A 144,179-nucleotide genomic window follows, 5' to 3' on the forward strand; every position below is an offset into this window, starting at 1 on the left:
TTGTAAGTTTCGAGTAATGTAATTTTGATTACTGGAATTTGACATTTTTTAGAAATTAGCTTTACGATAATTTTTTGTCGCAAACACCAAAATCTGACCTAGTTCCCGACCTTGATTCAGAAACCAGGGAGTCAAGTAAACAACTTTCTTTCTTATTTTAGTCTTAAGTAAACTGATTGGTTTTTGTCAAGGTCATACTGGGAATACGTGACTTTAGATGTAAACAGCCTCTATTTCGAAATTCTGGATTTACCATAATTGCGCAGTGTTAATGTTTAATACCGATGTGTATAGAGAATTGAGTCAATTTGGGCTTAAACAATACTTGATATAAGATATTCGTTTTGTTGTGACTAGTTTGGAGTTAGATTTTAATTTTTCTTCAAATTATTGGATTCTACAAGATTGTTCTTTTTCCTGGAAATATTTTAGTGCTCATAAAGAATTCTTGGGCAAAGACATTTCTTTAAATTTTATTCGGAATTCAAGCACCGGAATAATTTTTCTGTGGAACAATAAAGAACTCCAGATACAACAGTACTATACTAGCCATTTTGGAATTTTCGTCGGGAACTTGAATTCGTTAGAACAGTTCATTACTATGACTTCTAAAATTTAATTTGGATTATTCTGGGATTATGTTTTTGGACTTGATTCTTAAGACCGTAAGTTCTTTTTTTCCATTTTAACATTGTTTTTTTGAGAAAACAAAATAATTTGATAAATTTTTCAAAGCTTGTTGTTTTCACTCTTTCTTTCTTGCTGTTTATTTGAGCTTAAACACGTTAACATAAGACAGTGGGAACTCGTCTTTGAATATTTGAATTTAGGCTAAATATTTCAGAAAACTTTGTTTTTGAAAATTTGTATTACCCTAGTTTTTGAAATCTTTTAAAAATCCCAAGTATTCTTTTACGAATTTAAAACCTTTAGTGAAATCGTCAGGTTTTTTCTATAATGTCATAAAAAGGGGAAATCTGTTTTTCAAATCCTACCTAGGAACGGTTCGATCTTTGCAAAGAAAACGAATTAATTCAACTTGCCAGAAAATATGATCTTTCTGAGACAAAGGCTTCCTTAACGAAGCAAGAGATAAACAACATTTGGTCCAGTATTTGGCAGAATAAGAGTCCTTTGGTTTCGATCAGTTAGCATGTATCAGACTCTGACATAAAAATAAAGGCATTATAATCAAAATGCAAGATGGAATTGGGGTTGAGGAAGCTGGAACTTCAGAAAAATGAAGCAGAAGAACAAATGCATTGCAGGTACAATTGGAGAAAGAGAAAGAACAAATTAAATTGGAGACATAAAAATAATAAATACGTTTATATTCGGAAGAAAGAGAGAAAGAAAGACAAATGCAGTTACAAAAAGAAAACAAAATACAATTACAGAGAGAGCAAATGCATTTATAATCGGAGGAGAAAGAGAAAATATATTTACAATTGGAGAAAGTTAATTAAGAAAGGGAATGTCAATGTAGAATAAAAGATATGGAACTGGCAAGTAAAAAGCAAATTTCCACTTCAAAATTTTTTAAAACTTTTTATGTGTTGCAAAGGATATAGGTTAGTGAAAGAAAAGTAGACAAATATTTTACTCGTTTTGAGAAAAAAAATTGAAAATTTGAATGTGGCTGAGCATTGAACTCAATTATTACAATGTGTACTCTATGGTAAGGCTAGTGATATTTACTGTTCTTTGTTAGTTCAACAAAGTGGTGACTATGTTACGGTCAAAGAATGCATCTTAAGTTCGCAAAGATAAAAAGACCAGTTATTTGATAGATGGTGCTTAGCCAAGAAAGTTGAACAAGATTATGAAAGTCTCAAGCAACTTGTATTAGTTGGAGAGTTCGAGAACTCTGTCCATAGTGACAATAAGTCTTATCTTGATCGAAACCTTGGAAAATGCTGCTCTTGCAACTGATGAAAATTCTATAACTTATAAAGTTCCTTTTGTAAATAAGACTTCTACTCAACAGTCTTCTGACAGAAAAGTATTTCAGCTCTGATGATACGTGTTAAGGCTCGAATAAACACTAATACAAGAAAAAGTGAAAACAACAAGCTTTTAAAAATATAATAATTTATTTCCCTGGAAAATTACCGTAAAAATTAAAATGATTAACATACGATTTTAAGATTCAGATCCGAAAGTAATCCAAGAATAATGCACTAATATAATTTTGAAGTCATTATAATAAAATGTCCTAACGAATTCAAGTTCGAGTCCCGACGAAGAATCCAAGATGGAAGGCGATCACGAATGCTGTAACGTGTACTGTGTTGTTGTCGAAACAAGAAATTTCTATCCGGTTTTGGCAATCCGAATACATTTTTATTAAAGATATCTTTGTTAAAAATGTCTCGTATGAGCACACGTATATTTGTAAGAAAAAAGAATTATTCCTTTTGAATCCACATAATTTGAAATAACTCCAAACGACACAACACACTTTCCAGTGTAAAAGCCCAGCTGTGATTGTTTCTCTAAAACGATAGTTTAAAACTTGACTTTTACGACCCTGATAAGGGCCACGTAGTCCCTGTATGTCCTTGATAAGAACTAATCATTTTACTCCGAGAATAAATGTTGTTTACTTCACTAAAAACTATTTCAAGTCAAGGGTCACATATTCAATACAGCCTCGCTCTCAGTCTTATAAGTCCTACAATAAAAATTAACTCAAGAAAGAACTTGTTGATGTGACTGTTGCTAAATTTGAATTAAGGTCAGAAACCAGGTCCGCCTTATGTTTACATAAATGAAAGGTCAAGGTCAAACTATTGTTTGGAAAAAGTACGAGTTCCTAGTAAACATAGTTACAATATTTTGACATATAATAAAATTACAAAATAGAAAGATTTTACAATTTACAAACAATTAAATCAGATATAAATTAAATAAAATATGCCAAACACAGCCTAATACAAGACGTTCTAAATCTCAAACTGGCACAACTGCTAAAATCAAGCTTCTGATAAGCTTGATCAAAAATACTCGTCTCTTCCTATCTGTACCTATTGCATGAAGAAAAGACAGGTTATTTCCGATTGCAAAAAAATGAAAAATAGGCATCCGAATCAAAACAGACCTATTCCAAATAATCTTAGTTTTAAGAGGCGAAGGTGACGGTATTGTACGAAAAGCAATACGTTTGTTCGGTCTAATAAACCCCGGTATGAGTTTATTATAGAGGACTTTGAACCATTCATAACGAAGGGTTCTTTATCACTCTTGGGGATTAGGCCAATCGTATCCCTAAAATTAAAATGTAGCTTCTCAGAGTCTTTTATTGTCAGGTAATTTGCCTTTTTCTGAGAAGTCTTCTTCTAATGAGAGTGTTATTATTCAGGTAGTAGAGTGCGACTTTGTTAATGTTCCTCTCCATTGTGTACATTTGTCAGCAGATGTAGTGTCAGGACCAGTGACTGTCGGAACAGTCTCTGTTTAACCCGATGAGGCAATTCATTTAGCTGGAGAGAAGGTTGTGGGTGATCCACTTGTAAATGGCACGCCTTGTGTGATCAGAAAGTCGATCCAATTGTAAAAGAATTCCCAGCTTGTGCAGTTACCAGAGCAATGGCAACGAAAGTTCTTGAGAATGATGTTGTTAAGGGCATTATTCCTTTAGATGACACATCTATTGGTCAGGCTTTTGATGAGGTCACTATTTACTCCTTGTTCGGATCATCTCGCTGCGGATACGGGGTTGTAGAATTGGCCCGACGTGCCTCACTACGTGTCGTAAGAGGCGAATAAGTAGAGACAACCTGTGTTCCGTGGGTTGCATCCCGTGCCCGGGGGAGGAAAGGGTCCTGGTAGTTGGGCAGAGGCTTTCCAATGTAACACACTAGTTTGACCTCTACGTCTCTTAGACGGGTGGTCGGGATGGGCCCGGGAAGTCTTTAATCTACTCGCTCACCTTCTTTATCTTTCTTCTTGTATCTCTCTTGATACCATTGTTGCCATTACATTTGATTCCTGTATATTTCCCTTTCCCCAGTCTTATACGACTCCCTAGAAGGCGGTGGATTAACGGGTCAATCAAGAGGTAATTTTACCTACCCTAGAAGGTGGTGACTTCACGGGTCAATCATATGTAATTTTATCAACTGAGTATGGCATCTGTGTATCCCTGGCACTTGAAAAGTGTCCCCTTGTTGGGCTCCATGGTGGGCGGGGAGCATGGGTGCTGAATTTTTAATTAACCAACATGGAAATTCAACAAACAAAAAAAAATGGATCTGTATCAGATGACGAACCATGTAGTGTGGAGTCATTTCCACGCTTCATGGTCATAGAGTCTAAAGATGCCACAAAACCACATGCCTCACTATCTCCGTTTGTGATCGAGAAAACTATCACAGGATCGATTGGCACACCAAAAAGTGTCAAAAAGTTGAAATCGGGTTGCCTTCTTGTTGAGTGTGTGCGACGAGGTCAGACAGAAAATATCAGGAAAATGAAAACTTTCTTCGTTATCCCAGTGACCTCGTTCGCTCACACCACTGTAAATACGTCCAAAGGCGTGATTCGCTGTCGTGAGTTGGCTGGAGTCAGTGAAACATATATCGCTGAAGTAATGAAAAATGAAGGTGTTACTACAGTCCGTAGAATACATATTAAACGTAATAAAAATCTGCAGGACACCAACACCATTGTACTCAGCTTCAACAAACCAACTGTACCCAAAGTGGTAAAAGTTGGCTTTTTGCAAGTGAAGGTCGAGATCTACACGAAGACCATTGCTCAAAAAGCCAAATATATGGCCGATGCGGAGACAATTATCATCAGGAATCTGATTGTAGAGGAACTCCGCATTATGTCAGCTGTGGAAAGGAGCACCACGCCAGTTCCAAGGATTGTGATACATGGAAACAGGAGAAGGAAACAGAGAGGGTAAAATATACATCTAACATACCATATCCAGAAGCCAGAAAACTAGTTCAGGCCAAAACAGCCCATCCTTCTCCACTGTAGTGAAGACCAATCTGAAAGCAACAAAGGGCTCTCAAACACAAACAGAAACACTCGATTCAACACCAAGCTCTAACACCCCCAATTACCAAGCACAGAAAAACACGGCATGTACTCAAACTACTTTCAATAATACCCAACCACCGAAATCGCCAAAGAATAAAACCAAATCTCATAGAAACAGGCAACAAAAGGGGTCAGATGACCCCATCAAACTCTATAACAGGTTTGGAGACAATGAGAACATGGATACAGAAGACACTGCTTCATGCGCTCAAGGTAGTTCCAGACCTACAAACAATCAATTCACCCCTGTACCTCCTCCAGAGAAATAACCACACAAATTGCCTCCGCGAAAGGTCTAACCTGGCTCCACAATCTTCAAATTAAACATATAATGAAGAACACCATCATACAATGGAACAGTCGAAGAATTAAAGCAAACTACCATGATATTCTTGTGCTTTTAAACGAACATAGTCCTGCAGTACAATGTCTTCAGGAAACTTTCTTGAAAGATACAGATCACTTCACACTTAAAAACTACTCCCTGTTTAATACCTACTCCCAAAATGTTGACAGGACCTCAGGAGGAGTTCCTGTTATTGTAAACAACGGAGCCTCTCATAGCGTCATCCCTTTAACCACAAATTTGCAAGCCATTGCTGTAAGAGTCACTCTACATCGAGTACTACATTTTGCTCTATTTACTTACCACCAAAAATTACCCTAGAACCAAACGAATTAGGGAAACTTGTTCAACAACTTCCCACACCATGTGTTTTACTCGGGGATTTTAATGCCCATAACATGTTTTGGGGATCAGATCATATATGTGACAGAGATCACAAAGGTGAGGACTTTATTTCAAGACACGATATGTGTCTATATAACACCAAAACACCGACATATTTACACCCAGGAACGGGTACATACAAGTGCATCGATTTGACACTTTATTCTCCTTCGCTGCTTTTTGACTATGAATGGACGGTCGCTGATGCACTTCACAGCAGTGATCGTTATCCAATCTCCCTTGTAAATATTAACTCTACAACTGATGACGCAATTCCACAATGGAATTTAAAGAAGGCCTACTGGGCTAAGTTTGAAACACTCTGTAAAACTAGGTTGAATGAGGATACAGTTTTCGATGCTAATGACTCTAATGAGCATTTTATTTCTATTTTAACCGAGATTGCAGAGGAATCCATTCCTAAGTTAAAGAACCCTAAAACCTTGGGTCACTAAGGAATGTAAGTAAGCCATTAGACAACGCCGAGAAGCTTTTCAAAAAAATTAACAATCGTCCGACGCCCGAAAACGTAAGTTCATATCGTATTCTCCGGGCCAAAGCTCGCCCCACAATAAAAGAAAGTAAATCAGCATATTAGAAGAAATATACTTCCATTTTAAACTCTCGTTCCTCTATTAAGAGAACTTGGGACACTATTTGTAAAATAAACGAAAAGAAAAAAACCCAGTTCTCTCCGACATCTGCAACTTAACATTAACACGCTTAGTTCAAAAGGAGACAGAACAAATTTTCTTGCTGACAGTTTCGCTAAAAATTCCTCATCATCTGATTATCCAGAAGCCTTCCGAAGATTAAAAACTCACAAAGAAAAGTCACGTTTAAAATTCACATCCAACAACTCAGAAAGTTATAACCAACTGTTCTCATTATTGGAGCTTATGAAGGCTTTAGACAAGGCCCATGATACATCCGCTGGACCTCACGAAATACATTACCAGTTTTTAAAACACCTTCCAGAATCATCATTAACATCTCGTTTGAAAATCTTCAATGATTTATGGATTACAGATAATGTATCTAAGATTTGTAAAGAAGCAACAGTTATACCCGCTCCCAAACCAAGTAAAGATAGCTCAGATCATACTATCGACCTATTGCACTTACAAGTTGTGTGTGCAAAACAATGGAACGAATGATCAATTTTCGGCTTTTATGGTACCTGGAAGCTAACAAGTTAATATCTCCTTTCCAAAGTTTCTTCCAGTTTGGCCGGAGTACCAATGACCATCTGATTAGACTGGAAACATTTATTCGCGATGCATTTATCACGAAGGAACATTTAGTAGCGGTTTTCTTTGATTGAGAAAAGGCCTATGCCATGGCATGGAAGTACGGGATACTAAATGACCTGCACGATCTGGGTATTAAAGGCCGGCTGCCCTTCTTCATATCAAACTTTCTCTCAGACAGAGAATTCAAAGTACGAGTGGGTCTATCCTCTCAGATCTACACAAGCAGGAGATTTTTGAGCCCCAGGGCAGTATTTTATCTGTGACGCTTTTCAACATCAAAATCAATAGCATCACCAAGTGTTTGGCTCCTGGTGTGGATTGTTCGTTATACGTTGATGATTTTCTAATATGTTATCGATCAAAGCACATGCATACAATTGAAAGACAACTACAGCAAAATATAAACAAAATTCAAAATTGGGCCAGTACTAACGGTTTCAGATTCTCGAAATAAAACGGTATGTATACATTTCTGTCAGTTACGAATACATCACGATGAACCTAAACTCGAGCTGGACGGAACACCATTTCCAGTTGTTGAGAAAACAAGGTTTTTAGGTATTATCTTTGACAGAAAGCTGACTTTTATTCCACACCTAAAGAACTTGAAAGCTAAATGCTTAAAATTTCTAGATCTACTTTAAGTAGTAGCGTACACTGACTGGGGTGCTGATAGAAAATTCATCCTCAATTTTTATATAGAACGTTTATTCGCTCCAAACTAGACTATGGTTGCGTTTTTTATGGTTCAGCCAGAAATTCATATTTGAAAATGCTTGATCCAATTCATCATCAAGGAATAAGACTCGCTCTGGGAGCATTTAAGACATCCCCGTGTGAAAGCCTTCTAGCTGAAACGAACGAAACACCGTTATCACATCGTAGAGAAATGCTTTCCGCACAGTATGCTTTCAAATCAAAATCAAACCCTCTGAACCCTGCTTTTTTGGCTGTTTTTCAACCCAAATACAAAACCTTATACGAAAATAAACCAAACGCCATACCTTCCATTGGCATTAGACTATCATCCAGCATTAATAGTACAAAAATTGATCTTTCTAAAATTCAGAAAACGTCCATCTCCGAAACAACACCCTGTCTACTTAAACAGCCAAGAGTACTTTTTATGCTACACGATGGAAAAAAAAAATCGAAACAAACCCTTCCATCTTCTACAACTATTATCATGAACTCCTCATCGAATTTAAAAACTACACAAGAATTTATACCGACGGATCAAAGGATGAGAAAAAGGCTGCTGCACCCTTCGTGTGTGAAAATCAAACAACGCAAGGTCGCTTACCAAATGGCACATAAATTTTTTCAGCCGAAATCAGAGCAATAGACCTTGCACTAGAATATATCGAAAACAAACGTATTTTAAACATTATCATCTTCTCCGACTCTCTTTCAGTACTTCAGTCACTACACAATAGAAAATTGGAGAACCCATTGTTGACCAATGTTCTCGTCAAAAATGCTAAGCTGAGTACCTCCCACAATATCGTATACTGCTGGTTACCTAGACATGTTGGTATTATAGGTAATGAAAAAGCAGACCGCACTGCTATACTGGCCCTATCGCATGAACCATCTGATTTTAAAATACCGTATACTGATTTTAAATCTAGTATCAAAGAGACTTTACGCCAGAAGTGGCAGGCATCATGAAATGATGCAGTGGATAAAAAAAAACTTCAAGTCAACCAAAGGAGAATGGACTCCTTCCTACAGAATCATGCGTAGGGAGGAGGTAGTCATTGCAAGAATTTGAATTGGTCATACTTATATAACCCACTCCCACATCCTGAAAGGTGAAGACCCACCAGAGTGCGTTTCTTGCAATGAACCATTCACTGTTAAGCACCTTATGATAGAGTATTTTGCCCTGCAACCTACGCGCGAGCAGTATTACAATGTGCATAACATGAAGGAACCGTTTGATACAATGAACATCACTTGTGTTATAGAGTTCCTGAAAGCAGTGAACATTTACTCTAAACTCGAACTTTTATGCTATCACCTATATCAGTTTTATACAAAATATATACTCTACCTTTTTTCAATACCTTTTCATCACTCTTCATTAACATAAACCATTTACATCCCCCGTTGATCGGGAAACTTTATTTTTCAGTTATCATCTTATCGTTTTAATTTCAAGTATTTGGTTTTTATATCGCTGGTCGATATGAGACATTTTATAATTTTTAAAAGATACTACATATAACACTTCGTATAACGCTAAATAACCAAACAGTGCCGATGCGCCGTTAAAATACAATCAATCAATCAATCAATCAATAAATCAATCAACTTTTTGGACGAAGCAAAAGGTACTGATCACAGTGCTCCTCTTTTGATGGCTCAATCTCTTTATCCTAATCAGGATGACAAACAACAAATCACTTGTCGTCAAACAGGAATAAGATCTTTAGATCTCATGTTTGTTTCAATCGGCCATTAGTGAAACTGAAGCCGCTGAAGTACATGTCTGTTATTTCATCAAAAATCGAATTCTTATGACAAAATGGAGAGACATCCCGAGGTGCCTGCTGATGACGAATGGACAGTGAACTATCAAATTGTAGTTTGAAAACCTTACAGACAAGAAATACTTAGTCTGGCCCAGGAAACACCTTTGGCTGGTCATGTAGGGATTAATACAACTTATAACACGATCTTGGCTCACTTTTAATGCCGAGAATTCACAAGTGAAGTTTTAAGTACTGTAGATATTGGCATACTTGGCAACTGGTAGGAAAGCCCAACCAGAAGATACATTGACGATCCATTTAGTAGAATTATGGTAGATTGTTTTGGTCCCTCACCTAACACCAAGTCAGGTAACCAATACTTGTTGACCATTATGTGTGCGTCATCAAGGTTTCCAGAGGCAAGTCCTTTGAGGAATATTAAATCTGAAACAATAGTAAATGCTTTGATAATGTCTTTTGCTCAATTTGGCCTTCCCGAATCTGTCTAATCGGATCAAGGGTATAATTTTATGTCTGGAACTTTCCATCTAATAATGCTTGAATTTCATCCAGCAATTCAAGTCAAAAGTGAAAATATGGCTTGACAGAACCACAATGGTGTGAACTTTTCAGTCTGGTGATAGAGTCATGGCTCTCTTGCCCATACCACAAAATCCTCTTCAGGCCAAGTATTATGATCCATACACAGTTGACAGGAAAGTAAATGATTTAAATTACATCATAAATACTCCTGGGAATGGGAAAACAAAAACATATTTGCCACATAAACGTGCTAAAGGAGTATTTGGAAAAATATACCTGGTTAAACATGCAATAAATATAGTTGTACTGTCCCACTCAGTAAAGATTTAAGTGAAGAAATACCATGGATTATATTGACATTGGAGTGACAAATCTTTGGAATTCAGAAAGGATGAATGATCTGGAACAGAAACTTTCTCATGAGCAAGAGCAAGAAAGAAATGAACTTAAACAGTTATTATTTGAATATGAGCACTTATTTCCAGAACGAGAACTAACTACATTTTCCATGACGTTGAAATTGTGAGTTCCAAACCTGTAAAACAACACCCGTACAACATGATCCCTCTCATACAGGAATACTTGAAAAAAGAAATGCACTATTTGCTGGAAAATGATTTCATGGAGCCCAGAAAAGGAGACTGTAGATCACCATGCATACTTTTTCCAAACCAGACACAACTTTTCTTATGTGTACTGATTATAGGAAGGTGAATAGTATGACAAAAACATAGTCATTTCCATCACTAAGAATCGATGACTGCATTGATAAAATCGGAAATGCCAAGAATGTCACCAAATGTGACCTTCTGAAAGGATTTTGGCAGATTCTACTAACGGAAAGAACAAAGGAAATTTCGGTATTCGTGACTCCGATCTCAGCAATATAAAGTAATGCCGTTTGGGACGAAAGGGTCACCAAGTACTTTTCAGCGTCTCATGAATACGATTACATCTGGTCTAGATAATTGTGATGCTTACATCGATGATGTCATCATCAACGACGACACCTGGAAATAACATTTCCCAACAACTCGAATATTCTTTGACAGACTTACAGACGCAAGTTTGACAATTAATTTATCCAAAAGCTTGTTTTTTCCCCGTCCTAGTTTAACTGTTTTAGGACATATCGTGGGACATGGACATGTTAAACCAATAGATGCTAAAGTCAAGGCTATCTCTGAATTCCCTGCACCTGTTAGCAAAAAAAAAAAAAAAAAACCTGTTACGATTCTTAAGTATTGCTGGATACTATCGGAAATTTTGTTCCAAATTTTCCATATTTGCTGAACCCATGACACATTTTTTAATAAGAACAATAAGTCCCCTTGGACTGAAAAATGTCAGAAGGCTTTATATAAGTTAAAAGCCATATTTAAAAGCGCGCCAGTTCTAACAGCTCCAAATTTCATCCAACCATTTAAACTGTCTGATGATGCAAGTGATGTTGGGGTTGGCGCAGTATTGATTCAGGAAGACAAAAATGATGTTGATCATCCAATGTGTTATTTTTCTAAGAAATTAAACAAGTAACAAAGAAATTATTCAACAATCGAGAAGGAATGTTTGGCTTTGATAATGGCATTACAACATTTTGAAATTTACCTTAGTTCAGCTCCTTCTTTGATTAATATGTTTAGTGACCACAATCTCCTTACTTTCATCGGCATGATGAAAAATAAAAATCAGTGATTACTATGGTAGAGTTTGTTGTTACAGGACTATAATATCAACATCAGGCACATCAAGGGAAAATATAATTTAATAGCAGTTGCACTTTCCCGTGTATTGAAATATATTATTTCATAAACACGTTGTATAATTTGTACCAGTTTTTTTAACATCATGTGAAATTAATCCATGGTAAAAAGAAATCTTTATCATATATATATATATCTTCTTCTTTATGAGGAAGTGATATGTATATTTGATTTAATTTTTATTTGAGTCAATTTAGTTGTCTGCTTGTAAGATTTTGTTTCACTGCATGTTAGATTAATGCAATTGTGTTTACTGGAATTTGACATTTTCTCAAATATTTGTTTGACCTGAATGTTTTGTCGAAAACACCTTAAGCTGGCCTTTGTTCCCGACCTTAATTCAGAAACCAGTGAGTCACGTATCTTATTCTAAAAGAAAAATGATTGGTTTTTGTCAAGATTATACTTGGAATACGTGACTTTAGATGTTAACATCCACTATTTAAAAATTCTGGTTTTACCGGAACTACGCCGTATTCATGTTTAATACCGTTGTTTATAGAGAATTGAGCCAGTTTTGGCTTAAAAAACACTTAATCTAAAGGTGTTAATTTTGATGTGACCAGTGTAGGATTATATTTTAATTTTGCTTCAAATTATTTGTATTCTAAAAGATCAATTACTTTTCCTGAACATATTTGAGCGCTCATACAGAATTCTTGGACAAAGACATTCCTTTAAATTTTTTCGGAATTCAAACACAATAGCATTATGCTATATATTGCATACGTCATCACCTTTCATTTTGGAATTTTCTTCGGGACTCAAACTTGAATTCATTAGACCCGTTCGTTACTATGACTTATATTATTTAATTCGTAGATTTGTTTGGCATTGATTCCTAAAACAGCAAGTTCTTTTCTTTCCCGTTTTTGTTTTTCGAGGGAAATGAATTATTTGTTAAATTTTAGTAAGCTCCTTGTTTCACTTATTCTTTGTTACTGCTTATTATAGCCTAAACTCGTAACAAAATAAGTATAGCAAATATATTTACTTATATTATAGAATTGATTTATGCTTCATAAATTGAAGCAATGTGCAGTTTTCAATATGGATAACAAATATCTCAGCATTTTAAACAATATATGTTCCCTAATTGCAGTATAATTCCCTAGATTGCAGCTAGTAATTATAACAGTAATGGAATATTGTATGTTCCGGAAATATTTTTTATCCCAGCCCCCCCCCCCCGTAATATAATATGTGTTTGTTATATGCTTAGTGTACAACAGTATTTGATGCTGACCACGCTGAATGACTCAAAAGATTAGTAAAAGCATTTACTGCTCATTTTACAGGACGACCCACTTGTATTGAACAGAGAATTCATACGTAATTTGCTAACAAAAATATGTTATTCATTAAATTCTTACGGCATATAAAGCCAAGTTATATTGCACTTGAATGGTTTTCTTTCCACAAGATCAATGGCTGGCGAAAAGCACTTATAGTGTTGCAATTTACAATTAAAACCTTGCATCTAATTTTGGTACATCCGTATGTTTAAAAAAAAATGTCTAAAGATTAAGTTAGTTAAGTTCTAGATTCTCCTAGTAATATTGAATAATAAATGAAAACAAATGTTTGTTCAATTATTGCAGACTTGTGAATATAGCTATATCACGTGCTTTGGAGTAGGCACTAGAGATGAATCAACACATTTCTAATATAGTACTCAATTAGACTAAGTCAGGATTTGAGAAATGATCGTAACATTTCCTAATCTGTGAATATGCATGATCATCAAGCTTACTGTGATGTTGAGAAGATTACTATTGATACTTGTATCCGTACTGTGATGTTGAGAAGATTACTATTGATACTTGTACCCTTACTGTGATGTTGAGAAGATTAATATTGATACTTGTACCCTTACTGTGATGTTGAGAGGATGACTATTGATACTTGTACCCTTACTGTGATGTTGAGAGGATGACTATTGATACTTGTACCCTTACTGTGATGTTGAGAGGATGACTATTGATACTTGTACCGTAACTGTGATGTTGAGAGGATGACTATTGATACTTGTACCCTTACTGTGATGTTGAGAGGATGACTATTGATACTTGTACCCTTACTGTGATGTTGAGAGGATGACTATTGATACTTGTACCCTTACTGTGATGTTGAGAAGATTAATATTGATACTTGTACCCTTACTGTGATGTTGAGAGGATGACTATTGATACTTGTACCCTTACTGTGATGTTGAGAGGATGACTATTGATACTTGTACCCTTACTGTGATGTTGAGAGGATGACTATTGATACTTGTACCCTTACTGTGATGTTGAGAGGATGACTATTGATACTTGTACCCTTACTGTGATGTTGAGAGGATGACTATTGACACTTGTACCCTTACTGTGATGTTGAGAGGATGACTATTGATACTTGTACCCTTACTGTGATGTTGAGAGGATGACTATTGATACTTGTACCCTTACTGTGATGTTGAGAAGATTAATATTGACACTTGTACCCTTACTGTGATGTTGAGAGGATGACTATTGATACTTGTACCCTTACTGTGATGTTGAGAGGATGACTATTGATACTTGTACCCTTACTGTGATGTTGAGAAGATTAATATTGACACTTGTACCCTTACTGTGATGTTGAGAGGATGACTATTGATACTTGTACCCTTACTGTGATGTTGAGAGGATGACTATTGACACTTGTACCCTTACTGTGATGTTGAGAGGATGACTATTGACACTTGTACCCTTACTGTGATGTTGAGAGGATGACTATTGATACTTGTACCCTTACTGTGATGTTGAGAGGATGACTATTGATACTTGTACCGTTACTGTGATGTTGAGAGGATGACTATTGATACTTGTACCCTTACTGTGATGTTGAGAGGATGACTATTGATACTTGTACCCTTACTGTGATGTTGAAAGGATGACTATTGATACTTGTACCCTTACTGTGATGTTGAGAAGATTAATATTGACACTTGTACCCTTACTGTGATGTTGAGAGGATGACTATTGATACTTGTACCCTTACTGTGATGTTGAGAGGATGACTATTGATACTTGTACCCTTACTGTGATGTTGAGAGGATGACTATTGATACTTGTACCCTTACTGTGATGTTGAGAAGATTAATATTGATACTTGTGCCCTTACTGTGATGTTGAGAGGATGACTATTGATACTTGTGCCCTTACTGTGATGTTGAGAGGATGACTATTGATACTTGCACCCTTACTGTGATGTTGAGAGGATGACTATTGATACTTGTACCGTTACTGTGATGTTGAGAGGATGACTATTGATACTTGTACCCTTACTGTGATGTTGAGAGGATGACTATTGATACTTGTACCCTTACTGTGATGTTGAGAGGATGACTATTGATACTTGTACCCTTACTGTGATGTTGAGAAGATTAATATTGACACTTGTACCCTTACTGTGATGTTGAGAGGATGACTATTGATACTTGTACCCTTACTGTGATGTTGAGAGGATGACTATTGATACTTGTACCCTTACTGTGATGTTGAGAGGATGACTATTGATACTTGTACCCTTACTGTGATGTTGAGAAGATTAATATTGATACTTGTGCCCTTACTGTGATGTTGAGAGGATGACTATTGATACTTGTACCCTTACTGTGATGTTGAGAGGATGACTATTGATACTTGTACCCTTACTGTGATGTTGAGAGGATGACTATTAATACTTGTACCCTTACTGTGATGTTGAGAGGATGACTATTGACACTTGTACCCTTACTGTGATGTTGAGAGGATGACTATTGATACTTGTACCCTTACTGTGATGTTGAGAGGATGACTATTGATACTTGTACCCTTACTGTGATGTTGAGAGGATGACTATTGATACTTGTACCCTTACTGTGATGTTGAGAGGATGACTATTGATACTTGTACCCTTACTGTGATGTTGAGAAGATTAATATTGACACTTGTACCCTTACTGTGATGTTGAGAGGATGACTATTGACACTTGTACACTTACTGTGATGTTGAGAGGATGACTATTGATACTTGTACCCTTACTGTGATGTTGAGAGGATGACTATTGATACTTGTACCCTTACTGTGATGTTGAGAAGATTAATATTGATACTTGTACCCTTACTGTGATGTTGAGATGATTAATATTGACACTTGTACCCTTACTGTGATGTTGAGAGGATGACTATTGATACTTGTACCCTTACTGTGATGTTGAGAGGATGACTATTAATACTTGTACCCTTACTGTGATGTTGAGAGGATGACTATTGACACTTGTACCCTTACTGTGATGTTGAGAGGATGACTATTGACACTTGTACCCTTACTGTGATGTTGAGAGGATGACTATTGACACTTGTACCCTTACTGTGATGTTGAGAGGATGACTATTGATACTTGTACCCTTACTGTGATGTTGAGAGGATGACTATTGATACTTGTACCCTTACTGTGATGTTGAGAGGATGACTATTGACACTTGCACCTTTACTGTGATGTTGAGAGGATGACTATTGACACTTGTACCCTTACTGTGATGTTGAGAGGATGACTATTGACACTTGTACCCTTACTGTGATGTTGAGATGATTAATATTGACACTTGCACCCTTACTGTGATATTGAGATGATTAATTTTGACACTTGTATCTTTACTGTGATGTTGAGAAGATTAATATTGACACTTGTACCCTTACTGTGATGTTGAGATGATTAATATTGACACTTGTACCCTTACTGTGATGTTGAGAAGATTTATATTGACACTTGTACCCTTACTGTGATGTTGAGAAGATTTATATTGACACTTGTACCCTTATTGTGATGTTGAGAAGATTAATATTGACATTTGTACCCTTACTGTAATGTTGAGAAAATTAATATTGACACTTGTACCTTTACTGTGACTTTTTTAGAAGATTAATATTGACACTTGTACCCTTACTGTGATGTTGAGAGTATGACTATTAATACTTGTACCCTTACTGTGATGTTGAGAGGATGACTATTGACACTTGTACCTTTACTGTGATGTTGAGAGGATGACTATTGATACTTGTACCCTTACTGTGATGTTGAGAGGATGACTATTGACACTTGTACCCTTACTGTGATGTTGAGAGGATGACTATTGACACTTGTACCCATACTGTGATGTTGAGATGATTAATATTGACACTTGCACCCTTACTGTTATGTTGAGATGATTAATTTTGACACTTGTATCTTTACTGTGATGTTGAGAAGATTAATATTGACACTTGTACCCTTACGGTGATGTTGAGATGATTAATATTGACACTTGTACCCTTACTGTGATGTTGAGAAGATTTATATTGACACTTGTACCCTTACTGTGATGTTGAGAAGATTTATATTGACACTTGTACCCTTACTGTTATGTTGAGAAGATTAATATTGATACTTGTACCTTACTGTTATGTTGAGAAGATTAATATTGACATTTGTACCCTTACTGTAATGTTGAGAAAATTAATATTGACACTTGTACCTTTACTGTTATGTTGAGATGATTAATTTTGACACTTGTACCTTACTGTAATGTTGAGAAAATTAATATTGACACTTGTACCTTTACTGTGACTTTTTTAGAAGATTAATATTGACACTTGTACCCTTACTGTAATGTTGAGAAGATTAATATTGACACTTGTACCCTTCATGTGATGTTGAGAAGATTAATATTGACACTTGTACCTTACTGTGATGTTGAGAAGATTAATATTGATACGCGTATCCTTACTAAATCGGAATATTTTCGCCTGACTGAAGACAAGATACTTTCATTTGTAAGAATGTTGAGCACACCATATGAAGGCAAAAAAGAGCTATTTAGATATCTTGAAATTAATGTTGACTTCTCTCTCAGAATATTAGCTTAGTTATATCAGAATATAGGTTGACTTTTCCAGACTAGTGGTACGGCGCCTAATATGATAAGAAAAAACAACCACCTTGGTGAGATAAAGAATGTAATAATGCCAAATATAATACAAACCACTGGTTACAACGCTTTAGATTCTCAAAAAGTGTTGCTGACCTTAATATATAGAGAACATAAATCAGCTTTTAAATCAATACTCTCACTCAAGAATGATACATTAGAGAATCCAAGATGAATGAATTGCCTCACGTGAGGAGTAACCTCGAAAATTGTTGCGTATTTTGAAAGGGAAACACATTATTCTCAACATGAAGAGGAGTGGATATCCCCCAAAACTGGTATGAATACTTTAAATCATTATTAAAGAAGGCTGTGTCCAAGTTAGATTAATCTGATCATACCTTTAGTGAGGAACCACCCCACTTTAACGTTGATGACTTAAATACCCCTGATACAAAAGATAAAATGATTATCTTAAAATAGTATAAGATTACTTAAAATCAGAAACAAAACTCCCAAAACTGATATGATACCTACTCGTTTTTATCAGTGTAGGAATGAAAAGATCTTACCATTTCTTAATGCTCTATTCAACAACATCTTTGGATCTGTCCTAAATATAAGTGCCGTGACAAGAGCGAGCCAAACAAATTACAGAGGTATCTGTCTTATTGATACTCTATACAAAGTCTTTAGTGATACATTGCAAAGCCGTAAATACGCGTAGGCGGAAGACAATTGTCTGATAGACGAGGCACAAGCAGGGTTTAGGAAAAATACTCCGCATGCAACATTATCTTTATTATTTAGGCTTTAGCTCAAAATATATATATATATATATATATATATATATATATATATATATATATATATATATATATATATATATATATATATATATATATATATATATATATATATATATATATTATTTCCTGTTATGTTGAGTTTAGAGAAACGATTTAGATAAACTACAGTATAAACAATTATGATGTTCAATAATCATAAAACAGTAAACATTTTAATATATATATATATATATATATATATATATATATATATATATATATATATATATATATATATATATATATATATCAAGAGCTGTGTCCGAACATCTAAAGGATGAACTACTTATTTCGAATGTATATAAGATGCAAGACATTATTGTATTTTAAGCCCTATCATGTTTTCACTTCTTATTGATGATTTGATTACACAGTTGAAGCTCGAATGCAACAGATGTGTAATTAACTCAGAAGATATTGATGATATATTTGCAATACTTTACGCTGATGATGTTGCTAATTGCGTCAGTACAGTAAAGCTACTTCAAAACCAAATAAAAGTTGTCAAACCTTTCTGTGATAAAACTGGTATTATTCGGTAATAAAACCAATTGGTTGCTATGTGTCACAAATTTGGGGAAATGAATTTAGTAATGATATTGATGCTTTTGCAAACAGTATATAGGTGTTCCTAAAACTATCAATAATGCGATTGCATTAGGGAGTGAGATCTATTAAATACTAGTTGAAAGTTGTAAGAATGCCTTCAACTCGCTACCCACACAAAGGTACTTAAAATTGAAAAGATTAGCTTAAACTATCCTTCTCAAATGGGCTACCAAAGTTAAAGACATTTTATTTTGCTCCGGTTTTGGTATGTTTGATTAAATCAAGATGTTGGAGACGAAACACATTTTTCTCATAATTTTGTTAAACTAATTAAGGATTTGAAATTCCAAAACTTGCCAATGTTTGTATTATAACATCTATGAAACGGAATTAGAACAGGAAAAAAATACCTCACATGTGGATTATCATATTTTCTTAGGAAGTTACTTGCTAAGTTTAGTTACTCAGCGCATTCGCTGAAAACAGTGACAGGTAAACCAATTATGATTGATCGAAATAATAGGTAATGTGAATTATACCGGAATAATAATGTTTATTTGATAGTAGATGCATTCCTAGTTTCTGACCATTTAAGAAAGAAATACCTTTATGAAGTATATTTTCTCTATATTTCGGTGAAACAGCAGTTCAGTTCTTAATCTTAGACAATTTTTGATAACTCAAACGAATTGTAAATAATGTACATGGCGGTAGTAATATCTTTATAAAATAACTCGCCAAATTCTTGGAAATTGTGGTTTTATGCTTAGAATAAATTTAGTGGTAGTAACATCTTTATAAAATAATGCACTGATCATTAGAATATATATATGCATACTCATGACAAACATCATAATTAACTTCTTTATTGCACTGTAATGGTCTTTTCTTCTTCTAAAATATCAAATGGCTGGTTAAAAGCACTTATTATCTTGCTATTTACAATTAAAACCCAGCATATAATTTTGGTACATCCCCATTTTACACAAAAATGTTCAAAGAATAAGTTGGTTTAGTTCTTAGAATAATAAAAGAAAGCAAATGTTTGTGCAACTATTGCTAACAAATTTATGACACAAAGCTACGCTCTTCAAACCATTATATTTTTCATCTGGAATCTACTTTGTCAGAATGGCATCCATTAAAAAAGTAAATCTATTTCCACCATGACTTCTATCAGTAATCTACCTTTCGCGGGAAATGATAACATCAACTGACGCTTGCATCCTTATCGTTTTCACCGGTACAAATAAAATAGTGCACAGTTGTATTGCCATTCAATGCCGAAGCTACATGCACATTGTACAAAAGATAATGAATATTGCTTCGAAGATTGTACAGCTCAAGTATGTGTACACTGAGACTTTCATAGTTACACTCTAATGAACCTACTTGAAATTTCAGCAAGTGTTGTTTTCGCCTAATAAAGAGAATGTTGTTTTAAATCCCATTGTCGCAGGCTACATTTAGGGAGGGCAAATGGTGTGTACTAAGGATATTAGAAATATAACAAAAGCTTCCGATAACGCTAAGAGTGTTAAAACTGGCATTGTATTGCGACAATCCATGATGTAAAATATCAAGTAGCCAATCGAGAAAGGAAGCGAGTTAATCTTAATCGGAAATGTAGCACCATTTCGAGACGTTAATATCGATATAAAAAACATTGTGCTGGAAGTTATTGGGACCTGATATGTCGGGCACTTAAAGAAAAATTGTACTTTGCATTATGTAACCGCAGAAACTGAAACCTACTGTTGGACGGAGCTGTAGTTGAGAAAAGGGATGAAAAAAGTTGCATTGATAATGCTCTCTAATTTATGTGCAGTGTGAACAATTTGTTCAACCTTAACACTGTATTCAACGCTGGTAAACGAACCATGTAAACTTTCATGAAATCAATGAAGTACGTCTGACTAACAGACATTCAGGAACTTCTTTTCAGATAGATTAAATTACGTGTATAAGGAACCTACAACTTCTTTTTGCATTAGTGATTAAGAACCCTTCTAGCCGATCATATTCCAACTTGAAAGAACACTCAATGTTTCATATGAAATCCTAGCTCTTTGGAATACAATGCTTAAACTGTCTGTTTCAGGCATGTAATTAACATAATTTATATTTTTAACAATTTATAATCATCAATACCGAATATCAACAGTATTATATTTTTAATTTATACGACCTAAGACATGTAAATTGAACTATAAAGGCTCTCAAATTATACCAATGAATTTTTTTACCACGGAAAGAGAATATAAAAAGCAACTATCCTCAAAATGTCTTATGCATAAGCTAGATGTTGCTGCTGCCACAAACGGGACAACTTTTCCATCCCTCACCATATCCTTTCCAACAGCTTCAATCCACTTTTTAAGTAAAAGAAAAAACCTTTGTCCCATCATCTTTTTTTTCATCCATATGCAACACACTGTACCATGACAGCGGTATTTACGCAAGGTTGAACTGAATTGCTAAATGTACGTTATACTCATTTCTGGCACGCGAAAAAGTGCGGTTTTTCATGAAAATGTCTGAATTATATTTTCGTACAAGCAGCGGATTTGTAAAAATAATTAGACGTGTTTATGGTGTACATGCATAACAAACGTGTTTTCTTCATGATTGAAAATTATATTACACATATATACAATATGTGTGGCAAGACACTTAATCTGGAAAGTTGTTGTTGTTGTAGGGTTTAACGCCATTTTTCAGCACACGATAGGCTATACATGGCTGCCAATATTAATGGTGGAGGAAGAACACGAGAAAAGAACCACCGACCCACGAGATGCTGCTGGCAAGCTTTCTCACATACCCACATTAGCCGAATCCGATACAGAGGTGATATGGCAGTGATCCGTAACGGAGACCGCTTTAGACCACTTGGGTTGAGTTGAAGCACAGCACGAATACGTCTAGTCAAACGAATGTTGTTAAAGTAAAAACTATTATTTGAGTAATCTGATTTTTCTTATAAATTATACAATTCGCATAATATCCGGTGTTAAGAACACTTAATTATATAATCCGTGTAAAATCGGGTGGTAAAGGATACTTAATAATATAAGCCGTGTAACAACAGGTGTTAAATGATTCTTAATTATATACTTATTTATATAATCCGTATATTAATAGGTGTTAATGGATACGTAAATATTGAATCAGTATAATAACATGAATTTGTGGATATTTATATATGCTCTAAACTCTGTTTAGGAAATGTTCAGTATGTCTTGGTTAATAAAAAATTGCACATACCCTATAATAGAAACAATTCACGTTAACGTAAAGAAACAGCGTAAACCAATATGTATTGACAGAAAGGTACCAAATCATAAAACAAAATCCTGATTCAATTTAATTGTTCTTGTGAGCGTAGCATATATAAAAGATATGAAATTGTTGATTTGCATTGTTGATTTTAATAAGCTATAGCAAAGCTGCTTAGTACATAACGTATGCATATTAGATTAAAGTCCGTCAATACAGTTGAACTATTTTTTATTAATATTGCTAGCGTTTTCAACATTTTGATTACGATATTTAACCATGCAATGCAATTCATTTTCCAATTTTATTATCGAATTATTATATCTGGATTGTAATTCAGATCGTTCGCCGAAACAATAATTTTGGTGGATCCTCGTAAAGCTGGGAATAGGTATTTCCTGGTGTTTTAAGTAGTTCTTTGCTATGCGATTAAAAGGTAAATGCGAGTATATTTTGTATTGCCTTTATTAAGGCAAAATGAATTTGTAACACACCAGTACTTATCTTGTAAAACATTATATTTTACACTATAATTTCAATGTTGCCCTGAAATGAAACTAATCATTCTTATGACATTTGCAATTTCGTTTTGAGGAAAATCTATCCAATGGATGCTAGATATAAAAACTGTGTTCATGCAAAACATTCTTAAGCTATATCTGGTACGTCATATCCAAGCTTCTAATTGATTATTTACTGTTCTCTTATACATTATATCATAGCTAGTGTATTGATTTTTATATTATCAGTCAAATGAATCGCAATTTGCAAATCAACAGGATCAGATGCTGGTAAACATAATATAAGACGAAAAAAAGTAAATTTGCAGACGTCTCTGCAGACAAAATATTGATTACACATATATTATATGCTCACGCGTTATACTTAAGGTAGAGATGGTTTGTGTATTGAACTGGCATTGAGATATATAACAGAGGGGAGAAAAGAGTGCTGAGATTTTAGAGAGATCAGTTGCCAGAACACGGTATTTTGGTTCAAGCTATTCTCATGTTAGCGCTATGACTTACTACTTACTCGTCTTGGCATTTTTTAAGTTGTTCTGTACTGATAAACACAACGTGAACAACATTTGCAAGTAATAGACTTAGATTTCAAGTTCATGAAATTCATTCGGCTAATGATAGCTCGACGGATTTTTCAAGTCCAGGTAAATACAGTGTATTGGCAGTGCAAACGCTCGTAAGCATGTGAATAACTTCTACCATATGGCCTCTATTGTAAATCGGCAGGAAATGTTATTTGTATTAACCTTTACTTTTGCATTATCAAATTCGCACAAGTTGAATAAGACAAATTAAATCATATTGTACAGACTTCGATTCATCAAAACATCTTAGACAGGGTTTGTTCATTTGCTTCATTTTGCACATAAATGTGAATTATTACAGTCCAGTCAAACGCTCTAAAGAGCTAATCAAAGTGAGAAAAAAATTCACAAATGTAAATCAGTTAAGAAAGGTTGAATTTTTCTATCGATTTCACGTCTGTTGTTTAATTGTTGAAAAACTCGCTTAGCCTATCGTGTTATAATTGACTCCTATTGGACATGAACTGATGTGTTTGAATATCTAAGTGGCACATGGCGTTTGTTATTATTGTGATAAGATTAGCGATTTTAGCTCTTCTTTCAACTAGTACTCACGTGTTCTCAATACGCTTCGCGGAGTGAGGGGATACCGCTAGATCTTCAGCTTTAATACGGAGCTGTTTTGAGACTTGACAGTTAACACAGGCAGAGGCTGTCGTGAAAATTACTTTCACTGTTCAATGTGATTTGGGATAAAGTCAAAGAAACACAGAGTGAGCTATTTCTATTTTTCTGCCAAATGAGTCTTGAAAGTTTGAGATATTTGACATGTTCATGCTAATTTAGCTTTAAGTTAAGGAGGATACTGAAAGTGGCATGCGTTCAGTTCATAAAATTCTTAACGTTTTTGTTGATAATTAGTACTGCGTCGCGCTTTGCATTACTTTGCATTATTCAAATTAGCCCGGGACATCCTGTGTATTTTATTTGCTGTTCGAATTGGGAGATAAATGAAAACAAACCAGAGAGCAAACAGTTTATATCATGATATTGTTTATCAACGAAAGGTGTCTCATATCTGATCAATAAGGCAGCAAACGTGTCTACTGTTTAAATGTAATATTCATGATATAGGAGCAGATGACACAGACCAAGATGTCCTCAGTTTTAACGTTATCTCTCAATGTTGTCATTTAATAATCAACGACACTATAGCGTCAAGAAAGAAACATGAATTTAACTGACAAGCAAACGTTTGAGAATTCTACCAGCAATTATACAGTACATTATCCATCGAGTACGACATGCTTGTACGACGGTTGTGTGTCACAAGATGAATACATCGATCAAATTCGCGATTACATATTTCCAAGGCCCGAGGAATGGGTCATTGTCGCCTTATATGCCTTGACCTTCCTGGCTGGAATATTTGGCAATGCACTTGTATGTTTTGTTGTTTGGAGAAACAAGAATATGAGGACGGTGACTAATATTTTCCTTCTTAATTTATCCATTGGAGATCTAGCAGTGATTGTGATATGCCTTCCTTCCACGTTAACGGTAGATGTGACAGAAACGTGGTTCTTTGGACTTGCTTTTTGCAAGACTAACCTATTCCTTCAGGTAAGCTTATCCATTGTTTGCTTCTACATATTCTCTGCTGACGTTCCTAAATTACCTCTTGATTTTACAATTCATGCATATTGTCTGGATCAATCTATTCGCAAACAAGATAGCACCTCTCCTCTGCATTCCACATGTTTACTAAACAAATAAATCTAATGATACTTTGTGAATGGCAAATGCATTTTCATTGCGAACTATGACAGTCCGCTTGCTTATCTGAAGAGCTTCGTCCATCGTATTGTATTTATAACTTATTATGAGTAAACGTTTGACAACATTCCCGGTTTAACACAATATATCTTTTAAATGGTAGATCAGGATTACCAGTATATCCTTTATCTAATTCCATAAATTAGTTTATATGCGTGACTCGTTTCTGGAAAAATTACGAGGTTCATTTTGTATTTGTCATTGTTCGTTTGATAGCCGTAGTTTTGGAATCCTGTCTTTTAGAGACATAAAATAGTTTTTTAATATGCACGAGATGCTATGTCCATCTTTTTCAACGGCATTTGCAAACTAAATCGACAAATCATTTTGACGTTTGTACTTTGGGGGATGTCGTGGCAGATTAAAAATATTTACCGGTAAACTTTTATTCTTAAGATATTAAAAATGCCATTGTACAATATGCTACCATACCGCAAGATCTTATTAATTGTAGTTACATATTTATAATGTTAAGATATTTATTTTCATAGTGTCGAATAGGAACACTATCAAACTACGAACGCGTATTTGCTAATATGGCTTTCTTACATCTTCACAACTACATTACCAATGGCTACGAACTTCAAGGCATTTATCTGAATATTTCTCCTTGTTGAACAATGGAAGTAAGAGAGTGATCGTTTAATTGTCGGGGCTGATGACTAGGAATGTTATAGCCAGAATACGTCTTGTCCTTGACGACACGATGATGTTTTTAATTTAGCTAATACAATAGAGATACTAAGTTATTTTCTCTACAAATCAGAACAAGACTATTTTTACAGCTGTTTGGGGCCGGTAATTTTCTTGAAATAATTTCAGTCTTCCACCCCTGAAAATTAAGTGATCGGTCACTAATGAATGTAAGACTGTAATAATCTTAAATTCGTTATTTTATTTTGTGTGACTAAAATGAATTTGCATAAATGCGGGCTCTACTTTTAGTTCTTGAAATATGAAATAAACATCAACAATTTAAAAATATTCTTTTGAGTACAAGGGTATGGATGTCTTAAATTCAACTTTCCAAAATATTTGTCATTGAATAATGAAACCTGAAGTGACTGCTTTTAATTGTTAGTGTTTACAGCATATCAGACAGAAATATAAACCATGCGTTCACATGCTTTTTGTGTATACTATTAAAGATATTATATCAGTAAATCTTGCAATCATGTGTGAAAATACATTAAATCTTAAACAATACGTGGCAGACGTTATGTAAGTATCAACACACTAACTAGACCAATTATCATTTGTTGATTTCTGCCATAATCCCTAAAATAATCATTAATATATATCTGTGACTTTGCCAAAAGGTTTACCGACAAGTCAATAATGTTACTTTGCTTCAATACAAGGCAACATTAAGGTTTAAACAGAAAATAAGATATTTACTGAGTTCAGACTGATGGTTTTGCGTTAGATGGCAAACCGAACAGATATGCTTCGACCGATTCCTGAGATGTTACCTGCTTTAGAAAAAGTTTTTTTCCGTTTAGGAAGACAGTTCTTGCACATAGTATTATAGACTTCGAGCATAGTTAGATGGTCTTTGTGTATGTGGACTTATACAAAAAGCTATGGATTTCATCATAAATGTAGAGTATCGAAGCAAATATACGACAGTCTTAATTGGTATACAAACTCCGCCAAACTTGTCTAATAGAAGTAGAACTTTTCAATTTATATCTTCATGAGAACTCCAGAAACGGTCTTTTTTAAAACAAGGAAATTACTGAGTTTGGCGATTTAATTTCTCTTTTAGACCATAACCCCTCTTGGAACTTTCATTACGATAACAAAATCAATTTTGATATAGGAATGGTTATTATTAAAGTTGTAGATTACTTCAGATTCATTTCACTGCTTAGATGGTTATTACGAGACAGACATCGATTTTGTTCCATACGATGCTCAGCAAATACGTCCATATCGTCTACCCCATCCCCGTATGATGTACTGTAAATACCTCCTATTTGTGTACCCTTTCCTTCGTAATGGCTGACATTTTTTCTTCAGAAGTAAAATGCAATCTTAAGAGTGGGTAGTTAATTGGTTAAAAGTAAATATTACAAAAGACAAATAAATTAAACCAAAAAAAAATCAGAATAAAAATTAAACAACACATATTTTGTATTTCTATTTCTCTATATTTGTGTGTACTCGAATTGCACGTTTGTCGTAAACATAGCACAGCAAACAATATAGTACCTGTACCAGTCTATTGATTCCCTCTTTTATCGAACATCCTTTCCAGTGCATTTTCAAAGTTGCCATTCCTTTCGTTATAGCTTTTGAAACTGTATAAATCAACACATATTGGTTTTGTTTATAATCACACTTCCTGTTGAGTGCTGACATTTCATCATATACCGGAATTTAAACATTTCAGCATTGTAACTGCGCTACTGAAGCATAATAAATAAATGTCTTGCAAAGGAAGCCAAGAGGTTCTTTCCTGGTATAATGTACGAGCTTGGAAAATAAGCCTTGACTGGTTACGGGCTATCCCGGGATTTCAGTAATTGAACCGTACATTAAATATACCTTGTAGTAATGTTCATGTCCTCAGTCATCACAAGCTTGTATAGTGAATTACGTCTCCATTTGAAACAAATCTTGTATTAGTGTACTACAACTGTTTTATCCTACCTCAGCATATTGAAGTTTTCTAGTTTTTACCAGTTTAAATTCCACCAATTAGCTCATTTTCATACCAGATGGGAAATATAGATAAAAGCCTGCTGTCTTTTTTTTAAAAGAAAAACTGAAATCGTGCTGCTTTCGATTAATGCATAATAAATTGTTTTATGTTCTACGTTGCTTCAAGTAGCATTTCATCGCCATAATTTGTTTCTCTAACCCTCTCAGATAGCTCTAATATTATGGTAACAGATGTTTTCTAACACTCATACTTACTGCGCTTTGGATAGTTGTATACTTACTGTTCAACTTTCAGATCGGTGCAAGCTGTTGAGTATTTTCTTGCAACTTGAGACTGCATAGTATAAGTTCACAATCATGCAATAATATGAATCTAAATGTTTTAATATTGATAGCTGGAATATTCCCATCATAAGAAATGAAATAAAAATATTATGAAGGTATCACTAGAAGCTATTCTAAAAGGTATTTGCTGTATTAGTCTGAAATGTAGATAACAACAGAGGTTATGATTTCAATCAATATTACAACATCGATGACATTTATTTCACATATTACATATGATTATATCCTTACTAAAATAGCATACAAAAATGTACATTACATATATACGACAAAATGAACAATACACCTGCAACACAACCATCGCTGCCATAAGTACAACTAATACCAAAACTATCATTGTCAATAACAACAACAACAACAACAACAGTAATAATAATAATAATAATAATAATAATAATAATAATAATAATAGTAATAAAAATAAAGAATTAATAATAATAATAAAGAATTAATAATAATAATAATAATAATAATAATAATAATAATAATAATAATAATAATATAATAATGATAGGCTCCCTCTGCTACTACTCAGCAGGCCATGGAGTAATGGCATTTTGTTATTGGACTATGTCAGTGACACCTATGAACATATTGTTTCCCCTGCTTGTGATGACAACGTTGGCATTGACAATCAGTATGATGACATCATTTGAATTCCTGTATAGGAACATACTGTGTCCCCTGCTTGTGATGACAACGTTGGCATTGACAATCGGTACGATGACATCATTTGAATTCCTACATACTGTGTCCCCTGCTTGTGATGACAACGTTGGCACTGACAATCGGTATGATGACATCATTTGAATTCCTGTCTAGGAACATATGTCTGGCATTCAGTTTGTAGAAAGCAAAGGTGAGAATGGTTTTAAAGGTATATGAAAATAATAATAACAAAATTGAGTCTTTAACGGAGTGATTGCTTGTCTTGCTACACGTATTTCATTTAGTAATCCACAACTGTAAAAAAAATCCCTCAAATTACCAACACAATAAAGCATATTTCAATATGTCCCACAGGCAACATATTGGAATAGCAATTTTCAAAAGAAGATAACATTGACTGTTAATGTTGTCTTAGCAGAGGTAGTATGCCCTTTAACTCATCCTTCTCCTGGGTTTTATTAAATTGACTAGAATACAGTGTTCCTAATGGAAAAAGTGTACTAGCAAAACTTCAAAAAATCTTTGAACAAATATATTCAGAACAGCAAGAGAACCATGTGACGAAATAAATATTCCACTACATTTCCGGATGCAACTGTAGTATAACCAATGACTGACAGTGCAGTGAACAAAAAAATATTAAAAACATACCATATTTACTAGCTTATAAAAAGAGTAAAACTGACAAAACAAAAACATTGCTCTGCCTCAGCATACTGCGCCTACAGATCAGGGTCTATGCTGTTTGTTCTACTGATTACTCCTTACAAACTGCACATACCCAGATCTGCTGTTGCTGTTGCGCTGACAGATCTGGCTCTGTCGAGTTTGCTTTTGGGAAAGCCTTATAAGCGATTATATATGGTATAGTTCACATTTCGTACATATCTTGCCACGGTCCGGTATTATTTTTCTCGTAATTCTTTTGTATTCCACCAACGAAGGAAGGATAATTCAGACAGCACACGTTCCTTACAATAAGCATAAATAAAGGCAGTATCACGTTTAAGGACATTGTACAATGTCTTTGGATTGCTTGATTAACCTCTTGATTTTATTGGCTGATTCGTTACTTGATATCTCCACCTAATACATGTAGTTCTTTGAAGACAAAAATTTATAGAAATAAACAAAAAATAAGGCAAAATAAAATCAAATGATGCAAATATTATTCATTTGGATACAGAGCGGATATATTATATTGTGGCTTAGTTGCGAGCATACTGCTATTTATAAACCATGCAAAACGCTGGTAAAGAAATGTTTTCCCACTCTATTGGATTAATTGTTTTGACAAACTTATGTTACATATGTAATGATTTATTTCCCTCTCTTGCATTCATGTCATTCCAGATCATGTTTACTATTGAGTGATTATATATATATATATATATATATATATATATATATATATATATATATATATATATATATATATATATATATATATATATATATATATGGGAAAGAATTCCCCGACAAAGCGTGCATACTTGGCTGACTAAAACCCATACCCATGTGAAAATTATACTGATAAAATCGATATAAACTATAGAGAACAATATTCAAGAGGTATAAAAGAGGCAGACTAGGAATAGTTCTAAGGATTCTCCATTAACGCTAATAACTAAATCACTACTTGAATATTGCAATCTTCTATGAAGATAAATGTTGGGGAAAAAATTCAAAGATCACACGCACTGTTCCAGGTCAGTGAGTTTGTGTTTAATCCCTTCCTATGATCGACTCGGTGTACGCAGTCATTTACCTCGTTGACTGTGTCTATGAAAGCTAAGGCAACATATATATGGAAACGAGTAAGAATGTTTGCATATATGTGATTTTACTGCACGTCAGCACAATCATGGCTATATGGGGCCAAATAAAGTAAATTGTCAAAATGTGAGGGTAAACATTGCAACAACAACAAAAAACCCGTCGAAGATATGCAATTCCAAATAACAGCAGAAATGTAGTTCTGCAAGACAAAATATGAACGGTAAATGTGTTTCAGTTCTTTTAAATGTGCATAAACTATACGATAATGGTTAAACAACCTTGAAATAAAAGTCAAAGTTTGTTTGATAAGCGTCATACTTTTAAAATGCCCAAGATTTCTTTAGTGGTGCATCATACAGAATGACTGAACACTCATAACAAAATACACTCTCGCAGAATGGAAGTCGGAACAGTAGGCAGACTTTATTATAGTTATTAGTAAGTAACGCCTTAAGGAAGCAACGGTACTGGTGCAGTGCATAAGGCAATATAAGGGATTTAACAAACAATGTATTGACGAAGCAACATTTGCACACTGAGCACCGATGCCGACTGCACCATTTTGCATTGCGGACTATATATATATATATATATATATATATATATATATATATATATATATATATATATATATATATATGGTACGTTGCTAATGTCCAGATAAGAAAATCTATCCATTAGATTCATATCCTGTTACACGCATGGACAGCTGTCTCTTTTGATCTGCACGCCAGATGGCGCTTACAGTAGGACAGACGGATATCATTAAAATCAACAACGGTATACTGTTTCGTGTACCAGTCTATATTACAATTATAAAAAAGGTGTGTGTGACTCTAAACCGATATCCACATTAAAAGCCGTACCAAAAAGGTATACATGGCTCTAAACCATTATCCAAATTAAAAACCGTACCAAAAAGGTATATATGACTCTAAACTAATATCCACTTTAAAAGCCTTACCAAAAAGGTATGTATGGCTCTAAGCCAATATCCACATTAAAAGCCGTACCAGAAAGGTAGATATGACTCTAAACAAATATCCACATTAAAAACCGTACCAAAAAGTATATATGGCTGTAAGCCAATATCCACATTAAAAACCGTACCAAAAAGTATATATAGCTCTAAGCCAATATCCGCATTAAAAGCCGTACCAAAAAGCATATATGGCTCTAAGCCAATATCCGCATTAAAAGCCGTTCCAGAAACGTATGCATGACTTTAAACCCATATCCACATTAAATTAGAAACAAGCAAATACACATGTACGAAGAATATTGGGTTCTGAGTAGGATAATGTGCTCGTAGATAATCAGTTCGAAATGTTGTCCTTCTTTAACATTATTGTACTTTTATGTCAGTATATATGGTACATATCAATTACGATCGCTAAAAGAATATCGAAAATTGTTAGATGAGCAAGTTTGGCATTTTAATTCTTCAAGAAAGGAAGGAAACATGTGATTTGTACGTTAAAGGTTGCCCCATTCTTGTCCTGTCCGACAGTGCAATGCTGACGAAGGGATTCGAGTGGGAAACCTTGTAAGTAGCTTCCCAATGGGTTAAGTGGTTATTCTCTGGGTTTACCTGGGTTCTCCTCCACCAATTATACTTGTCACCAAGTGTAACCTACAAAGTGTGAAAAATGGCATTAAACCCACAAAACTACAAAACCGCAAGACATACAAATATGCTAATTCAATTTAAAAATAACCATCTGCAAAGTAGGCAGTTATCGTCTCATGAATGTAGTCCAAAATAATTATATGATCGTCCAACTATATTACGTAAGACGCTCGCATCACTGTCAAACCACTAATTATTCAGCTAGCGCTTTGTTTTTTATTGTGTGTGTAAGATCTTATGACATTCAACACGATTCACTGCTGTTTTGGATTGATTTTAGAATCTTATGATGTGCTGTTTTGGATTGATTTTAGAATCTTATGGTATGCTGTTTTGGATTGATTTTAGAATCGTATGATTTACTGTTTTGGATTCAGCTTAGAATCTTATGACTAGTTGTTGTGTATTGATTTTTGAATCTTATGCTGTACTGATTTGGATTGATATTATAACCTTATGATTTGCTGTTTTGGTTTGATTTTAGAATCATATATATGCGGTTTGGAATGATTGTTAGAATAATATTATTAGGTGGTTTGGATTGATTTTTAAATCTTGTGATGTGCTGTTTTAGATTAATTTTAGAATCTTATTATATGATGTTTTGGATTGATTTTAGAATCGTATGATATGCTGTTTTGGATTGATTTTATAATCTTATAGTATGCTGATTTGTTTGATTTTAGAAGCTTATGATTTGCTGTTTTGAATGATTGTATAATCTTACGATTTTGCTGTTTCGGATTGATTTTAGAATCTTATGATATGCTGTTTTTGATTGAATGTAGATTCGTATAATATGCTGTTTTTAGAATGAGGTTAGAATATTATGACTTGCTATTCTGGATTGATTTTAAAATCTTATGATATACCGTTTTTGATTGATTTTAGAATCTTATGATATGCTGTTTTTGGTTCATTTTAGAATCATCAATCTGCGGTTTTGAAATGATTTTAGAATCTTATGATTTGTTGGCTTGGATTGATTTTAGAATCTTATGATTTGCTCTTTTGGATTGATTTTTAAATCTTGTGACCCGCTGTTTTGAATTAATGTTAGAATCTTATGGCATGCTGTTTTGAATTGATTTTAGAAACTTATGACATGCTGTTTTGGATTGAGTTTAGAATATTATACAATGCTGTTTTAGATTGATTCAAGAATATCATGAAATGCTGATTTTGGATTGATTTTAGAATCTTATGATATACTAATTTGGATTGAGTTTAGAATTTTATGATTTGCTCTTTTGTATTGATTTTAGGATCTTATGATATGATGTTTTAGATTAGTTTTTGAATCTTATAAAATTCTGTTTTTGATTGAGTTTAGAATATTATGATAGCTGTTTTGGAATGATTTTATGATCGTATGTTATGCTGTTTTGGATTGATCTTAGACTCTTTTGACTTGCTTTTTTGGATTGATTTTAGAATCTTATTATTAGCTGTTTTGGATTGATTTTTAAATCTTGTGACCCGTTGTTCTGAAATAATATTAGAATCTTATGGTATGCTGTTTTTGATTGATTTTATAATCTTATGGTATGCTGTTTTTGATTGATTTTAGAATCTTATGTTATGCTGTTTTGGATTGATTTTATAATCTTATGGTATGCTATTTTGGATTAATTTTAGAATCTTACGGTATGCTGTTTTTGATTGATTGCATAATCTTATGGTATGCTATTTTCGATTGATTTTAGAATCTTATGGTATGCTGTTTTGGTTTAATTTTAGAATCTTATGGTATGCTGTTTTGGATTGATTTTAGAATCTTATGAAATGCTGTTTTAGATTATTTTTTGAATCTTATAAAATTCTGTTTTCGATTGATTTTAGAATCTAATGACATTCTGTTTTGGATTGATTTTAGAATCTTATGAAGTGCTGTTTTGGATTCATTTTAGAATCTTATGAAGTGCTGTTTTGGATTCATTTTAGAATCTTATGATATACTGTTTTGGATTGATTTTAAAATATTATTATATGCTTTTTTGGATTGATTCTAAAATCTTATGATATGCTGTTTTGTATTCATTTTAGAATCTTATGATTTGCTGTTTTGGATTCATTTTAGAATCTTATGATATGCTGTCTTGTATTAATTTAGAATCTTATGATATGCTGTTTTGGATTGATTTTAAAACCTTATGATTTGCTGTTTTGGATTCATTTTAGAATCTTATGATATGCTGTTTTGGATTCATTTTAGAATCTTAGGATATGCTGTTTTGTATTCATTTTAGAATCTTATGATATGCTGTTTTGGATTGATTTTAAAATCTTATGATTTGCTGTTTTGGATTCATTTTAGAATCTTATGATATGCTGTTTTGGATTCATTTTAGAATCTTATGATTTGCTGTTTTGGATTGATTTTAAAATCTTATGATTTGCTGTTTTGGATTCATTTTAGAATCTTATGATTTGCTGTTTTGGATTCATTTAGAATCTTAGGATATGCTGTTTTGTATTCATTTTAGAATCTTATGATATGCTGTTTTGGATTCATTTTAGAATCTTATGATTTGCTGTTTTGGATTGATTTTAAAATCTTATGATTTGCTGTTTTGGATTCATTTTAGAATCTTATGATATGCTGTTTTGGATTCATTTTAGAATCTTATGATTTGCTGTTTTGGATTGATTTTAAAATCTTATGATTTGCTGTTTTGGATTCATTTTATAATCTTATGATTTGCTGTTTTGGATTCATTTAGAATCTTAGGATATGCTGTTTTGTATTCATTTTAGAATCTTATGATATGCTGTTTTGGATTCATTTTAGAATCTTATGATTTGCTGTTTTGGATTGATTTTAAAATCTTATGATTTGCTGTTTTGGATTCATTTTAGAATCTTATGATATGCTGTTTTGGATTCATTTTAGAATCTTATGATTTGCTGTTTTGGATTCATTTTAAAATCTTATGATTTGCTGTTTTGGATTCATTTTAGAATCTTATGATATGCTGTTTTGGATTCACTTTAGAATCTTATGATATGCTATTTTGGATTCACTTTAGGATTGATTTAAGAATTATATGCTATGATGCTTTGTGTTGATTTTAGAATTTTATGATATGACGTTTTAGATCGATTTTAGAATCTTATTAAAGTTTGTGTTTGATTGATTTTAGAATCTTATGATGCTTTGATATGGATTGATTTTAGAATCTTATGATTTGCTGTTTTGGGGTGATGTTAGAATCTTTTGACTTGCTGTTTTTGATTGATTTTAAAGTCTTACAAACGCATTTTATGTCTTAGATAATGAATAATTTGCATACGCTAAGTATCGTACTAATTTTGCCAATAATATAGTATCCACTGTATCTTTGCTTTGATAATTCGTGGGTAAGTATGATAACTGTCATTCATTTATCTTAACATAGTGTTTATTTCATTGGTTTTCGTCTTTGTATGTCTCATTTACAATATCGCTATTCACAGCTTCGTAATTTGAACTTGATTGATTTAGTAATATCTCCAAGAGCATAGTTAATGATGATAACTGATGTACGTTTATAAGCTGACAAACTCTTATCTGTATTATCAACACAAGTTCCTACTGTGCATTCTAGATCAATGGTTCTCTTCATACAGTAAACTGTGTCAATTTAGACCCCTCAAAGGCAACAATTATTCTTTATCAAGATGTATAAAATATGAAAACGTCTGTTCTTGCTAATGAAATAACACTATATAAAAAGACCCCCAAAAATGACTTGGTATACGATGATAAAAAGCTGTACAGTAATATTTGTTTCAATCCTTGAACTTCATACAAAGACATGTGTACTATTCTGACACATAAACATTCTTGTAAGAGTATACAGCGAGTTTATTATGTGTGCATTCTTTTATATGTGCGGTGTGTATGTGTAGATTCCTTTATATGTGTGGTGTTTATGTGTACATTCCTTTATATGTGCGGTGTGTATGTGTACATTCCTTTAAATGTGCGGTGTATACGTGTACATTCCTTTATATGTGCGATGTGTATGTGTACATTCCTTTATATGTGCGGTGTGTATGTGTACATGCCTTTATATGTACGGTGTGCATGTGTAAATTTCCTTTATATAGTGCGGCGTTAAAAGTAATATGAAAGTGATTTTCAATGCTTAAAGAATAAAATGATTACACATTTCGAAATCATATATTTTCATTGTCCACGAAACAAATATGGCAAATCATTCATTTAAGTAAAGTTAAATTTGTCAGAGACACAATATTCGAAGTTCAATTCTAAGATTTCATTTTTCTTTATTCGTAGTCCTTTAATGCGACGTCAGCTCTTGTTAAATTTTTAAGTTACCATTTCTTCAGCATTATTGTCACTACGTTGTTCTCGTTCTTAAAATTAGCCAAAAAAAATTAAATAACGTTAGGCACATGCACAGACCATCAAGGGGAAACTAACTATATTATATCAAATAACGTAAACCACACGTGCAGACCATCAATTTAAAACTAGTTATATTATATCAAATAAAGTGACGCGCATTTACAGACCATCAGCTATCGGTGGACAAAGTAAATTGGTCAACAGTTTCCATACACTTAAATATCTAAATCAATCATTGAAGCAGCGTAGGTAAAAGGCGATACGAAAATGTTGCATAATAAATTACTTATTACAATATTCATTCTAAGAAAGATATTTGATTTTGTATGATTTATGTAGTAATGACTCTTTAAACATTATGCCGACTCAAATAAACTCATGTTGTTTTTGTTGGTATTTTGGTGTGGGAGTAGGCGGGGGTCTTGGTTTCAATACATAGTTTAAGACAGTCTTATATTTGACTGAGTGCAACGAACAATTGTCCTCTAGCAGATAATACTTTGTATGATTATTTTAATGCTGTTTTTGTTGTGATCAATGGGTCTTAATCACTATTTTTACGCTGCACTATTAAATGGTTCTCTCATCGCCCTAGTCCAAGATTAATTAATACAAATATATGCGCAATTGTAACGAAGGGGGCTTATTAATCGTTGAAATAAAATATAATCTTGAAATGCTGAAATCAGTGTTTAAATACGAAGTAACAGTAAATTTGTAAAGGCTTAACAATTTGAATTAAAAACAATTTGAATTAAAAACATTGGCATTGATTTAGAAAGCATTAATCAATTCCTTGGTATTCATTGCAAGCATTCTTTTAATTTCATGATGTGATTAAAACTTACCATTACATTTTACATTATGCAATGAAAAATAATTTATTTTAATTATCTCCTGCTAATTACATGAAATATAATTAAATGCAATAATGTACTAGTATTTTTACCAATAATAATTTATTGTAATCATCTCCTGGTAACTCTATTATTAGTAATTTTATGAACCATTTCATTGCTACACATTTTCTAATGGCACTGCGCAAATCGCTAACGCGACGTTTCATTTGAGATTTAACCCTTTGAGATACATGGAAAGATTATTTACAAAAGCCTTGAAAATTTGCACAAATTTGCTGGTTTGCGACATTATTGAAGAATATTTTCTGTCTGTATAGGTTTTATTTGGGTGTTGTTTCTTAAACAGTATGAACTGTTATCAACAAGTTTAACTGAAACAATATAAAAGTAAGGGAAGATATGCAAAATTGTCTTATTGCAAAATAAAACAAAAATGTTTTTCTCGCTAAGAGCAATTATGGTCCTTGTTAATAATATATATCTTCCTTCTTGACGTTTGTCCTGTATGTTACCACTCAATTCCCTGTATTACTATAGTTTTTACAACAATAAACAGAAACATCACAATCTGTCGAGCACAAACCCACGGGTGATTAAAATAAATTCTTGATCTTGTCCTTTCTGTATCAGCGCACTTCCCATCTTCCTTATATAACTACAACCTCGAACATTACTAATTATACCACTATCTTCGAAAAATTATTATGTCAATTATTAGTTTATTATATGAGTTATGCAGATTCGAATAATATGTGCTTTTGTGTGAAATACTACCATATGGAAATTTATTTTTGTCTTTCTCGCCCGTACTCTTAAAGGTATGGCGAAGGACAAAGAATGGATGTTATATGACGATGAATGGATAATTGGTGACAATGAATGGCTATTTGATGACAAAGAATGGATATTTGATGACAAAGAAGGGATATTTGATGACTAGAAATGGATATTTTTTGAAACAAAAATGGATATTTTATTTCATCTGTAGGTCTATAATTGAGTTTGAATATTCCAGATACCTGTCGCATAAGGCAATAATGGATTTCGTCAATGACTTTCACGAGGAAAATATGTTTTTACTCCGTATTAATTATACATATTTTGTACGTATGAGCTATAATTATTTGTTGACATAACATATTTATTACAAATATCTATAAGAAAATTAAATACTATTTTGTAAACGTAAAATATATTCACTGCTTTTATCAAATACCAAATATTTTTAGTTGCTTCTTGAGAAAGGTGCTATATTTTTAGCTGCACGGAAAATAAATATCACAAATAATAAAATACTACTGCATTAATCCATAGCAACTAATCTGGACTCTTGCCAGGTCTACAGACATTAATATGAAGACTGTATTCAGTAGAGTAAGCCTGAAAGAAATACCATTTGGTTTTGGTTCATAATGGATCAATACAATAGTTTTTGTGTCAAGGTGTTTCTAATATTTATCCTTAACAACTCATGCCGTCATTGTTAGAAGAAAAGGTGTATTATGACGGATTCTTCTATTTCCATTTTTCCACCATTAATACTAGCCGCCATGCATAACCTATCGTGTGCTGAAAAATGGCGTTAAACCCCACAACAACAAAAATCTATTTCTATTTTATATTTCATTTGAAGATTTAGAATACATGAAATTCTGCTTGGTGATGTAATACGTAACATAGTTTAGTTACTTGTAACAATATTTTAAAACGTTTATTGTAAATTATATATTGTTGAATTTTGTGATGGCGTTTCATTATTTCCCAATGTCTTTTAAGATTTTGGTAAAGAAATACAAATACATTATAAGACAAAATGCCTGCGTAGTCGCTGTCTCATATATAATTAAACAAAATGATCAGGAAATGATTGTATTGTACAAATCTTCGTCGCCTGAACTGTTATTTACAATTTAATATCCGAATTTGATGAACGATAAAGGCATTGCGTTCCTTTTTGAACAATCGTACGTTAAAGACACCATGTAAAATGAAAATGACCTTATTTGCTCTTCATTGAATTTCACTAGACTGGTTCATTTTGGTCTGTTTCTTTTCATTTTACAAAACATTTCTATCCGACAGCTGATAATTTAAGAAATCAAAAGAATAGGAAACTAAATGACTGTTTAAAACGAATCACTAATTAAGAAAGTTGACCTTGGAGTATTTATGCATTTACTGTGTTTAGTGATGAATGCTGGCACCGATGTCTTGGTCGTAAAGCACAATTTATTCATTAAGGTATATGCAGTATCAGTTTATAGTGGTCATCAACGGGCAGCCAGTTAGTGCTGAATATGTCTTTTTATATCCAACATTTCAATGTATATGTAATCTTTTATCTTTTGAGAAAAGAGAGTGTTTTGCTTTATTCCCTGCATGACACATTTTTAATCTGCGTCTATCGACTAGGAATTTTCAATCCTTGTTTTATATCCTGGGTTAAGGCATCTACATTTATTATAAATCGGTAGGCTTCAACTTCTGGCATGCAGTCTTTATTACAACAGGTTTCCATTTTAGCACCATGAAAGGAACTAATGAACAATCTGATTTATTATTAGAAGCATAAAACAGCAACATCCTCTCGGTCTCTGTGATCTGAAAATACGTACGGGTTATAATCACATTACAGACACATTATGATAAAGCAAGAGAATCCATCGCTTCTCCGGTAGCCTATAACATTTCTTATTGCCTGAAGCATAGATCGGCGTCTCTCACATTTAGACTGAAAACCTTATTCGATTAGGAAGGATCTCCATGAGAACCATAGCTGCCACAAATAAAACAGAAATCCGAACCGAGTACTACAAAATTTCGTAAATGGGTGTAACACGATTTATTGATTGTACCTGAGAGTGGCTTGTAATTATGTCATAACAAGATAATACTGTCAGTAATCATACACTTGAGACATCATATCTACAAACTAATTATCTCGACAATGAATAGACAGTACTGTCAAGTGTATAGTTTTCTTACAAAGAGTAATCAAGACACCTCACCAACTGTTCCAAATTCATTGAGTAAAAATACAGTAAATTACTAAATCCTTAGCGCCAGCAACGACGCATGTTAACTGATACATACGAAAATTTAAGATGTAATCGTAGCAGATTTTATCTTCTTTGAACACTAGTGCCGATAATGTCTTTCCAAGTAAATGGAGAGACTTTGTTCCAAAAGCGATGGCAATAATACAATAATAACAACAGTTGCAAACGTGATCTCTCTTGCAGCTGGCATGTATAAGAAACTTCGAGCAAAAAAAAAAAAAACAGTATGAAAGACATAAAAGTTAGCCGATGTAATTCCTACGGAAGAATTAGAATAGAAATGATAAAGTCAGTAAAAGAAATCTCACACAAACCTTTGTCTTCCCAGTAATGGCTGTCGTAGACAGATCTCGTTGTATCAAAAGCAAATAAAGTACGCGCTTATTTATCCCCGTCGACAATTTATAATGAGCGAGCGATTGTAAGAGGAAAAGTGGGAAAGTATACAAGACACTAGTAACGTGTCTTCTCATTGCATTGTTTCCTTTATTGGTTTTCTTTTGTAGGGTTTAACGCCATTTTTCAGCACACGATATTATTTACATGGTGGCCGTTATATGTGGCTGAAGAAGAACTAGTGTTGACCCAGAAAAAATCAACTGACCCACTCGAACCTACCAACACGCATTCTCATATACCACGTTGTTCTAGCCGATCCTCGAACTTAGGCAACGGAGTTGAGATGCGTGAGTGATCTGTAAAGTTTATCACCTTTGTTCACTAGTACACTAAGGGGTCCTCATATTGTTTGCAAATTTCTAATCATGTACATAATTACTATCACGAAATAATATCCAGTCGTGTGTCACAGAAGTAAATGAGAAACATACATATAAATCAATTCAAAGATAGCCCAAGTGGGCGACCATATATTATAGCCATGTAGGCATCGTAGGGAAATCAAGGGTATTTCGCATTAATGTATTCAAATATATGTCGTTATTAGGCGTAGTTATGGACATAGGTTCCTTACTAAAATATCAAAATGTGCATAATTATTATCTCATCGCCGACGTACATTATAAGTGAAGAGTGGGCGTTTTAGATAAATTCATTGTGTAGCCAATAAACAGCTTTCTCACTGTGCTTTCTCACTGTGCTTTGTTCTAGCAGAATACAGATAGAAACATTATCCGAAAAAACCGTGTAGAACTGAAGTTGGGCATATTTTGCAATATTTTACCAATATGTTTAGCTTGCAATCGAAATTGAACAATGCGGGGTTGGGTATGACAGTTGTCGCAAAGAATGACGTAATCTATATTTTGAGCGTGATATGTAATGGCATAACCATGCCCAAATCAGGTTCATTGGGTACAAGATAGAGCACACAATTTTATTTTTTGGCGTTTATTTTAATTCTGTGTTTTTTTTAAAAAATGGAATAGAAAAGTGTGCCAACACTCTTTTGTTGGATCACAATCATATAATCAAGACTCTGTTTCCAGGGATGTTATTTTTGAAAACCACTTTGTATTGTCAGTAAATAAATAATTTGAATAAATATAATTCCAGCCCAAATCAACTACTGGACAGAACAATAATACAATTGATTATTGTACGATAATAGTGAAGGGGGACGATATAGCATTAATGGAAAAATACATTACAGCCCCAATCCCCCTGGACTATAAAGCCTCAGCCTTTTTAGTCCACCCTCGGACGATATAGCCTCAATGGGAAAAGGTTGGGTTTTGTATAGGAATAATAGGAATGGAACAGGTGGGAGAAATCACGGCACTGGACATTGGCAGCAATGTTGCAAGGGTCTAACCTGAATATACGCTTCTCTAGGTAGAGACAAATACAGTAGAGATATATACATATATAACACATAGACATAGATCGATGTTCATCACACCTAAAATATAAAATCGACTACAGTTTTTTAGTCAAGATAGTAAATGCTTTTGGAGGCAAAGATAAATTATAATCTATAAAATCGACTGCAGAATTGTTTTAGGCAAGAAAGCAAATTTTTTCGAGTCTTTGGAGTGGGCCTGAGAAGGGCCTTTGGTATTTTTGTTAATATCACTCCATTAACACAGGGGGCATCGCATATGTCTTCTTCTCTTCCTCAAACTTCTTAAAACTTCTGGACTCTCTTCCGACAGCCTCGTCTCTCCACATATATCCTTGTTTTCCAAACGCTCGTATCGATGATCTTGATGACTGACCATGATGATTTGACATACATGGGTATGTCCGTGCCGAACAGCATCGACGATATGAGGTTAGATGATTCAATGTTAGTCCACATCTTGTGACCAGAACAGATGAAGGGAATGAAGTGAAACGGGTTATTTATAATGGAAGTGTGGATCGAAACGAATTGAGTTTTTTGTACCATTCCTAGCACGCGTTACTAAATTCAGTCGCAGTATAGAGTCTTTCTTCTAATATGAAGAGAGCTACCTGTTACGTTATATTCACTATATAGGGGCGTTAGCGTCTGTGCGCAGTGAATCAATGCGACAGAGTTTAAATCATTGCGGAAACTAAGAAGATGATGAATTGGGGTGCACCAGCGGTGGAGATTAGAAGCGATGGCATAGCAGCGGGTACCAAATTCAACAGAGTCCTACTTCCAAAAGAGACCAGTTTTAATTGGGAATTAGTGGATTTTCTCTCTTTGCAAGATCTTGTTCCAGTATCAGCAGCTTCGTCACCTTCTCGTTCCTTACCATACGACGAGGATTTTAAACAGAGGCAGAAAGAAGATATTTGTACAACAGCGGAAAGACGCAGACCTAATTTTTCTCCTTTAAAGCAGCAGCGAGAAGAATAGGAGGCAAGCGGAAGGAAACGACAGAACGAAGAAGCACTAGATAAGAAGCAAGGTCTAGGAGAGAAGGAGGACAGTGAAAGTCAAACGATGATGCTACTATTCGATATTTTGGCAGAGTTAAGGGGTCTGTAACAAATGTATCAGACTGCCATAATACGACCCAAGAGAAAAAGACCTTCCCGAGCCAAACAGCCCATCCCTGCACCAATGCCAAAGCTTGTTCCTAAGCGTACTGCCAACGATTCATGCCCAAAAATACATTGGCTGCCATAAGCACTCAAACGACCAATTTTGTCAAACGTCAATACTCGGTCAAAGCCCTACGGTGGCTACATTACTTGTGTGACAAGGAAGACTAATGGATTTAACACGGCCGCAACCGAGGAGACAAAAAGACCAACCAAACGTATTCGTGTTTGAATTTAACGGTTGCTTATTTCACGGATGTCACATCTGCTAGCATCAACGCGACACCAAAAATCAATTTTTACAGCGGACCATGGAAGATTTGTACCAGGCCACATATCAGCGGCACTTGAAGTTAGAACAGCAATGATATCATGTGGTGGAAATGTGGGAACACGAGTATAATCAACGCTTGAAAACTGACCCCGAGCTTAAACGCATAGTGGAAAGCTATAAGTTGGTGGACCCACTGAACCTGTGGGACAGTTTGTAGGGGTGAGGACGAATGCCACATGTTTGCTGTACCACGCCGACGACGAGAAAGGAGAAGAAATCTAATACTTGGACGTATGTTCGCTGTATCCTTACGTGTGCAGATATTGTCACTTTGACGCATTGCACAATACGAAGGATTGACTAAATGTAAATTCTTGCCTCCCACTGACTTGTATCATCCCGTTTTATCCCACCATAGCCAGGGAAAACTGGTGTTTCTCTTGTGACGTACTTGTGCCAAAACGTGTAACCTAGACCGACCTTGTCAGCACGTCAAGGAAGAACGCCCCTTGACAGGAACGTGGTTTAGGGTACAATTGTTTAAATATTTGGACATGGGATAGCAGCTGTTAGAAGTGTACAAAGTTTATCACTTTCGCAAGACAGAACCAAATCTCAAGGGTGAACAAACTTAGAAAGGCATTTTCGCAGACTGCATGGATGCCTTTTATAAACTAAACTAAGAAGCCAGTGGCTATCCTGCCTAGTGCCACACTCCCGACGAACCAAAATAAATTGAAAGAGAAATACTTTGAGCAGGAGGGCACTACTTTAGACCGCGTGGAGAAAAACGAAGGAAGGCGATCGTTTGCCAAAGTGATGATAAATTGCTTGTGGGGCAAAATGTCACAAGGACCGTGTTTACAGAAGACGGAGCATTTGAGAGAACCTTCCCGCTACTTCTAGATGATTCAAGGTAAAACCAAATACATAAAATACGCGGACGTCAATTGTGAGGATTTGTTCTTTGTCAATTACGAAGAAGAACTGGACGTTGTAGAAGCCGACGAATTTGGAAATGTCATCATTGCGGCTTACGTGACAGCCAATGCTCGCTTAAAAATGTACGAAGTTTTAGAACTGTTAGGAAATCGCGTGCTGTATTTTGACACGGATAGTTGCATCTATATCGATCCCCTGGGGCACCTTTACCATAAAATCGAAGGAGACCGTTTAGGAAAGTGGATGGACGAGCACCCCGACGACAAGAATCTAAGTTTTGCCAGTGGCGGCCCTAACAATACGGCTACGAATAAGGAGACAAGCAAGGAGAAATGAACGCTGAGCGTAAAGTGAAAGGATTGACTCTCAATTATCGCACCAGCCGAGTGGTGAACTTTGGTGTGCTGAAAGAAGCTCTGTAGTCTGGACAGGATGGAAACTTTAAAGTGTCCTACGAACCGCACAAGATTGTACGTTTAACCACACTCCAAATTGTCAGTCGGCCTTTGGAAACTGTCTTTCACATCGTGTACCAGAAGCGAGTGTGGCTTCTCAATCACTTCACTTTACCGTACGGTCACCTCGATATTGGTCAGCATACAAAAAGGGACAACGTCCGAGACCAATAGTTCATTGTAACTACAAAGACCAAGCGAGAAAGATTAATACGTTTAAACAGATATCGCTGAAGTTCGGGGATTCTCAAGTGGAGTTCGATGCTGTACCTTGCGACTGCAGGGATGCCGTACGCTGTGTCCTCAGCGATTCAGTATCACATCATGGGGACTTTGCTATGACTACTACTACCACTTCTACCATAGTGGAAAGTGATGACGGATGCAAAAGCGATGCCACTTGTTATCGTGGACCCTTTACTGGTTTTCATGGTGGATGTCAATCTCATCGTGAGACCATGCCAAAACTGAGCAGACTCTCTCGGATTTCACCGGACCCTCATCGAAGAAATGAACCTGGGAAAGACGAATATTCGTTCTTCGTGCTTTTGCATGAATACTGTGACTTTGAAAGTTGTTTTCAAATGTTCCAAGGAAAGTGGCCTAAATATCTGGCAGGACTTACCCTCGAAGAATTAACCAGAGCCAGATTTTTCTACTTGGACGAATGGGATAAAGTCAAGTGTTTCAGTTGAAGTGTGTCAAATCACGAGTGGTATCAAAAAGATTCGGCTTACCTGGAACATGCTCGATGGTGTCCGCATTGTCACTACCTACCTTTAGTGGGACCCTAAAAAATCTCAATTGATGACTGAGAAACATTTGTGTCGAGAAATTCACAAGAGGAAACTGACAAAAGTCAAGGAACTCGTCAGATTTTTTCGGATCAAGTCTGCGTTTATCCGATTATTCTGCTTTAGACCGTTTATACCAGAAGATTGTATTACCATTCTTGACCGTTACCCAGAATGGCAGTGGTCAGAAATTACTCACTAGTTCCATTACTTTCGCTATATGAGATTTTAAATAAAATAAGGACAATTAGAAGTGATCCCAACATGAGTATAAATACTGACTGACATGATCATGGATACTTTACAAGAGAAAATTCGTGGTTTCCCTGTGGAGTTAATAGAACGCATTTACTGAGAGCTGGTCAAAATACACGTTCAACGCAAAGAACAATTGCTTCCGTTACGTCACCGATGTGGACACCACTGGTACCTGAATGCTATAAGAGGACTGATTTATATAGAAGTGTTCTAGTGGTCAGACACTGATCAGCTACCTGTGGGCGAGAAGGACTGGGTTGTTACTGATTGTATGTACTACAAGGAAAAGTTAGAAAGTACCAAACTCTTTTACACAATGTAAACTTAGTTCAATAGGAAACTTCTGAATGGTGTGCGATGTGCAAGTTGGTGACGAAGCACTTTAGATTCGCCACTGGACTATGATCATCTATGTGCAGAAAATACACTTATTGCCTCCGATAAAAAGAGGTATAAAACGGGCTATCAGGCCACGACCTTTATCAGGGGTGATACAACAAATTTCGTGGAAGGAAATTAGTTAGAGTATTCAAACTGTGGAGGATTACTAACACTTATTACGAGAACTGTGTCCCATCAGTTGTGGTCGACGGTGGTGTGTGTCTTAGTGACTTCCTTTCTGGGATTTCGCTTACCAGTCTATTCCTTGTGGACTCTTTACAAACAGTACTTACCACTAAATAAAACGCGAAAGTGGCCCCTTTAGATGCCCACGAGAGACACCTTCTGTTTAAAACCTTGCTCTTTCATCTGGATACTTCTTGACCTCTACGGGAAAAAGGATTCCTCAGCGTTTAGGTCCTGAAGATGAATACTACGATGTATGTGTAGGTTGTGACTTACACCCTCACTGGACAGATGTACGTGACTGGAAAAGTTGGGGTTTCCAGGGTTGGATCAAAGAAGTTGCCGATTATGACTGAGAATTGTGATCCTAAATTCAAACGTCCAGTGAAAGAAAGAACTTTTAAACCTGTGCTAGTGACAGTTTCAGAAGAAGAACCCGTCATCTATGACTACTGCCTTCGGAACCGCACTGACATGGACATTGCCGAAAGCCATTCCGAGAGGACTCCTGTGTGACTGTATGGAATGTAGTGACTGTAAGAACATTACACACTGTCCCTAGGACACCTTTGCTACCAAAAGTATGTTGTACAGTCACATGTTTCTATTTCACTTTGATCATTTTGATGTGCATTTTATCGCTGTACTTAACCATTTGGCTTCTATGTATTTTTGTTTTTCCTGTTGTTTCATTTTAAAACAATCAATAAAGGAGTCCTGAAAAAGTCATACAACTCGTATCTTGTCTGTCTTTGTGTCAAAGTGATATTCCCTACACTACTATGGCTACCTCTGCTGTTTTTGCTCTTTCAAAATCTACTTTCAAATATATCGACGAAAACGTACATCATGCCAGTTGTGAGGCCTTGTATCTTCGTCATCTATTTAACGTTTTAATTGCCGGACCCAGCGGTACAGGCAAAACTGAATTCGCCCAACGTTTGATCGAGCATAAACATCATTTAATCGATCGTCGACCTCAACTGATCGTGTGTTGTTACAAAGAGTGGCAATCGGCGCACAGTTTCTTGCGAGAAAGTCAAAGGATTCTATCATGTTTGTGAAAGGCATTTCTGGCGAAGACGACGGAATCGTGCTTGATCCCAGTAAAACTCATCTGGTTATCTTCATCGACATGTTAGGAGAAGACGGAGAAAAAATTAAAGTGTGATTTATGCGCAAAGGGCATCATCGTAATCTCAGTGTCATTTATATTTCTCAAAATTTGTTTCAACAAGGCAATGCCATCGCATCATCAGTCTCAATGCTCATTACATGGTCTTGGTTAAAATCCCTAGAGATAAATCGCAAGTACAAGTCTTATCCAAGCAATTAGGAACGCCTTGGTTGACTCATGCGTACGACCATGTTAATCAAACCACACACGCCTATTTATTCGTGGTTTTGAAACCCACCCACCCCGACTATTTGCGATTTCGTACCCATCTGTTTCACCACTAGTGCCAAGACCTAGGATCTCTCGTTTACACGTCCCGTCGTCTACTTATCAACAACAGCAAAAATATATAAAAGCCTCCGTTAGTTATGATCTGTCTCACACAGCGTCAACATGACGTCCCTTCAGTCTCATCTTTCCGTCAAATTGATTTGTGCCTTGTAGGGCACCAGTCGCGAAAAAAATCCACAAATACGTGCTCGTGTCTTAAAAGTCAGTCTCAAAGAAGTTTACTCTGACAGAACGTCAATTACTACAAGTCATCATTCACATTCCACATCAAACCAAATGCTTTTTTGAGAGAATCGAAGTAGCCTTGACGCAATTGGCTGATTCTCGCATCGACAATCAAACGGAAAAGCAAATCCTTTCGAAACCTGGAGGTAGTGGTTCTCTAGTAGGTGTCATCATTCGCTCCCTCTTAAAATGGGATCCCAATGTCCCCAACGTTCTCCCCTAGAACACAATCAAAAGAAAAAGAACAGTGGTGTCAAGACCAAGTCACATCAACAGAAATAAGAAAAGTCCACAGAAAAAGACCCCAGAAAACAGCTTCTCCCAATAAGAGGCCACAATCAACAGTATCCTCAGGTTCTTCCACTTCTCCGTTGCTAGTGATGCCAGCTAAACCCAATTTGACACCCGTTCTTCATCATTTGATGAAACAATGGAAACCCGTGTCTCCTTTTGTGGTGAAACCCTATCTACTTTAGCTGCAGTATCAGCTGCTCACAAAGTACCTGCCCCCAAAATCAAAGTCCAAGAGAGATTGGACATGTTACAGAGTTTACTAGATTTATCCAAGCAAGAAATGACCCGATTTAGTACGTTGCGAACCCCTTGATGACGTGGGATGCCTGTCATCAAGTTGATATGACGTAAAGACAATCATTGGCGACGCATTCCAGTAAAATGAAGACCTGCGGTAAAGGATGGGGATCAATGTTTTTGTGCTCCTGAACGCCCAAAGATGTAACCTAAAACGAGCGCTTACCGTTTCCCTCTGGAATTATGAACAACACTAACCAATTTTACTTAACGTGACCCAATGACAGTTCCACTGAGGTGTTTCCCAACAAAACTTTGTGTTGTTACAGGGCCAAATTCCCTCAAGCCATCCAATTGGATCACGAAGCCCATTGGGAAGTGGTTTTGGTTTAAATGGTTTACCCTATGCAAATCAAAAATATCACTGAAACTCAAAACACTTTTCATGTCGAAATCTTGAAAGTCCAATTTGAAGAAGAGATGAATAAGTTCGGGTTTTTAGGTAACACAGAATCAGTCAGGAATCCATTATTAAGCATCCATACTGTAAAAATTTCGTCAGGCTATTATTTTAGTGGTGAATATTTCGTCGACACAATTACTGACATGTTCGAGGTAGCGTTTGGCGAAGCACTGAACATAGCCAAAAAAGTGTTAAGATTGAGTACAATAAAGTGGCTCGTCGCCTACTGATGAAATTCCAGTATACCAAAACGGTGTCCGTCAGGTTTAATGGTAGTTTGTTTTAAATTTTTGGTGGACATCCACAGTTGGTGCACATAATTTGAGCCCGATGATCAACATCAACAATTTCATGCATTCCTTGTTCAGCGAGGTTGATTTGTACTTGAATAACAAACTGGTCAGCAATAGCATGGATACTTACCCTTATCTAGTGTACGTGGAAAATCTCTTGAAGTACGGAAAAGAAGACAAAAACACCCATCTGGATGCTTGAGTGATATAGAAACCTGACACAGCGTGCACGTTCGATGAGGTGGTAGATACAGATTGCACCAATAAGTGATTCGACGCACGCCAAAAGAAAATTACTGGGCGCCGAAGTTTAGAACTGATGGACCGCTTGCATTTATACGTGTGGTTACAAGAGAAGTATTTGCTGAACGGCGTGGATGTTTGTCTGAGATTCAATCTCAGCAGTACTGCTTTCCATTTGAATGCTGGCGCTGCCGATTACAAAACCATCATTGAGTAAGCCAGACTATACGTGTGACCTAAAGTGGGAAACGATATCAGTCACACTTTGAACAGAACGACCGCCAAGTATTCGATACGACACGTGGAAGTGAAGATCTTCAACATTGCCACTGGGCTCCGATCCGAAATCGGAGATCATCTGTTCCAAGGACAGTTGCCCAAGCGGTTAATCATTGGTGTCGTTAGCAATGCAGCCTTCAACGGAGTCCCCAGTCAAAATCTGTTCGAGGTTCAGCACCACGACGTGTACAAGATGCAAGTCAGTCGCGATGGCAAGACCTTGTGTAACCGACCATTCGAACCTGACTTTAGTGTCAAGATGAATTTCTTGAGGTCGTGAGTATCCCTTTACGAAGCCACCGTACAGTTAAAAACCATCAAAAGTCAAGACATTACGTACGAAGATTATGCAGGAGGCTAGGCGTTGTGGGCTTTTGATTTCACTCCAGACCAAGACAGCGACGACGGACATTTCTACCTTATAAATCCGGTCAGAGTCGTGTAGAAATTCAGTTTGGTAAAGCTCTACCTGAGACTGTGAACGTCATCCTGTATGCCGAATATGATAATACGATAGAAATCAACAGTTTGAGAGATGTCATTCTAGACTAATAGAAGCAATGGAAGACTGTAATTCCTGTTTGACTAGTAGATAATCGTTGAAAATGGAATGGAAGGATACCATGGAAGCAGCACCCCAAGACAAAAGGAAAAGGTGATGAAGTCCAGTTGACCAGAACAAGAACAACATTAAGTATCCTGTATTGCCAAACACTAAGTTGATAAAATTACGGAATCGATCAAGAAAAATTGCTATGAATGTTAAAACTATCATCCCATTCAAATTCAAATGTCTGATTATGAGTCAAGAAGAAACATTGGACGATTATCTGGACAACGCATGGGGTCTCATCTCAGAATAAGCAGTGTTGCATCGGTCATATAAAGACTGGCATGATGATTCCTCTCCTCCACTGACTGCTCTATAGATTTATCACATCGAAGCTCTCTTGGTTTAGAGAGCGGAGACGAAGCGAAGAAACTTGTCAGAGATTTTTAAGCAAAATTTTCGGATTGAATTGATGACATAATTACATGTGAGAAGAAAGCAAGAAAAAAAAACCCAACAACATAAAAATGGCTACCAGGGAACTTTATTACGTTTTAAACAACAGTTTGTATACCTCTTCTTGGAATCCTGTCGTGTATGCTAAAGATAAAAGCCTCATTTGAAACCTCAAGACCATCAAGTTTATGTCATAAACACTGACGACAGTCATCTCCCAGGAACCCACTGGATAGCCTTCTACTTTCCCTGCGATGGTTGTTTGCAGTATTTTGATCTGTATGGATTGCCACCTTTGGAAGACGACATCATCGACTTTATGAGAACAAATGCCAAGACGACACGATTCAATGATGTGAAATTACAAGGCACAGAGTATTTGGTGTGTGGGCAATATTTTGTGTATTTTATTCATCAATGCAGTCTTGGATATTCTTCAGAACATTTTGTGACCTATTGCTTCGTAACTCTTCTAGACACAATGACAACGTTAATCGACGACAAAAATCGTAGGGATGTCTTCTATCCGGTCCATTCTTGAATCATATAACGCAAAGCACTCTCCAGTCTGATCATCCATTGTTGACTCGTCAACCTATGAACATTCCTTCTAATTTAGCTAAACTAAACGAAGGATACGTACATTTGCATTGTGTCAGGCAAAGCCTGATACCCAAGCCTGATGAGACAGAGAATGTCAGGATGCTAAAAGTGGCCGAAGACCTGATAGAAGAGGTCTTCATAGAGAAAATCAAGAAGGAAAAATAAGAATGGACGGAGAAGAGGGAGCAGCAGCAACAGCAGCAACAGCCCCAGGAGTCAGGTTTTGTCGACTGCCGTGTAGACACAAAAGAGTTTTCCTTCTCTTTCCAAAGAAGCATGTGGGAAAGCCTGCCGCCAGACGGGGACGCAATCTTGCCATAACTCCCCATTCACAAGATTGCCATAACTCCCCGGTTCTAAAAATATCCCTTTTCAGGGCTACCCCAGTACTCTAAAAAAGACATACTAGTCCAATTGCTAAAATGTGTGTTTTTGTGTTTGTCTGTAGTTATGAAAAAAGTGGGTCTATAAGCACTTCGTTTCCTTGTTTTATGTCAAACAATTAGAAGTGTGTATATAGCACTTCGTTTCCCTAGCTTGTCCAATATTATGTGTGTTTTTCTTTGTAGTTATACATTGTAGGCAAAATGTTAGTGAGAGTTTATTTTAGGTCAGCGCATTTAATGGTTTTTTTACAATATTGATCTTGTGAGTTTTAGTCCCAGGGGGATGTTTTCATTCAGGTCCGCTCTTCACAGATATATAGGAAAGTCAGGCTATCCATCGTCGATTCATCAACTTGAATAAAAAATGAGCAGAATTACAAAATTGATAGAACTTCAGATGCACCTGGCGTGTGCTACTGGATGAACTGGCCATGAATGCAATACAGGAGGAAGCTAAGCTTGAGGATGTGATGTATTGAGATTTGGATCTTTAACGTGGCTTTAACAATTTTTCAGTCAAATCGCTACGATGTTTGCAATGTGGCAGTTTATAGTGATGTCTAGCACTGAGGCATCATGCCGCAAACATGTAGCATGATGTCCCACCCAGTCACATTATTATGACACCAGGCCAACCAGTCCTAACACCAACCTCTTAATGCTGAGCGCCAAGTGAGGCAGCTGTTAGTACCATTTTTGTAAGTCTTCGTATGACTCGGCCGGGAATCGAACCCACGACCTCCCGCATCCGATGCAGATTCTCTAACCACTAGGTAACCGGAGTGGTCTAAGCTTGAGGAAGAGAAAAAATATTGAGAAGGAAGAAATGATCCTGCCTCATCACATGCTTAGATCTCTGTGTGAGGTCAGGACGCCTCCGCAACCATAAGCACCACCACATCAACGTCAACCACAGACGTAGCCACAACAACCAGTACAGCTTCCACAGGAGGCAAGGAGGCCAGTTCATTCCCTAATGTGGCACAGAAGACAGAGGGAGCAACAGCAACATGTGTTCAATATTTCTCAAACGGAGGAGTAGGATAGTGAAGCAAATCAAATTCCCTCTGTGCTCCCAACCATCCCTCATCAACTGAGAGCAGGACTGGAGCAGACGATGCGTGTGTGCAGCTAGACATGGAGGTGGCAGCATTAAGCTGGTGCATCTGGCGTTCATAAAACAGCCCTTTTCAGGGCTAATCAGATCCCTTGAAAAGAGACTATTCAAATTGCCAGTTGGTGAATATGTGGAGTAGTGTGACTAATAACACTCACTCATTTCCTGATGTATCTGTGAGTGTTTGTATGCCTTCGCGTACGTTTGTGTGGATAGTATATTTGGGGTTTGTTTTCTCCTCTTTCCGTGTGTGGATAGTATGTTTAGGGTTTTGGTGGATAGGTGGATAGTAGATTTGGGGTATGTATACGTGTGCGTACTTTGTGTGGATAGTAGATTTCGGGTTGGTTTTTTTTTTCGCCTTCCCTTGTGTGGATAGTATATTTGGGGTTTGTATTCTTGCACGTACGTTGTGTGGATAGTATATTTGGGGTTTATTTGTTTCCCCTTCCCGTGTGTGGATAGTATATTTGGGGTTGTGTGCGTGCGCGTACCTTGTGTGGATAGTATATTTGGGGGGAGTTCCTCTTACCCTGTATAGATAGTATATTTGGAGTATGCTTTTGTTTCTCTTCCCGTGTGTGGATAGTATATTAAGGGTTTGTATGAGTGGCGTACGTTGAGTGGATGGTAAATATTGTTTTGTTTCATTTTTCTTCCCTACTGTGTGGATAGGAGATAATATTTTGAAGTAATTTTAAGGGATGTTTTCGTTCACGTATAAAGTCAAGTGTTAGTCATTCGCTCTATTCAACATTGAACAAGCCAACACGGCAACTGACCAGATTGTAAAGATGCAGCGGTTACAAGACGTTCTCGACAACCTGGGGATGATAGAGGAAATGTTAATAAAACTGGATGATGATTACTATTACAGTCCCCATAGAGTTGAGATGGAAATAAACAACTTGAGGAAGAGTAAGGATATGTTAAGAGATCTCCTTAAAGAAGAAAAGGAATAGAAGGAGGATAAAGAGAACAAAAAGAGGATAAGATAATAGAATAATAAAATAGGAAAGGAAGAAGAAAATTAAAGGAAGAAAGAAGAAGAGGAAAAGGGAAAGGAAAAACTAGGAGGAGGAAATAAATAGAAAAGAAGACAACAGCGATAACGAAACTATGAAGATAAATGGAGGAAAAGAAGCTAGAACAATAAAAAGAAACCCAAAGGCTCTTTTTAGAGCCACTCCATTGCCTCGAAAAGATTTGCCATTTTGCATAATTATTTTTTTGATCGATTGTATCTTTTATATTTTTTCTTTTCAGGGCCACGCCATTGCCACAAAAGACATTTACTTTTTTGCCTAATTTTTTTAAGTCGATTTTATATTTTAGATGTGATCGATTGATGTTCATCAATCTATGTCTCTGTGTCATATATGTTTATGTCAATATCTCTACTGTATTTGTCTCTACCTGGAGTAGCGTGTATTCAGGTCAGATCCTTGCAACGTTGTTGCCAATGTTCATTACCGTGACGTCACCCACCTGTTCCATTCATATTGTCCCTATACAAAACCCAACCATTTCCCATTGAGGCTATATCGTCCCAGTGTGTGCTAATAAAGGCTGAGGCTATATAGTCCCGGGGTGGGTGTGTCTGTAAGGTATTTCCCATTTAGGCTATATCGTTATCCTTTACTACTTACGATCTAAAAGCATGAATGAATAATTTAATGAAATAAAAGATTATATAGTCCTCTACTTGACCTCAGGTCACTAAAGTTTCTAACAAAAAAGAAATAGTACCTAATGGAAAATAACCTTCTGGAAAGTTTAATAGTAGCAGTGTAATCTATTACTTACGATACCTATCAGTCACTTCTTGGGGAAAACGTCTTGAAATCTTGTCGAAAACGTTTTGCTTCTTCTTAAACTATTACTGAACACAGGATCCATGTCAATCCGGATCAGACGAATATCACCCATTGAAATACAAATATTTTGAAACAGATCATTTTTATGTGATGAGAAAAAAAAAAAGAAGACATCAAAAGAAGATGTCATTGCTAATGAAAAATGAAAATAATTTGTATACATCAATAATGTATATAAAACACATTTCTTGAGGAAAGGTCTATGTTAATCCGATTTCTTTTTATTTTTTATTTTAAACGTTGTGGATGCTAATCTTTCATTATTATACAAATACTGAATTAGGAACTAGTGTAATTGACGCAAAGAAAAACTGTATGAATAAAATCCTTCGTTTGTCCAGGGCAGACAATTATATATATATATATATATATACTCCTCAAAAGATAGACGAGTTCCTTTTCCGCGTGTAAGATAATATTAGAAGGTAAACATATTTATATTAGATTGAAAGATAAAGAGAAGAAGAAAAATTATCATCTAAACTGAACATAAAAATAATGTAAAAAACCGAATTATGTGTACATAACACGTCACTACAACCTGTATTGACATTCTTTACATAATCAGGTTCTTTTGTTCTGTTGCCTTGACTGATTTTGTTGAAAGTTCTTGATCTGTAAAAGGCGGTCGCTAATCTTGCAGGTGGAGGCCATTATATCTGCAGTCAGCACGTCATTAAGTCTATTTATTTGGAGAAGCAAGAAAACGGCGATATGCTAACTGTCAAGCTGCGTCTGCCTGGCGAACTCGATTAACTACACATTGTTTCTTATGGAAACGTACAACAGCGAATTTAAGATGCGAGAGATGGCCTTTTTGATTAGTTATTTAACGTCAATAAAAACTTGAGAAGGCTATGGAGTGTGTGTGTGTGTGTGTGTGTGTGTGTGTGTGAGATTTGGAATTTTAACGTACTTTAACAATTTCAATCATATCGCTACGATGTCTGCAGTGTGACAGTTTATAGTGACAGTTTACGGTGATGTTATCAAGTACTGTGGCATCATGCCGCAGATATGTAGCATGATGCGCGTGTTTGTGTGTATGTGTGTGTGTATCTGTGTGTGTGTGATTTGGATTTTTAACCTAGCTTTAACAATTTTTCCGTCATATCTCTACCATGTCTGCAGTGTGGCCGTTGATGGTGATGTCTAGCACCGGGGCATCATGCTGCAGACAGGTAGCATGATGTCCCACTCAGTCACATTATCTTGACACCATTTTAGAAGTATTTGGTATGACCCAGTTAGGGTTCGAACCCGCAGCCTTCCGCATCCTAGGCGGACGCTCTAACCACTAGGCGACCGGAGCGGTCTCCTGCTCTTGTAACGTTTGTGTGTGTCTGTGTGTCTGTGTGTGTGTATTTTTTACTGTCTCGTTTTTTTCTCTCTGTTTTTTTCCTAGTTTTTTATTTTGGTATTTGATTCTTTTTTCTGACTTTATGTTTACTACAGTTTACGAGCAAACCACCACTTGGACTATATTTAGTAATCGTTTAGAAATTGGTCAATAAAGTGTCTCACTTTCATTCTACCTCATAACGAACTATAAGAAAAGCCAAGGATGAGAGAATATCACAAACAGCACTGTCGGAGAGAACACTGCTTTAAATCAAATCTCAATTTTGCATAGCTCCTTTATATATTCAATACAAGCCTTTGATCAGTACATAAATCTTTATAATATTGTTGTTTTTTTTTTCGTTCATTTTCAGCACAATACATCAAAATGTTTTATTGATATAGTTTCATGATTAATTCTTCTTCCTCAAATTGCTCATAATATAAAGTTTCTCAATGAGCAGAATAAAGATAAACTATTCTTGAATGATTTATGTTCCCAAATGTCCAAAGACATTAACAATGATAAAATGTCTTCCTATAATATTGTTGCGCCTGACAGCTGGTAATTGGTTCTGCCTGTCTGCAACGCATAATTTAATGAGGTCAAGAATAAATTCGTCTGGTACTTAACATTGACAATTGCATAGTGTGTGTAAAGTGTTTGTATTCACAGGCTTTCTCGATGCACGACCATGACGTTAAGTTACTGTAGCACAAACTGTAACGTAATGGTTTAACTGGTTACAAAAATAGAATCATTTACGATTTCTCATTAAATTATCATTGATTGCTCATTTCATGGAGAAGATGATGCTTATTTATTTAATACTGACAATTTTTAAATAAAAAGCAATTTTAAAAATTAATGATGCAGTTTTTACTACCGACAAATGTATATTGTAACTGTGTAGAGTCGGGGAATGGATATCATATTGGAATCATGATTATTTGAATATGGCCTCAATAAAAGTATGCCATAAAATAACATACAGCTTCCCACTCCTCGAAAAGTCTCAGACATGCGACAGTATGATAGCAGGGCCTGGCAAATCACCTCACATTCTTAAACAAATACTCTAGACGATGTCGACTCAGTTCTGCACACTGCATTAGGTCTTTCTCGGGACCTTTATACTATTGATTAGGATCTCTTCGTGATTCGAGGTTTTCTTCAGAATAACTATATCTGGCGCGTGTCAACAAATACTCTCAAACACCAGCCTCTCTCTCTGTCTCTCTCTCTGTCTGTCTGTCTGTCTCTCTCTCTCTCTCTAACCCACTCACACGCACACCCATAACCCCCACCGGACAAACACAAACACCCATGTACACACGTTACTAAAGTGACATTACATATGTACTTTTCTTCGAAAATCGTTCAGAAAAATGATGCCAGTAATCATAACGAAAGTTTGCATGTACGCATAGGTAAAATAATGAAAATATTTATTTTATCCACTAACACTAGCAAACGAATAATTAAGCAGCTTTAAGACCCATCCTTGTGGATAATATTAGAATCTTCATATCGAACGTAAGGTGCTGATATATTGTGTCAATGTAGAAAGATAGCACAAAATTTGATAAGCTGAGTACCGTATGCGATCAAGGTATTCGTTCCAGTTTCCACACTACCACGTAATATCTCCATCGTCTAGGCGATCGAGTACTGCTTCTTCTTCACACTTTAACATTTCTCTCAAGCTTAACATATGGTCAAAAATGGCATTTTAGCTCTATTATGAAAAACAATTTTCTCCGCAACCGCAACCCTTTCTGATACATTCGCCCACAGCCCTTAACCTGACCTCTGCTTTAATTGTTTTCACTGCCTAGATGGTCATGGTCATAGTCATTATTAGATTATTAGCAATTTCCTCCTCACAGTTTGATTCTTCCTCCTCAAGGCTCAAATTATCCATATATCAGGTAATCGTCTTTCTTCTTTCTCTTGATATGTGGTATTATACGGGACAACATCATCGTCAAATTCTTGTGAGGGTGAATGAGATGTGGATCCAGGAATCCTACCAAAGTGTTCCGCATATATATCATACTAATCCTATGACATTAATAAACGCACTTTACACTTAATGCACCAACAGTCTGAATGCATATTATATAATTTGTTAAATCAGATTTAAAAAACACCATTTACTGTGTTGTTAATGCTTCTTTCATTTAGTTGAATTTGCAGCCGGGAATATTTTCCAAAATGTCAAGACAAAATTTCGGTAATGGAACTCGCAAGATAATATTTAGACCTTTCTACTTAGATGAAATATATAACACCGAATGGCATACAATAATTTATTTACCCGAATGGCATACAATAATTTATTTACCCGAATGTGCCCGCTAAAATTATGTGCTGAAACAAAATCGCAAAATTGTACTTTTAAGGGTCATGAGACGTTACTCCGGTTTGTTATAGTAGAATATATTTTGAAATGACGTCTTTTTGTTTCATGTAATTTTTATAATTAAATCTTCTAAGAAATGTCAGGTTTGAATGAACTGCTACAAAACTTAATTGCATAAGAGGCTTGATAGTAAAATCGAAGATAAAACTGTTAATATTAGCATTTATTCATTTTGGAACAAGAAAATAGCGAAGGGAATCAACCTCGGATAATCTTATAAATATTACACTGTTTTGTCCTATATAATTCTTCTACCCACTTTACACTATTTTACAGAACTGAACTTTTCGTGTGTTTTGTTTCACTTCAAATGTCACATAAAGTGTACGTTATAAAAAAATGTATGAATGTATTAGACTTCATCTTGTTCAATTTACAATAGAAATATAAGATTATATATATTTAGTTACACGCGCTAATTGTCTCATTACCGATTGAGCCAACAAACACGTGCATGAGTCTCGCTTGTGGCCGAATGCTTCCCCTATTTACATAGCCCTTTGGAAACACTTGTAAACTGAAGGGTTCTTAAACACGCAAATGCTGCAAACAATTTTGTCTCATCAACTCATCACCACACATCACGCAAATATGAATTTTCATGTTTTTGTTTTCCTTCATATTTGTAATGACTCGTCCGTAAGCCTTTCCGAACAGAAGATAAGTATTTCACGCCATGGATCACAAAACACGATCCAAACATCTAATACAAAGAAATTTTCCCTGCTCAGATTACTAAACATGTATACCTAAGCATATCCTGAGACTTCACTAGAAGTTAGGGAGTATTCATTTTACGAAACTAGTCGATGCTACCATAAAAACTGGTAACTTACATTATGACATCTGCTTCTATAAATTGGATAACAAGGTTTGGGCAATATCTTTCAAGCACAGACTCCGCAAAATAACCAAAATATACCCGTATGTTTTTATTTTAATTTTATTTTTTAAAAGGCAAAATTCGTCGCTTTTCATCTGTTTTCTTCATTTTGTACCAGTGCGATTAATTGATGAATTACTACATTGATAAAAATAAATTACTAAATTTTACAATAATTTTGTTACAGGGAAGTTTTACAAACTTAGCTTGTATATATCATGCTTCATATGGTATCACGGTACCAATTGTTTTTCCATATACCTCAATGCTAATGTTTTGTGAAATAAATATACTTTCTGTCCTACTTGGGCATGCATGTCACACGCTGTCATATAGAACAATGCTAGATTGTCAATTTGACAATGACATAACCAGGTACTCCATTGCATTTAAGAGAGATAACTCTACTGGAACTAGACAGGGGTAAGAGTTATCTAGTCACAACAAGCACATTTTCAGTCATGTGTACCATATTTTAAAAAAATCATAAAAAATACAAAATATGATCTAAATAGAAATTAACACAAACTCACATGTTGCCAAGAGGCTCAACTTTTTTTTAAAGCCAAACAGAAAGTACAAGTCTTACATAATGCACCAATCACAGCTAGTTTTGTTCTTTAATTCTGAATACAATGTTCCATACACCTTAAGCTCCGCCCACCTGGACTTGCGCAATTGGTACCGTTATACCTATAGCAAACCTTAATTTTTCCAATAATCTGTGAAATAGTTCGGGACTGTATAAGTAACAAATATACTTAGTCTCACTTGTGAAAAACAATTTGATGAGGTACTAACCTATGTCTTATATGAATGTGTATAGAAATGTCATTGAGCTGTTTGAACTGTTGTTTTCATACTTTTGCTTCACCATCAAAATCATCTTTTGAAATAAAATGAATTCTTTCAACTATGAGTTGTATCTTATTCATATCAGCAATTATTGAACTTCACATAGGTGATATGGGATAAATCACATTATATCATATTATGTAATAACTAGGTCAAAGGTCAATGTACCAAATAGTATGCACCTGTCCTACTTCAAAATGTACAATTCACCTAAAAGAAAGGAATTTATATTTGTTTGGTAGGTGCAGAACTTAACATCAGAGACAGGTGGACATGACCCAATCTTATTATAAAGTATAAGCTTTGACCACTTTACACTATCTACAGATACAAGAGGTCACTAACCACCAGTCCTCACACAAAGGTCCACCTACCCATCCTCTTTGTAACACAAATAGTAAGCTTTCCTCCTTTGTAATGTGAATAAAATTGTTTCAATAAGCCAGTCAGTCACCAAATATAGTAAATCGCAGCTTCTAAGTGGTTATGTTTGGATTGGGAGGTGAAATTAGGGGAATAAAATACAGAAAAATGCCAAATATAAACACTAAGTATAGCACATCAAATGGAGTTAAAAACAGGAGGAAAGTGTTTATCTAAAAGGGAGAGGTAGCTTATGATAAAGGAATTAAAGGTGGCAAAATCAGCAATGCGAAAAATGAGAAGTGAAAGTTTGATGACCTTACCTTGGACAAATATATGGGGCAGGGCCCAACAGGTCCAAGGACAGCCCAAAGGCAACTGTGCTATAACATCCCTTACAGGACCCAAATTTCAAGTGAAGTTGTGTTCATTTCCATCTAATATAAAAGGGTGAATAATTTAGATAATATAGATACATATAAAGTATATTTCTTCTACATAAGAATTTAATAATAATTGGCATAAGATAGAGAGAAACTTATCTCAGAGCCAAGCAGAACATACCTTATCAGTTTTTAAACTTGTAAACTTTACTGTGAGAAATTATCAAATTGCTTCTACTTACATTTGCATCAAGATTGAGGGCTAATATAATACTTCACAAATCTTCTCTTTATTTTCATAATCAGTCATTGAAAATGTGAGATTTTATTTCCTTGAAATGTTATGACTGGTGTAAGGGAGATAACTGAATGATATACATAAGGTGTGGTAACCTTGAATACATTATCCATGTAATATAGATGAGTTCATCAACAACCTGTATTAACTTCATTGCAATTAAATTATCTCAAAATACATTACTGACAAAGTGAGAACCTAACATTTAGACTCCTATGTTTAGTGGAGACCTCAAGAGTCATGTAATTTTAATTTCTAAGATGACGCAGCTCTTTCATATCACATAGTTCATATTTTCTACAATGCCGGCATGTAGAGTGCAGCCTTCCATAACCATGCAGATATCATCTCATGCCAATTTGGATTCTTGCGATGGGATTCAAAGTTTCAAGAACAGTGTGGATTTGCATGGAATGAATACGCACTGTGTGACTAAAATGGTTATCATTCTGTAATGTTGGACCAAACATGGAAATTCCACAGGAGCAGCTTGACAGAAAGAAATAGGATTAATTGAAAGTCAATAGTAGATTATAATTGGGCTTATACAAGTGCCAATGGGAAATGCTGACTTAAGGAAACTGGTCTTGTTTGTTGGTATTCACTGCTACTTCAACAAAAGGGAATGCAAGAGAACTGAACTAACTACATGAACAATTTCAAAGCAGGAGAGTGTAAAAAAAAAGGGACAATCAGAGCAGGACAATTCAAATCAAAATGGGAAGGAATACCAAATCCTTAATAAATTACCTAAAAATTACTCATGCCAGAACATCCCACATGGTACAAGTGATCTATCTACAAGTGTACTTAGAGTGTTCTCTATCCTGGTTTATGGCATGCCTTACAAGAACAAGATAGTTGTTTATGTACACATGATTTTTCATCTTTTGCAGGTACAATAGCCAATATTTGACCAAAATCAACTATATTATGTTTACATAACTTATTTTGTTGCATGCATTCCAATCTAGGAGGTAACAGCACATACATAAAGGCATCAGGTAACACAAGTCTATATCTATCATAGCTATAGTTATCAAAAGTCCCCATCCAAAGCCATCTTGTGCTATTTTCTGAAGATTTCATACATTTTATTCTTAAAGAACTTTCAATATTTGACCAAAAGTGTTCAGCATGCATTTGTTTTCCTACATCAAACTAGTATAGTTCATAAATGCCGCCCACATGCATGCGTTTCTATGGAAACACTGTGAGGCTATTCTTTCCTTTAGGTATCACGGTACCAATTGTTTTTCCATATACCTCAATGCTAATGTTTTGTGAAATAAATATACTTTCTGTCCTACTTGGGCATGCATGTCACACGCTGTCATATAGAACAATGCTAGATTGTCAATTTGACAATGACATAACCAGGTACTCCATTGCATTTAAGAGAGATAACTCTACTGGAACTAGACAGGGGTAAGAGTTATCTAGTCACAACAAGCACATTTTCAGTCATGTGTACCATATTTTAAAAAAATCATAAAAAATACAAAATATGATCTAAATAGAAATTAACACAAACTCACATGTTGCCAAGAGGCTCAACTTTTTTTTAAAGCCAAACAGAAAGTACAAGTCTTACATAATGCACCAATCACAGCTAGTTTTGTTCTTTAATTCTGAATACAATGTTCCATACACCTTAAGCTCCGCCCACCTGGACTTGCGCAATTGGTACCGTTATACCATATGGTGTATTTTGTCAAAATAAAGACTGTCTTCGTAAAAACAAATGATGAGATTGTTTTATTTGTGTTAAGAAATTTCATGCGCGGATTGATTGTAAACAGACTGGTTAACCATAAACATTAAAAAGTGTTTGTATCTGACAGACTTCAGAGCGTAACATCTTTAAAGAAAAGACTTTAATTGTTGAAAGTATTTTCGTTCATAAGCTTCTTTATTGCTACATTTAAATGTAACTTTTTGAACGGCTTTGACAAGCTTGCAGACAAGCCTGGTACATATATTGTACCCAATTTTGGTAGTCACTTAATGTCGGCATGCAATCAATATTAATCGACTCTGATTTATTTGAGTTCAGTCACTGGTAGTTTCCACGATTCATGTAGAAAACTAATTATAACATTAGCTGAAGTATTATGCTTACTGTATGGAGTTCGTTGTTTTACTTATTTCTTTATAGTACCGCATAGTTGCAATGTAGATACATTTTAAGATCAGTACCTGATTGGGGGGGGGGAGGGGAGAGAGAGTTGGTTAATACAAACAATGCTATCATACAGGTTAGAAAATAGTTGTCATAAAGCTGGACAAATTATTGAAAGACATACAAGTCTATTTAAGGAAACGAAAAGTATGTGTGCGTGCAATGTAGAACACATCAATCACAAAACGAGAGGCATATATTGAAAACGAATGCACCACACTTTTTGTGCATCTGAGACAACAAAAAACTCTCATCGTTGATCATAGAGGGAAAAATCCAGCATTGCCCTTTGCGAAATATTGCATGAAACTCAATGGTTGTTCGAATTTGAAAGAAAGAAATAAAGACAGAAGAGTTTTAAAACAGAGCAACTCGCATTTCTTGCAATGGCAAATCCACGGTTTTTCCTACATTTTCTGCTCTCCCGGTACCATGCTCCTTACATTGCGGACCGTGATCCGATCCGCAAAATATGGCATTTATTCTACAGTTAGAATTCTGATTACCTCTCTGTCTCTCTGTTTTTGTCTCTGTATATATGAATATATATATATATATATATATATATATATATATATATATATATATATATATATATATATATATATATATATGTTGCTGCATTTGTATTGGAAAATATGAACGAGTTTTTTGAATGGAAATACTGAATGACCTTGGGAGTGCAATATATCCATCCAATAAAACGAGTTCATATTTTCCGATACAAATGCAGTAACCATTTTATTATATGCTAATTTTTATTCTACCTAATGCCTATTGATATTAACAAAATACATTAAAAGAAACAAAGTAACTGAATGTATGCCTTATTCCAAACTTAATACACAAGAGCAGATTCATCACTACACAACAACAACATTATAACTGCGCACATAACTCCGCCCAGATAAATTTAAACTTAATCGCGCGCTCGACATAACCTTCGAAAGAAATGGCGTGTCTAGTTAAAATTGAAATTTGGAGTCATATTGTGAATGAATGCGCATTGAAACAACTTTTCCATTCGATCTGGAATGAATAGATTTTGGTATTTTTTTTCGATTCTACGAAATTTCGTGACTGGATTTATATGTGACAATTCCACATGAAATACATCGGATTGAAGAAGCGAGGGAGAAGCGTGTTGACATCTGCAAATTTGTTTCTGTTTCTGTCATTGAATGTTTGAAATCATAATGTTTGAAAATAATAAGTCTTTCAATTGCAATTATTAAAAAGACGCTATTAAATTTAAAGCTTATTTCATTTTGAGTGTTGTGAGGAGGATGTAATTGCACTTATACCCGAAATTACAGTACAATTTCGAAATGTATAATCAAGATTGAGAACCTATTACATGACTCATGCAATTCGGATTTGCAGAACTAAGAAAGTACATTTTGAGGAAATTCAGGATGTAAAACTGTAAGTATATTTTTTGCCATTCTTATCACCAGCTAAAGAAAACAGTATATGACTTGTTATTCGTAAGGACCCTTTGTTGCGAATGTTGTATAGCTAGCCTTAATCCGAAACATTTTATCAACAAAGTTAACGCGGAATGTGCCAAAGCAGCTGGTATGTGGCAGTCCACGAAACATCTGCTTTAGTTCATTCAGAAACAAATTTAAACAACCACAACGTAAAGCGCCTCTTACGCGAGTGTACATGATTTGCTTACAAATCAAAAGTCCTGGCGTCTGCGTCTATTGTTTGTTTCCAGTATAAAGTAGTTCCTTTATGCGCGTGAATGCAATATGTGTATTTGCGCGCGAGTTCAGTATCAGGTAATATTGCATGATTCTTGGGACATATCTTTTGCAACACATGTAAAGATTGCTAATGGTACCCGGGTTCATATTGCTTTAACAATACTAGATCCTAATGCATACATTTGCAAATGTATTCTCAGCTATAACTTAGCTTAAATACAATTTAAAGGATTGAATTTGACACGGCAATACATTATTTAATTTTACGACCACAAGGTTTTAAGAATGGCGTATAAAACACAAATAGTCATTTTAAAACATTATTTAAATAATTTTTAAATAATAGTTAAATTGCGTGACAGAAACATTCTTTGAGACTATATATGGTCGGAAATAGCCCATAATGAGAATGTACTCTTATTAAATACTGACAGATGTAATTTAGCGGTGACAGCAGCAGCAATTCAGGACCTATTAGTTTTCGAAGTTCATTTTTCTCCGATTGAAACACAATTCATTATTCAATATAGTGAAGATGATTTAAATGCAGGGTTTATTTCTTTACTTAAAACTATAGTGTTATCGACAACACTATTCGATGTCTCCCCGTAAAACGACAAAAATGGCATACGGATTTTTTTATGAAAATATAATAAAATTGGCGCACAGTTGACCATACGCGAGAAGTTAGATCGCTCCGCCTACCAAATCACGTGACATGACGCAATGCTAGCCTCCGACAAACATGCAGTATTTGGCTAAGAAGTATATTTCAACTTAATTGATATGTTGATTGAAAATGATTTGTATTATTCTTAGAAATCTAAACTTGTAAAGTTGCATTAATTATGCTGCAGTAGACAATATTTATATTTTGTATTTCAAATTTGTTTACTTACAATCTAAGTGTCTTATTTCAGAAAATAATAAAATTCAATTTTACAGCTGCTAGTTAACTTTTACATGTACAAGGAAATTCGCTGCAAAGGATGCTAGTGTATTTAGTATTTAATCGTATCCATATTAATTTTATCTGGCTTATGTTCACGCTGCCTTGGAAGGAAATTAATTAAAAATTAATAACAAAATCATAAATAATTACTGTTTAAATTGTACTGTTGTACATAATATTTTTTGAAGTTATACTATGTTCGTCTGTTAATATAAACATGTAAATGCATGCTTAGTATATCGGACGATAATTATCTGAAACCATTGTTTTTGTATTTCTTTATTATTACATTTTGTATCTCCACCCATCATTCAACCCAGTAAGAAAGTAATGAGTCACTCTAATGTCTGAAAGATCGGGATGATAATTCACTATTTATGGAACAAGCCAAAATTAAAGTGTAAATTTTCAAACTTTAAAATTTTGCAATCTGGTGTTCGGTGCTTCTTATACACGAAAAATAATATACACCAAAGCCCAAAAGTTAAGGGGTGTTCCACCCATATTCTAGAAAGGCCTAATTTTTCATATATTTTTCAATTTCGATTCTTTTTTCCCCCTTAAAGCCACTGAAGGGACATGCTTTTGTAAAAAGAAATTGCGCAAACAAACCTGTTGTAATTACCATCAATTGTATCCATATTTTAATAATCTTAATGCATAAGCGTCTTAGCAACGCATTTCTACAATTCCTAAGGATACTTTCTTTAATAAATGCTATACATATTAATTGATATTAATACTATAATAACCATATTAAATTTTCTTAATAACATAATATACATGTTAGATAGCACTAATTACATAACAAAAATGTCAGATTTCATTAATAACACAATAGACATGTCAGAGTTTGATAATAAATTAATAGACGTTTCGTTATCTTTTTAACAGTTTACGTAAAGAAGTGCAAATGTATCTTTTCGAATCCATGGAGTATTTTATTATTAAACTGATAAAGATGAGTGCTGATGAATAATGCAAACAGAAAATGAAATCTTCCCTGCCAGTAGCGATTTAGTCAGAACTGAAGGGAGTAATCATTTAAATCGGTACTAAGGTTAGATTTAGTCCCTTAAGATTTTTTTAAAACTCAGAATGTTATTTGTTATCGCCACTTTCTGAGATTTATCTTCAAAATTTGCTGTCAATGTAAGTGTTCTCATTGTTGGTAATATTTTAATTACTCATCCTGTCTCTAGCAAGATTTCTTGTGCAAATCTAATTTAATAACACTATCTTTTGTATCATACAAAATCATTGCGACAATTATTAGTGCTGCCTTTAGGCAGTGGCGGATCCAAGCTTATAATTGGAATAGAAATGTAAAGACAGTAGGCAAGGTGTATGGCGGCTCAGTAGGAGAAGCCTTCCTTCATTTCAGGCAATTTCAGAGCATACTTTTTACTATCTAGATATCTTACTCAGGAAACGTTCCGGTGTTTTTGCTCATTTTAACGGAGAGAGAGAGAGAGAGAGAGAGAGAGAGAGAGACAGAGATCGCATCGATTCTGCATACATCCTCACTCGACCGATTCACCTCTCCCCTCAACGGTAGCTGTGACAATTGTATAGTCACCATTAATAGCTTGAATACTATTCACTTCGTCGCCATCTTTTTGCACCTTGTTGATGCTAGTCATGACGTTGATGATGACGATGATGATGATAATGAAAATTTTTCTTCTTCTTCGAGTTTGTATTATTGTAATTATTATTATAATTATAATTATTATTATTATTATTATTATTATTAGTAGTAGTAGTAGTAGTAGTAGTAGTAGATGTAGTAGAAGTAGTAGTAGTAGAAATATCTTATAATTCTTTACCTAAGTACTATGAATTGGATCCTCCTTAAGACAGTGTACCTAGGGATATCCCATTGTTAGATTAAGAGAGATCTACGTAATATATGTGCTTGGACAGGCATCAATGTCTTTTCATTTCATCATTTATTATGTATATATTTAATTTTATCATGTGCTTGGCCTTTGCACGTGATTGAGTACTTCTTACTATTGTCATGGCTGAAAGTAGTATCAGCCTGACTTTTTTCAACTGTTAATCATGTTTACGTGAATTTAAGTTCAAGTCCTGCCCTTGTTTACGAATTAGTGAAATGTTTCCATTAAAAATCATTCATTTTCCCGAACCTTTTGAAGTTTCATAGGCTAGCTAAAAGTTTGAATATAAAGAGGTTTACTAAACAATTATTCATTCCAGTTCTAAGTTCAGCCTATGGAATCATTTATTTTTGTGTTCAGATATAATTTGAGAGGACATTTTGGTCTAAAACAAACTATTTTGGGATTATTGTGATTTGATTCTAAGACATTATGGATTATATCCTTGTGATTTATCAAGGGTATTGTTACATTCAAATTTTATTTTGACTTGTCATAAAACATTTCGGATTATTTGCGATTTAATTCACGATAATAGGTTCCCCTTTTAATTTTCACTTTGTAGCTTTAAGAAATAAATTATTAGTTCATTTTACAAACCATAACGGTTCCGATTCTTTCTAAGACGTAGTTTAAGACCATGGGGTCGTAAGGTATTATTGACTTCCCCAGGGATATTTCTAATGTTGTGCTGCATCCAAATTTTTTATTAGTCTGAGATCACACATTATTACTGGGATGTTACTTGTTTCTTTGATTGTCCATATTGTGTTGTTTTCTATCTCTTATTGACCGATTTTCGTTTGCCGATACTGAGATTTCATTAACGCAGCAACTTTTTCAGTTTTGTCTTTTACTATTACGTCAGGTTTGTTTGCTTTGATTTCGCGTCCTGTGAGGTTTGGAATGTCCCAGAGTATGGTTGTTATTTTTGTTTCATTTTCGGTTACGTTTTCTTGTTTAGGATATTACTATTTAAGTGTCACAGGTAGGTAGGAGAGATTGCAAAGCTTCCGTTAGATATAGTCTGCTGCTTTATTGTGCACTTCTATGTATTCCGTTTTGCGAGTGTGAGAGCTATACGTGCGGGGCCAGTTTTGAGCTGCTGAGAAAAATCAGCACAATTAGTCTGAAAATGAGCGTTTCTATTGACGTATGGTGATGATAGGCTGAATGTTACTCGCCACCGGAGAAAAGGAAAGTGAGTCGGTAAGGCTTTAAAGTTCATGGAAGCCATAAAAATTACACAATTTGACTCTTGTCAGCCCTTTGTATTCTTCTTTTTAGGCGGGTGTAGAGCGAAACCCAGTCGTCAACAAAGAGCACACATTAAACACTCTCAACGAAGGTTGTTAATCAGTGGTTAAGCAATATGCATTGGCTGGGATATGGGATACATTGTTCCTGAGGATTGCAAAAAATAGTTTTGTTTGTTTTGACTGGTATACATCAAGAACTCAAATTACTCAGTCGTAACAATTTGAGTATGAACATAAATTTTACAATTTATTTAGTCAAATAAATGAGGAACATGAAGACCGCCGAAAGAGTGTGAGACTTCCGCACTCACTTTTCATATCTATGAAAGACGTTGTGACCATTAAAAATCTCAATCTCGGCTGACTCCTTAATTATTGTTTTGTTTTCGAAATTGTTTCTGAGGTAATCTACACTCCAATATCATACGTGTATTCACTTTTCCAGTTTTTGAAATTCGAAACATGCAGATACTGAAGGAAAGGTACACTAGATGGAATGAGAGAAAGGATAACAAATTTAATGATTCATGAATTTTCTGAATTTTGATCTAATTTAAATCAGTTTGCATCCTGTGGGATTGATAAAGCAGTATAACGTATTTATTTATATATATCAGAAGTGAGTGCACTGTATGTAAGGCGGAGGGCAGGATTGGTGGGCTCTAGGAAAGATCTCCAGAACGCCCTTGTGAATTAAAGACTGTAACGGCGCTGGAATCCCTGACCTTAGTGGACACCCGGCATTTTGTCCGAGTTGCCCAACCATGTCTGTGGCCCTAACTGTAAGTTGTTACAGTATTGCAAAAATTATAAAGCACAACCTTTAAGGCGAGAGAAACAATATCAAATCTTAAAAAGGCAAAACATGTTATCTCTCTATACATTTTGATTTTAAAGTGACTTTTAAAAAAATCCGATGGATGATACACTTACTAGAATTAGGTTAAAAAATGTCGTATTCATGAGAAAGAGAATTATAAATTTAAAAGAAAAGAGAATTAATATAATTAAGGTCAGATAATCTCAAAGTTTTTAAGCTGACTACATGCTCTCAAAGCACGCATTAACGGTTCGATTTCGTGTCGACAAAGGTATGAACATATCAAATGGTTACTAATGACTACGATAATTAATCACAATCATGATTGTTTGACTGAATCTTTAGGTGATATTTGCAAAAGTCCTGTCCATGAAGCTGGAGTTCTCCAAAGTACCGGAGCTGTAAAAGCATGAAAGTTTGTTGTACTGGATGAAACAAAAGCCGAAATGATGGAACGTAGACTCAAGCACATATCAACATTTCCTGAAAGTATTTAACGAAACATATTGGACCAGACTCTTCCCTAAGCAATGGGACAAAATAAACAACTTCCAGCATACAGAAAGGCTCTTCAAATGAACTTAACAACTACAGGGTTATCTCTCTCGCTGATATCTTCAATAAACTCTTACCGGTATTTTAAACCGACGCCTCATTCAGTTGTGCAAAGCTGGAACAAACTTGAAAAAGCCCAGGCGGGATTCCGCACAAGGTATTCAATAATAGATAATATTTGTTTCTTTTCATTTCAAGTAATTGATTAGAAATATCTGAGTACATATGTAAATAAATTTTATGGTTGTTTTGAAGACTTTTCCTAGACTATTGACTCCCCTTATGTTAAGTGTTTAGGCTCTAATAAACAGCAACACAAGAAAGAGTTCTTTTCACTGTAAAAATGAAAGATTAAAAGGACGTAGAGTTTTAAGAATCAAATCCAAGAATAATCCAAGAATAATCCACGAATACAATTTCAGAAGTCCTAATAATGAAATGAAATGTTACGATTTCAAGTTCGAGTACCAACAAAGAATCCAAGATGGAAGGCGATGACTTATGATGAATGCAGTACAGTGTCGTCCACGGTTCCTTGTAGAAACACAACAAAAAAAAACACTCCGGTGTCGGAAATCCGAATAATTTTTTTAATGAAATGTCTTTGTTCAATAATTTTGTATGAGCACAAGTATATCCAGGAAAAAAGAATTAATCCTTTTTGAATCCAAATAATTCGAAATAACTCCAAACTGACAAAACAAAAGAACACATTGATATCAAGTGTTATAAGCCCGGACTGTGAGATCTCTCTCTAAACATCACTAGTAAAACTAAGTAATGCGCAATTTTGGAAATGCCTAATTGCGAAATAGAGGACCATTTATCATGTTTACATATAAGAAAGTACGTAGCCCTTAATGTCCTTGATAAGAACCAGTCAGTTTACTCCGAGAATAAAAGTTGATTCCTCACTAAAAACTATTAACAAGTCGTATGTCACGTATCCAACACAGACTCGATCTCAAACGTATTATTCCCACAATAAAAATAAATACAAAAACTTGTTGACGTGACTGTTACTAAATTTGAATTAAGGTCGGGAACCAGGTCAACCTTGTGTATTTACAGAAATTAACAGTCAAGGTCAGACTATTTTCTGGAAAAAGTACGAGTTCCTGGAAAACAGAACTACATGATTTTGACATATAATGAAACTAAAAAATAGAAAGATTTTAAAACTTACAACAATTAAATCAGAATATAAATTAAGTCAAATATACATACAACTTTAACTCATAAAGGAAAGAAAGGTTAGATATATAAAGCTTTATTTTTGCCACATACTAATTATACATGAGGTTAAAAAAGAACTTATAAATTACAAACAGTGTACATGAAATAATACATTGTTATACACGGGAAAGTGTATCTGCTATTAAATTATTTTTCCCAAGATGTGCTTGATGTCATGATTATAATCTTGTAACAACAAACTCCACCTTAGTAGTCTTTGATTTTTAATTTTCATCTTGCCGATTAAAGTAAGGGGTTTGTGGTCACTAAGCACAATAATAGAAGGAGCTGAACTAATATAAACTTCAAACTGTTGTTATGCCAATATCAAAGCAAAACATTCCTACTCGATTATTAAATAATTTCTTCGGTCCTTATTTCATTTCTTAGATAGATAACGCACTGGATATTCGATACAATTATCATCTTCTTGAATGAAAACTGTTCCAACCCCAACTACTCTTGTATCAGCAGACAATTTAAATGATTGGCTGAAAAAAATTGAGCTTTAAGAAATGGCGCGCTTTTAAGTATGGCTTACAACTTGTCAAAAGTCACATGATATTTACCAGCCCGAAGGAACTTGTTTTTATACATTTGTCAGGGGTTCAGCAATTATAGAAAAACTGGAGGAAAAAACTTAGATACTATCTGGCCATTCCTAAAATTGGCATCAGTTGCTTTCTATTAAAAGGCACATATATTCAGGAATAGCCTGGACCTTAGCATCTATTGGTTTAACTTGTTCATGTCCCACAATATGTCCTAGAAAAGTTACACTAGCAAGGCAGAACTCACTTTTAGATAAATTAATTGTCATAAATTCATCAGTGAATATGTCAAAAAATTTCCGAATTGTTGCTAAATGTTCTTTCCAGATGTCGTTGTAGGTGATAACATCATAGATGTAAGCATCACAATTGTCTAGACAGATGTAATCCTGTTCATGAGACTTTGAAAAGCACCTGGCGACCCTTTCGTCAATAAACGGCATTAACTTTTATTGGTCAAGTCCATCTGGAGTCACGGATGCCGAAATTTCCTTTGCTTTTTCCGTTAGTGGAATTTGCCAAAATCCTTTCAGAAGGTTAAATGTGGTGACAAACATGGCATTCCCAATCTTATCAAAACAGTCATCGTTTCTTGGCAATGGGGATAAATCTGTTTTTGTCACACTATTCACCTTCTTATAATCAGTACACATGCGGAAAGTTTTATCTGATTTTGAAAAATGTATGCGTGGTGAACACCAGCCACTTTTACTGGGTTCTATACAATCATTCTCCAGCAAATATTGAATTTCTATTTTCAAGTATTCCTGTTTGAGAGGGTTTATCTTGTACGGGTGTTGTTTCACAGCTTTGGAATTTATATGTCAACGTCATGAATTTGTTTTATGGTTCGTGCAGGAACAACTGGAAATAAGTGCTCATATTAAAATAATAACTGTTTAAGTTCATTTCTTTGTTGCTTTTGCAAATGTGAAAGTTTCTGGTCCCGATCTTTCATAATTTCTGAATTCCGAAGCTTTTGTCATTCCAATATCAGTAGAATCCGATGATAATCATTCACTTAAATCTACACGGAGTGGGACAGGAAGAACTAAATTAATTGCATGTTTCACCTAGTTATCAATTTCATTATACTGGCGCTCCTATAATTTATTTAGATCCAAGGAGCACTAATATTATACTTAAATGCATTCATATTCTTATTAATTTTATAAGGTCCGTAATATCTCTTCTGAAGAAAATTTCAAAGAATGAGCAAAAGAGACAGAACCCCATTATTACCAAACTCAAACGGTCTCTCCATTAACGCTCGGTTAAACCAGAATTTCACTTGTGACTTGAATTACTGAATGACAAATTCAAGCATAATAGGATGGAAAGTTCCAGACCTAAAATTTGACCCTTGAGTCAATTGCATAGATTTGGGAAGGCCAAATTGAGCAAAAAACTTTATCTAAGTTTTAATATTCCTCAAAGGAATTGCCTCTCTTAACCTTGTTGACGCAAACGTAATTCTCAACAGGTATTGGTTATATGACTTGGTCATATGTATGGGACACAATCTACCATAATTCTACTAAATGGTTCGTCAAAGGCACGAATAGCGTGTAGATAAGCCTTAGGTATTTTCTGATTGGATTTTCCTACCATTTGACACGTATACAAGATCTGCAGTATTTATAAACATCACTTTTGATTTCTGGCCAATAGAAGTGAAACGAGATCTTGTGATAAGTTGTATTGATCCCTAAATGAGCAGCCAATGGAGTTTCATGGGCCAAACGAAGTCTCTCCTGTAAATAAGGTTTTGGAACTACAATGCGATAGTTTACTGACCACTCATCACCAGCAGGTACCTCGGGAGGTCTCCATTTTCTCATAAAAATTTCATTTTGAATGAAATAAAGGACAGGAACTGCAGTTGCTTCAGTTTCACTAATGGCCATCTGAAACAAGCAGGAGATATTAGGATATTTTTCCTGTTCGACTGTTATGTATATTTTATGTAATTATATCTGTTTTCATATATATTTATCTTAATTTAATTATTTGTTTTTCAGTTTTAATTTTTTTTTATTTTTCATTACATTCTATTGTAATGTACATTTATTCACTGGAGATCATTTTTGTCCCGAAAAATCAATTGACCTGAATCATTCTTTCCTAAACACCAAATGTTGACATAGATTCTGATCTTGATTCAACAATAGTTACAGCTACGTAAATAAGTTCTTTTTTTATTTTAAAATGATTGGTTGTTGTCGAGGTCATGATGGGACGCCGTGATTCAAGATGTAAACAATTTTTTAAATTTTATTTCTTAGATTAAAATGATTGGTTTTCGTCAAGGTCCTGTTAGGAGTACGTGATATAAACACGATCACGTGACCCTCTTTTTCGATTTCGCAACTTAGGGATTTTCGAAACTGCGTTTGATAATACGATATAACCTTTGTTTTAGAGAAATAATCTCAGTTAGTTTTTTACACTAGAAAGTGTTGTGTCGTTTGAGTTATTCAAGTTTTATGGATTCAAGAGGGTTAATTATTTTGTTTCTGTAGATATACGTGTGCTCATACGAATTTCTTGAATAAAGCCATCTCTTATAAAATTTGTTCTGATTTCCAAAAACCGAGTGATATTTCTTGTTTCTACAAGGAACTGTAGACTTTAACACACTACAGGTTACATCATAGGTCATAGTTTTCCATCGTGGAGACTTTGTCGGGACTCGAACTTGAAATCATTAGACAATTTTGTCATTAAGACTTCTAAAATTTTATTCGTGGATTATTCTTGGATTATTTTGGGTTTGATTCTTGAAACCGTAAGTTCATATTTTTTCATTTTATACCGAATATTTCCAGGGAAACAAATTATATTTTTCAAAGCTTGTTGTTTTCACTATTTCTTACTGTGTTACTGTTTATTCGAGCCTAAACACGAGAGATAAAAATTGAGGGTTCGTCCGGGATACTTTTGAATTTTTGTATATCATATTTTAGATAACTTTTGTTTTTTGAAATTTTAATTCCACTAGTTTTTGAACGTTTTAGTGAAATCGTTAAGCTCTTTCTAAAATGTCATCAAAATTGCAAATCGTTCACTTAAATACTACCCAGGAACAATAAGAACTTTTCAAAAAAAGACGATTTGATTCAACTTGCCAAAAAATATTATCTTCCTGAGGTAAAGGCTTCCTTAACAAAACAGGAAATAAGAAATATTTTGGTTAAGTACTTGGTAGAAAAGAATATTTTGGATAATGGTGTTTTGATCATTAAGTCTGTATCAGACTCTGACACAAAAGTATGTATACCAGAATTAAAATACGAGATGGAATTGGAGCTAAGGAAACTGGAACTTCAGAAAGAAAACGAAGAAAAACAAATGCATTTATAAGGGGAAGAAAAAGAGAATTGACAAATGCAGTTACAAAACGAACAAATGCATTTACAAGCATTTTTATCAAAAGCATTCTTTTCTACGAAGTACTGAACCAAAATATTTCTTATTTCTTGCTTCGTTAAGGAAGCCTTTACGTCAGCAATATCGTATTTTCTGGCAAGTTGAATCGTTTCATTTTTTGTTGAAAAGATCTAATTGTTTCTGGGTAGGATTTAAAAGAAAGATTTATACTTCTGATGACATTTTAGAAAAAGCGTACCGATTTCAATAAAGGTTTCAAAAACTAGAGGAATTCAAATTTCAAAAAACAAAGTTTTCTGAAATATTCTAGCCTAAATTCAAAATTATCTGATGACAAGCGCTCAATTCTTATTTTACGTGTTTAGGCTCGAAAAAACAGCAACACAAGAAAGTATGAAAACAATAAACTTTGAAAAATTTAAAGAATAACTTTATTTCCTTGGAAAAATACTGTAAAAATGAAGAAAAAAAAAATAAGAACTTACGGTTTTAAGAATCAAATCCAAAAATAATCCAAGAATAATCCACGAATAAAATTTTAGACGTCCTAATAATCAAATGTTCTAATGATTTCAAGTTCGAGTCTCGACGATGGAATGCGATTACGTATTATGTATCCGGTACAGTGTTGTAGTCTGCAGTCCATTGTAGTAACACAAAAAATAACACTCTGGTGTTGGAAATCGGAATATATTTTTAAAAAAGAAATTTCTTTGTTCAAGAATTTCATATGAGCACTCGTATATTTCCAGGAAAAACGAATCAATCCTTTTGAATCCAAAATATTTCGAAATATTTCCAAACTGATACAACAAAAGAACACCTTGAAATCGAGTGTTATAAGCCCAGTCTGTGAGATCTCTCTCCAAACTTAACTATGAAAACAAGGTAATGCGCAATTTTAGAAATGCCTAATTGCGCAATAGAGTATCACGTGATTACGTTTACATAAAAAACACGTGACCCCAGTATGACCTTGATAAAAACCATTTTACTCCGAGAAAAAATAGTTATTTACGTCACTAAAACTATTTACAAGCAAAGGGTCACGTATTCAATACAGCCTCGATGTTACTCTTATTCCCACAATAAAAATAAAGAAAGAAAGAACTTGTTGACGTGGCTAGTACAAATTTTCTAATTAAGGATAGGAACTAAGTAAGTTTTAAGTGTTTACCAAATAAACTGTCAAGATCAAACTATTTTCTGGAAAAAATTCCATATCTCGGAAACAAGATTATATTATAATAGCATGTAATAGAATACATTTTATAAAGCTGAAAAAATACAATACAATTAAAATAAATATAAATTAAATCAGATATACGTAACATGATGAATTTGCAGTAGTGCTGGCACAGTTGCTTCTTAAACTAGGCAGATTAATATTGAAAACATTTAGTGAAAATAGTGGAATATGTGTTACTTTTGATAAAGCTAACACTATCGTATTCAGGAAAGGACGATTTTTGAGCATTCACGAAAAAATGTAAATATACGGGTGAACAAATCTTAACCGTTTCTGGGCATAAATGCGTAGGATTATATCACTCCTACATTTATCAGGACGAACGCAAATGAAGAAGTTGCACTTAAAGCAATTAAACTTCTAAATAGACTGAGTATTATAATAAAAAAAAATTAGGCAACATTTCTGTTAAATTCGGCATTAAAATGTTTTATAGTAGGATCACATCTGTATTAACGTATGCCGCGGAAAGTTGTGGTTATGAGTATTCACATGCAATTGAAAAGGTCCACGTTAGGTTTTATACTAGATTTCTAAACCCTTTGATACATCTATACTCCCCTTTACCACGAGGTGAATGCGGAAGATTACCTCTATGTTTATTGTATTTTTGTAAATGTATTACGTATTGGATTGTGTTGATCAGAGTGGGTGATGAACGATGTCCAAAGCAACGTTTTACTGCGCTGAATAAATGGCAGAGTCAGGTAAAGTCACATTAGTGTTGAAAGGGAAAGCGTAATATTCAGATACGGATTTGGTTATCTTTGGCACTCTCAGAATGTAGGAGATGAAAATGTATTTTTGTCTATTTTTGTCCATTTTCAGACAATGTTTTAAACACAATTTAACTCGGTACTGGATTAAAACTGTAAATAAATCATATAAAACTTATCGTTATAATTACGTTTACGATAATGTTTACGTTCAATTGTACAAAACTGTTGATTCGCTCATTGATCTACAAATTACATTAGCCACATCTTTATATTCCGATCATAATTTAGCTATAGAGAAATGACGTATATTGACATTCGTCGAGATTAACGGATATCTGTGTTGTGTGATAAAAAAAGAATCAAGTAGAAGACGAACATCACAATGTTTTACTATGTCCTTTCTATGCAGACCTTCAAAACTGATTGATACTAGGAATCTTAAGCAAGAAATACCCATGTTAAGAATTTTTCAATCCTCAGATGAATCTTAAGAAACATGTCGTAATATCTCAACTTGCATAACATGTCTTTACATCATTGCACATAAGAATTAAAATGTACTTGTAACTATATTATTTATTTCCACGTATACACAATTTCTCAGCTATATAGTGCTATTTCCGTTTTATCTTACTACATATTTATATTGTGGGTGCTGGAGTATTTCATTTCGTGTCTTATTTTATAATTTGGCGATCTAAATCACGGCATTGTTGTTATGTAACTGTAGTATTATGGGACGAAGGCTTATATTATCATTAAAATATTTTCATTGTCATATGAGGCAAAATGAAGTTAAATGTTCCATGGGTTATTTTAAATGGTTGCACATCTGTGTGGTACATTAATTGAGTATTCAGTTTGAAAAGAGTGGGTGTTAATGCTATGATATTTATTCTCTATTATAAAGACTTTTTTCAGCTTTTAGTCCATTGCTGTTTAAAATTGGTATGCTTTGTCCTTCTTCTTCTCCGCTCTTTTCAGTTTCCCAGGATAGACACCGTACATCGGTTTTACTTCATGTGTGTTGCTACTCGTTGTTTTAATGTGTATTTCAATTTACGTTTGTATTTTCTTGCTTTTTTAAGTAAGTCATTCACTTTTGCGTTGTAAAGCCAGAAAATACAAACATTAATTGAAAGACACATTAAAACAACGAGTGGCAACAAAGTGCAATAACCCTAACTTATTCACCTTGGCGTTTGGCTGGGGATTCCATATGTCAAACACAAGAAAATCCATCCTAGGTTTAAAACTATATCTATATAATTCTCTTATGCTTAATGTCATTGTTTGAATACTGAAGTATACCTTTAGATGATCATCCAACTACGATCACTAGGAGATAAACCGCATTCTCCTTTCAGAAATATGCTTCATTTGAAGAGTTGGACTGGATTTATTTTACCGTATATAGTCGAGCACAAATTTGATCCAACTGCAAACATCACAGCGCTAGACATGCCGTCGCACTGTGCGCCTGTAGACATGAGTCTATATAGTTATCTGTCATTAATTAGTACAATTGAGGAAAAAACTCTGATCTATCGATTCATTATGCGACAGCAGGCCAGGGTCTAAATTGTTTGTTGTCAGACCAGAGTTATGTCTGAGTACATACGGTTTCTTTAACAGATGCGTAACATATGCCGCTATAATTACTTAAGTGATTTTGTGTGTGAGCATGATTTTAGGGGGGTAAACAAGCATATTAATACATGTTTTAAAATACAGAATAATAATTGACTGTATTTCTTGGTTGGACAATTTCGTGCAGTAATGAATCTCCACGTATACTTACCGCTCGCATGTAATCTACATTATACATTCTTTGACATTGCATTGCCCTTCTTCATGGTTTCCTGTTTGGAAGCCCCTTTCTCTGGTAAATATAGCTCTAATTCTTCGTGCCAGTTGTAATCTTAATCAAACAAGCGCTGATTCGGATGAAGTAAGAGAATAAGCATTTTGTTAGGTGCCATACTGAATCCATTTGACGGTCAATCGGTGCGCGTGACAGTCTGTAGATCTATGTATTATTGCTTTAGGAAAACATTACTCTCATCAGAAGACCAACAAATGCCGGATATGCATTAAAATGGATCGATTCCGTTTTTCTTCCTTAATTGTTTTTGTTAATAAAAAAATTATATTATTATGAATATATGATTATTTTATCTGCATTTGATCATGTCTGAAATAGATACCTACATTTACATGAAGCCGGTGTAAAAGATATAAATCTCAAACTGTATCCATGACGTACTTATTCAAATTAACAAGCTCAAACTGTATCAATGACATACATATTCAAATTAACAAGCTCAAACTGTATCCATGACGTACTTATTCAAATTAACAAGCTCAAACTGTATCAATGACGTACATATTCAAATTAACAAGCTCAAACTGTATCAATGACGTACATATTCAAATTAATAAGCTCAAACTGTATCCATGACGTAGTTATTCAAAATTAATGAACTGAATCTGTATAATGTATCAGGATTTGACCTGAATGGATGCTTGGATTAAATGACAACACAACTAAATGTGATGAAAGATGGAAGTTTATGAAATGAATTAATAAAAAATATGTATATACTCTACAAATAAAGTGTGATTCTTTCAGGCTCTAAACATACGACCCAGTCGAATACTTTACACAAGCATTCACAAATGGAAAAACAAAAACGTGATTCATGCATTAAAAAAATGAAGGTAAAATTCATACGATCTCATGTAATGAATGTAAGATTCAAATCTCGTGTAATGAAAGCGAGATTCAAATGTACTCAATTCAAACAAATATGTTCAGTTGTAATCAAAATAACTATTCTACCAATCATATGACTCGTGCCTCAGTCATTTGTACAGCCCTTATGATTCACAACCACGTATTTATCATAAATATTTGCAAACATGCAAACGAAATATTTTGACCTGGTTCACGTGTCCGTTGTCAAACCACAGAGTTCTCCCGAGTTCGTGGGTTGGCTCACACTTGTATTGGCCACACACACCTCTGGATCAACCATGCACACAAGTGTACAAATCAGCTGTTCTGTCCTTGTGTGGCCTTGATGATCACACCTGCTTCCATCCCCATATATATATACAGACGAACAGACAGACAGCCTGATACACCCGTACATACATTCGCATAGACAACTAAAATAAAACGAATCTGGTCATACTAACAGGTACGGAATTAAAATGTATGGATACATGCTACTACATTAAACTCTTAATAGCAGTTTGTAGCAATTCAAAAGTTCAAAACGTTTCAAATCCGCGTAATGGTAAAGGAAACATTTCACGCTACGACATTAAAAACTGAATATGCTTCACATATCAAATAAATTAAAACTGTAGCACTTACCCCTATTGCTGTAGAACAAAAATGGAGAACGTACACTCCTTGACAAGATCCAATAGACTAATGTGTCAGTTAGAAAACCAACTTGCATTAAATATACAAGAGAATAAGTATTAGAAGGGGAAAAATACCCGCGCATACCTTGCTTACTTAAACAGAAAAGCAATTACCCTCCCTAGGTAATGTTCCATGCATGTACGATGAAAATGATCAAATTGTTCTAAGGCGAAACCAAGTTATTTCTTGCCTTATTCTGTGACATAGCCATGACGCACTTATTCAAATTAATATACTCAAACTGTATCCATGACCTAGCCATTCAACTTAAGAAACTCAAGCAGTATCCATGACGTACCTATTCACTTTAATAAGCTCAAGCTGTATTATAATAAAGTACTTATTTAAATTAATAATCTTAAACTTCATCCATTACGCATCTATTCAATTTAATAAGCTAAAACTGTATCCATGACGTACTATTCAAATTAACAAGCTCAAACTCTATTATTACGTACATTTTCAAATTAATAAACTCAAACTGTATCCTGGACGTACTTGTTAAAATTAATAAGCTCAGACTATATCTATGACGGATCCATTCAAATTAATAAACTCAACATATATCTAAGATGTACCTTTTCAAAAAATACTCCAGATGGAATCCATTGACCACTGGAAAATGCGTAGCGTTTTGTATGCTACAGACAAATTGTCCCTCAATAACTAAAATATATGATTAGCTTTAAACAACAAAATCCTATTGGCATATTCCAATTAATGAGTTATATTGTACATTTTCCTTAGTTTTCAGACATCGTGAAAAGTTTGAAACAGCGAAGTAAAGCGATTCACTTTTGAATGCTTTATTTTGTTGTTGACATGATTAACACTGCTTTCGAAAAAAGAAAATATTATATTAGCACCCTTGGGGTTTCAAACTTTTATATCAGCTCATACTGGATAATGACAAATTATCTGAGAACTTTGCAGATGTTATTTTGCTTGGAAGTTTTCCAGAGTTCCTAAGAATGAAATATATATAAATGTCTCTAAATCCATGCCAGTAGATTTAATGTCTAATGCAAATACCATCATTTCAAGAATGAAAAAGCATCTGTATGAAACGAAGGAGTGCTTCCTAGTGATTTATTTTTCTCTTTTTATAGCAACTCAAGATCATGCAGCACATGTAAATGAGGTAAACGATGAAAATTATATCCTAAAGCAAAACACCTGGTAATATTGCTGACATCGCTCTGATGTATCTAGAAGCTGTTGTCTTCACTTCCTAGCGCCTACTATAGACCAAGTACTAGCCAACAGCGCCGTCGGAATTATTTCTTGGGGGGATTGGGGTGAGAGGCAAACATATCGTGATCAGCTCTTAAGTTTTACGGATGTAGGCCCAAACACGTTTGGCGGTGATATTGTGGTTGGGGGTGGTTTTTTTAATTCGGTAATTCGTATTGAATGTTTTTTTTTATATGTTTCACTGAAAATCGCCATGTTCGAGATGTATGCTAAATTAATAAAAATTAATATAAAGCTAACGATTTACAATTATTAAACAAATTATACTAAATCTTTCTTGTTTGGGATTCATGATTACACAATTTGATTAGGGTCAAACGTCAAAACATCTGATGGGATCACTGATTACACAATTTGATTATGATCAAAATTTACATCTTCATATTGGACCCTTGATTGCACAGTTTGCTCAGATTCTATACGAGGACTGATAGCAAAATATTTTATATTTGATATGCTTGTTTCAACGAATAATATATGAAGTATGGATGTCCAATCGTTCATTTATAAACAAATTAAAGTTTCATATTGAATCCTCCCCTTAATATGTAAAACGTTTCTCCAGAAGTCTTCTTAATTATCGCTTATTCTTTCCCAATATCATCCAAACACGAAGCATCCACGACATTTTCAGTGTCTCTCTTTTCTGGATTCAATATAGCAGCTATATTTTGTTTAAAATTATCTCTTTTAAAATTGTGTTCTCCAGTCAAGCAATCGATGTCCAACAACATGGCTTTAAGCATGCGATTGTTCACTAAGTGAATGATTATGTTACTAATTTCAATAGTGATTTTTCTTGACATAAACAAACACAACCAACAAATTTCATAATATCATTTGCATCAGAAAACACCACGAGCATCAAATTTCATTAGTGCCTCGGCCTCGAATTCTTTTCAATCTTTTATCATTTCCACCTTTGTCTTTAAAATGTAATTGTTGCTCTCATTTAAAAAAAATGAATTTTATTATGCAAGCAGTTGGTCTTGGTTTGTCTTTTATAAATTCTCTTCTAGCGCATTAACCAAACGGAAACTTTACATAAAATTAATTTATAAGTATGACTCAGACTAGTACATGTTAAATCTCAGACTTAAGCAGTATTTCATTGAGCTTATAATTTCTGACGTCAACTAAGGTGGAAAGCGACACATTTTGTTTACCCTCTAAAACATAACCAGTCTTGAATAAAACATCTGTTCCTCAACGTTTAGCAAATTTCATTTCCGGCAAAAAGACGTATCATCCTGGGCAAGGAATAATACTTGACCCGGAGTACAAACTGTGTAAATTCTGCAGTGCAGATATATGAACTGGCGAGATATTGCAAGTAAACGTTCGATCTATAATTGAAACAGCGATAGCGTTAAGGGGATTTCTGTGTGAGTGTGCATCAGTATTTGCGATTATGTTTTGTGGTTAGTTTTAGCTGGTTCATGGCATCGTTAAAACAAACGTTGACCTCTGGGCCATTTTGGCTGATCAAGCTATCAGATCAAAGAAGCTTAAGTCTGGTAACACGTTCACGGCGGTACTGCTTATTCAACAGATCAGGATATGCAGGGCATGACGTACTGTTTAATTTCGATATCAAATTCTGTTGTTTTTGAATGCACTCAAATATATAAGTAAACTCTTTGAGAAAAACGTATATTTCTGTAATCTTTAAAACAGAAATAAAAGTCCTTCCGTCGGATTTGTAATACCACATGGCAGAGTATAATAGTCCAGTGAAAAAGACCGAAATAGTATAACCTTAAACAATCAATTTCTCGTTTCACTGCAAGGACGATGGAATATATTCAAACATCCAAAGTCGTAAATGTTTATACCTTCTAATTTAATCAATGTAAATGTAGATATCTATTGATGGTGATAGGGGTTACGGGGGCTTAGGCAAATGTAAAGTGTTCTGATATTTTGTGTTGTTGATCTCTTGATCGTGTTAGCATGCGGCCTAAATGCGAAGACGCAATAACTCGTTTTATGTATGTGCAGTTCGGTCTATTTTACAACCAGTATTATACGAACTCCATGGGCCGTAGATATTTACACTTCTATCCGATGGTGTAATTCATCGAACTATACAGCCGACATAATTTTGTTTCCTTCTCCATACAGTACAATTGCCCAAGACTTAATCGGGAGTTTTCGTTAATACCGACGCAGAAAAATTGTGACTTCACTTGTCACAAGATGCATTATTTTACTGCGATCTGTTATTGTTACAACGTAGGTAAGCATGATCCAGTGAATGGCATTGACTTTTTCCAGTAATGAATTATATGATAAGCAATCAGAGGACGAGAAAAAAGTGCTTAAACCACAACGTTGTGATCAAACTTATGCTTGATATTGATGTCTTTATGCTTATACAGTATTAATGAACTAGGTAAAGCGCATTCTAGCCTAATATCAACGATATTGAAGGACGCTGAAAATAAATCTTCCATCATTATTTGATGAATAGCATGAATGGTTGCTATGTTCGTTTCTATGTATATCAATAGTTGTAAAGAAAGTTGAACAACACTTCACCAGTAATGTAACCATATGTTGCACCAGAATACTGTTTTGTTTTTCTCGCTGAAAACAATGAGGATACTATCGATCCTTATACATAAAATAAAATGAACTAGTGTGTCTTTGACTTCTGAAAAACGATTCACTATTTGCAAGGTTATGTATATGTACGTGCATTTGCGTTTTAGGGCACATGAACACTGCCATGGCTATATGGTGCCGTGTACATGAAAATGTATAAATATATAAAACTTAAAAACTGTACCTGGAATAATCTGATTTATATAATATTTGAAGGCAACATTTGGAGGGCTGGTTTGCTTCCTTGCTCTGCCTTTAAACCATCGGCGCCATCAACCGCAGCATCCGGGTCATAATTACTAATTATTTTTCTACTACTATGGGGGTTAATGCCTTTCTTAACGATACACCGACTCAGCCGATAAAGGCTGGCCTAGGCGGGTATCTAAGCCGCGAAGCTATGTTTACGAGTCGAACACTTTATCCGCCAGGCTACTGTGATTTCCAAGTAATGTTTATTACAAACGTGGACAGTTTTGTGATTGGCAATTCTCACAAAGTCTTTACAGACAAACAAAACTAAATACTGCTTCTCAAGACATTTACCAGAATTTCAAGATCACCAAAAAAGTGTTAGAAGATTCATCAATCGTAATCTTTCAATTTGTGAGAGGAATCTGATTTTAGTATGTGTATTTTCGGTTCATCACAATGTTTTAACATATTTGCTGAATTATAATAAAATCATTTATGATTATGGACACTTAAAGGTTTTAGTTTTCATTTAGTTATTTAATTGTTTCTTAAAGTTGACAAGTTGACGCTGAATACATCTCTGCTCTATAAAGCTCTTATAAACAAGTAGAGAAGGCTAGCTCATGATAGTCGCTGCACTGGCAATTTATATTTATCGCATACATTTGTTACATTAGGACGACCAGTGATATCATGTGTCAGACTCTAAGTCTTAAACAAGTAACAGAAAACGGCGGGGGAAAAAAAACACGTTTGGTAAAATTCAACAAATAAGTCATTTCCCAAGAATTCAAAGTGAAAATATAAAATAAACTTATGTTATTGCGAATCAAATTCTAAATAATCATATAATTTATAATACAAGTCCTAGTGATTAACTTTCTAAATACACGTTAGTGGCATGTCAAAATAAATCTAATGTTGGAAGTGTTGGTGTACATGTGATGACCTGATTAGTAATGACTAGCCAGCAGTCGTTTGTTTAATGACAAAAAACTTTCCAAGAATATATCATATATGTGAATTTCACTATAAATCCAAGTCTCTATTTTCAAAAATATTTCTTTCGAGCACTTTGCATTTCCAGAGAATAATGATTTGAATTAAATAATTTCAAATTAATAAATTCTAGCCCAAATGAAAAACTGGACGCTGCAATAATACAATTGATACTGCTCAGATCTTACAGTAAGAATTAATAATTTCTAGATAAACAAGATTAGATAGTCTCATAGTTGAATTCGGGTCACAATTGGCATTTTCTAACACAAAACTATTATCTAATGGAAAATGTAATTCTTGAAGGTTCCGACTGTTTACAAAATAACATCTTATATATAATTAAAAGACCTATGACTAAAATTATAATATAAAGGGGTAAACAACATGTATACTAGGCATTTCATGTGGAATTTCCAATGTCCTGAACTCAGATTGAGCTACACCTGTTTACAAAACCAAAATCAATGATTCAGGTCAGGCAGAAAATGAGCTTGATACATTGCCAGTATTTTCTCTAATAGTATGGGCTGAATATTAGGCTTTTTATTAAAATAAGTAAGCACAAATTATTTGGGTCTGCGTCTAGATGATTGGGATTACCTTGCCTACCTCATGTATTCCACACTCAATATTATCATCTTAATAACAAGCTTAATAATAACTAAGATTATATCTTGCAACCATTGGGTACCTTCTAGAACAAAATGTTCCATTAATTAATAGTAATTTTTTTTTGAAAATTCTAATTGTTAACTTGAGGTCAGAAAGAGGTAAATATCTTCTTGTTACTGGAAAAATTTATTTATTATTGCTTTAAGATATGAGAAGATTCAGTTTTATTATTATTGTGTCCAGAAGTTCATTTAGATGGAATTTTATTTGTTCATATTATTTATTCACTGGAAATACAAAGTGGAAATAGAGACTTGAATTTCAAATAAGGGAATATCCTTGAATTGCATTTTTGTGATCAAACAAAAGACTATTAGCACGTCACCACCACAACGGGCACAACATTCACATCAACACTTCCAAAGTTGGATTAAATTTTGATTTTAACTTCTAAAGTTTTGTTTTTAATTTTACAATACTTGTTGCTTTTCACTCTTTCCTGTTATTGATTTCAAGACCACATAGTCGAACATAACTTCCTAGCAAATAGCCACACATAAAGGTTCATAGTTGTCTTCTTATAGGGTGCTTTTCAGGGTGTCATACAATGGTGAGATTTCCGTTATTGCTAGGAGTAAAAACGTATACTCCACCTATTATATGACCAACAATGGTCCAATCTCCTTGTCGTATTCTTCTAACGTTACTTATGTCCCAAACTGAATACTTAATGTTTCATGTGTGACCAAGGTTTTGATGGAAATTCAGGTCATCTTGACTTAACTGTACTTAAGAGCCCACTGTGCCCGAGTCGTCTAAGGCGATCGCCCTACAGATCACTGGCATTTCATCTTTGTTTGGGCTCCGCCAACGTGGCTATGTGAGACAGATTGCAAGTAGTTTCCCGTGGGTTGATGGTTCTTCCCGGGAGTTTCACGTGTTCTTCCTCTGCCAAATATATTGGCCGCCATGAATAGTCTATGATGTGCTGAAAAATTATAATAAACACTTAACAACAGCAACAAAGTAATTGTACATGCTCTAATATTGTAATAACGTAAAACATGTTGATGCCTCAGTGAAAATGTCGAATACTTTTTTTATGGTGCACTTGAAAAAACCTCCTTGTTATTAACACATTATGATCTAGTAAACAACTTAAGTACTACTGTGCAATTAATTACCTTTTATGTTTTTATTAGGTAATTATGAAAGATTAAAGTTTTTTAATAGAGGAATGGTCATCACCAATGTTAACTATTCACTTAATTGTTTTTGTCAATGCATAAAAATATACAAAAGAGTTATCTCCCTGTTGTCTGGAATCCAAGTGAATTTTAAAACGTTATGGACTGGAACGACTATTATTTTCAAGATGCTCTTCTTTGCCATCATTTATAGCAATTTAGCACCATACAGTACATACAATAATTACATACACGGATGTTTCAATTACCTTCTTTAAGGAAGTATAGGAATAAATACTGGTTCACACAAAATAAAGCTTGAAATTAGAGTACAGAATGGTTATGATGTCATAAGCCCATATGCTCACCTGCAAATGCTAAAGGTAATCCATCACGGTGTTTATAAAAATAATGAGAATTTTTAGTAACTTAAGAACAATCTGAGATAATTAAAGTTAATTAATGTGTATCGTCTGATTGCAATGCATACTAGGAGTTCAAATTATAAACCGCAAGATTGGATGTATTAATATCGTCTATTTTTCTATTGTTTTTATCATTTTTGTGTGAAAGTCAATAAAATGCAAGGAATAAACTTTCCATGCTAAACATTCCTTTATCTGGGTTGAATCTATGCTTGAAAATCAAAGGCATTAACGAGGGGCCCCGAGTGGCCGAGTGGTCTAAAGCGCTCTCCGTCACGGATCACTGCCATCTCACCGCTGTCTGCGTAGGTTCGAGTCTCGGGCTCGGCCAGTTTGGATATGTGAGAAAGCTTGCCGGTAGCTTCTCGTGGGTAGGTGGTTCTTTCCGGGGGTTTCCCGGGTTCTTCCTCCACCATTAATACTGGCCGCCATGTATAGCCTGTCTTGTGCTGAAAAATGGCGTTAAACCCTAAAACAACAACAACAGCAAAGGCATTAATGTAATTAAGGTGCTCTCCACTTGCACATGCTGAGTAAAAATGAGCATAATATGCGTATACAGAAGGACAGGAAGCATTACCTTTCCTGATTATAATAAATCGTACAGACGTATCCCAACACAGGATGATCTCAAATGACTGTGGGGTCATAGAGAGGTTTCTTTTCAAAAGAATATAATTCAACAACTGCTAATGTCATTTGTATGAGAATAACAGCCCTAAAGCGTGTTTTTCTTATATGCAGTTGGACATGAATTTGTTGATTACGGAGAAACATTGGATGATTTCACAGGACAATTCAGGCAGAAGGTGGTAATGATTTGGTGGTAAAGTGGAGTCCATTCGTGAATAATGATTAAAACATATAATTCACTATACAAAATTTAAAAATGCGAATATACCTTTATGTCTGATTAGCTTCCAGGAAAATATACATAATAAATTCAAAGAACAATATCCGTATTGGGCCTAAACTGACACCATATGGCCATGTTTGAAATATAGCAAGTGGTTTTTAGATATGGCCATAGTTACTTTCAGCCACATCAATATATTGCTACAGCCATTAATTCCATGTAATAATGTCAAAACATTGTATGAATATAACTTCCTCTGCACAATATCATTTGATAAACAAAATTGTTGACAAATGAAGCCACGTTTTCACATAAGATGTTGCGCAATTTAAACTACTTGTATAACATGTACATTATATGTATTAAATGAATGTTTATTTTTCTTAATTAATACTTTTTTGAGACTGTTTGATCAAGCATGCACTCGAAACGTCTTTCATTAGTACGAAAGATCATCACATTATACTGGTGTACATACCCCAATGGTCAAAAACACGGATGTAAACAGTCTGCCACACAGACAAGCACACCACAGTGCTTATGTTCTAAAAAATAGACAATTACATTTTAATCAATAACAAATGCCTACATCTTACTATTGTATCACCAAAATGAGAGAGGAAATAAGCTGTAATATTGCACTGGGACTATATTCGTGGTTACTCAGCCGGAGATAACAATCATGACCTGGATCCATCTGCGTTGTATCTAGACGCTAGGTTATTCGTAATAGTTCAATCGGAACATCCGATGTAATTCTTCGCTATTGGGAAGTATTTCTGAAATACTTTTGTTTACGTTGGCAAATATGGGTGGGTGGGTGAGGGAGACAAGGTCACAAACTAAACAATCTCGGCCTTTGCTGTCGTCACATATGTGGTGCACTTCACTTGTGAGTCACCAAATACATCAAATTGTTGTGTATTCCCACAACTCCATCGGAGGATATTTCCCGACTTGACGTTAATGGCCGAGCTATGTTCTGGTCTCTGAAAGATGTTGCAATATGTCAATGACGTCGCAATGGTGCGAGTCTGAGCCGTCATTCCTTGTCTGGTTCTTTCGCCTTAGTTTTGATTGTCATTCAAAAAGGTAAAATAGGGTACAGTCAGCGTACTTGTATGGCAATGCTGGAAGACGATGGATTTAGGTATGGATGTCTCAAGGGTCAAAACACTTTTATGACAGCGATATATTCTGAAAGAGATTACGCTTTGAGGAGCATAATACATTACTTTATCACATAGTCTCTACATTTTGCCGATAGTGTGTGCTGTTGCATACTGTTGATATTATAACATGTGATCACTTGATCGGATTCCGATTGGTCTAAATAAGCCTATGCAATTAATGTGCAGCATTCTCTTTACTGATTGACCGCGATCGTGGGAAAACCTTATGAACCCCGCCTTCTGGAATGTTTTGTACTGAATGAACATTTTACCATTTTGCAACATGACTCGCGAAAGAAAACTGAATAAAAAGTTTCTCTGTAGTCTTAATATGGACAATTTATCACCAAAGGAGTTTGCAATGAAATGTATAACATCATCATAAAAAAATGGTGTAAAACTCCAAGAAAAGAACAACAACAAAAAGTAAAACTAAAGGTATTGTTCATTTGATAGCAGGTTTGGGGATGTAGCAGGGGAGGTGGTGTAAGTGTAACAGAATCCACGCTATATACAAGAGTGGTTTCAATGTTAACTTCCAGAAGTAAATAAACTCATATCTGTTCACAGAAGAATGTTGACATAAACCTGTTTCCTAACTGACATAACCTTATCCAACCACAACATATTTACGTAGTAAATATGTACGTAAATATGTGATGCGAATCCGATTCAAAATGAAATTTGTTTACTTCTTCTAACAGTATACTGTTCCAAATCAAATGCTGCAAGTATCCGGTCAAAAATACATTACAGTAAATATGGGATTTTCTGCATCCAGTAATCGTATTTCTCATGAAAAGTGCAACAATGTAGCCTAATGTTTAGTTGTGAAATTGACATGTTAGGGCAAACGCATATTCTACCGTATCAAACAATATGACATCATACGCATTGATCAGTCCGTATTGAAAATGTTTTTTTGTCGTTATAACATGTTATGGACTATATTTTATATACAAAAAAAGAAAGTTGCATCGTATTTCAGAATGAACGACTTTCTTTGTTCTTCTTTCTATCTAAATATGTATTAAAAAGAATCTCAAATGGGTCATGATCTAATATCGAATTTATGAAGATCGTTGAATAATGTCCAGCTTTTGCTAGCCAATGTTCGCAAAATCTGGGCATTATTCCACTCGTTTCATAAATTCAATATTAAATCATTACCCCCTGTGAGATCCTCTACATAGCAGGCTAGCAGTCATTGCATGTTCATGTGCTCTTTTACAAAGAGAACTTTATGGGTGAATCACACACCATTATAATATTCGTTGTGGACAACTCGACTAGGATAACTATTTCTTGGCAGGAACATTCCCAAGTTTCTTATCAACCATGAGCTCACTAGAGAACTTTCTTTAAGCGATCTTATGCAACTAATTCCATAACATATAATAATGGTTAAAGTTTGGCTTTGCATACTTTAGAGAGTGATCGACTTCTCCAACATCTTCTAGCGATTCCCTCCTCTTGACGCTGTATACCTCCACTCTAGAATTTCGAGTCTGATTTGGCAGAAACGCCACGACGTGCTACGATTGTAGACTGTTAAGGTTTTACTAGATTTTGACTAAATCGTAGTTGCAACAGTGCTGCGTAACATTTTAGGACAACTGTAACTGCAATGGTCCAGCTGTTATAGTTGAACGTCAGAGCTCGATAACACTTTGTAACACTGATTGGCAATGATAGATACCGTCTATTACAATTGCACTACACATGAACATGATCACGTTTATGGTTGCATCATTAATAAAGGTAAATATTTCATTTTAATTTTGTTTCTGAGACATTTGTAACTGATTAGAAGAGAATTCCTCACAACCGTAAAATAAGCCCACATAAATGAACTACGCAGATCAGGATAGGAATAATATTCTGACTGATTACAACATCACGTTAGATGATAGTAGTAGTTGTAATAGCTTATTGTTAAAATGATTGCTGTTGCTGTTGTTACACTGGACAACAAATTTTTACAAAAGTCATGTTACTGAAATAAAATTAGTCAATTCTTATCAATTTTTATGTGCTGAACACGAATATGACAGTCAAATTGCAAAATTGGCTCTAGTTTTTTTGTAATCTGCAAGAAATTAATGTTTACATAACGAAATGCATTCCAATAGTTAAAGGTCAACTGTAATAGCCTACCTATAAAAAATCAAGTCATTGACTACATCTTAGATTTCTTCGCCTGTCTCTTGTACAGCTGTTCGGGAGCATCTCTGAGGAGTGTCCAGCAGTAGTCAGCCAGCATTGTAGTGGACCATTTTCCCTGGTATCTTTGTTCCATTGTTGCGATATCTTGATGAAAACGTTCGCCGTGTTCATCACTAACAATACCACAGTTGCTAGGAAAGAAATCCAAATGGGAATGAAGGAAGTGAATCTTTAGAGACATATTGCAGCCAAGTTTCTTATACTTCATCAACATGTCTTCTACTAGTTCCTTATAGTTTTCTGCCCTAACATTTCCGAGGAAGTTTGTAGAAACTAGGCGAAAAGCATTCCATGCTTGTTTCGCGTCACCTTCCAGCAAGTTGTTGAACCGGTCATCTTTGAAAAGCTCTCGAATCTGAGGACCCACAAAAACTCCCTCTTTAATCTTTGCTTCGCTGAGTCGAGGGAATTTTTCATGCAGGTATCGGAATGCTGGCAAAGTCCGGTCAATGGCTTTCACGAAGTTCTTCATCAAACCTAGTTTGATGTGAAGGGGTGGTAGCAAGATTTTCTGAGCCTCAACCAGAGCTGGGTGTTGGATATTCTTCTCTCCAATGGCTACATTCTGCCTGTGAGTCCATTCCTTCCTCATGTAGTGCATTTCCCTTGCTCGGCTATCCCACTCGCATAAGAAACACATGTATTTTGTATATCCTTGCTGCAGTCCCATTAAAAGGGCAACTACCTTCAAATCACCACAGAGGTGCCAGCTGTACTTGTTATACTCAATGGAATTCAGTAGCTGCCTTAAGTTATCGTATGTCTCTTTCATGTGGACAGCATACGCTACTGGAATAGATGGAAGAATGTTTCCATTGTGCAAAAGCACAGCCTTGAGACTCAGTTTCGAAGAGTCCACAAATAGTCTCCATTCTTGTGGGTCATGAGTGATTTTTAAAGCATTCATGAGGCCCTCAATATCGGAACAGAATATCAGATTACTTTCCTTTCTGAAGAAAGGCTCCAATTGCTGGTGGCGCTTTCGATATGCAGTAATTGTGACATCTTCTTCTAGAAGATTCCATTGTTGGAGTCTTGATCCTAGCAATTCTGCCTTGTTCTTTGATAAGTCCAAATCACGAATCAGGTCATTTAGTTCTTCCTGTGTTATTCTGTGTGGGGTTGATGATGCACCACAGTGAAAATCTGGATCACTGCATGCTGATGGACCAGGAGAAGAACAGGTCGACTCACCTTTGTCTTCGTCAGATGAATCAAGAGAATATTCTGCTGGAGGTTCTGGAATAGGAAGTCCCTCACCATGTGGAACTGGTCTCAATGCAGACAGAATGTTTGGGTAGACTATTCTCGACTTCTTTCGCTTCGTTATTCCGCCGGAAAGAGGAAGAACCAAGCAGAAGTAACAGTCATTTAGGTGGTTGCTTGGCTCTCTCCACACCATTGGGACTGCAAACGGCATTGATGACCTTTTGCAATTCAACCACTGTGAAAGCTGTGTTGTACATGTAGCACAGCATATATGCGGAGCCCAAGGCTTGTCTTGGTCACCAGCCTTGCATCCGAAGTAAAGATGATATGCCTTCTTCACTTGAGAATTGATACTTTTCTTCTGGTTGGCAAATGTCACTTCCCCACAAATATAGCAAAAATTGTCCGCGGTATTAACACACTTTCGAGGCATTACTGTTCTTTATTGTACGTAAATGGATAAAATAATAAGTTTTATGTAACAGTAGCTTGAACTGTCTCGCACAACGTCTAAAATATTTTAAATGCTGAACCTATCTGATTGGGCTTTATATAGTACACTGCTTACGTCAGCTTCAGCAGCCGCCTGGCATTAGTATAATAGGCCTACACATGTATAGTACACTGCTGACGTCAACTTACTTCAGCAGCCGCATGGCATTAGCATTGCATTGGATCAGAAAATGATGCAATCAACTGTGGATGATGTGAGCATGATGGTATTATGCAATGTTACATCATTATTCCGGATGTTGATGCAGTCCTACTGGAGAAATTTACACAGTGAAACATAGAAAATGAGGTATATGAATATCTTCAAAACGAGAGCCAATACAAATTTTTCACGGTTATATTCGTGTTCGGCACACCAAAATACTACAGATTAGGGCCTTTTCAAGTCAGTAATGATTTCACTGTTGACCAGTGTTATTTGTGATGCTGTTTTGATATATATTAAAGTAATAGTAACAGTTTCGTTATAACTACTCTTAGGAATAGATGGTCATAAACTAAGTAACAGGAAGAACCAAAAACGACAAGTTTTGTAAAACGTAACAAAGAATTTAATTATCAAAGTTATAAGTGGGAGGAACTTACAGTTTTATTAGGTGAATACAGACAAAGTTCTATGAAACATTTTAAATGAACGAAAAATTCTGTATAATTTTCGAAACAGGAAATGTCCGTGTCAGCAATGTTGTCCAGACAGAATCGTCTAGAACTCCTTCGAATAATTTCATAACAGTTCCAAAATCATAGTAAAGTCCAAATAATGAGCACTATATGTTTCCAATGAACAATCCAAACAAATGTTTTTCCTCTCGAATAATATATAAGCTCAGTATAAAACTGGTCCGCAGACTTACAACAGCAACATGAGAATTGATGATGATTCCATCATCGGAATGAATGTGATTACTCAGTTCTCTCGTTATATACACCTATTATTAAAACTCTTTTTTCACAGATCACACTACTCATTTTGAGTCGATTTATCATGTGATCTAACCCAACCAACAGGAAGTTACGAAATCCTTTAAGAAACGTTGAAACCCCATCGGCCTATGAAAAATTTATTCCAAAGTCGCCATTAAGTCTCATTATTAAAATTATTTTTAATAATTTTCAACACATACGAAAGCAACTATATATATATATATATATATATATATATATATATATATATATATATATATATATATATATCCTTTGTACCATTATGCTCTTAACTGACGCCGGTCACATAGGCAAATTTTAACTATTAGCATACTATACTATTTACAGCCATGAATAAAAAAAATAAAAATTTTATGAAACCATGATTTAGGAAATGCAAAAAATATAGATATACATAAAATTGCTAGTATTGCTTTTGCTGATGTTACTAAAGCTGCTAATTAATAATAATAAAAATAACAATAATACTAGTAGACTTAGTAATAGTAGCAGTAATAACGACATAAAAATCTGTGATAATGATTCAGTTTAAAAGAGGAGGTAACCTGGGCAGCGTGATGCTTCCTCAATATGACTCATGCCGGCAGTGCACTGAGTGAGAAGAGTTGCTCAAAGGCAGCGTCATTATGACTCATGCTTAAAGGCAGCTCCAAACCGCACCTTGCTTTGCCAGGATCTCTAAGCTGGCCACGACATTTACGTAGATGGATCGGGCATCGTGCGTTATCTGCGCCTTTTCCTGGATTTTGTTCTTACTCACCTGAGTCACTCGAGGTTGATCGCCATAGGCGCGGAGACCATTACACCCATCATGGACATGACGGTAAGAACACTGTAGACGCCATTTACCATGCTGGCGGCGCGGTGGTACTTCGTGTAGAGACCCTGCCGTTGATCTGCCTCTTTTCGCCAGGCAGCATGTACCTCTGCTATTCTGCCGATTCGCAAATCTTGCTGATCATCGATCTTTGGTTTAAAACTCATAGATCCTCGTTAGAGCAGGTTCGGATTAATCTTTAATTGTTAGTCAGCAACCGTCAGACTTTTTGCTAGCCTCATGTCAAGGACCTCCAGGTGTTTACCTTGGCGTTCACGCACGATGGTAATGAGTTTTCAGTGCATATTAATGTTTTCATGGATCGTTACATTCCACAGTGGTTATTTTTTCATTGGAATGACTGCCAATAATTAATGCTCTTATGTCGTAGGTTCTGCCCTTGAACAATTGCTTTTATTTTGTGCGAATAGCAAGAAACGACAATGAATATCCTTTCCAAAATGAAATAAGTCTTATGGAATCAGAGAGAAACTGAAAATTTATACCTAGGCATCACATGAGTTGTACGCTGACCGATTGGCAAACGTTAGAAAGTAGTCTACACACATGTCTGAAGATAGATTTAACCAGAACTTACTGGTCCCATGTAAGAATTTCATTGTTTATACTCGAAGTGGATAAAACATTCTTCTGGCAAGAGATTGATGACGCTATGTTTCGTTAACATAGTGCATAAGTGGATGGTCTTTTCGCCGTGTTGGCATACACCTCTATGGCCGAGTCTTGTGGCCCTACTAGTTACAACAGGCTTATGATGTTGTTCGAAGTCGTATCCAGGGGGCTAACCATGCTGTCGTCGGCCTTACAGACCGTCCCACATTTTGGCGATTTACATATTCTTCTAAGGCTACAACTGCAGCATAGACGAATTGTTTTCTAGCTTCGCTTGCTGGCAAGGCCCAACGACTCACACGTTCTTCTTAGGATGTGACAGAGGCTACGACATATTGTTTGCGTCGTTGTTGCCAATCGGGGCCGCTAGGTAGATCCTGCTTACCGCCATGTTTATGTCGCTAGTTTGGTGTTGACAGCCTTGGCTGCCAAGTGAACGACCGGACTGTCGACATACCTTAACGTAGTAAGCGCAATACATTATGACCAAAGTTATCAATGATGCGTTTCGGGTTCTTGCCACTAATTGAGGTAAAAAGGCAGTGGAAAAGTGACCGCGGACATTTGGTACCGCCTCAGTCGTATGAAACTATCGCTAATTATAAAAATAAGCCGCTTAACGCGCAAACATTAGTCAACGAGCCAGATCGACAAAAAGTCGCACACCTGATGACAAAGGGACCCGCGAAGCCCTTGTCGATAATTTAACAGTGGAATCGGGCCTTCGCTAATTCTTTATTAGAGTTGATCAAAGGGGTAACTTACGTAATGGCCTCCTTTCATGTCATGCATGATCCTTCCCTTGATAACCTTAGTATACACGATCTGCAATTCTAAGTTCTCTTTATTGAAATACATTGTCTGAATATTTCGCATAGCAGATGACCAAAGAAAGGAATTAACTTTTTCTTAGCAACAACTATCAAGTGTAATTTCAACCAGATGTTCCAAGCTTATACCTCAAAATCCTGATTCAACTGTCATAGCCAATGCAAATTCTATAACATAAAAAATTAAATCATATTATATTCTGACTAATACATATATATAAGTATGTATGTATGTATGTATGTGTGTATGTATGTATGTATGTATGTATGTATGTATGTATGTATGTATTCATGCATGCATATATATATATACATATATATATATTATATATATATATATATATATATATATATATATATATATATATATATATATATATATATATATATATATATATATATATATATCATGTACGCTGTATCTATGTATACATTTTTCATTAACAAGGTTACAAGCTTTCCAATTTTCCTGTTAATGAAACATTTATACCACTAGTGGTATATCATTGATATAGCGTACATACTATAACTATATATATATGTACTTTGAACGGAGTTAAGATATGTTTTTTTAGTACTTAACTTTATCATCATTCGTTGAGCGTCCTATGACACAGGCGAAAATCCCAAATGGTTGTATGACCATGGAATTTTGCCCATTATATTTTTGTATGTAGCTACGATGGTCCAGAGAGAGAGAGAGAGAGAGAGAGAGAGAGAGAGAGAGAGAGAGAGAGAAGTGTGTGTGTGTGTGTGTGGGGGGGGGGGGCGACATTTGGACATTTTCATATTCAATTAATAATAATCGATTTTTAGAACATTATAATAGGCTTAAGAAACAACAACAACAGTAACACTATTAACATCATGAATAAAGTATTAAATACGGTACAGTATGTGTGCCTATCTGTCCGTATAATCAATATCAAATGCCAGATAGACTTTGAAGCCTGTGTAAATACAGACTCTGTGTGGCTAACACAATTAAGAACAGCCTCATTACTTCTGCTTGCTATTAAGAGCTAACACATGAAGAAAATTCTACTCTTTTTTGATCATTTTCAGCCTAAAATAAATTACGTCTACCGATGTTTTGGTTAACAACAACATGAGAGAGATCTACCATAGCAAAAGGTCTCCTGTGATGGGGATCTGGGTCTGAACTGTTCCAAGTTCTATGTGTATGTTGTTTATTTTGATTTAGACCTGGTCTCTACTGTTCCAAGTTCAATATGCGTGTTGCGCAGATTAACATGAATGATGTCAGTAATAATATGCACTAAGTACTGCAGTGTTTCTAATCTGGCAGAGATACTACTTCAATAAATTTAATACGTATATAGGAGAGTCAGTTCTGGCCATGGACCACATATACTCATAGATACACGCATGTATACATACATACATACATACATACACACATACATACATACATACATACATGTATACATACATACATGTATACATGTATACATACATACATACATGTATACATACATACATACATGTATACATACATACATACATACATACAACATACATACATACATACATACACACACACATACATACATACATACATACATACATGCATACATGCATACAACATAACATACATACATACATACACACACACACACATACATACATACATACATACATACATACATACATACATACATACATACACAGTTACATAGGTTCTGAATGACAAATAACTATACATAAAATAAACGGATACATAAATGCAGGGAATAAATGAAGATTGCTGCCACAGTCTAAAAGAACAAGAAGTAACAATAGCGACCAACACTAACCCTTACTGAAAAACACCATATCCATCTAAGGGAATGAACTGTCATATTGGCAATACGAATGTCTGTAGGGAAGGCGAGAAAGAGATTATTCATTTTATGGCACGATTCAGTTTGGAAGAAAACCCATCAACATTTTCACATTGCCATTAATGTATTTAGATAACAAAAAAAGATGTAGTAACACAACCATAGGAAAGAAACATACATTGTAACAAACATCACATTAATGAATGCTTTTAAATAGATATAGATTTTAACAAATCTACAGAAACAAACGGCGGCAAACATGTTATATTTCTAGACATCTCATAATTTTTTCTCAATCCAGTTCTATAATACACATGATGGGTGAATGCGATTTTGTTCCAATTTCGCTTAAACGCGCGAGTCTAAAACTATTAGGTTAACATAATTTGAAACTTAAAAACTGGATATCAGTTCAAAACAATGTTTAAATGAATGTCGAGTAATGTGAAGTTAAAGTGCTAGGGCTCGTATGACATTTCAAGAAAGAATATTGTTTGTGCCTCAGAATAAATCAATCTTTTCCAATATAAAATATACAATAAAATCTTTTTCATGACGACAGGTCCCTACATTGTTTTAACGCATGAAATAGTTCTCACTGGTAGATCGAAAGTTTGTCTCTACTCTTTAATCACTTCGGCCACTATCTCAGTTAAGAATATACGATAAAATAATTTATACGAGCATACGCACTTACTGAACAGACAGACAGACATTAAAGATGCACACTTATTTAGATCATATAATTTATTTATCAAGTCTTTATATTTAAAGTAACAGGTATATTTCTCTAACGAGTGCACAATACTCGATTTTTGGCTGTGTAAATCTCAGCGAGTTATAGAGCATAGGTATTTAACACATTTAGCTGCGTGACTTCATGTGGAAAACCCTACGTGTTATTGATCGCACATTGGCATTTTTATCGCAAACACGTGACCAGGGCAATATCTTAACTATAAGTATAATTGAGATCCTCGCAATTCGCTGTTGGTTAAAGGTTATGTTACGTTACTGTAATACAGTAGAAAAAAACTTTATATCTGCTCTCTTAATGAGCTGTAATTAAATCGTTGTTGTAATAATATTATTGAGTGATTCTGCGCTTACCATGGAATCTCATACATCTAAATTAGCTCGGCAACGACTAGATGCAGTTACGAAGTGTCTTTCATTCCTTGATTATGAATAACAACAGCTGAAAAAGCCAGAAATCGCATGTGGAATTTACAGAGGGTACATTGCAGTTATTTAAACCAATTGTCGAAACAAGTGAAAATATTGTTACAGTGACTGAGGCAGCACATAAATCTGTTGAAATATTACCTGGCTTCTTCAACCACCTCTACCACCAGATCGGCCACTACTCGAAGTTCAACCACCACTAAAGGTTAAAACCAAGATAATATATAAATTTACTGTGAAAGGTATTTCCGCTATCACGGATCCAGACCAAGCATTTGAAATTGCTGCATTTGGATAAGGTGGTAGAGATCGATACTTAAAGCTTGAACATGTTCAGAATTTAAAATCTGCGGATTGGGTCAAAGATGTATATCGGATTGCTCGTAATACTCTGCAAGTCAAAACTGGAGACAGAAATTTTGAAATCTTTAAAAAAGAGTAGATAAATATGCTGCAAGAAAACAAACAGAATTGATGAGTTAACTTGAAAAAATAGGAGAAAAAAGAATAAACACTGTACCTAAAACAACAAAGGAAAATAGAAAAGCTGCATCAAAGGCACTTCAGCAGCCATTTCCTGAACAAGAATCAGAACCACATGAAGGAGCAGCCAGAGGAGGACTTGCCACTCGCGATCGACGTCATGGGAAACAAGGTGGTAATATCATCGCTGAATCGTCAGTGATTCAGGGTAAACTTTGTCCAAATAATATTTTCGCTGATGTTGATCGACTAGAAATTCCCAAGAAATCATTAATGAAACATTTGCTATTTGTCAGCGTTTATTTACTAGTGGCGTCATGGACAGTAACGTCTATCGTGTGCTGATCGATGTAATTACCGACGATTACTACAATGAGTGATCGGTTAGGTCGGCAATAGCATAATAACATGATTATGCACAATGCCCAACGTGTACCTGAAAGCGTCAGGGCGATAAGTTCACTGTTACCGGTTTATGGAATTATCTACAGAGATGGACTCTGCGTTGTTGTTTAGGGTTAATTTAGAAACATATCCCCAAAACTATTCCAATTGAAAATAATTAGGCATGAAAGCCATCGAAGTTGTTCGTGATATGGGTATTTCAACTGTTGGTGATGTTGCTGGTAAAGCATTCTCGGCGATCAAAGACAGACTCGCACGACTGGTACGGCAAAAATAGCACCAGAGTGGAAGCATTCTAATAAAACTGATCAGCAAAATCATAAATCTATCTACAAATAAGCAGTTAAAAGAATTAGCTTTGGTGCTATCATTGACAAAACAAAAGATAACAGCCGCGAGATAAGAAAATATAACAACATGTCTACTAGCGGAAATTGGTCTCTATGGGCGTTCGTTTTAGCCAACAGAAAAATAAATAAAACTGTTCAAATGTTTATCTGCTCCAGCATTTGACATGGAATCACCGGTCCTCCCCAAAAATCAATGCGTGATTATCAGTATTGTTTTTATGATGGACGTGTACCTGACGCACGTGGACGAATCGAACTACAAGTCCAAGATACAAGCTGATATATCCTGCCCACCGAGGAATTCAATGAGATCGAAGAATGCTCCTGAAGGAAGATACTACAGCATATGCAGCTGATGCTTGAATTGGTTTTGTTAATAATTGTGTTATGGCGTTTTTTTTAAAACAGCGTCACGTATATAATCGATGGCAAAACACATTGAATCATGTCTCGAAAATGTCGACGTTGCCACGACAATACTAGGTCTGGCAAGATATTCCGATGATTATTCAAGGTCAGCTGTTCTATCAAATATGTTCACAAAGGATACCGCTGATCATCCCGAGGGCCGCAACGAAGCGATGAACGGAGCTGGCGATGCAAACGAATGGATGAATGAGGAGCTTTTTCTTGGATTCGCATCACGTCGATAAAGGTTAAACGGTAATAAGAGATAATTTTCATTTGTAAATTCACTGTCTCACATCTTTGGACTCTTCATAAATGTGGAAAAGGTATTTTTGATGCTAAACACATAATTGTTTTTTGTCAGAAAGGCCACCGACAACGATGCAATCTGGCACCCTGTTGATGATGCTCGTAGAGTAATACGGACAGATCTTTCGTTGTCGATTCCAACATTTACATCATCGTTTGTTGAAGAACAACGGCTGCTCTCTTTCACGAACAATGGCGGCAAGTGAACGTTATCATGGTTGGCGATGAGCACAAACAATGTCCAGAGTAAAGTTGCTGAGTTATTTATATGGTAAATACAACACCAGCAGGATGTAATAGCACCACGACATATATTCATAGCATTTCAGGATAAAGTCATAGTAGAATCGGTGAGGATAAATGGTCATCAAGAAACACCCAAAGAAGTGTTATGTAATTTTGAGAACAATCAAATGATGACGCTTATGGGTCACAATCAGAATGTTGATTCTGGTTTTCAGATATCTCAGCGATATTTTACATCATTATATCCAATCTACTACTTCTGGTTGAAGCACTTGGATTTGCTTAGGCTATCAGTCGTTGACATACGCTTTAGGGCAAGCGTATTACCAGGTGATAATGCTAATGACAGAGCAATCGATGTCATTCTGTCAGAAAAGAACAATGATGTTTGAAGGCGTTGGTAGACGAATGCAAGTCATTAATGCTCCCGTTAAAAGCATGTAAATGTTAAATAGATCATCCTGACGATATAATGTCATATCATCACGTCAATATTACTCTGAAACCTGATCAGGTTAAACAACTGCAATCCGCATCGAAGACGAATTCTGGGGAAAACTAACTCTGAAATCAGCGGCGTTGCAGGGCCCAAATAAATTATCATTGACTGAACGTCAGCTCAAACACTACAACGACGGCAAGAAACCAAACACTGGAGTTCGACTCGATCTTTCTCCAAATGCTTTCAGCGACACAACACACACAGGCGGTATATTTCCGTTTCTAGCTGCGTAACTAGCGGTAATTACAGCAGAGACTTCAGCTGCTGAAAAATCAGCTGCACTGGTTGCTGTTAGAACAGCTACCGGCATGGAACTGAAAAAAGTAATAGGACACGCAGTGTCCTTGGCATCAATACAATCATGTCAGAGGTTTTAAATAATTCTATCGCACGTGTTGTTTTACCAGAACTACCTGGACCATTCAGATAGACCCTGTTATATCTCGTAATTTGATCGTTTACTGGCGGTGATAATTATGGCTTTGATAAATTGACATTAAAGTAACAACCATCTAGTTTCTCAGCATCAGCCGACCCTGAATATTTACGTATTTGCTCAAACTGTATTTGCCATAAACCCCAGTCGACAATGCTAGCGTTTCCTTTCATAAATGGCTCAAGATGGCTCATTTTACAACGACTAATATAAAAAAGAAATAAGTGGGGACTATAACAGCATCACTGGGAAATCTAATGATTGTGCCTATCCCGTGTTGTTGCATTTCTTTGTGACATAATATACCTTTTGCCGCTGTGTCCTTGATGGCAAATTCGGATTCGGATGGATCTTTAATTAGTCTTATATCATGACGTGATGAACGCTGAGTAAATGTGCCAATAATTTTTCTGCATATTTCTTTGTCATCGTGCTGTAAAATACTTGTTTTTATTGTTTGTACGAAATTATCGCAGAGGTTGCTGTTAACGGCGTTAAAATCTCAGTGTCTAACATACATTATAATAACACTACTGGAGTCAACCACGCTGACATTTTGCGCATCAGTCACTGAGATTGACATTGCTATCAGGTCTATTAAAGTGTATATCAAACCAGATTGATATAACTAGATAAATACCCTCTGAGAAAAACTTGAATGATTCAATCTCGGCAAATCGTATATTCTTAACTGAGACAGTGTCCGATGTGATTAAAGCGTACAAACCTTTGATTGCTCACTGAAAACTACTTCATGAACTCGAGTAAAAAAATAGGATAGACATATTATCAGCGTCTAGGACATATGCTGTTATAGGGGTGTACCCGCGAAAAGTGAAAAAAGATGAAATATCATTAAAAGGGTAATTATAAACCTATAAAAATCAAAATAACCCAAGTGGAACTTGTCGGAGGCCTTCCAAATGCAAAAAGGTGTTAATTCTAAAGTACATGGGGTACATTTGGGAGCGTGAGTGCTTGATTACAAATCAACAAACCAAAAATCAATGGAAAAAGAAAAACGCCACAAAAAAATCCTCTGTATTTCTAAAAGCTCGCACTTAGCGATTCAACAATTGCAGTGGAAAAAGAAAAATATAACAATTACCCAAGATATAAGAGATATCCAACGTCATTCAACCTGGTTGCGGTTACTTCCTCTTTTAATGGTCATATACATTTATAAGCAGCCATTTTTGGGGTAGCTCTTCCCCCGACTATCCCACTAACAATAGGCAGCGTACTCTCATTGGCCTTTGGATAGTTTAATGAGTAAACACCTCTTGTTTATAACATGTTTTTAGCCCCCACTTTGTCTTGCTGCTGGAAGAGGAGGAGGATGAGATGCGTGAAATCCTTCAAATCCACTGACAAATGTACAAAATCTAGTGAAACACTGATCTCCACCAGATTTAAATTTACCGAACATGAAAAGAACATTATATGAAACTGGTGTAGCTAATCGTATAAGGAAAATAAGTTCGCGCAAAAGATCAGGCCAACACATCACAGCCACACCAGTTACAACAACAACAGAAACGACAATACCATCAACATCAGTCAGACTAAGGATGGAAGGAATAACGCACTTACATATCATGATGGGAATTAAGTGCCATTTACTTCTTTTAGGACCGACTTGAATCTCAGAAAAGATATGCTAAATCTTGATTGCTACAGGCAAAACAAAGCCAGGTTTAGAGTGTGTCTGTGCGAGCGTGTGTGTGTGTGTGTGTGTGTGTGTGTGTTTGTGTGAGTGTGCTTCAACAGACGAAATTTGTGCATCCTTGAGCAAAAAAATAGTTATTCAGACATTGGTCGGTTTAACACAATACGAGAAAAAGTGAATATGAAACTATGAACACTATTTAATTCTTCACGTACTTCCATTTTACTCTGTGAATAAGAAGAAAACATCACTTAAGAAATGTGTATATATTTTCTTTTTCTCAATAGCTCTCTTCCTCGCCATCAATCAGAGGATGTCTTGATAGATGTTTGGTTTGAATCAACAAGAGAAAATATTATCTTCTCCTTTCTTTTCTTCTGAAATTTCAGCCACTTCTGCTTCTTTCGTTCTGATATTATGCTATTATAGTTTATTTGCCTTTCATTGGCGTTTTGAACACTGACGACCAGTGCCCTTCTTTGTGAAAAAACACACCGTTCATTTGGATGTTTGTTCAGGTGTTTTTGTTCTTAGGATAACGGCTTCCTATTCCTTTCTAGTCACGATTTTCAAGTATTTACGTTTATAATATTTAAACTTTAAAAAAGATAAAATATAAATGTAAATTTGAAATATAAAAAAAAAACAATTTCTTGTCATTGTTTGATAAAAATATCACGTAAATAAAATATACAAAACTACTAATTATAACTGAGATCATTCAACATAGACATACATGATAAAAGTCTACTTTTGTACAACAAGGAGATACAAATAGGAAATAAGACATGAAATCCACGAGGCACCGACTCTATCGCGGAAAATATTGACTAAAAAAAGTGCGGATACATTACACTAGATCCTGATCGAAGTGAAAAGGATGAGTGTTTTATGTTGAATCGCTTGAATTATGCCTGTAATATCTGACCATCAATACTCCCCTAAGTGTTTAATTAGACAAGAAGACCAGTTTGGTTTGGTTTCGATTTGTTGGGCTCTGCAGAACAAATAGGTACTTAAATACTACTGTTACCGATGTTGAAGTAAAGAGCATTTCCCAAAGACGCACCAAGGTATTGATATGGCCCGCTCATCTGGTATTAGTCGAATCCGCCTCTACAATTCTGGCATACTGAAACATTAAAAGTCTATTAACTACGCTGACCACATCTGACTATCAACAACTCTGGCACCGACGCCGAAAAGACAATTCTATATGTCGTGTCCGACTAACTTGCGCTGGACCAAGGTATTGATATGGTCCGCTCAACTGGTATTAGTCGAAGTTTGTGACAATCAATTACCGAATGTATCCAAAGAAACATATCTATATTTGAGAAAGGAAGACACATCTCCGTTAATGATATACATGGAACATGTTTTGGACGGACTTTATTCCCTGTATAAATAGAGCAGTATCAACTCTAACCACGAATGTTACCTAAAAAGAGTTTAGACATAACATTTAAGATACAGATCTTGCTAATCAAACACAGTTTGATGTGTGTTTGCGTGTGTGTGTGATTTAGATTTTTAACATAGTTTTAACAATTGTCCAGTCATATCTCTACGATGTCTGCAGTGTTGCAGTTTAACGTGATGTTTAGTACTGGGGCATCATACCGCAGACATGTAGCATGATGTCCCACCCAGTTACATTATCCTCACACCAGGCCGACCAGTCCAGACCCTAACCTCTTAACGCTGAGCGCCAAGTGAGGCAGCTGTTTGTACCATTTTAAGAGGTCTTTGGTATGACTCGGCCGGGGTTCGAACCCACGACCTCACGTATCAGGGGCGATCACGCATCCAGGGCGGACGCTCTAAGCACTAGGCCACCGCACAGCTGGATGTAAACGCAATCATCATCAAATCTTACTGAGTTCTAAAATCAGTCTGACATCGCCATATTTATGTATTGCGACAAACATAACACGTTACTGCTTGCATATTAAAGAGCACCATAGAATGACTCGCTTCGGTTGGTACAAAAATAAAATGGATAAAGGTTTATAAATATATCAAAACATAATTGAATATCGAGTGTAGCATAGAGATATGTAAATGTAAATCTATCATCAGGACACAGGAAATTAAGCTGATTCAACACCAAAAGCAGCGAACTGACTGGTTGAAATTCAGCCAGATTCACACATTAGTATGAAACACAGGGTATAAATAATCCAACTTTAAGAATAAAGCAAGTCTCTCCTTCTTCTATATGTTTGATTGCCTCTTCAGACACATCTATGTAAATCAGAGACCAATGCTTCATTCACATTTACGACTTATATCACGAAGATAACTATCCAAATCCCAAATACAACGATAATATAAGAGTTGTTCAAAATCTATTGACCTCCTTCTAAATTAAAATCGTGCTTAATCTAAACGAAAGAAAATATGAATTATTAAACAGACACAATCATCTTAAATTATATATGATGTCGTAGTGCATATGGGATATCCTATCATATGGTAGTATTTTCAGCTTCAAACCTTTTTGAATAAATCAAATTCAGCCCATGATAATTAGAGGTGGATCACAAATTGTATAAAATCTGAACCTCATTTGATGTCTGAAAGTACAGTTATGCTAGTTGGGTGCCCTGATTTGTCTGGCGTCTCATGTACACTTTAAGGATAGATTTTTCGTTTTTCACCCTCTTAGTGCGAAGATGTACCTGACATTACTGAATGGTTAGTTTTCTGCAAATACATCAATGCATGATGAAGCCTTTTTGTGCTGCGTCTTGTCTGTGGCACATTTGATAGGAGATACCGCTTGGGTTTGCTTGATAAATAAAGGACGTTCTGCAGTTTCTGCTGTTAGCTCTTATGCACTGCCTCTATAATTCTCTTACGTTCAAAGTCTTTAGCTCCAGAATGGGTGACACTCTACCATATCGGAGAGATCTAGTGTGTCATCTTCCAAATAATCGCAATCATTGTTGAAATGTTTCAAGGATAACAAATAAATCTCTGAAGCACGTCTTCGGACCACCCTGAACTAGCTCCCCGTAAAAGATCTTCTATGGTAGTCGCTCTTCTGCCTTCCTGGTCACGTGACCCGCCAATCTCAACTGCTTTTCTCGCAGAAGAATGTGGATACTTAGCAAGCCTACCTATGCAAAATTCGCACTGCCTGGGACCCTGTTCTGTCATCTTATACAAATTCATTTTCTTGGGGTGGTTTCTATATCTCCATGTTTTACAAGCATACAATAGCGTCGGCAACACTGTGTTTTGTAGATCTTAAGTTCCGTTTGTAGACTGATCCCTCTGCTCTCCTACACATTTCCATTTAGTCTACCAAAAGGCAATGCTTGCTTTGCAAAGCTGGGGTTGGTTCCTTTATCGTTGTGACAGTGTGTTACCGAGATAGTCTAACTTGTCCACTATTACAAGGATTTGGATATTTACTGTTATTATAGGCTCTTCTCGTCGGACTGGATCGCATTTTCTATATTGTTCAACCAATAGTCTGAGTTTTCATTCGACATACACCTTTATATTGCTGATGGCTATCTACTTTCATGATGAAGTGCTGTCTTTTAAGCAGACCCTCTATAACCCATGTTTGTCATTTAGGGTCATTGTATGGAAGTATCGTTCTCATTATACAAATCTTGATGTTAACTTGTGGTGGGACTGATGATTCTGGATGCAGTTCAGGGAACAGACTCTCTGAACGTTACCCATCTTTCTTCTATATTCGGAGAGTTTATTTCGATTTTATCCAGTTGGTTGCACAGCTCTTCACCAAATGCCTGTTTCACAATCTCCTATTTGAAATTATCAACATTATGCCTTTTGCAAAATTCTTGTCTAGCAGTCGCCGGCTTTGCCGAATCCAGATATTGAGGTATAATATTATGAACGTGTGGTGAGTCCACCGTTTTGCACTTCTCGGGACACAGCAGCACGTGAAAGATTATGTTGGTAATTAGGATATTTTCTTCAGCACATTTCTTCAGTAGGAGTTCTTAATGTTGCAGTTTAAAACACCAGTTTTGCCAATGACACCTCACCACATTTGGTGATCTGTGCCAAGTCTGGCACTAATATGACCAATAACGATGAGCTTGTCTGCTTTTGGTACTTCTTCAAAAAGAGATTCCAGATCTTCCTACAATTTTTCGTCGCTGATCTCATCTGGAAAAGTCATGGTGGTGCATATGAACTGATGGTAGCTGCATAACTCTTTCATGAGCGTAGAAGTTTCATTTGTGTTAGTCTGTTATTCCCGCCATTTAGGAGATTATAGAGCTTGCTAGATGTGATGCATACATACATACATACATACATACATACATACATACATACATGCATGCATGCATGCATGCATACCTGCCTACCTACGTGCGTGAGTGCGTGCATGCATACGATGTGGGATAGAAAAGCTGTTTTGTGTGGATGCGTTGATTGATGTTTTCTGTTGTAATCTTTCATATGATCTTTTGTTTATAGACAGCTTTCCTTTTCACTCTTAAAGATATAAATTCCAAGCTAATTGTCCCCCTAGCATGTTATTATTATTATTATTATTACACTTGTAAATCAATATTTAATAGCCAGAGAGTTTAGGTACGCCGAGGTGTCAGTCACCATGGTGTTGTTGATAAAAGAAAAGGCGTCATAGCCTCAAGAAGTTCAACTACTTGTCATCATAACATACTGTATTCATGATTCACCTACTGTACAATATTCATCTCGATACGTTGTTTTAACGTTTCACTCTAAAATACAGCTTAAAACTGGAAATAAATACCTATGTTTCATAATTATTAAAATTTTCCGTGTCTTTGAAATAATTAAAAAGTAAAACAATCAACATAAAATGATTTTGTTTCTTTTTCAGCTTGTGTCAGTGTCAGTGTCAGTTTTGACCCTAAGCGCCATATCCGTAGAGAGGTGGTACGCCATTTGTTATCCATTGAGTTTTAAGAGTACAATAAAAAGAGCCAGAATTATAATCATCATAATCTGGATTATCTCCATATGCATAGGTATTCCGGAGTTGGTAGTTGACGAGATTTTTCCGTACTGGCCTTTCACAGTCTATCTGACTTCATGCCGGCCAGGTTGGGAGACTTACAGGCAAAGCACGTACTGGATTATTATTGTTCTAGCTTTGTACGTTGTGCCAATGTGCCTCATGGCCTTTACATATACCCACATTGCTTATGTGTTGTGGAGCAACGAAATACCAGGAACAGTCGAAAGAAGTAAGTTTCATAAATTTACTTATCTATGTGCTAACACATCTAGCGACGTATAGAATTACCGATAATTAAGGGCACATATAGCAATATATATATATATATATATATATATATATATATATATATATATATATATATATATATATATATATATATATATATACGAAATACTACATAAACTAGCAGGCAAGAGTGTGGATGCCTGCAAATGTTTACATTGTACCTTTTGCCATTCAAAACCGAAAAGAAAATGATTTTCTTAGGTTACTTACAATTATCTTTATATAAACTTTTGAATTATGTATGAAGTAATAGAATATTTAAATAATAATTACGTCTGTGGTAGCTATTGGTTTCAATCACAAGTCGAGATGTGCTTGGGAAACTTCCAAAATGCATGTATCAAGAACACTTCATATGCAGAAACTTCTTTTATCCAGACCGTATGTTTTAAAAGCTTTAAACCATTTTTCGGAGATCATTTTATAGAACGAACGGTCCAGACCATTGCGTTCTGACATTCAACGAATACCATTTAAATGTTTTCATAAGCTTCATAATACTAATATATGAATGTATGCGGAAACTTCATGTTCTTACATTCCAAAAGATAGGATCCATACAAAATAAAGTATTGCAAACAAACAATGCTAAATTGGAGAAACCACGACTACGACAAGTGTCATCAATAACATTAACTTATTAGAAAGACAATTCTCAAAATCTTTAAATTTATCTTGTTTTAATTATGCACAAAAACTGATTCCATAGCAGTTGAATCCTAATAGACAGAATCTGACGTATTTGACAACGATAAATCTTTTGCTAGGAATTTACCTACGTACGCATTGATATTGTAGGTATGTATCAGTACCCGCATCCAAACTTTGTGATTATTCCTCATCCTTGGAAGCAGCCATTTTCAATCAAAAGTCGAGAATCCACAGTTATGTTTGTGTTTTATTTACTTCAAATAAGAAAAGTTATCAAACATAGGAGCCGAGTGCAGGCAACATCTTTGTATGAATCGGCACTGCGTATTAGTGCTGCCATCTAACACTGCAGCACCTGGACACACAAACATATTGAAAGATTTGACATAGTACCATGTATTAGCGATAACTGTTTGGGATGGTTATGTAGTCCGTTGTATACAGAAACATGCTTTCCATTCTTTACTAAATTTAATTTTTGCAGTCTATAAAACACCTTTAGTGTTTAAAAACCATGCAAGAAATTCAAGACAGAGACAACAAAGTAGTAAAAAAAGATGCCTATTCAAATTTTACAACAAAGATGTCTAATAAACAAGAAAAATGTCCATTAAATTTGACAACAATGATGTACAATACAATTAGACTACATATATGTCCAGTTAAAAAGATTTAAATAGTGATACTAATTATACCCCAGAAAAGATCGGACCTTTTTATATACAAACTAGTGATGCTGATAAAAATACTGTCTTAAGATGCGTCGGTTTATCTAGTTAAATGCACCCATACTATTATTATTATCTCAAGATGCGTCAATCTATGCAGTTAAATTACCCATACTAGTAATATTGTTTCTAGATGCGTCCATTTATGCATTTAAATGCACCCATACTATCAATATTGTCTCAAGCTGCGTCGCTTTATGCGTTAAATGCACCCATACTATTAATGTTGTCTCAAGCTGCGTCGATTTATGCAGGTACATTCACCCGTTTTATTAATAGTGTCCCTAGATGCTTCCATTTATGCAGTTAAATGCACCCATACTATTAATATTGTCTCAAGCTGCGTCGCTTTATGCAGTTAAATGCACCCATACTATTAATATTGTCTCAAGCTGCGTCGCTTTATGCAGTTAAATGCACCCATGCTATTAATATTGTCTCAAGCTGCGTCGCTTTATGCATTTAAATGCACCCATACTATTAATATTGTCTCAAGCTGCGTCGCTTTATGCAGTTAAATGCACCCATATTATTAATATTGTCTCAAGCTGCGTCGCTTTATGCATTTAAATGCACCCATGCTATTAATATTGTCTCAAGCTGCGTCGCTTTATGCAGTTAAATGCACCCATACTATTAATATTGTCTCAAGCTGCGTCGCTTTATGCAGTTAAATGCACCCATATTATTAATATTGTCTCAAGCTGCGTCGCTTTATGCATTTAAATGCACCCATGCTATTAATATTGTCTCAAGCTGCGTCGCTTTATGCAGTTAAATGCACCCATACTATTAATATTGTCTCAAGCTGCGTCGCTTTATGCAGTTAAATGCACCCATGCTATTAATATTGTCTCAAGCTGCGTCGCTTTATGCAGTTAAATGCACCCATATTATTAATATTGTCTCAAGCTGCGTCGCTTTATGCATTTAAATGCACCCATGCTATTAATATTGTCTCAAGCTGCGTCGCTTTATGCAGTTAAATGCACCCATACTATTAATATTGTCTCAAGCTGCGTCGCTTTATGCAGTTAAATGCACCCATGCTATTAATATTGTCTCAAGCTGCGTCGCTTTATGCATTTAAATGCACCCATACTATTAATATTGTCTCAAGCTGCGTCGCTTTATGCAGTTAAATGCACCCATATTATTAATATTGTCTCAAGCTGCGTCGCTTTATGCATTTAAATGCACCCATGCTATTAATATTGTCTCAAGCTGCGTCGCTTTATGCAGTTAAATTCACCCATACTATTAATATTGTCTCAAGCTGCGTCGCTTTATGCAGTTAAATTCACCCATACTATTAATATTGTCTCAAGCTGCGTCGCTTTATGCAGTTAAATGCACCCATGCTATTAATGTTGTCTCAAGATGCGTCAATGTTTGCAATTCAATTCAACATACTATAAATATTGTCTCACGAAAACATGATTAAAGAGTTTACACTTGCCATAAAAATGCTTTCAAGGTGACCTTTGTTTTTAGTTGGAGATATTTGTTTGCTTAATTTGTTATCGTCCAGACGTAACTACGTACCTCACAGTTAAGTTAAAATATGGATAGTAAACATGTGAACTGACAATGTTGCAGGGAATAAGTATTGATGATGCTTTACGTAACCATTATAATTTGTTTTGTGAGCTTTACCAAGTGTTGTGCTTATCATATTAATATAGTGTTGTCACTCCTCGTCCAATTCCGTATATTCATATCTAGATTTCAATTGGTTATGGGTTTTAACATACCTCGAAAGTTCTTCGTATCGCTAACTTGATTTAAATTAATGATAGTACCAACGTTCATAAACTGACAATGAAACGAAATAGGTATAAAATCAACTGGAAACAGACCCTTCTTTCTAGTCTGAAAACAATATTAGTTCAAGTAAAATTACGAAGAAGCACATTATCTTCACGTTACACTTGTTGGCATGTAGTGTTAATTTATCTGCCTTTCTTTAGTCATGCATATAACGACTAAACGTGTTTCATCCGGTAGCAAATAACGTAATATCAAACAAAAGGTATCACACGGTTGTTGTTTTAATAAGTTTCTTACAAAAATTATTAATAATAGATAACGGTTGAAAACAAAAGTAGAAGAATTTTCCTTCAAGACAGATCGCGTGATTGGTTAAAATAAAGGATATCCCTTGATCTTTAATTACCAGTATTATATGAGATATAGCGAGAGCTTAATCAGTACATGTACTTCAACAAACTACATGTCTGTGTTTTGTTACTATCAAGATTTAGAAACAAATATTTAGACATGATTAGTTTGATGCATACAATAAGCAAACGAAAGATAAAAGATCAGCTTGACACTCAACATAGATTAAAGTTTTGACCGTTTTTGTAATCGCCGATAATACTTTTATTCTCTTTATTTATTTATTGTCGAAGGATAACATTACTAAAATATAGTTGCCACAATGTGCGGACTTATTTGTCCTCAGGTTACAGTTGTCGTTCAGGGATACGAACGGACATCTCGGGCAATCGCGAGCAGACTGAAAGCAGGAAAAAGGCAGCCAAGATGTTGATAGCAGTGGTGGTTGTATTTGGAATATGCTACCTACCAGTCCACATACTGAACCTTCTGAGGTAAATAGATTCGTCACAATTAAATGTAGCTTTTATGAGGTAAGTAGATTCTTGACAATTCAAGGTAGATTTGTCGGATCATGCACAATTGTTTCATACGTGTACATTCTTTACATTTATGTTTCATGTTAATTCCGTGGACTCCATATTGCTCATCTTCCCCACCTTAAACAACACGAGGAGATCTAAGCTGTCTCTATATTACTTGCACCTGCTGAGTCATGTTACAATAAGTCATTTGACCAACACCTCTTTGGATACGTGATTCCCAAAGATAAAAATCCTCCAGATCAGATCTAATTTTACTGCAAGATTTTAGTTCTGATTCGGACTTCATATAAATACTTTGCCTTTCAGAATTTAACCTATTTGTATGCAGAATCCCAGATTTCAGTTTAAGAAGGTATCATTATTCCGTCCCACACATATACAATCATTTTTTGCTATTAAATCACACAGCTTCTTGGGCAGGTGGTTTTAACGATCAGTCAGAAACTTGCTAAGCAGATACGTTAGGAAATGATATTGGCGTTTTAAACAAAGCGACTACTTAGTACAAGTTTATTTCTTCCCATACTATGCTGTAGGAACTGAGAGCATTTCGACTGTTTAAGAAGCCTGATTGTTTAACACAGGTTTGACTGTAGATTGTTTTCTAATTTAGACTTTTAATATGTAACCAAGAATCCTTGGGTTTAGTGACAGTGCATGTGTTTCATTATATGTGCATTGACTTATAAATTGTGTGATTATTTGATCTCAATTCATTCAAATCAAAGCATACAGTGTGAACATACCTGACAAGGATGGGTACAGACTTCTTTCGTTCCCAATTAAAAAGTCCAAAGTCAGTTTTGTGACGACTAGTGGATTAAGCATCCTTAATAAAGTTATCGTATTTGTCATTTTTGACATTTGCATTTTGTTATAGTGATAACATATCTAAAAATATTCTTGTAATATACAGGTACACAGGCTCGTTGAAGACGATGACAAATATGATAACGATATTTTCTGTCATAGCCCACTACTTTCCATTCTTGAACAGTTCAATCAACCCAGTGATATACAACTTTATGAGTGGTAAGTTCAATTTTCAATTATATATATATATATATATATATATATATATATATATATATATATATATATATATATATATATATATATATAATCACTTCGCCAAGTTTCATGATTCCTTGAGTATATGTATAAAAAGGTATGGAACAACCTGAGATTAACACAGTACCTAATATCTAATGTTCAACTAATGTAAATATATGTACAATGATGAACCCTTTTGAACGAATAGGTGATATGTTATCCACTCCAAACCATTGCCTTGCAAAGGTAAGCGAAAAGTGGTATAATGGGTAACAGCTATAACAGAGGTTGATTGTAAAGCAAGACTTGATTACCCATGATTCTGACTGACAGTTTTTTTTCATACTTTTTTGGTAGTTCATATGAGGTCTTACGTCAGTTGCCAAATTAACTTTATATAGTGTACATACCCCGTAATATGTGAATCTCAGATGCTACTAAACATGTTTAGTCCTACAAATTTCGAATCACAACACATAAATGTATTTTCAAATTTTTTTATCATGACAAATCAAGCCCCAAAAATGTAACGCTGAAACTAAATTATATCTAAGCTGATTACATCGACCTTTTAATCCTTATCTAATCTAATGATGGCTTTGTCAGAATCATTCCTGTTTTTCAATTGCTTTCCTTGTGCAGTAACGGACATTTAATTATAGTTTAGACAAAGAATAATTTTGTCCTGTCAGTTGTATTTTTCTATAGAAACTATTCTACAAGATGGATGAATAAATTTGCCCTTGGTTCTCCTGATTCAAGCACCATTTAGAAATTATATTTAATCAAGTATGAACACACATCGTATATAATCTTCGTCGCTCTGGTAAGGAGCAATGATAATGTCATATCAAAGGTCGCTGCGAAACACATAGCTAAAGATTAATTTCTGCGAATCATAGGATATACTTGTTTGCTTCGCCCGGGTTATAAAGGTTGCCATAGGTACATATTTTCCGTTGACATTACTGTCATGGTGGTGTGTATGTAATTTTTCAGCTTGTACGAAAACTAAATTGCAGTTACAGTAACTGAAGTATGTGGCTGTTGTTTTGGTTAGAGCTATTATTTACCGTTACCAAGCAACGGTCCCTTTGTGCCACTCATTCCACTAAACAAATAGCTTCGAACCGATTATTACATATAGTTATAAAACTTCATTAGTCAAACTTGTATGGATGTGTAGTACGCAATATGCCAGTCTAATCTTATAAAGGCGATACAATATTATGCGAAATTAGATGATGTCAACACTTAACTGGAACATGGTATTGGTGAACTTTTTAAATTTAGAGATTATAGGGCTTCAAAGTATTTTTTAATAAAACCGCAAGAATCTTGTTTCTAAGTCAGTATGAATATTGACAGAATTGCTGCTCGAACTAAATTTGTACTGGAATCAAAAGGGTAAATTTAAGTGACGTGGATTTTTTGTTGATCTGAGTGTGGTGATTAATGCTATTAAATTCTGAAAAGAAATATCAATCACATGAAAAATGTCTTTTCCGCATTTCTTATATCTAGACAAAATTACCGTCATTAAATCTTTGGCACTTGCAGTCCTGACTTTTCTTTTACTATTTTAATTATAGTTGGTTCCGCACGGCTTTGGAATGATATCCGCAAATGTAACCCTGTGAATTTGCAGGTTAGCATCATAAAATGTAGATGAAAGTAAATAACTCGTTTCTCACACGAAGTATTTGAGCACCGTTCGAATCCATATTATGTATATGAGTTAATTATACATCAGCTATGGCAAAATCACTTAGTACAGATAAATGGAAAAGTATAGAAAATATTATGCAAAGATAATATATCATCTAATACAGGGATGTAAAGTAACACGTGGATTTTTTATAATTAAGATACAACTTTCTTTCATGCATTGTATCAAGAGTCCAAAGTTGACCAACATTAAGTACATACATATCTCTGGACTGCTAACTAATGGATCGACCAATCCATTATTATGCTTCTCCGGTTCGATTCTACTCGTTTCGTGAGAATTACAGATTCTTATCTTTTTTTCAGATAAGTTCCGCCGAGAATTCAAGATTGCACTTAAGATGTGTACATTGTACAGCAAGAAGGCACGGATTCGTAACCGATCTGAGTTTTTCCTAATGACGTATAGCAGTGGTCGCTATAGTACACGTTTTAACAGCCACTACAATGGAAATACTCACAGTGAACACGTGACCTTATCACGTGTTAAGAATTGATGACTGGAGGCATGTACCTGGCTTCTGGGAGCTAATTTAATTACTAAAAATACTGCATGCATGACGAACAGACTTCGAAGACTTTCCTTAATATGAAAAAGCGTTATGCAAAATTTGCACTTAAACCTAACCTATATTTCATTAAAAAAGTTATTGCGCATCATATACACAAAAATACGGCCATGATCAATATTCTACAACAAAGGGTATTAGTGAGAATAAAAGCTTTACCCAATATTTATAGGCTACCTTAGTGTGCAATCTGGTTACAATGGCAGCTCTTAGTTATCTTCTTGTTTTAAGTTTTGAAAATATTCCAGTAGCCCGAGATAGACTAGTTTATTGCGTCTGTTACCAACTGCACAGTATATACGATTATGATGGTTGAAATTAACCCCTTTTAGATTGATATCATTAGAAAGCAAGTCAAAATATGTCTTAAACTTATTTTCTGAATTGTGAGAAGGTTAACGAAACAGGCTAATTATCGGTATATGCCGTATTACCAATGAGAGGCGTATAAAAGCCATCCTGGGTTTCAATGGTAGCTATTTTGAAGGGACAGTTCGTGCAATTAGTTGTTGGAGAATTGCGATCTCGTTGTAATTCATAGCGATATTCCAAGTCACAATCAATAAAGAAGAGTATAATAAACCCAAGACCTGGTCTGTATATTCATGTTTTGGCCATTATTTTATATTTTTGTCATGGTCGAGTTTTAACACAATTGACTAGAAAAACCCTTTCAATTACTTGTCTGCTAGAAATCTAATTTCTATCGTAGAATCTTAAATTGTTTTTTTTTGTTAAAGAATATTAATATATATATATATATATATATATATATATATATATATATATATATATATATATATACCACCTCTTCTGCTAATTCTCACACAATTTAAGCATATTTTTAACGTTCAGTTTATAAATCTTTTATATTATGAATCAACCATCCACCCGATAATCTAACCTACATGACATATAATTTCACTTACTGTGCTCTAAATTTCAATTATCTTTACATGACCAAGGTAAAGAAAAAAAAAACCAACAGAAAACCAAGTATCAAAATGCAGCGCGACGCCGACAAAGCCAGTCGAGGGTGATGAGTGGGTCTTTATATGATCAATTGTATTATTCGATAGAAATATATATATAAACATCTAACAATAGGCAGGCAAAAGCTATATGAATTTTTAAAAAAATATTTATATATGCATTATACTCTAATAATACAGAACTTTTATGTCGTCTTGTAAATAATCGAAGTACTGGCGCAAAAAGCAACATCAATTATACTAATTGGTATGAATATTTTCCAGAAATTTTTCCCCGTTTTCTTTACCTGATACGAGAAAATGAGAACACTGAACGAATTTGAGACGCAAGATCGAATAGTCACTGGAGATGAGGTTTGCCTAGGACTGAGCAAACTAAAACTTGATAAAGCTGGACGAGTAGATGATTTATCAATTAATTAATTTTCAACACTATTATTTTATAAACTTTTTGATTGTGGATATTATAACGAATATTGGTCAAGGGATATCATAATAGCAATTAGGAAGAAAGGGGATGCAAATTAACCCTCCAATCACAGATGGATTAATTTAGTGCCTTTAGTAAGCAAAGTCTTTACATTGATTTTAAATAAGAGAATAAGTGAATAGGTTGTCGAAAACGAATTACTTGGTGAAGAACAATCCAGACGTCGAACGGGTTTTTCTACAGCAGATAATATATTTATATTATATACTTTTATTTGTAAATAGGTTATAAAACGTAGTGGTGGATTCTATGCAGTAGTTGTAGACTATCGAAAAGTGTTCAATAGGGTAGAGAGAAGTTTACGGTATCAAAAGATATTTGGTAATAACACTAGTGGGAAAATGTTAACAATATCACGACAATTTATAATCATGTGCAAGCATGTGTCAAGTATAAACGTTTTGTTAATGATGCGGTTGATTGTCCTAATGGCGTACAGCAAGGTTGCGTTTTACCGCCGTTACTCTTTTCTTTATTTTTGAGAGATCTAAAGCCCTTTTGAGCTCAATGAAAGACGGGAGTTTTGGTAGAAACCTTAAAACTACTGTTGTTGTTGTAAGCTGACGATTTAATTGTCTTTGTTGGCAATGGTCTGCAGTTTCAAAATAAGCTCAATAGGCTGCATGCATATCTTCTAAAGTGGAAGTTAAATGTGGAAAACACAAGACAGACTTTTTGGCAGAAATGGCGATCTCCGAATTTACATCAAGTGGTACTGTGGACCAACAGAGGTAAAGATTGGAACATATTACTAGTATCTAATATTCTCACCAAAACCTCCTGGTATAAGTGCCAGAAACCTCTGTATTTACGAGCACTCAGCCTGTAGTTTTAAATCAGAAACTTTCAGAATTCGGGAAATTACCTTAACTGGAAGGCTTAGATATTTGACTCGTAGACAACTCTCATTCTGAATTAGTGGGCTGAGGTTTAGAGGTGTGATGAAGCCGATATTATTAAACAAGTTCGTTTGTTTTGTAAATATATTATTGATACCTCTAAGTGTACTCTAAATACATAAATCAGGAAGAATTAGCATGCAAAGTATAAGATATAAACGCATTTTGAAATGTTGGCTTAGAATGATAAAAGTACTAAAGGACAGGTATCCTAGAAAAGGATAGAATTAACAGCTACGCGGGGTGGGGTGGGGTGTGTGATTGCAGGGCTATCACTGTTAAAAGACTTCGATTTACTTTGGCATTTGGCCATGTTTGCTGTACTCGGGGCGGCAATAAGGAAAATACATTTCTTATATTGTCTAGTCAGAGACGGTAAGTTATTTTATACAAAGTTCAGAACACGAATCTCGTGTATGCAACAGAAACTGTAAGTGAACTTGATCTCGTTTACTCAACAAATAATTCATATTTAGACAGCGGAGAGTAAATACATGTTCTGCAAAAGACATGATCACTTCCCCTATGGGTCGTTTTTTACTTATTTCCAACCTGATACCCAAATAGGAGAAACTTTAGGTAATACGGTGGGCCTTTTGTAAAATTTATTTATGAAATCGATATATTACCGAGCAAATGCATTCATCTAATATCACTATAATTAAACTGGTCTCTCTTCTACGACTTCAAAAAATACTGATAAGACCATAACATATACACAACAATACACAACATTAATCAAAGAACATGTTCCAAGTTTTCACTGGCTCATTAAATGACAGCAAAGTATATTTTTGTGATAATAATGAACATTATTTAAGGAATCTGTTATACGATCTCAAAATACGTTTCATTCTAAAAAATGATTAATTACTGAGAAAATGTTTTGCTTGATAAGAATAACACAACGAATAAGTAAAATATTCTAAGTTGATTGGAAAAACAGTTTATTATCACAATGCACAAGCAGAATAAATTTAGAGCCCAACTTAGAAAGTTTTGTTAGGTAGATGACCAGTTTCAGGCAGACATACTTGATATGCAAGTACAAGAAATGTCTAATGATGGCTATATATTTATTCTTTCCTCAAAATGTATCAGCCATAATAAAGTAAATACAGAAAATGAGAGCGGACATGCATGAGGCTTTAAATACTAGTAAAATGTACAGCTGGATTAATTTGTAACTTTTTAGCATGAGGGATCAAGAATGTTTATTCGAGACATGAAATATAAAATATTTTTCAACATGCGCAGACAAAATAACGTTTGCAGTGGAAAGAATGCCAAGAGTGCAAACACTAAACAAATGAAAAATACCTTTGAAAGCTAAACACTTATAATAAGATGCTCTGTACAAAAGTTAATGTCACATAAGCTTCAAAAAATAGAAAAATACCACAAATGTATTTTAAATAATGTAGTGATCGATTAAAAACTTAAAATATTGGCGGATATTCATTTCATTGAACCAAATAAAAAGAAGAATTATCTGTTATCATTGCCACATTAATAAATGGAAGGAAAGTAGAAATTTATATTGCAATTAAAAGATGACAAACAATTCCTTTTTAATACCACAACATACAACGAAGTTAAAACAAATTGATAAACGAAACTAAAATAATTACTGCAAGAGATCTACAGGATTAGTTCGGTATGGTCTAAATGAACAACCGAATCAATAGAAACGTAGCATCATTTAATCGCTTTAATTGCTTTTTTAAAAGAGGTTGACTTATACTTATTGAAACTATTAGCTAGAAAAAAGACAGCCAGCATGCGATATGTTGCACACAAGTTTGTTTTAAAGAATAAATGTTACATAACTACAAGTAATATAAATTGTGAAATGCAGATGATTTCAGCCAATCGATTCACGTAATTCTTTTTATTGGAATCATGTAGATACCCACCGCCAAGAAACATTGGAGAACTGTTTGATTTACTGTATTCAAAATGTTTACATAAAATAAATGTAAGAACAATATGACTGTGTTTCTTCTGAGAAAAGTAGTTTAATTTTGCATCTTGATGAATGCTAGCCATTAGGATGAAATGTTTACATATATATGTCAGACTGGATCACAATAAGAATAAAAACACATGTACTAAAGTACAAGCCAAGGACAATAAGTTGCATTAAGTGAAATAGAATATATTTATATGCATAGAGGAATAACTCGTTGAGGCCATTCAAATATAACCTTGGAAAATATAAAAATTATTTAGAAAATTAATTTAATGAATCTGTCAATAGCTATGAACCAGTTGCAACATTTGTAGGACCACCTGGAATAAAAGAAAATGATGATACAGGTATTTTGATATGTTAATAACTTCTTTTAAAAATGAAGATAACTATTTATGTTAGATAAAGGATTTGTGTTAAATATGTTATCAACTTTCGGAAATAACGATCTGAATTAATTTCTTGAAATTAAATGTACACGAACACAATAGGCATGCAGTCAGAAAAAGACTGTCGTTCAAGTTAAAAATTTACTGAAATCAACAAAAGCTGCCTTCTATTAAATATAGTGTTTTAAAAGTAATAATGAACCAATAAATTATATAAATGAGAACATAAACACATAATGTACAAAAGAAACCCAACATAAGACATGCCATCAGGATTTGCTTTTACATAAAATCAGACTCAATATTTAAATTTTGTTTTATATTTGAAATCAATTTCAGAACGTATTTTTCAAGACCTAAGACCATTAAATGACGCTTACATTTTGTTCAGTAACAAAGAAAAAAGTCATTATAGTTGTATTTATAAATGTTTTATATGGGAAACTGATATTACTAACACGAAGCCGTTAACACAACAAACTCAATATCATAATAACTTAGCTGTAAAATAATGGGGTCCTACACATCTAAAGTAGTATGTAGATTACATATATACAAAATATATACCTTTATTTGTTAATAATTCTCCTGAATATTAAATCCGTACCAAGAAATACTCCCAATCGAAAAATATCGTTAATATCTAATAATGATTAAGATTGCATAGTCTATTGATTTATATGTCATTCACTGGAACTAACGTAATTGGCTTGTGGGTCAATCGCTGGTTTTACTGGATACGAATCTAGCAGATGATATATTCACAGAAACAATAAAACCTCTTGAGGATATGGAACCTAGATGCTTGATAAAAGTGTATTATCCACCCAGTATTTGGATTCATGTGAAAGATTTCATGAATTAACACCAATAGACTAATTTCATTGAAAACCACAGGCTCATGAAATAGGAGGAGAATTACAAGTATGCAAACGATATTACGAGCCATTGCAAATTAACTTCTTTCCTGATCTTCAAGATCACAATGTAAAGAGAGATGCTTGAGTAGTGTAATGTATTTTTAAAGAACTCTAAACTATGAGTTAGAATAATTAAACACTGAACCATCACATTATTTTATTATATCAGGAGTAGACCTCGAAGCACTTAAGGTCGAATTAGAAATTAGAAATAAGAAGATTTTATCATATGTTTAAATTGAACCTAGAATTAGAGGAGGAATAAGTGACATCTGATGCTGGATATAATAGATTCTAATTCAAGTAAGCGAAGAAAATGAGTACTGTAGAAGAAGTCAAAGGTGTTATGCAATAAATAATATGATGACTTAAAGGCAAGGTCACATATTCTAAACCTATACACCAACTATATTTTGGCAGGATGATGTAATGCTCGTTAGAACCTTAAATGTGGAGACGACGAATTAATGAAAGAAAATGCAGTAAATGTAATGTTTCTGAGTGATGATTGCAGAACAGGAGGAATTTTGGAGTTTGATTTAAAAGTACCAAACGCATTTGAATGACCATTTTATGTATTATCCTTAAAGCGCTACAGCTTAAAAATCTGTTTTGAAATCGAAATGACTTATCTCCTTTACATAATTGTTAGAAGATATAATTGGTACAAACAATCCAGTAACTAAATTATTATATCAGTTAAACACAAAGGTAGTATATGTAATTCGCTATCATAACTTAAGTTGTATGTTCATTTAGGAATAAAACTAAAGCACTATTCATCTATCAGTTGAATTCGATCAAGAACCACGGATAAAGCTACACACAGAACTGAATACATCAGATACAATGCATCAAATCAGTTAATTATGAGTTCTGCCTGCTGTCGGAAAACAGATGAAACATTTATTAAAGATTAAAAATGTTAAACATATGTACCGACAAAACAAAATATTTAAAAAACAAATTTCCTTTCCACTATCAAGAACGTCAGTAATAAATGTCGATATACGTTATTTTTTAAGAATAACAAACATCTAGTTTCCAGACAACTTTTATTGGCTTTACAGAGCTAGAAGTACGCAGATTGTTCGTGATTTTTGCTACAACTTGCTAAACAACCAATATGATAACATAATGAAAGTTTAAGTGTCCGCCCCATAACTCCCGTGCATACGTGTTCAAAACTAACTTTTGCAATCATTTGTGACCACTGCGGTAGCCGAGGTGGTTAGAGCGTCCGCCGCCTCTGATGATGGAGGTTGCTGGTTCGTACCCAAGTCAAGTCATGCCAAAGACTGATATAAATGGTAATATCAGTTGCCTCGCTTGGTGCTTAACATTAAGATGGTAGTGTTATGCCTAGTGGGCCTGATGTCCGTAAAATGTGACTAGGTGGAACATGATGCCACATGTCTGTGGCATGATGCCACAATGCTACACGTCGGTATCATCTGTCATAGTGCACACACTATAACGATATGTCTAAAACACACACACACACACAATCCTTCGAAATAAATACTTAAGATGTGTGCATGTGTATGTGCGATTTGTATTTTAAAGTAAACATTATTAAAATTTTATGACATAATCAGTCTAAGAAGGGATAATACACACGGTATGTCGTTAACTATCATGACCGTTGTTGGAGTATCCAAGATAAGCTGAATCATGGTACCATTACATTAATTTTGTGACCTTGCAAAAAGCTATATACCTTTAAAACTGACTTCATAGAGAAATGAATGCAGTGGTATTAATTAAATTGTAGCTAAAAAGAATCCAAATCCTAATGTGCACAAATATTGATAAACCAAATTGTAAATAATCAAGATAGGAATTTATTATATTCTGCCATCAGGAGATAAACAATATGAAGATAAATAATGTTACCCTTTCAACCTAACGATGATGCACTTTATTACTGGAAAACAAGAATTAATGCCATGTAGATATTCTATGAACTAGGCTTTCATCTCCCAATTTAAATGAACAAATATTCTAGTCAAATGCAAAATTATTTATTTTGATTTCGGTTGACTTCTCAACTAGTTTGCCTTTCGTAAATGTTGCTGCAACATCATTTTTATAAAGAGATGTCCATTGTTTTATGTTAGAAGTGTTACTTTTGTCCTAATATATATATATATATATATATATATATATATATATATATATATATATATATATATATATATATATTCAATAATGTACGCCATGTAGTATTAACTATGCTGAAACCGTTGCTTTCTTTCTTAAGCCATTTATATTTCTTCAAGCCTATGCGATGTATCGAACATTATATTTATTCTAAAACAAACAGCTAATTCTATCCATTTATCCTACTTATTTTATCTCACGGACTTATTATACTTTTGGCGTCATCTATGAAAAGCCATTGTCTGTTGAAAGCCTTTGTGAATTTGCCATAACTATAATAAAATAAAGCAAGTTTATTGTTAATCTTCTTGAATCAAATGCAGAGCAATCGTTTTCTCTCCCACCACCATAATATAATTTCATATGAAATTTATATTTGGCTACATTGTTTGGTGCTGAGTACCCCAGTAACGCAAGAGGCTGCAAAACCGCATGAAAGCATGACTCCAGCCAGATTATATTAGGCTTCGCCGTTTCTAGCAAGAAGAGAAATTGTTTCGATTGGTTTTGAATTTATGTACCTCTGCATCATCAACAAATCAAATATGCATGTGCATATGTGCTTTCTTTTCTGTTAATCTGCCTGCATATTCCTTGACTAAAAATATCGGATCTACGCCATCTTCATTGTAATGTTTTATCATGTGGTCTTTTTTAATGAAACCACAAACAATGGTGAATAGTATGAAAACTTATTTAGACTAATATTACTAATTTCAATGTCTTTTTCTTGCTCATGAAAGAAATATATTGTTGTTTTGGTAAAGGGTTGACTAATTAATACCATTGTAAATATAACATGTTTGGCACATCTACGATATTAATCATTATTGTTTTGATTTCTGCGTTGAAATACGTATTAACACCAGTTTCTGTCTTTTTTCTACAGTAATAATGCTCCATTTAGGTTCATTCTTGAATAATCAATTATGCAATTTGATAAGGTCATATCTGTACAAAATCGACCATTGGATGCGAGTTAAGCGTATCTTGCTGGAGGCAAATTATCTCCAAGTCATACTCTTGGTTCTCACGTCTATATTTTAATATGTTTTATCTAGCGTGATTATCAGTCCTAAATCCCGAGGAAGAGCAAACTTATGCAATGTATAACAAGCTGTCAGGATCTGAAAATCTAGTTGGGTTCAAACTTTCTTTCCATATACAGTAAACGGAATAAGGTATATGCCCGTGTTTGGTTATTACTTGATCCTGCTCATACAGTGCTCAGTTTTGCATACATCATACCTTGCTCTATGAATTATATAGCCACTGATGTCTGCAATAAAAAAAATTATATGTCATGAAAATGATAAATTTAGTTATACTTGATTAATAATGCCATGACATCTTAAGAATGTATCCGCTAACTTCCCACGCAACAACCAGTTCTGATTGCAAGGGCAAACATTATATATATGTATAGGGTACCTGTTTATCATATGTTTGGTAAACCTCATTAAGGTTAGATTGCCTTGATGTATCTAATGTAAGACTAGTATCCGTATGAGTATAAGAATACCGAGATAAGATTCATACAAATCATTTCATTAATTATGTGACTTTGTACCGTTTAAATTAGACTCATTAGCGTTTTTCTTCATTTCCACTATTGCTTTATTACTCGCATCAGCTGTACTAGTTTCAAAGAAACATAATATTAAGTCCTGTGAATGCCAAATCACTTGCAATTGGTGAGATTAATACAGATGATTCACCAATTAATGATATTGTAGTCAGGACCACAACTGAAGTTCTACAAACAGTTAAAATTGTTTGAGCTATAAGTGAAACATATCGTTGTCTTCTAAATTACTGAATTATTTTATATCTTTTTCACATTGCGGATATTCACTGTGTCCAACTTTTCAAGCACAATGTATTTATTGATATTTATTTGGTAATAAGACATTTATGATTTTGCCTATAATGCACGATGAATGTCGCAATCATCTCTAATGTTTCTGCTTAAACTGATTAACATCCCGAATTATTTTAATCATATACGTGAATATATTTGTATCTTGCAAAGCGTAGTTAGCAAAACGTCATGGAGCGTACTCAGAATGAATGTGTGTGTGTGTGTGTGTGTGAGAGAGAGAGAGAGAGAGAGAGAGAGAGAGAGATATTTGGATTTGTAACGTAGCTTTAGCAATCTTTCTGTCATATTACATCGACGTCTCTAGTATGGCAGGTTATAGTTATTTCAAGCACTAGGGCCTCAAGCAGCAGACATCTAGCATCAGGTCCTACCCAGTCACATTATGCTGACACAAGGCCGACCAGTCCTAACACTAACCGTTTAAGGTTGAGCGTCAAGCAGAGGTAGCTGTTAGTACCATTTTGTATGAGTCGATGTAATGACTCGGCCGGGGTTCGAACCCGCAACCGTCCACATCTGAGGGGGACGCTCTAACCACTAAGAATACCGGGTCGGTCCCATACTCTTAACGATAAACAGACGCTAGTGTTTACTGCGTTATCTGAGCATTAAATATGAAACAATTCACCCTCTAAAATAACAAGATAATTTTATTACGTACGGCAAAAAGCAAAGGTACTTTACCATTGGATTTATTTAGACTTGTTTTTTATACTCTCACTAGCTTTAGTAATAATGCAGCACTCTTTATTCAAATGTCGATGTTTAATTCAGTTTGAAATATATCTTTGTCTCTGTAGCTTTTCTTTTTAATTTCTTTTTAAAAAGAGTTTCATTTATTTCTTCTTAAATCCTGTTTTTGATATTGATATGTTTTGCTATATTTTGTACTCTTGATTTTAAAATCGTTTCGCATTGATTAGTATTTTATCAATTTATTAATGCTTCCTTGTTCAACACCAATTCTTGAAACTTGTTCTCCTTTCTCTTTTCCAGCAGATACTGCATTCTAGAAAGTTAGAGTCATTAAGTTTGTTAATTAAGTCTGATATTGATAAATGACAGATTGTACACGCACATATAATTATTGTTTCGCTAGCATTGACATTTTTCTGTAAGTCCACTGTCTTTTCATCGATTTAATTGAAGTCATTCTTCTCCTATAATACTGATTCAGCATTGTACCGACACCTATCGATTTAGCTTCCAATATTTTAACACTGGCTTTCAAACTATTGGGTATGTTTCTTCCTAATACTTTTGTTTCTTTCTTTATTCTGCTATTTCTATCATTGTTCGAACTGATGGCAAGTGGTATAACATTTATAACTCATGAAGAGCTCTTTATTGTAGACCCGTATCCATATCGTTCATTTACATAAAATAATATGCTTTTGTATTATTCAAATCATTATTCTCCAAAGTCATTCATAAGCTTGAGTCAATAAGTTTTTGTACAAACTGTCTAGTAGGTGGGTCAGATTGATTTTCAATAAGAGTTTCTAAATTGGTAATAGAACCATTTTTAAAGTCTAAGACTCTGTTTTCTTTGAGCTGGTTATTCATCTTTATTATAAATTTCATAGTCCCTGGTGAATATTAACCCAAATTAATATAAACTCTTATTGGTTTTGCTGTAATCTAACCAAACAAGCAAGTTAACTTGAATATACATACCATTATAATCAAACAATTTTCTAATCTATAAACTTATGAAATCTGTTTATATTACCTCGTTGTAATTTTTTCTATGAACCTTGTTTCGCTCACCTGATCGTGGGAAGGATGTGCCATTTTAGGCTCGAAAAATTAGCAAACTCCTTAAGGTTTTGTAGGAATATTTATATATTCGGATATTTAATTCCAAGTAATTGAAGAGTTGTAATTTCTTATAATTAATGCTTAATGTTATTAAGGTTTCAGAAATATCTTTATGACATTAAAGAACTGCTGTCTTCATTGTATCTATTAACAGTCATCCCATATTCTCACTAACAACGAATATCTAACAATAAAGACAACCCACTGCAATGAAAGCGCAAGATTAAGCGTACATAGAGCTGTTCTCAGTTTTATTGTTCTCAAAAGGAAGGGTCATCAATAAATTATGTTCGTGTTTGGTGTAATAAACGGGTATTATCAATGAGCACATATCGCTGGGATTCAGTTTGTCTTACTGATGTAATCCAAGATTTAGCAAGAAAATATAACTGTAGTTTTATCTTGAAACGATCCAGTCATACCGTTCTTGAGGTTATTAGATTCATAATGATTGAAAGGGTTATATGATATATAAGCAAAGTTAAACGAAAATATTAAAGCAATGACTGAGGCATGAATCAGAAGGCCTAAAGAGCACAATCGGTCAGAAGAGAGATATATATTATACGTTTTTTTCAGTGCAATCTATTAAGATCGTATTGAATACATACACTAACTGAATTTTATATCATTGCTAGCAAATCAGATTCACGTTTTAGAACAGCTGACAAAATAATTAACAAAATTACTCGAATTAGATTCAATTACTACAAGATATACAATAATATGGATTACCATAGTAATTCCCTACATCATGCGTTACAATATTTATATTTCTAGCAATTATTCTGATGGAAATCTATATGTATAATAGACTTATGTATTAAATCAAGACTTTCGAATAAATGTTACGAGGTCATGCAAAAAATGTAGCATATTTAAGATCACTTTTAGCCCAAATGTTTTTCATTAAATGGTATCTTTGTTAGTTTTGTAAGTTTCTTTAGTATTCCATATTACTTGACCGTTATACTGGTGTTAAGTATAACATTTCCGTTATCACTGTTAATCTTGAAAAAGAGGAACGATCAACATTTACGTATCTAGTAATTGTTCGGAATAATTGCCAATTATTTTGTCTCAGAGTTTCTTTTATTCTGTTTTTCAGTGTTAATAGTACGTTCGGAGAGTATAGCCGTAGCCGATTGCTGACTTTGGTCCATTAGTTGAGACAATGGAATGGCATCGTGAATAGCCAGTAATATTCTACCTAATATTCGTTGACTATCTCCGTTGTCCTTTGGACGTTGAATAACTGATTTTTGCCTTTGCCTGAGACAAACGTAAATTATTAATTTGCCAGTAATTATAAAATTGTTGATATTTAATCAGGAACATTTGTTTCCGAATTCTTGTGGTTGGTTTGCCGTTGTTTATCCATTATCTCTGGTGTTGTGTGCAATAAATGAAGAAGACTCCGGGAAAAGTTTTGGAAGCTCAGTACTTCAAAATCATACACACCTCCAGTATAACCCAGATTGCTTGCTCTATATGAATCCAACTAGTATTTAGAATAATAACTTTTCATGTTTTGATGTTATGACATTGTCTACACTTAACTAGATACATTGTTTGTATGGTTTTGTGTCCAATACACTCTTACTCAGGATAGTGTAATGCAAAACCGTATGATCCAACGAGAAAAAAATATAAATATTAATGTGCTTGATGACATATCAAAACGTGTCCATTACGAACGTCAAGGTTTGATTAGGTTTGTAGCAAATACATTATATTTCATAACGCTTGGTCAATATTTCCATAGACTGTATCATAAACGTTGAGTCTCAGATATCATGCAATGCTTCTCACTCCATAATGTTAAAATTTATCCTGGCTTTAAGTTACATGGGAAGTTCTAAGCATATTCTGATGACACTTCAGTATAACATAAAGGTATTTTCGCATTATTTATATACCCACACCTCTTTTACAAGTCTACACAGAACAATCAAAATTGGATTTAAAGGTATGTGTAATAAATGTCTTTAAACATGACATGTATATATAATATAGTCGGTATAAAATAACCACATTATCCCTATTATAGGCTCAGTAACTAAAATATCAAACCTTCCTAGGAACAAATAATATACTCATACGGCTCTATGGTCTTAAAATAAGTAATAGAAACTAGTGAAAAGCAAAAAGCTTTATAAAATTCAGCCAATAAATTTCCCTATAATACAAACTGAAAACTGTAAAAGGAACATACGGCATTTGCGGATTAAATCCTAAATGATCACAGAATTACTGACACAAGTACTAAAGATTAAAGTTCTAACTAAATTTTAGTGGAAATTCAAATGAAATCCAACGCTGGAGGGTTGAAGTAACTGAGATGGCCAGTGTCGTTGTCACATATCAACAGGCTTTTGTTGAATCCGGCAAATACAATCCAAAAATAAATCATTAGTTGAAATTTTAATATAAATTCAACACTCTATTTCCAATAATCTTAATTGTGCTGAGCACCTTGCGTTTCCAGTGAAAAATGAATTTGAATAAACAAATTCAAGCCTAAAAGAAAGGCAGGACACAAACATGATTCTGTCTCAAGATGTAATAGCATGAATAAATAATCTTTAGAAAGAAAAATACACAATTCCCTTTGTTGCCCTGAGGTCACAATGAACATTTGTAGACAAATGCTGATACTCTGGAAGATTCCCCATGTTTACATAAAATCTTTGTTTAATTACAAAGTCTATTATAATAAAGATCATTGTAAACACAACTTGACTCAGGCAAAGGTAATAATTGTAATAATTAACCCAAATTCACAGCGAAAACAGTTATCTATTAGTTGTTTACATAATTAAACAAAACTAATGATTCCTATCAGGCAGAAAATGAACATGATTTTAGGTAATGTCAAGTCCAAAGTAGAATCATCCATGGCATCTAACGAATATACAAACTGCAAAAGAGAACAAACAATGCAAATTAAATATATACAGCAACATGATCTTATTTAGGTAATACAAATGAAGAAATGATATAGCTTGCATTGAATACAAATATTAATGTGAAGATGGCAGGCAAATTTAAATCATTTTTTTACTAATGCATAGAAACTTTTGCAAATGGCAAATTGAAATAAAAATTATAAAATGATACGTGGATAATCTCCGCTAAAGAATTTGTTGATGACACATAAGATCATCCCAAACTGTTTCTAATGCTATTAAATAAACAAGAAAATAGGTATTATTTTCATACCAAGCACTCATTTCATTGGATATTTAATTTTTGCCCAGCACTAATTTTCACGCACCAGTTGATGAATGCTTATCAACTGAATTGAAACAAAGACATCATACACAGAAAAAGCTATTTTTCATCCAAACCACGCGATATTTTGATGTTTGATAACGACGATTCAGTAAGCCGATATATGCCACAGCGAGATTTGAAATGTTGGCAAAATCAATTTAATTGGGATAGGAAGTAGGCATGTCAATAACTGGCTGCATACTATCTCACTGGCATTTACCAGGTCTCAATGTACCATAACTAGTAAATTCGATACACATTTGCATGGTCCCAATGTACCATAACTAGTAAATTCGATACACATTTGCATGGTCCCAATGTACCATAACTAGTAAATTCGATACACATTTGCATGGTCCCAATGTACCATAACTAGTAAATTCGATACACATTTGCATGGTCCCAATGTACCATAACTAGTAAATTCATTACGGAGGTTTTACATCTACTTTTCGAAAAAAGAAAAGTCATCAAAGATGTGGCTCAGATTAAAATTTTTACAATACATTAAACAATACATTTCAGGTAAATGAGTTAGCAAAATACAGTAGGTAATAATGCAAAATTTTGGTCGCATTCGATACGATAATTAAAATAAGAAGACTATAAGACTAAATTAACGTTATTTTTTTTTAACGCCTGAAGGTATACACAATCTTGCAAAGATTTAAATATCTGAAACTGATGCCCATCTGTAACTATACGATATAGAATATATAATTAAAACATCAAAGACAAGTAAAGTCTGATTGTACCAAGCTCCAAGCCACTTTAAGCAGGTGGTCTCATCAGTCAGAAAGGAAAAGATGAATTGAGGAAACTGTCGAACGCGTTAAATTTAAAAGAGTTCTAGAAATGTTCTAATGAATATGAACAAAGACGCTTTCATAATTATGACTGTACAATAAAACCTTTGTATAACTTTTTTTTTTTTAAAAATAAAGAACTAATTCCTTGATCGACATATTCACTTTCGCATCGCTCTTACATTAATTTTAAAGTGTTCTTATTGTTTCTATGCATTTTATAACAATAACAAACAACAGAACGCTACAACAAGAAGATAAATATCGCAATCAGATATCACAGACAATTTGGTATATTAATAGTGAGCTTTACAGTCGCATTAATTCTAGTTTGCACTAGTGGAACTTAGCGTATCAAGGGATATATCTGCAGTACTTCTCCCTCCATCACTCGCTTGTTGCGCCCCTCCCCTGTCTCATGTTATACATATTAGCTGCATTTGCTATATATACAGAACGAGTTGTTACAATATACCATTTAGCAAGTATTACATATTTTGCGCCCAGAAGTATATTAATCCATCAAATAATTTCAAATTCTCTCAAACCTTGAAATGCTTACATTATTGTGTTAAGTATTTTTAATTTGCATTGTTTGTAAATTATTTTTAAAACATTTTTAATTTTATGCTATTGTAAGAAAACATTGTATGTTGGACTGGACCTTGTCCAAAACATAGTTCATTTCTGCTTGACCCGATTTTTTAAATTTCATTATGTAAACAACTAATACATAGATAAAATATTCTCTACGCGTATGGGCTTAATATCAGGATCATTATTAATAGAAGTAAATATGTATATTTGGATCCGGTCAAGATTATTTGAAATTACGTCATGTACCTGACATATTACAAGTACAATATTTTAATTTTAGTGATAGGTTTCTAATATTAACAAATATTTCGTATTTTGCAAACATAATGATCATACTATAAGCTATTGTCGATTCGGTAATATTATTTTATTTTTCGAAAATGCTAATTGTGACCTGAGGTCAAGTAAAATACCACATAATCTTGTCACTGAAGGGAAAATTCATTCGTGCTTTGAAGATCTAGCACAGTCAAGATGTACTATATACTGTAACCAGTAACGTTAGGCTGGAATTAAGTTATAAAAATTATTGTATTCAAGTGATTATTTTCTTCGGAAACACAAAAGTGTTCTGATGAAATTCTTGGACAGAGACATTCATTGGAGTTTATATTGAATTCAAACCTGAAATGATATTAATGTGATTCAACAGAATACTGTTGACACATCATCATTATACAGTCTTCAACAGACACATCAACTCCTTCAGCTTTTGGAGTTAATTTGAACTTCTACAAAACATTGTTCAGGATTTTAAATTATTAGGACTTCTGTCTGTAATTCTATGATCACTTTTTATTTAATTATCAATACCCAAGGCTCTTGTGTATTTTACGTCGTATTCTAGTAAATTAAATTATTTGTTGACTTGTACACGGCATGGTGCTTTTGACTATTTTAGCTGCTTATTTTAAGAGCATAGACTCGTAACAAACGTACGTTAAGTCACAATTAATCCCAAATGTTATATCACGCGTTAAAATATATACTTTTGAGAATAAATTACAGTCAAAGCCTCTAATGTGCTAATATGTTAACATTCTTGATGTATCATACTGATATGATCCAAAATGAGAATGATGCATTAGAAATAAACCAAAAATAGTGTTTTAGGCCAAAAAATGTTTAACACTTTTTAATTCCAGTGACTAACTTAAATAGAACAAAATCTCTCAAATTAAAGCTGAACACAACAATAAGAATTATTACACTTTGGGTGTTGATAAGAGAATGAGTATTTAGTTTGATGTACTCATTTTTATATACTTCTCCACTTGACCCGTGTCGCAATTACAATTTTATGAACAAACTTTTTCATCGTAATGGATAATTACTTCTCAAAGGTGTAAACAAACGTCGTTGCTGGAACATTTTAAGGTTAGAATCAAGACTGTATCTAGAACTCAAACTGAATGTAAACATGTTTACAATCAATGCGTATCTTATGCAATACCTAAAATGAAAGACCAATATTATATATGCAAAGTATTGTTTGCAAAATGAATGTTACTAAGCATATAGGTCCTTACAATCTTTGTTTGCCCGAGGGTAAATTTGAGAGCGGAGCAAATATGCGCAATTTTTTACAATTATAAAAATGTATACTGTAAAATGTATCATCGATGCATTTTACCACCATTAGCTAGTAGCGTGACTATTACATTTTTAATATAACATATAGTAACATTTATACATTAATAACGGCAGATATGTTTATTTCACAAGTTAGTTAGAACCAAGTTCTGGTTTGTGAGCAAATAAATTATAGCAACGCTGGCTTTTTAGACAAGTTCAAGATCATCGATAATTAGTCTTAGATTAATTGAAACTGTCCACAATATAAAATAATTAGGAACTGAATGACACTTTTTTTAGTAAAGAGGTCTAAGGTATTAGGACTTTAAGTAAGTGCAAACAACAGAAACCGTTAATGTTTATAAGGTTAAACAAATAATTTATTTCCCTAGAATATAAATTGAACATTTGAAAAGAATTATAGCATTGTGATATGAATCCCCGATAACCTTTAGTGTCCCATCACAAGTCCAACTGCATGAAGGTCAAATTGAATTCCAGTGGTGTTCCAAATAAATTCCAATATTCAATGTGATGATGTGCCTGTAGTCTCGAATGAGCTAATGTTCCAATGACATGGAATGTGGCAGGGTGCTAACAGACGTTTGATGTATCACAAAAATATAATCAAAAATGTCATTGTGTGAATTCACTATACTTCCATTTTAATGTTGTAGTCCAAGAATATTATTGAGAATTTTACAATTGCAGTGAATAAAAAATTTGATTAACTAAATCAAACCAAATTCAAACCTACGCGCAACAATACGACGAACTCTGCTTCAGACGCTAAGGTACGAATGAATATTTTTCAATTAAGCATTGATTTATAAAAAGCTAAGAAAACAACCAGGATGTAGACAAGTAACCTCTTTAAAACATTCAAAGTTGTCAGCAACGTTATGAATTTCCAAGTGAAAAGTTATATCCTACATTCAAAAAGACCAAACATATTTACTTCAATTGGTGATTAATCTGAATATTAGATCTATACTCATAGAGAAATATAAACTATGTATTATATTGTTTACAAAATATTTGTCACTGCCCAGGTACACCATTTAACTGATTTTGGACAATGGTCAAATGCAAAAATACAAATATATAACATATAATCATTGTAAAAAACAAAACAACAAAATCTACAAATTAAATATGCATGAAAAATTTGACATATATTTTATTTTTTTCGATTTTGTTGTTTTGTGGTTTTGAAATTATTTCTCAGCTCAAGATAAGCTATACATGACTGGTAGTATAACTCATAGAGGAAAAACATGTGAAATCCCTTTTATAACCACCTACCCACGGGAAGCTACTGACAAACTTTCTCAAATACCCACATTGGTCGAGTTTGGGACTCGAACCGATGCTGACAGAGATAAATCGGTAAATGCGATCGCATTAGATATCATAAAACAGATAAATTCGGTGACATTAATAGAAAAATGAGTAAGAGGACAAACCTAGCAGAGAATCAGTTATAAAATACCACGAGTTCAAGAAGTTTGTGAGCAATTTAAATTGACCTAATAGTAAATGGTGTAAGCGAAACTGAAATCTATATTTTTTATCCAAATGATAACAGGGACATAATAAGTTTCATCACATAGGCAAGTTTGTGTAGTTGGCTATTATAGTGGTTCAAATGATAAAATATATAAAAAAAACTTTATAAAAAAACTAAACAGTATCATTGAATCGATAACAGTTTTGATTTCAAACGGAAACTATGGTATTTAAAGGTCATTAACATTTTGAAAAGGAAATGACGGCACATTACGATAATGAAGAACGTCGTGATATTGACTTTCCCCAAACATAATATTAACGTATTAGTAATTCCTCGTAATAATTGCACAGCACAAATTACCACCCTCAACTCAAAATTACAGTTTATACATTTTGCTAAACGAAATATATTGCAAACATTGTGTTTTTTCTAGCGTTCATAAAAGTCCAAAATGCTTTTCTTTTTATTTGCTACATTTTTAAATTATTAGAAAGTAGTGAAATGCACATTTAAATATCAATAATCTATATAAAGACTTGAAATAATCAGATTTTCACATAATAGATATATCGTAGTGTTTAAGTAAGTGGAAATATCATTTAAAAGTTCTAATGAGTTTTGTTTTGAAAAGGACAGCAAAGAAGCGAGACCCTATCGATCTATCTACAATAAACAATGAGTTTAACTGAAAAAAACAATCGAATAATTAACGTTATTGTTTCGGTACATGTAAATGATGTACTTAATTGTCTATTTGTACAGATATACATTGCCACTTGTATCCGAAGATACGTAGATGAAAAATATTTAAGAGATATAAAGAGAGAACAAGAAAAGTGTAAGCTATGGAAAAAATTCAAAGCAAGCTCAGTCAGTTTCACAGAGCTGAAACAACCACACATACCACAGCGTGAAGAAATTTTGAGATATTCAAGATATATTTTCCAAACGAATGAATGCGTTGTCCACTGCTTTACTGATTGTACAGTATTTGTACGCATCAAACATTTTTAGAGATTTATCCAGAGCAGTAACACGGGTACTGTTGAACAAATGATGAAATTTCTTAGATACAAACATGCCCGACCCTAGGATGTGCAGGGCAAAAGGCAGCATGCGGGGCCCAAGGCAGCAAAAGCAATGAGCGGGGCCCCAAGCAAAAACATTGTATTGCAAAGTGGATTTCCTGAAAGCACAGGGCCCAAGGCGTTTTCTAGCTTGCGTTGCCCTAGGGACGGGCCTGGTAACAAATCTGTATTTAAGAACTCCGGAATTATATCTTTAAAAATTACAAATGGCATTACATAGAAGCGATTAAATTTCTGGAATAAAAGATGACAACATCATTACTAACATTGGAGTGTAATTGGGAAGGTCACGGCATTCAGATGAAGGTTTTGTTTTCTGTCTCACTAAGCTGATCCAAATGGCGCAAATGATGAAAGTGTAGGGCATAATAAAACACAGATGTATTGCAAAAGGAAAAGTAATGATTTTAATGAAAACCTAACAAACTGATTGGATTATCTGAATGAATGAATACGGGAAGAAGGTAAGGTCACTCAGAGCTTCAGTAATATTGATGAAGCTATTTCTTTGTATTCTTTTCTTAAATAAAATTTAGCAATATTAATAAATATATAAATTTAAAATATACATTTACAAATTTAAACTTTTGCACTAGATATATTTTTCTGTCAGAGTAAATAGAAACATAATCGATATTTTCCTTCTGCATTATTTCCTTAGTCGTTTGCTTGTGAACACCTTTTCATTCATCAGAATGTATGCGTCATGAATGTCGTCTTCCTCCGCTGTTTTCACGTTCCTATCCCTGGCCTATTTGGATAAAACTTCTATTACTGTAAACATGTTTTGTATTTTGTAGATTAAGACATGATTTATTGATATCTGCTCATCCATATGACTGACATAAATCATTATATTGGGAAATTGTTGTTTAGCTTCCGTGTGTAACGTATGTGTAGGATACATGTTTATTATAGCTATAAGTTCAGAATATTTGATGTCATGTACGGTTTGTTTAATTTTTGCTACCTCATATTGATATTACAGTGTGCAACTTGATATTTAGAATTACAATACAAACATCTTACATAGCTAAAATGATCTGTTTATTTAGACTATTGCTTTCTCTTTCTCTCCAACTTTATCTGATTCTCTGTCTGCTTGTTTGTCCCCGCTCCCTTTATCTCTCTCCCTTACTCTCTGTGTGTGTCTCCTCTCTCTCTCTCTCTCTCTCTCTCTATATATATATATATATATATATATATATATATATATATATATATATATATATATATATATATGTGTGTGTGTGTGTGTGTGTGTGTGTGTGTGTGCAATAAACTGACATCGAACAGTGGGGAACTAGCATATAACTAGCCTGATCGCTTTCGACTGCTGTAATGTGTCTTTTTCAAAGGCAAAAACAAGATATAGAAAACACAAACAAATACAACAGAAAATGGTTATGTTTGCGAAAATGTGCATGGCTGTTTCTACAGGAATTTAACCTTTAACTTTATTATGTCTCATCTAGCTTATTTCAGCTTGTTGCTGTTACTGGAAAATATTTGTATTGACCTAGAAATGAATAAGCCATAACGACATCTTTTATTTTATGTAAATTTATGTATGTCTGTAATTTTATATAAATTTATCTAAGCGCAAATTATATACCGAATATTTCATTTTTATAGTAGTCATAGGCGATTAAGCATATTCACATAAATATTTAAAAGAAAATGTGTTGGCTGCAAAAGATCATTGTATTTGTGCATGGTTGCGTTTTTCTGGTTTTCTTGGTTAAACCGCTTGGTTTAATTATTATAAGGCGGCGTATCCAGTATGAAACACCTTCATACTTTCATTTAACTTCCCACAATTAAACATACAATTTCCCTATAACAAGTCAATGTCATCATTTTTCATAGCTAATATAGCCAGTACTGTTAGTTCGTTATGATATATGTGAGTTTCTCAATGCAAAAATAGTACTATTTATGAAATCTCAAAAGGTAGTGAATAAAAGATGTAAAAAGACCAAGCTGATGCTATTGTAAAATAACTGCACAATGTCCATGCTAAGTACTTAACAAAATGTGAACGATGTACATCATATACAAACTGACCTGAACTCTCTCACTGATTTCATAAAGGTCAAATATATACTAGAATAGAGATATCTGATGTAGACTGTAAGGGAGGCAACTCATCAGGTAACATAAAATGTATAGACCAATCTTTGTAATCTGAGCCACATAACTTGGGAAGCTCAAACAATGACATCCTATACATAGATTCATTCCAACTGTTGATAAAACAATATATCTGGATAATGTATTTTAAGAACACATACAAGGTAACCTTTGCATCATTTTCACACTGGCCATCAAATAGTGTTTCTGAACCTGCTGAAATGTTGTAGATGCGTTTGTTTTGCTAGTGATTGTAACCTGCATGGAATCAAATCTAAAGCAAACAGAAAATCATGCAAAGTAAACAACGGGAGAAGAAATAATGTAATGTAAAGAGGGACATCCATTTAACATAACGCACCACAAACTCCAATGAAGCTTATGCAGATACATCTGTTTCTGTGAAAGCTCCCTAACAATTGGTGCAGCTGACTCCCAAGGAAATCTTTAACGTTGTCCTAGCTAGCAATATCACTTGTACAGGTGTTATCCCATATACATAGAGGCCTACAAGAAAGTAAAACCCTGACATTCGTATATATAGGCCATTATAACGTAAATTTCTGTAAATACGATGAAATTCATGTATAAAACATTACATCATGAGTAGATATGTAGGTACAACAAGCATTAAAGTAAGGTAATCATCATTACATTAGGAAAATATAATAAGCATGTACTGAAAATATTGATAAACTGAATATGTATATGAAATGCTTCAATTAAATCATCTTGCCTGAAACGTACAAGGCTTTTGTTGTTTATTAGCAGAATGGATCAGCAGTTCCTGGTAACTCTCACAGTGGAGGTAATAAGGAAATTATTTATGGCACAGTGAATCACATCTAACAAGACAGGAAAAATGACACCGGTTTTAAGGTCTCACTGGACAGGTTATCTGGTGAAGTTTCCTCCGACAATGACCTATGGCAGAAGAATGAGAATACTTTTACATTGAAGATATACATAAAGACAAGCTAATGATTTTTTGTAGAAAGCATGTATGTGCGATTTCGACTGTGGCAATCAGGTTAATTCATAATACAACTAGTGGCTTTTATACTGAACTAACACTGCCACCAACCCCTCAATTTTACGAGCATTTTGACAGCTATTTGGAATATTTAATACGATAAGGCAGCTAAAACAATTAGTATGTGCCTTACGTACGAATAAAGTTCAATAGTACTTTAACAAATTAGCATAGTGTTCATCATCCCTCAACCATCTCGATATTAAGATATTTACCTTTGTAGCAGACATACGCAAATACGTAAACCAACTCGGCTGTTCATTTGCAGCCCAAGTTACGCATTTGATCTCCAGCGCTATTCTAACTGTGATAGGCAGTCACGAACTAAGCCAACTCATTTTCAAGCCTAACACAAAGTAAATCAAAACCACATTACAGATTTAGCTTCTGTGTGAATTAATAAATGCTAGGTCTATGATTAGGTTCATGCCTTCTACCTTAAAAATTAGGGAGGTGTCAAGATACGAAACTATCCAATGATACCTTAAAACTAGCTAAAATGTTTCATTTCACAGAACAGACGGCGGATCCGGTGCTTAGCAATACACTGAACTTTGTGGAAATTATTTATTTCATTTTTTCTCCTTTGAAATGCTGTCCAAGGAAAAATTAGAGGTTTTTTTTTGCAAACTATTAAGGAAATCCACATGCGTCAAACGAAGTCAAATTTATAAAGTATATTAAGGCATGTGCGAAAAACCTTGTACAAGAATATAATTTTGGTTCTTGTGGACCATTTAAAAAACGATAAATTTAAGTGTGTCAGCGTTCGTTGGTAGCATGCTTTCCTTATATAAACGGCCAAGTATTACCTACATCTAAACTGGTGTTTTCGCAACAATGAACGCATAAAATAATTTCTACATGCACCAAAATAAGTATGTACCCACTGTAGTATGCACTCATATAGTATAGTGAAACACTGAAATAAACATTTAAGTTTGTTCATATGTTCGTCAAAAACTGCAAATTTGGCCATATATCTGCATCTTCAAAATGTCTTACAAACAACCAGCGCATTTCGGTACGTGGTTTTTTTTTTTTTGGCAGAACGCACGTTTGCAAAACGATCCACACCTATGTAAATTTTAAACGTATTTCTTTTTGCGCTACTCTTCAACAAAAATACAAAAAATAAGACAAACAGACATTCAAATGTAGTTTGTGGTTGGTAATCTTCTTTCTTTTGTTCCACTCATATATTGTGTTAGAACATTTTGATTATTGAGCTGATGGATGGTATGCTAAGTGTTGAAGAAGCGAATAAATGAAATCGACCCAAAACAAAAACGATACAGCTTATGGTACTAACGGAGTCTTACGAAATAATGGACTGATGATAAAAATAATAATATAGTCTATGTTTCCCATTCATGAATTACGTCAGTACACAACTTCATAGTATACTCTGCTAAAAACCATATACCTCGGTCTCCAACTGACAATAAAAGGGGAAAAAAATTAATGTAATACTTATCGAAGAAGTATTTATTGAAGAAAGCTATATTTTGCTGTGTAATGACTGTAATCTACGCAAAGACATGGATATAATTTTTTTAAAATAGGAAGGATATAACCTTTATTTAAAAAATGATCTAACCCAAAATAGCCTAAGCGACAATAAAAACTTTCGTGTTATACTTTTAAAGTCTCTAAGTGGTGTAGGGGTAATGTGCACGGCTGATTCCAGCAATGTACTCAAT

The 144,179-nt window shown here is 34.6% G+C and overlaps 1 protein-coding gene and 1 long non-coding RNA gene across 3 annotated transcripts; one reads left to right on the plus strand and one right to left on the minus strand.

Moving 5' to 3' along the window:
- Nucleotides 1-24,022: 24,022 nt before the first annotated feature.
- On the plus strand, nt 24,023-119,514 carry LOC149806946 (orexin receptor type 2-like). Of its 2 annotated transcripts, XR_016421369.1 has the most exons (6): nt 24,023-25,078; nt 111,107-111,473; nt 115,379-115,526; nt 116,494-116,609; nt 118,665-119,174; nt 119,222-119,514. XR_016421369.1 is itself a non-coding variant. In XM_089960025.1 (5 exons), exons 1-5 carry the CDS (start codon nt 24,686-24,688, stop codon nt 118,853-118,855), a joined length of 1,215 nt encoding a protein of 404 aa, XP_089816151.1. In that variant the 5' UTR covers nt 24,023-24,685; the 3' UTR covers nt 118,856-119,514. The 2 variants fall into 2 exon arrangements, 1 of the variants encoding a protein (XP_089816151.1); XM_089960025.1 differs by having other exon boundaries at nt 118,665-119,514.
- On the minus strand, nt 72,599-80,351 carry LOC149806947 (uncharacterized). Its single transcript, XR_016421370.1, has 2 exons — nt 80,291-80,351; nt 72,599-75,038 (listed from the first exon to the last, which is right to left on the minus strand). It is a non-coding gene; the product is annotated as an uncharacterized LOC149806947 (long non-coding RNA).
- Nucleotides 119,515-144,179: the final 24,665 nt, after the last annotated feature.

Source organism: Sinohyriopsis cumingii, chromosome 1 (assembly GCF_028554795.1).
Source record: "Sinohyriopsis cumingii isolate HCF-2022 chromosome 1, ASM2855479v2, whole genome shotgun sequence".
Taxonomy (NCBI): Eukaryota; Metazoa; Mollusca; class Bivalvia; order Unionida; family Unionidae; genus Sinohyriopsis; species Sinohyriopsis cumingii.

What these genes read in the sequence shown, in the direction of transcription:
- LOC149806946 (XM_089960025.1), top strand. Translation starts at nt 24,686, where the DNA reads ATGAATTTAACTGACAAGCAAACGTTTGAGAATTCTACCAGCAATTAT. An exon ending in ACCAGGAACAGTCGAAAGAA is followed by an intron (nt 111,474 to 115,378) that starts GTAAGTTTCATA and finishes ATTTGTCCTCAG; the next exon opens with GTTACAGTTGTCGTTCAGGG. An exon ending in CACATACTGAACCTTCTGAG is followed by an intron (nt 115,527 to 116,493) that starts GTAAATAGATTC and finishes TGTAATATACAG; the next exon opens with GTACACAGGCTCGTTGAAGA.